At 34.9% G+C, this 144,179-nt stretch overlaps 6 protein-coding genes and 1 non-coding gene across 9 annotated transcripts; 4 read left to right on the forward strand and 3 right to left on the reverse strand.

Annotated features, from left to right (window-relative positions):
- Nucleotides 1–8,149: 8,149 nt before the first annotated feature.
- Nucleotides 8,150–40,417, reverse strand: LOC125677190 (uncharacterized). Its single transcript, XM_048915185.2, has 15 exons — nt 40,315–40,417; nt 38,102–38,251; nt 37,381–37,457; nt 31,021–31,092; nt 30,350–30,518; nt 27,582–27,719; nt 22,912–22,985; nt 22,376–22,447; nt 22,071–22,170; nt 20,154–20,309; nt 17,336–17,413; nt 13,381–13,518; nt 12,578–12,595; nt 8,405–8,563; nt 8,150–8,266 (listed from the first exon to the last, which is right to left on the reverse strand). The coding sequence occupies exons 1-15, from the start codon at nt 40,343–40,345 to the stop codon at nt 8,232–8,234; spliced, it is 1,467 nt and encodes a 488-aa protein (XP_048771142.1). The 5' UTR covers nt 40,346–40,417; the 3' UTR covers nt 8,150–8,231.
- Nucleotides 40,418–49,313: 8,896 nt separating this feature from the next.
- On the forward strand, nt 49,314–57,907 carry LOC125677151 (ADP-ribose glycohydrolase OARD1-like). 2 transcript variants are annotated; one of them, XM_048915120.2, is made up of 4 exons: nt 49,314–49,390; nt 52,958–53,007; nt 54,697–54,850; nt 56,514–57,907. In XM_048915120.2, the coding sequence occupies exons 2-4, from the start codon at nt 52,981–52,983 to the stop codon at nt 56,786–56,788; spliced, it is 456 nt and encodes a 151-aa protein (XP_048771077.1). In that variant the 5' UTR covers nt 49,314–49,390; nt 52,958–52,980; the 3' UTR covers nt 56,789–57,907. The 2 variants fall into 2 exon arrangements, with proteins under 2 accessions (XP_048771077.1, XP_048771078.1); XM_048915121.2 differs by lacking the exon at nt 49,314–49,390 and adding an exon at nt 51,814–51,912.
- Nucleotides 57,908–63,342: 5,435 nt separating this feature from the next.
- Nucleotides 63,343–63,414, forward strand: Trnas-aga (transfer RNA serine (anticodon AGA)). Its single transcript has one exon. It is a non-coding gene; the product is annotated as a tRNA-Ser (tRNA).
- A 965-nt stretch (nt 63,415–64,379) lies between these two features.
- Nucleotides 64,380–93,217, forward strand: LOC125675121 (serine/threonine-protein kinase 33-like). Of its 2 annotated transcripts, none has more exons than XM_048912620.2 (12): nt 64,380–64,635; nt 75,704–75,915; nt 79,299–79,403; nt 80,256–80,394; nt 80,898–80,980; nt 82,319–82,406; nt 85,722–85,797; nt 86,506–86,618; nt 86,849–86,934; nt 87,253–87,393; nt 88,669–88,731; nt 89,246–93,217. In XM_048912620.2, exons 2-12 carry the CDS (start codon nt 75,730–75,732, stop codon nt 89,411–89,413), a joined length of 1,248 nt encoding a protein of 415 aa, XP_048768577.1. In that variant the 5' UTR covers nt 64,380–64,635; nt 75,704–75,729; the 3' UTR covers nt 89,414–93,217. The 2 variants fall into 2 exon arrangements, with proteins under 2 accessions (XP_048768577.1, XP_048768578.1); XM_048912621.2 differs by lacking the exon at nt 64,380–64,635 and adding an exon at nt 66,455–66,535.
- Nucleotides 93,218–98,375: 5,158 nt separating this feature from the next.
- Nucleotides 98,376–125,220, reverse strand: LOC130053223 (coadhesin-like). Its single transcript, XM_056160010.1, has 8 exons — nt 125,113–125,220; nt 101,265–101,399; nt 100,989–101,035; nt 100,702–100,893; nt 99,921–100,112; nt 99,519–99,710; nt 98,663–98,854; nt 98,376–98,573 (listed from the first exon to the last, which is right to left on the reverse strand). The coding sequence occupies exons 1-8, from the start codon at nt 125,208–125,210 to the stop codon at nt 98,515–98,517; spliced, it is 1,107 nt and encodes a 368-aa protein (XP_056015985.1). The 5' UTR covers nt 125,211–125,220; the 3' UTR covers nt 98,376–98,514.
- A 5,965-nt stretch (nt 125,221–131,185) lies between these two features.
- On the reverse strand, nt 131,186–134,649 carry LOC125676719 (coadhesin-like). Its single transcript, XM_056160009.1, has 9 exons — nt 134,540–134,649; nt 134,333–134,464; nt 133,379–133,425; nt 133,048–133,230; nt 132,720–132,911; nt 132,328–132,519; nt 132,040–132,234; nt 131,500–131,646; nt 131,186–131,414 (listed from the first exon to the last, which is right to left on the reverse strand). Exons 1-9 carry the CDS (start codon nt 134,638–134,640, stop codon nt 131,290–131,292), a joined length of 1,314 nt encoding a protein of 437 aa, XP_056015984.1. The 5' UTR covers nt 134,641–134,649; the 3' UTR covers nt 131,186–131,289.
- A 3,524-nt stretch (nt 134,650–138,173) lies between these two features.
- LOC125677186 (potassium voltage-gated channel protein Shaw-like) lies at nt 138,174–142,971 on the forward strand. The gene is made up of 2 exons (XM_056160011.1): nt 138,174–138,668; nt 141,046–142,971. The coding sequence occupies exons 1-2, from the start codon at nt 138,213–138,215 to the stop codon at nt 141,892–141,894; spliced, it is 1,305 nt and encodes a 434-aa protein (XP_056015986.1). The 5' UTR covers nt 138,174–138,212; the 3' UTR covers nt 141,895–142,971.
- The last annotated feature ends 1,208 nt before the right edge of the window (nt 142,972–144,179 follow it).

Consider the following 144,179-nt stretch of genomic DNA (forward strand, 5'->3'; position numbering starts at 1 on the left):
CGGTATTTCGTTGTCAAGGGTCAGCAGCGTGTAATGATATCCTTTATACGGTATTTCGTTGTCAAGGGTCAGCAGCGTGTAATGATATCCTTTATACGGAATTTCGTTGTCAAGGGTCAGCAGCGTGTAATGATATCCTTTATACGGTATTTCGTTGTCAAGGGTCAGCAGCGTGTAATGACATCCTTTATACGGTATTTCGTTGTCAAGGGTCAGCAGCGTGTAATGACATCCTTTATACGGTATTTCGTTGTCAAGGGTCAGCAGCGTGTAATGATATCCTTTATACGGAATTTCGTTGTCAAGGGTAAGCAGCGTGTAATGACATCCTTTATACGGTATTTCGTTGTCAAGGGTCAGCAGCGTGTAATGACATCCTTTATACGGTATTTCGTTGTCAAGGATGTAAGTCTTGCTACGTCGGGCTACTTTGTAAGACATTTTACACTGACAAAAATTTACTTCTGTTGTACATTTTGAATGAAAGTTCGCCATTCGTTGGTACGATTCTCAATTGAATCTGGGGATCAGTCATATTTTTTGTTCACTTATAAGCATTTTTCACATTTTAAATTTCAGCGAATGGCTTGCTAGACAAGCGGTCTGATTACGACACCATGTCGTTGTCTTTGTTGTGTTGATTTCATTTTAGGGTTATCGCTCTTTGAACACTGATATTACACTGGAACTCTTATTTAGCAGAAAAAAGCTATGAAAATAGATTATATTCACACCAGAGGTGGGATCAGGTGCCTAGGAGGAGTAAGCATTCCCTGTCGACCGATCACACCTGCCGTGAGCCCTATATCCTGATCAGGCAAAGGGAGTTATCCGTAGTCAAAATCAGTGTGCCAAGAACGGCATAACAACGGTATGAAACACGTCAGACAGCATTTGACTCAATGATAGGTTGTATTGACGAACTAGATCGTTATAACAACAATAGAATTTGCGAAATGCTGACTTCAATTGAGATTGTTGAAACCTCTGTAGCATCAACTTGTTTGTCAGTAGCTTGCCTCGATTTAAAAACTGACTATACGCAGAACAAGCTCTTGCATATCGAATCAATTGAGATATATAAACATCATATGCCCTACTATCTATTTTGTATTGCTTATAGGAGTTATGAGATTGATTACTGTTCGTTATCTTCACCTTTCATTCATAAAATTGACAATTTGTTAAAAGTATCATCAAAAATATATGAATGTCTTATAGAACTGAATATTGTTCCCACCTCCATTCACTTCTCAGTTGAGTTAACTAAATGAAATATCTGTATATGTATACCCCACTACTACATATCTCAGTTAACCTAACTACATATGTAATATAGGTAAATAAGATGATGGATAAAATTCAATTCAATGTTATGATCCATATCATGAAAGAGAGCTTATTCAATGCTTTGGCATGTATCGATAAAAAAATGATTTTATTGTATCATATTTAACGTCTCTCTCGAGAATTTTTCGCTCATATGGAGATGTCACCACGACCGGTGAAGGGCTTCAAATTTAGGCATATGCTTGGCACTTATACGGCCATTGAGCAGTGTGTGTGTGGAGGGGGGGGGTCACGCCTACTGTGACACGGGACATCCGTTTTTAAGGTTATCTCTGAGGACCCGTAACATTCACACCTTATGACAAGCGTTTGGCGATGGAAGTGTCACTAACTGTTTTAACGACTTCGGTCTGTCGCGGCGAAAGAAATACCGTATTCAATGTCTTACCATAACAGGGCATCTCATTTCTTTTGTGTAATTATGAATAACAACAAAAGGCCATTCATTTTTCAAATGAATATATCTAAGACAATTTACGATACTATTGCTTCATTTTATTATAAAACAAATAATGATGACGAACTTGCATAAATGATCTCAATTTCATCCTAGTCATATGATCCCCTACAGAATGACGTGCGTTGCATTAGGCCTACTGAAGATTAACACAAATTGTTCTACAGAGCACATGTGTGTGACGCCACAGTCTACATTTTCACATCATAATACTGTTACGTTTCACACTTTTTATGGTGAATTCAGTGATCGTAACTTGTGGGTCTCCCAAGTCTGTATATCAGATAGAAATACAAATAACAATACTTAATAAATTTTTATATGAACTTTTATTTAATAAATTGTCAAGGATGGATTACTAAGCGGTAATAAATTATAAAAGTAGATAATTCCCATAAATCAATAAGAATGGGATTTTAGTATCCCATATAAAATTCTTCCCAAATGTGGGAATACCCTGATATATTTTCTGTAGTTAAACTAATAAATAAATTTGACTAACAGGCATCAGTTCCCAATACTAAAATATTAATTGGGATAAATTAATTAATTACCCATCTGCTTTGGATTTCCTTTTTTTTTTTCTCTGTCCTCGTCAGTTGAGGCCTTGAGCGAAAAGCTGCTGATGAACAGCCGACCGCTGTTTATATCGTATTTCGTTACTAGAGAAATGACGTACGATCCGCTCCCCTTTCCCGCAATTAGATCTGCACCGGAAGTTTATTGTGCTAAGCGATCTCGTTATAGTCAAAACAATGCGAGATCCGCGGGAATTGGGATTATGTCAGTTGGAGGATCATACGACGCTTCATAATGTCGGAATAACATAATTAGTAGGTTATTTTTAAATCATTTAATTCTTACTGTATCCTTGTCTCTGATTGGTCAAATTCCAATTGAGGAACGCAGGTTATTTTTGTATAACCTGGTTTGATCAGCTGATTTGGTATGGGGACACACACCCTTGACAACCAGATGTCGGAACTATTTTTTTCTCTCTCTCTAAATTTACATCGCAGCACTGTTTTCAGCTTTCTGTGGAATAGAAAGTCAACGTGCACAATAAGATAGTAGCATCTACTTGTACACAAATCACTGTTGTAAAATATCTTTCTCTGTATGTATGGTCGAATAATAGATTAAAACAAAGATATTATATTCGAATTAATGATTTGCCAAGTAAACATTACCCTGTTCATTTTGAAATATATTTCTCACTGGGGAAAAGGGGGAGGGGTGAGTTGTTTCATTGCTTGATCCGTCTTTCAACAAAGCAAACAGAAATTCATACGTCACATTTTATTACATGACGTCAGACACATTGACATGCACACTGGATCGTGATTTGTCATTTGCTTACATATTTTCTTGTGTCGAACTTACTATTAGCGACAACATTGCATACAAGGGTAACTTTTCATCTAGTATAAGTTTTCACAGAGTTGAAAGCCGCAATTTATTGCATTTTCTGATATTTGAATATTTATTTTGGGTAGGCCTAAACAATGCAGTTTCCCGTATTTTCTCAGCCTGTCGGAGATGAGCAACTTCAAAGTCGATCTCTATCTCTAAGGGGCAGCGAAATACGCATTGCATGGATAGTCTACACATATGTTCTATCATGACAAACTTTACTTTCGATACAATATTTTGATAAATGGCTAGACTCCGTAGAACTAAGATTAAAGATGGCGATCTTCACAGCTAGACGTTTCGTATCGTTGTTGCTAAGTGAATCATTGCGTGGCTCAGTTGACTTGTATTTTTTCGGGTTTATGTACATTTTGATAAACGAAGGTTAGCATCTTTGTCTCTTGCATTAAATTATAAGGAATGACTTTAATTCTGGGGCAAGTTATACGAGTATAACCTGGTTTGGGTCAGTTTACGCTTTTTTATAATCCGCTTCGCGGATTATAAAGCGTAACCTGACCCAAACCAGGTTATACTCGTATAACTTGCCCTAGAATTAAAGTCATTCCTTAATAATACGTTAATGGAAAGTGCCTTTTAATGTGTCAATCTTTGATATGAAAGACTTTGTTATCTCTACGTTCCCAACCAATGGAGGAAACTCGGGATGACAAACCATGTCGATAGTAACATGTAAAATTAAATAAATATCAAGATCGTAACAATACAACTGAAACAATGGCGAGCTGAAAGGTGAATTTAGCATACATGCACATCATAACATGTATCTATACATGCTATACGTATTTTCTCAGTATAAAAAAATACGAAATACTCATAAATTTAATTCGTGAAGTGATCTCTGCCGAACCTTTCTAACTATTAGAATTAAGCTATGAAGTTAAAATCCTTTACATTTTATATTTACACTAATTATAATAAAAGTATTCAACTTACCAAAATTATGGGCTTTAGGCCATTTTGAAGTTTTATATATTTTACATGTGTGTATACTGTTCTAATTTAAGGTCGATCGATCCTCATGTGATGTCATAGGTTTTTGCGCATGATTGAAATATATCTTTCAGAGGAATTTTATTCACTGAATAAAATAAAAAATCTGGTAAACTTTTTATACTGAAAAAGTTTATATTTTCCATAGATAATCAATTATTTATAATTTTTAAAATGTTGTCAAGGGCAATAACTCCTATGCTAGAATTTCCTCTACTGCATGTCTATGACACAATGATTTCACTAATATCTACAATTAATTTTTATATATCTATGAATTATATATATATCATATTTCTTAAACTGTTGACATTTAAAATTTGTCATTTCAACAAGTTTTTATTAATTTTCATCATTCTGTTTAACGAAAATGTGCGGTTTTTTATGTTCATTTATGCTTCTGTTTTTGTATGTCTGACATCTTTAAAAGGGTGGCAACATACACATTTTCTTTGGTTATAGGTTAGATTAAACTATATTGAGAGGAAATTAATACAGTTTCTCCACTTTTAACCATTAATATTGATCAGTCACATGAGGATCGACCCACCTTAAATTGAACATGCAAATTGTTAGCTATAAGCAACCTGAATAGAAATACTAAATGAATCTCCAAATAAATACCGCACAATATAAATGAAAGTCAAACATACTCAAATTCTGAATATATAAAAGTCCACCAAACTCCTATTGGAATAGATTACTGCTGCCTTCCTATCAAGTAGCGCGGGACAAAGTGTCTACTCCCCAAGAAAACTAGTAAAACCTGTCCACCGTCCAAGTCATATATTAACCAATCCCTAACCATGATTTTGGCGGGAAAATAGTTAATTAAGGAAAATATAGACTAATTCAACACAGACAATTTTAATAACTTTCTAATTAAAGATATTTGTAATAATTGTATTAATGCACTCTTTTTGTATAATTATATATGAGTAAAGTTAAAATCAAAATTGTAAAACTATGTGACGGACATTTCTACTTTGCTCATCCCCTATTTATGAAATGATGTCCCATCATTTAACAATAGAGTTAACCTTTTCAACCAGGGTAGGGGATGTAGTTTTCAAAATTTTGGAACAGATCAAGTTTGCCAGCAATTGTGTCATTTCACCCAAATCACCAACTTCTCTCTGACTCATAACATATGATTCATGCCACTTGGGTTTCTCCTTAACCCTTGATGATCTGCGCAACTCAACTTCTTCATTATCTGCTGCTTGATTGTTTCTCTGCACCGGTACCTGTTCTTCCTCTGAAGTTTCTTCTGGCTGCACTGGCTCTGGTGCCAAATCATTGTGCTTAACAATTGTGGATTGTCTTCTCATTCCCGTGGTCATCTGAAATAACAAAAACAGGAATATCTAAATTAGGTTGAGATTTGATTATATAAACCTTTTCTTCAAACTTGTCTGCTATCTTCTGTTTTCCTTCAAAAGCTAAACTTCTAATTAAAATATGATCTCCGCCACTTAATGTATTCGTCTGTGCTTTCTTGTCAAACTGGGTTGTTTGTTTGATTATGAATTTTTCTGCTGCTTTATTTACAATATTAAATGTTTACTCTATCCTGTTTTTCAAGTCTGCAATGTAGTCATGATAGTCATTTATCTTTCCTTCACTGTTGTTCTCTAATCCAAATGCCAGTCTACAGGTAGTCTAGGTTTCCTCCCAAACATCAATTCGAAAGGCGAGTATTCCGTACTCTAATGTTTAGTTGTATGCATGAACTAACGATGGTATGTATTTCTTCCAATCCTGCTTCTCATGCGTTTCCAACGTTCCTAACATGCCTAATAATGTTCTATTAAATATCTCTGTCATTCCGTTTGATATTGGATGGTAAGGTGTCGTCCTTTATTTCTCCATCTTTGTGTCCCGTGGGGATCCGGGTTAGAATAGATCCTCAGTACCCCCTTGCTTGTCGTAAGAGGCGACTAAATGAGACAGAAAAAAACGGAGGTCCCGTGTCACAGCAGGTGTGACACGATACAGATCCCTCCCTGCTCAATGGCCATAAGCGCCGAGCATAGGCCGAAATGTTGCAGCCCTTCACCAGCAGTGGTAACGTCTCCATAACGTAAAACAACATTCAATCAATCAATCCATCTTTGTTATCTCATACAGCTCCTTTATGAGATAATTTTCAAACTGAGCTCCCTGATCGCTATGCCTGTATGCCATAATGGACTATAAAGTTGTTATACAAAGCTTCTACTGTTGTTTTTGCAGTTGAAATGGCTAATGTATATCTAGTGTCATGATCTGTAATGACTAAGATGTTGCAGATCCTTCATTTACGTGGCTCTAGGGATAAATAGTCTAACCAAACATCAGCGGGTATGCCTATGGTATACTCATCAATCGAGTTTTCTGGCAGGTAGACTTTCGTCGTAAACATCTGTCACAATTTTTATCCCAATTCTCTGTATCAAAACTCATTCCAGGCCAAAAGAATCTTTCTCGCAATAATCCAATTGTTCGATCTTTCCCTGGATGACATATGTTGTTATGAAGTCCTAACAGTGCTGACTGTATAAGCTGTCTGGGAAGTACTAATTGACCGATATTGTTTTCCTGAAGATTGACTTTTCTGTATAAAACACCTCTAATTAGTTTCAAAAATTCAAAATGTCTCGCCATCGTTGTGTGGAGCTTTGAATTAGGAACTCTATTTCTATGAGGCAAACTTCTTCTCCTAACTGCTTCTATCGAAAATTTCAGCAAAGGATCACCATGTTGTAACTTCCTGATTTGTCGCAACTCAATTTGTTCTAATGGTTGACCCCGTTAAAGAGGTGTAAGTGTTTGATATCATTGTTCTCTAGTCGTTCATCAATTTTGTTTTATTTCAACACCCTTCCGTCAATCATTAGAGAGATCTGAAAATTGGCCCCGCCCTTGGGAGGCCTCAGGTGGTACCCTTACAACCCCAAACTCAGAGTGGAAATGATAGACCTTTGGGTCCCCTTTCTTACCTGCATGATATTTTAGAGGAACCTTCAAATATCAAGTTGTTATTAACCTCCATTATGACCCTATATCATGCAAAATCATGAACTGTTAGGTGAACTCAATTGACTTTTAAAGGCTTATATGACCCCCTTCAGGGGGTTGTATGTGTTTGCCATCATTGTTCTCTGGTCGTTTATCAGTTTAGTTTTATTCCAACATTATTTTAATCAATTATTAGAGAGATCAAAAAACTGACTTCACCCTTGATGACAACAAATTCAACTGGCTTGTACGTCCCCAGACCTTAATTTCATTGCAAATATCAAGCGTTGTATCAAAATCAAACTGTCGCATGAGACTGATACATATGTAACATTAAAAACCGGGATGACCTGGTGGCTGCAGTGACAAAAAAATGAAATTGTCTCTCTCTGAAAACATACATCCGTAGCTTATGTACGTATATGCGCCAAATTATCATCCAGAGATGACTAGAGGAAAACAGTAAATAAATAATGTTTATTTCATTTAAACTTTGTTACTTTCATGCAGGCAGCTGATATTTACATTATGGTGACATTAGCCATGTTTATTGCAATATTTTGGCCACTCAGTGTACAATAATCACGAAAAACCCAACGTCCCCCGTTGTTCGGTCAATTCGAGATGACGTAAGTCAAACTGGAAGGAATTTAGCATTACAGAACGATATCGGTGTTGCAACAGCACATATAATACTTACAGTAAACCTAATTATGGAGCGAATGTGTATGACAAGGTGGTTGTTCGTCATAAGAAATGTGTTTAGTTTTACGATGTTTATTTTGAAAAATAAAAAGAGATGCGAGCTGCGTAACATGATCTTTACATTGCAATATTCGCTCGATCAATCCGTTGGGCTGACATTCCTAATTTTCAGAGCATAGTGAGACTGATTGATAAACGTTAAATATGAACTATGTTAGTATCTGTTTATTTCTAACAAATATGATTAGACTACATGATCAAAGAATTTCCTTATCCAGGATAGTGTGACACTTCACCCAGTCACTGAAGCATGCTGCTGTTTGTACTCTGTAACAAAATTTACAAAGCGTATGAATACAAATGAAGTGCCAACTCAATCAAGCGATCAGTAACTTTTCTACAAAAAATTAATTCTTAATCTTATAATTGTGTTTCATTGAAAAGATTATATAATAATATACATACGAAAATACTCCTTGCAAAGATTACAAGTCAGTGCACAATATTGTATGACGTAGGTGCGGGTTGATGGGGTGGAGTCCAGACAAAACACAGGCCCATAGACAGAACAGCTTGGCAGTACATCAACGCACGGGAAAGGTGTAGTGACGGGTGTAGTGGACACTAAAGACGGTTTGTAAATACTGTATGCAGGGAAATTTTTGCATTTTATTTTCGCATATGATTTTGAATATCTCCAATGTCACTATCTGCTGCTTTTGAAGAATGAAATGAAATTGTATTCACCCAGTTTTAAGTTCGCCCACTTTTAACAACTGGGCAAAAATAAAATGAGGGCGAAATTCACCCTCCATACAGTACGATATCAGGTTTAAAACGATCTAGTTTGCCAATACAGCCTATCATTGAGTCAAATATTACATCTATCTGACGTGTCCCATACTGATTGTTATGCCGTTCTTGGTCAATTGACCGATTGCCTCTAAGTTTGTTATCAGTAAAATGGTGACTAATTAGAACCTGGAGATTGATATTTGAATATGTCTTACTCTCAATTGTTTATATTTGTGATATTGATGAGATTGATTACTGTTTGTTATTTTCAATTTTTCTTTTATACTCCACCAATCATTAAACGTTGGGGGCAGATGCCACTTTGAGAGTCGCGTGACTTTCTTTATGCTAATATTATTACTTTATGGTTATTAAGGTGATTAGTCACACAACAAATATGGTGTTCCAGTTTTCTCTTCGTGAGGAATTCATACCTTACAGTTCATTGAAAGGTTATGGAATGGTAAAGCAATCTGCCATTCAGTGGTTTTCTAGTGGTCATTCATTAACATTATTCAGGAGATTACATAAGTCATCTGTACCTTGCTTGAAATGCAATTACATGAATATATTTGATGAGTAAATTCACAGAGATAATGAAAGGTGAAGATAACGAACAGTGATCAATCTCATAACTCCTATAAGGAATACAAAATAGAGAGTTGGGCAAACACGGACCTCAGGACATACCAGAGGTGGGATTATGAACTAAAACTTTCAATATTTTTAGCATTTCAAAATTACATGTAATATGGATTTAAAAAATACTTAATGGGGTAACAATATGTAGTGTACATATTACAGAACAAAAGGGATATTATCTGTCTCATATTGTTATCATAATAACTCTTCACTCTTATCTGATATTTGGATGCTTACTCCTCTTAGGCACCTGATCCCACCTCTGGTGTGTCCAGGGGTCCGTGTTTGCCCAACTATCTATTTTGTATTGTTAGTAGGAGTTATGAGATTGATCACTGTTCGTTATCTTCACCTTGCATCAAAAGAATAAAAGAGTGGAGGGTATGCTTTGCATTTACTTGTAACTTACACTTTATTAGTTTTATGGACTGTAATTTTATTTAATTGTAATTTACACTTTACTAGTTTTATGGACCGTATTTTTTTTTTATTTGTAACTTACAGTTTATGAGTTTTAGGGACCGTAATTTTATTTACTTGTAACTTACACTTTATTGGTTTTATGAACCGTAATTTTATTTACTTGTAACTTACACTTTATTAGTTTTATGGACCGTAATTTTATATTCTTGTAATTTACACTTTATTGGTTGTATGAATCATACTGTAACTTACACATTATTCGTTTTATGGACCGTACATGTAATAGGAGACCTTCAACCATCAATTTTCATTGATAACTACCGTGTGAATTTATACATATATTGTAAGTTATAGGTTGTTTACAGTGATAACTATTGTGTGTAAATTTATACATATATTGTAAGTTATAGGTTGTTTACAGTGATAACTATTGTGTGTAAATTTATACATATACTGTAAGTTATAGGTTGTTTACAGTGATAACTATTGTGTGTAAATTTATACATATACTGTAAGTTATAGGTTGTTTACAGTGATAACTATTGTGTGTAAATTTATACATATATTGTAAGTTATAGGTTGTTTACAGTGATAACTATTGTGTGTAAATTTATACATATACTGTAAGTTATAGGTTGTTTACAGTGATAACTATTGTGTGTAAATTTATACATATACTGTAAGTTATAGGTTGTTTACAGTGATAACTATTGTGTGTAAATTTATACATATACTGTAAGTTATAGGTTGTTTACAGTGATAACTATTGTGTGTAAATTTATACATATACTTAAAGAATGACTTTAATTCCGGGGCAAGTTATACGAGTATAACCTGGTTTGGGTCAGTTTACGCTTTATAATCCGAGAAGCAGATTATAAAAAGCGTAAACTGACCCAAACCAGGTTATACTCATATAACTTGCCCCAGAATTAAAGTCATTCCTTATAATTTAATGCACGAGACAAAGATGCTAACCTTCGTTTATCAAAATGTACATACACTCGGAAAAATACAAGTCAACGAAGCCGCGCAATGATTTACTTAACAACAGCGACACGAAGCGTCTAGATCTAGCTGCGAAGCCAAAGGTCGCCATCTTTAATCTTAGTTCTACGGAGCCTAGCCATTTATCAAAATATTGTATCGAAAGTGAAGTTTATATCATGATAGAAAATATGTGTAGACTATCCATGTAATGAGTATTTCGCTGCCCTTTAGAGATAGAGATCGACTTTGAAGTCGCTCATCTCCGACAGATTGAGAAAATACGGGAAATTGCATTGTTTAGGCCTACCCAAAATAAATATTCAAATATCAGAAAATGCAATAATTTACGGCTTTCAACTCTGTGAAAACTTCTACTAAATGAAAATTTACCCTCGTATGCAATGTTATCGCTAATAGTAAATCCGACACAAGAAAATATGTAAGCAAGTAACAAATAGCATCCACATGTCAATGTGTCTGACGTCATGTGATAAAATGTGACGTATGAATTTTTGCTTGCTTTGTTGAAAGACAGATCAAGGAATGAAACAATTTCTTTTCCCCAGTGAAAAATGTATTTCAAAATGAACAGGGTAATGCTTACTTGGAAAATCATTAATCCGAATATAATATATTTGTTTTAATCTATCAATAGTATTATTCGACCATACATACAGAGAAAGATGTTTAACAAAAGTTATTTGCGTACAAGTAGGCCTCGATGCTGATGTTGACAACGAGAAAACAACATGTGTATCAAACCGAAGTATCTTATTGTGCACGTTGACTTTCTATTCCATAGAAGTTTAGAGAGAGAGAAAAAATAGTTCCGACATCTGGTTGTCAAGGGGGTGTGTCCCCATACCAAAACAGCTGACCAAACCAGGTTATACAAAAATAACCTGTGTTCCTCAATTGGAATTTGACCAATCAGAGACAAGGATACAATAAGAATTAAATTATTGTACTTTATAGGTTGTTTACAGTGATAACTATTGTGTGTAAATTTATACATATACTGTAAGTTATAGGTTGTTTACAGTGATAATTATTGTGTGTAAATTTATACATATACTGTAAGTTATAGGTTGTTTACAGTGATAACTATTGTGTGTAGATTTATACATATACTGTAAGTTATAGGTTGTTTACAGTGATAACTATTGTGTAAATTTATACAATACTGTACTTTATAGGTTGTTTACAGTGATAACAATTATGTGTAAATTTATACATATACTGTACTTTATAGGTTGTTTACCTGTGTGAATAAGGACCATAAAAACAAATTTCTCCAAAACAGAGTTGTTAGTTAAAAACGTGTATGTTGAATGGCATGCCAATTTTAATCCATGATGGAATTTTCAACGCAACTTTTAGTGGTATGGTGAATTTAAATTGAAGCTAATACTGACGATATGAATACTACTGTCGAGTCATTAAATTAAGTGGAGAACTCAATCTTCGTGGATTTCGGAGATACCCCTACACCACGAATTCCAAATCACAACGAAATACAATATTTATATGATGTTCTAATGTGCGGAAAGCATGTCCACGAAATTGCATTCCAACGAAATTGTAAAATATTAGCAAGCCACGGAAATTTGTCCCCGCGAATCTAAATGATTGTACAATATATGGACATTGGATGGAATAGGGAGAATTTAAGATGAGGTGAAATCTCATTACAGCTTAAAGGTTATTAAATAAGAATTCAAAATCAACAAAAACATCACTCTCTATTTATAGTAACTGAGTAATTAAATTAGAAACAAATATACTCACCTTGTGAATTCTTCCATGCTGAAAAATATTTTTAAAGCAAATAGTGGACGTTTTTCTTTTATTTGATTCTTTTGTACTAAATTTTGAAAAATACGACGGAATAAACATAAGGGCGATGCATTAAATGTTTGATGTCGCATTACAACTTGAATGAGATGATATTCATTGACGCAGTGCTTATGCAAGGTGAAGATCTAATGTTAGGAGCACTCAATAAAATGCTGAAATACAACACTGTATCCACAATTCTCATGTGAGTGGAGAGAAAAAATCTTGTTTTCTTTGTCCTAATAAGATAATTTAATCTTACTTCCTTAAAAAAAGTTTAAACTCGCAACAATCTAATTCCAGTCTCTGAAATAATCTATATTCCTTATTCTTTTAAACGTAGTGTGCAACTTCCAACAGGCATACCCAATATTCTCAAATATTGTAAATTCCTAAATATACGCAAGCCATTTATCACTGACAAGTACCACTCGCGAAATAAAATTTCTATATTACTGATTTATGTCAGGCAAAATTCTTGATCAACAGTTCATTTCGTGAATTCAACTTCTTCTGATTGGCGTCATTTCGCTGTTCGTTATCTTCACCTTGCATTGAGTATTTACGTAAAAGAAGGAATCTACAGTATTTTATGGTTTGATCTAGTCGCTTATTCATTCTATTTGATGCGAATTAAAAGTACAGATGGCACATACGTAGTGGTCATATTGCAAATTATAGCTCATTAATTCAAAGATGAACTAAATAGCTTCACAACTACATTCATGGATACATTTTGTGACAAGAAATCATACCTTCGTATTCTTTGCAAAGACGACAGGTGCTTGGACAGTATTTGATGGCATAGTCAAGAGAAGCGTTTTCATTCGTGTTACACAGAATGTTTTGTGAGACGACTGCACAGTTGTTAACAACGTCTTTACAAGCTGGATCTGAATTTGATAGAAGTCTGTTAATTCCACATAACATCTCTCTCACCAGGTCAATACCATCACAACACCGGGTAGTGTACTGTGCTACTAAGTCAATATCAATCACAACACCGGGTAGTGTACTGTGCTACTAAGTCAATATCAATCACAACACCGGGTAGTGTACTGTGCTACTAAGTCAATATCAATCACAACACCGGGTAGTGTACTGTGCTACTAAGTCAATATCATCACAACATCGGGTAGTGTACTGTGCTACTAAGTCAATATCAATCACAACATCGGGTAGTGTACTGTGCTACTAAGTCAATATCAATCACAACACCGGGTAGTGTACTGTGCTACTAAGTCAATATCAATCACAACACCGGGTAGTGTACTGTGCTACTAAGTCAATATCATCACAACACCGGGTAGTGTACTGTGCCACTAAGTCAATATCAATCACAACACCGGGTAGTGTACTGTGCTACTAAGTCAATATCATCACAACACCGGGTAGTGTACTGTGCTACTAAGTCAATATCAATCACAATACCGGGTAGTGTATCGTGCTACTAAGTCAATATCAATCACAACATCGGGTAGTGTATCCTGCTACTAAGTCAATATCAATCTCAACACCGGGTAGTGTATCCTGCTACTAAGTCAATATCAATCACAACATCGGGTAGTGTACTGTGCTACTAAGTCAATATCAATCACAACACCGGGTAGTGTACTGTGCTACTAAGTCAATATCAATCACAACATCGGGTAGTGTACTGTGCTACTAAGTCAATATCAATCACAACACCGGGTAGTGTACTGTGCTACTAAGTCAATATCAATCACAACACCGGGTAGTGTACTGTGCTACTAAGTCAATATCAATCACAACACCGGGTAGTGTACTGTGCTACTAAGTCAATATCAATCACAACACCGGGTAGTGTACTGTGCTACTAAGTCAATATCAATCACAACACCGGGTAGTGTACTTTGCTACTAAGTCAATATCAATCTCAACACCGGGTAGTGTACTGTGCTACTAAGTCAATATCAATCACAACATCAGGTAGTGTATCGTGCCACTAAGTCAATATCAATCACAACATCGGGTAGTGTACTGTGCTACTAAGTCAATATCATCACAACACCGGGTAGTGTACTGTGCCACTAAGTCAATATCAATCACAACACCGGGTAGTGTACTGTGCTACTAAGTCAATATCAATCACAACATCGGGTAGTGTACTGTGCTACTAAGTCAATATCAATCACAACACCGGGTAGTGTACTGTGCTACTAAGTCAATATCAATCACAACACCGGGTAATGTACTGTGCTACTAAGTCAATATCAATCACAACATCGGGTAGTGTACTGTGCTACTAAGTCAATATCAATCACAACACCGGGTAGTGTATCGTGCCACTAAGTCAATATCAATTACAACACCGGGTAGTGTATCGTGCTACTAAGTCAATATCAATCACAATACCGGGTAGTGCATCGTGCTGTTGATTGTTTATATTTGTAGTTTTTCCTTCTCGGACAAGAATCATTTACTCATACATAGTGACGTCACTAGCTTCAAGCTGAGTCCACGTAAGGCCGTAAATTGACCCTTGATTTCAATCTCGGCCGAGATTCGGATCGGCTGAATATTTGGACTGACGTCTTCACCGAATCTCGAAGGAGTCCTTCATAGTTAATGTCTGGAAATTTACTTTCAGCTTCGGCCGGTTCTAGCAATTAATGAAATTTTTCGTTCAAGGATGACTTCCGTGCCACATTATTTCTCTCATGAAATTGAAGATTTCCTATAGTATGTTTAATCTATTCAAGATACAGACACCTTGTATCACCACACACCTTCTTGTATATCGCTAATTTAAAAAAAAAAAAACACAGAAACTCTTCAATTTGGGGAGATACATTATTACATCATGAAAGTCATCATTTTAACGGAAAACTTAATGATAGTTTATTTTATGGAATTTACATACTTACACGGTAAGTAATGCAGCATTAACAGTGATAAACATTTGGTTTGATAGTCAACTAACTTATTCGAAGCGAATAGCAGTGTCACCTAGGTGCACATTAATTGCTAGAACCGTCCGAAGGCTGAAAGTAAATTTCCTGACATGAATTATGAAGGAATGTTCCAAGATTTGATGAAGGCGTCACTCCAAATATTCTGCCTAGCAGAATCTCAGCGGAGATTACCTTGATGTGAGAGGCACTAAATCTGGTGAGGGCCGCCAAAAACGCTGTGAAAGGTTTTGTTCAAAATCCTTGAATCTAGTTCTCAGTGTTTACAAGGCTTTTAAGAGGTACAGTATAATCTGCTAAATAACTACATCAATTCAAGAATATATTTCTTAATAAAGGGATATGTAATTCATCATAGTGATGTTGGTCCAATTTCAACGAAAGTGCAACCTCTAATTGTTTATAACGTATAGCGCTAAGATCCAATTCTTCTGAAAAGGAACATTCTTTTCAATTTGTTTCTCAGATATAGAAAACGGGGTTCAAAAGAAGACACTGTCCTGAAAACTACCTACATGCATTTAAAAGATAAAAACGACGATTTTCACAATTGGTTTGAACACAAGCATATTCTTACAATTTCAAGCTAGGTTAATGTGAAACTTATACTGTACCAATTTTGATGCACCAGATGCGCATTTCGACAAATAATGTCTCTTCAGTGATGCTCAACCGAAATGTTTGAAAACCGAAATAACAATAAACTTGTCAGAGCTAATTTAGGGAAAAACAGAGTGACAAAAAAAAATGGAGTCAAATTCGTCTAAGGATAAGAGCTATGCATAAGGGAGATCCTCTTTAATTTTGAAATGAATTTCTAACTTTTACCACAGCAATTAAATATACATCCGTATTTTCAAACTACTAACGAAGTACTTAGCTACTGGGCTGTAGAGACCCTCGGGGACTACATGTAACAGTCCACCAGCAGACGCCTCGATCCAGGGGTCATAATGTAAAACTTATACGGTACCAATTTTGATGCACCAGATGCGAATATTTTTATTGTCGTGTGTGTGTGTATGTCTCTCTCTCTCTCTCTCTCTCTCTCTCTCTCTCTCTCTCTCTGTGTGTGTGTGTGTGTGTGTGTGTGTGTGTGTGTGTGTGTGTGTGTGTGTTAATTACAATTACTCAAAATAATGCATTTGCTAACTCGTTGGAATAATGGCAACCTTCGAATCTTCGGCCCCGTAACGATCAGTGATCATAAATCCTGTAAATAATACACAATTAAAGGGCAAACACGGACCCCTAAAATACCAAACTAGCAGCTCAACTTATTACAAACAGGATAACGTCAGATTTTCCATTATCAACTTCGCACATTTGTGTAACAATATTCCATTGTCACCTTTGTATGCTGTTTATATCTCTTAAATGAGTCAATGCACATGAGCATAACCTGCGTATATTTAATTTTTGAAACGAGGCAGGCCACTCAAAGCAAACGTTGGTGTAACAGGGGTTTCATTACAGTCTCGGGAATTTTTCCCCAAAATGTCCTGGTCGTTATAATGATCTTAGTTGCAAATACAATTTGTCATTAGGTAGAATGTTATCCGAGTTAAAAAAATCTGACAATTCTTTGCATAGTGGTATTTTCATTACTGCGTTTATCCGATCAAATTAAAAAGTTTGCAGCGGGTGTGACCGGTCAACATTGGATGCTTACTCCTCCTTGGCACATGATCCCAGTTCTTGGATTTCAAGGAGTCCGTTCTTGCCCTACTCTTAATTTTGCTTTGTTTATAGGAGTTTTCATCCATATCATCCTTACCTGGTGCAAAAGTCGTCTGAGGTGGAACTGTCTGAGTTGGAATTGTCTGAGTGGAAGGAAATTCGGTTGTTTGTGTTACTACAAGTAAAATTAAATCAAAAACATTTGAATCATGAAATTGATGATGAAGCATTCTTAGTGATTCATCCAAAATATTATTCTGAAGCCATTTCATTAATCAAAATAATAAATATGTCATATGACGATATAAGATTTGATACTTGACAATGGGCTTGTAAAGATTAAATTCAGAGACTGTTTACCCAATTCGGATTTCCTTTGAATTCCCATGTTGTAATATAACTTACGATTCATGACCGCATACTGATTTAAGCGTCATTCAAATTCTAGTATACGAGATGAAACCCCGCACAAGCGCGGGAAATCAGAATTATATAATGTTGCATAGAGGAGGGACTTTTTAATGCGTGTTTGAATTGTTGCGCACATTAATTGAATGAACGATATCTTTAATTCAAATTAATCTAGGAAATATATTTGAATTATTGCGTGCAGTACTTATGTTTTATTTATTGATATCGTACACAGTAAATAAAAGTTGATTATTATGACGTCACTTGCGGCTCCAAATTGAATGTTCTTTACGTACTGTGACATAAATGATCTCTCTCCGCAATGAAAATGAAAATAATCATTTTACAAATACAATCGTAATCCGTCATGCCTAATAGTTGATCAAAGACAAAATGAACAATCGTACATAATTTTAATATTTGAAACTCACTATATTGCGAATGTGTTTATAATGGAAGTTTTCTCCAGTGCGACAATTTAAGAGCAAAATTGTGAATACACTTCGTTTCTTCTCTTCAAACGCAATAATCGAAAACGTAATGCACTAAAATATTATTATGAATGGAAAACAAAAACTCCTATATTGTAAACAGTGGTTTGATTTCTTGGACATTATCAGGTAGTGTACAACCTAATTTCGGTAAAATGTTTAAGTTTTAAAGCGCACACCTCCCAGAATAGTCCAGGGCCTTTCGATATCTGACATATTGGACAAATTTCCATTTGCTACTTACTTTTCAGACCTGTGTCATCACAAAACATGTGCAACCAAAATAAAAAGAACTTTTTTGTGTGTTTATCCATGTGTTTATACATACCAGTAACTGGTAATGAATTATTACAAGAAGTCGTATCATTGACTTCTATATTCATCCGTTTGTCAGATCGTTTTGGTCGCGTAAGGTAAGGGGGGTTCTTACTTGAAAGATATATATATATATTATTATATGTATGTATGTATGTATGTATATATATATATATATATATATATATATATATATATAAAACAATTTTATGAACATATTGTAAACCAATCGCACCTTCTCGGCTTGCCCGAAAGACCCCACAATGTGCGATTGATATGGCATTGCCTAGCTTCGTTCTGAAAATTTCCATAAGGCTGATTCAAGAATAAAATCACGGATTTGAATAAAGGAAAAGACATGTTCTAATTATTCAACAATCATCAAAACTTATTTCTTCTGCACGATCAAAATCAAGCATCGATAAACAACGAATTAACTTCATATCGTATTATCTTCGGTTATTTTTTTTTAAAAGGAAGAAAATGGCTTAGATCAGTTATTTTTGCTATTGCAGGGCACTTTATCGAAAACTAACGTAGATTTTTGATTAATTTTACGATATTTACTAATCAAGTAATATTCTATTACGGTCTTATTATCACATACAAAACACTATTAAAAGAACCAGCGGTAACTCTGGAGCAAGCGGTAACTCTGGAACAAGCGGTAACTCTGGAACAAGCGGTAACTCTGGAGCAAGCGTTTCGGAGTTTAATGGCGAAAATTGTTAATCTATAAGAATAGACTTTATATATATGCAATTTTCCATTAATGAACCTAATCGACAAAACGAAGTTCAAAACGTGTTCTTTTTCTATAATTAACAGATAAATCAGTGATAACGTGTCTTACTCTATAACTAATACACAGATCAAAGATAGTGTGTCTTACTGTATAACTAATACACAGATCAAAGATAGTGTGTCTTACTGTATAAATAATAGATCAAAGATAGCGTATTTTTACTGTGCGTTAAATTAGACGTATTATATTTGTCGAGATTCATACGCGCATTTTTTCACAACTGCAGCGCATTCTTAATAAAAGGACTATCATTGCATAATGTGGGAATATCAAAGACAAAAATAGCGGGGTATTAGAAATGTAAATCTTGTGATCTATAATATCCCGAGACAGTATACACTGCAATTCATTTCCACAAGATTAAACTAGATTTACTACGCTAAGTACACAACAAGAAGGTCTACAACAAGAGGGTCTACAGACAACAAACCCCCGCCAATACAATCATAACAAAGAATGTCTTTATAATGTAGATTTCAACGCATAAGTACATCCTATAATAGATTTTAAAGTTTCAAAATTTAAGTACTAAGGAGGATTCAAGATCACCTTTCCGTCTAAAGCTATTTTGAAGAAGGTTAATGCGTTTTCTTACAATGCACATTTTTCGAATTGCACTTAGTTAGATCCAAATATATATCGTATTTTTGTTACGTGTAATATGACAAAGTATATTGGATTGAATTGTTATGACCCGGATTAAGACTTGTCTCTATATTCAGATTGACGCATCCTCAATGTTAAGGTTAAGCAGATTGAGATTAAATGGTTACCACTTGGTTAAGGTTAAGCACATTGAGATTAAATGGTTACCACTTGGTTAAGGTTAAGCAGATTGAGATTAAATGGTTACCACTTGGTTAAGGTTAAGCACATTGAGATTAAATGGTTACCACTTGGAGACGTGGACGTTGGACGGCTATCTTTCGTTGGGTGACTATGCGGCGATGGGTGGACATGGGATGTGGGATGACTGTGGGATGCGGCGTTGTGTTGCGTGGATTGACTTTGGACTGATGTTGTAATTGTAGTAGTAGTTGGAGGTGGCCCTGTGAAATAGTCTACACACTGTAATTTTATAGATATATATATATATATATATATATATATATATATATACATACACACATATACAGCCCAGTAGCTAAGTACTTCGTTACTAGCTTGAAAATACGGATGCATATTGAATTGCTGTTATAAAATTAAGAAATTCATTTCAAAATTAAGGATTATCTCCCTCATGCATAGCTCTTATCCTTGGACGAATTTGGCTCCACTTGTTTGGCACGCTGTTTTTGGCTATATTTAGATCTAAAACTTCATAGTTATTTCGGATTTCAAACATTTCGGTTGAGCATCACTGAAGAGACATTATTTGTCGAAATGCGCATCTGGTGCATCAAAATTGGTACCGTATAAGTTTTACACACACACACACACACACACACACATATATATATATATATATATATATATATATATATATATATATATATAAAAGCACAAAAACCCAACAACACCCTACTTTCCTAAAGTGTCGGATCTGAGAAGATACAAGGCCAGTAAAGAAATTTATAAAAGCACTGAAAAGTCCACGACACTGTTGCTTATTTAAAACTCAAATTTTCGACGCAATCCGCGTCTTTATCAAGAAACATATATTACATAAAGACGCGGGTTGCGTCGAAAATTTGAGTTTTAAATAAGCAACAGTGTCGTGGACTTTTCAGTGCTTATATATATAGCTCTTGTCCTTAGACGAATTTGGCTCCACGTTTTTGGCACGCTGTTTTTGGCTATATTTAGCTCTAAAACTTCATAGTTATTTCGGATTTCAAACATTTCGGTTGAGCATCACTGAAGAGACATTATTTGTCGAAATGCGTATCTGGTGCATCAAAATTGGTACCGTATAAGTTTTACATTATGACCCCTGGGTCGAGGCCTCTGCTGGTGGACTGTTAGTCCCCGAGGGTCTCTACAGCCCAGTAGCTAAGTACTTCGTTACTAGCTTGAAAATACGGATGTATATTTAATTGCTGTTATAAAATTAAGAAATTCATTTCAAAATTAAGGATTATCTCCCTCATGCATAGCTCTTATCCTTAGACGAATTTGGCTCCACTTTTTTGGCACGCTGTTTTTGGCTATATTTAGATCTAAAACTTCATAGTTATTTCGGATTTCAAAGATTTCGGTTGAGCATCACTGAAGAGACATTATTTGTCGAAATGCGCATCTGGTGCATCAAAATTGGTACTGTATAAGTTTTACATATATATATATATATATATATATATATAAAGTCTCTTTTTTCGAAGTAAAATATATATTTAATAAAAGCTCTAAACACTTTGTAGAAGTATTTCGACCGTGTTACCGTCTTCTTCAGTCGTGTTTATCTCTCATAGCAACGTTACACAAGACTACATACATAAGTGTTTAAAGTTTATATATGTAAAATATAAAGTCTCTTCAGTGATGCTCAACCGAAATGTTGGAAATCCGAAGTAACAATAAACTTTTAGAGTTATTTCAGGGGAAAACAGAGTGCCGAAAAACGTGAAGTCAAATTCGTCTAAGGATAAGAGCTACATGTATGCGTGAGGGAGATAATCCTTGATTTTGAAATGAATTTCTAAATTTTACAACAGCAATTAAATATACAGCCGTATTTATTTTCAAGCTAGTAACGAAGTACTTAGCTACTGGGCTGTAGATATATATATATATGAGCAAGAGACAGAGTTCATCCATTGTGTATTGATATAACTGACATCGTTGTGATATTAGCCATCCCTGTGACATACCGTTGCAGTAGTCTTTGTCGCAGCAGTGGCCGACCAAACCCTCATCTGCTCTTCGATTTCCAGAAACCGTTCCGGCTCCACCAAAATAGACTTGGCATATCTGAACCAACGTTATATCATGTATAGCATTCAATGTGTCAAAATCGTTCTGAGATCAACGAAGTACAGTTCTCAATCAAGAGGGTAGATAAATGAAATTGTCAGTCTGTGTAGTCACATGCAAATCAGATTATTCGGAAATTCGTATATGATATCCTTATTTTTGGTAAAATATGCATGAAATGAACGGGATGCAGATTACTTACATTGGTGTCAGCGCATCCCAGTTTATACGTGGGATTAAAGTTATTGTCCAGCGTGTGTAACACAATGCATTGCTGTAATAGAAAACACACCAAGTCAGTCCGGCATCGCTTAAACGCATCAAGTGACATCGTCAATATAACTAGTAGTCTATCATATTCTCATCGTAACATATGTAATGACTTATTTATCATTATATATATATAATATATATATATATAGAATATCTTATCTTATCTTACTGCACAATGTATTTATGATTGATTGTGCTTGGTGTATTGATATTTCATAGTTTGATTTCTGATAATTGCTTTGCAAATGAAAAGAGGTACTAATCTTTCGATATTGATATATAGCTGTTGCATTGTTGCATTGATCAACAACATCTTTATATATGTATATAGCAAGCTATCACATTTGCTACAGCGCGCTAACGACCTGAAACCTTGATGCATTGTTTAATCATTCAGTTACCTGGTTGACGTATTGTTTAACCATTCAGTTACCTGGTTGAAGTATTGTTTAAGCAATCAGTTACCTGGTTTTTTGTACAAGTTTGCGATCTGACACAGCTTGATGGATCATTCACGTTAACACACTTGTAACAGCGACCTAAGGAAAGACACAGTAAAAAAAATCTAAGTAAACATTTTGTTTTCGAGAAACATACAAAACGCTTTTGTTCTTATAATATGCATATCTCTCTCTCTCTCTCTCTCTCTCTCTCTCTCTCTCTCTCTCTCTCTCTCCAAGGGAATAAAATTTCTCTACCATTCGAAATTGACCAAAAAATAACATAATTGGTTTAAGGGCGAGATCAAAAGTTTAATGTCTGACAAAAAACTAAATTGACATAATCCCCCCCCCCCCCTTTAAATGTAAATATGATGAATGTTGAACCTAATTGATTAAGAAGTAAAAACATTTTCTACTATTTATTCACAAATGAAAATGTACATTAAAAGTACCGTAATACTCATTGAAATGTAATTTTGATATGAGGAGTAAGCATCCCCTGTCGCCCGATCACATACGCCGTGAGCCGTGTATCTTGATCAGGTAAATGCAGTAAAGAAGTTCTGAAAGACTGTATTCAAAATCAACGTGTAACTAACGACCTAACAATTGGTATGATACATGTCAGACAGCTTTTAACGCGCTTCCTTTCCTTATACCACGAAACATTGACTGAGCAAAAATAAGTGATTTTTAAACATATTCATCAATTGTATCATAATTACTTTCAGATCTCTCGAGATCTGACGTCATCAAGATAAATACGAGTGATTTCAAATAATTTTCAATGCAGATTAATGCCTCGTTCACTAGGATGCGAATTAAAATAATGAGCATTAAATTAATTCGAATTAGATAGCCTTCACACGGCAGTAATATTTAATGCGAAGTAAACTAATGCGCAGAAAATTCGTATGCATCTCAAAATCAGAGAAAAAACATTGTTTTAAATAGCCCAAACGATTTCATAACGTTCCGAATGGGTCATCGTCTCCGTTTTAAACATTCTGACATTGTTGAGTGAGAGCTATATGACTTTAAAATTTCATGGGTGGGATTTCTTGTCCTACAATTCGACTCGCATTTTCCATAGGATGATTAAACCAATATATACGAATGCATTCATAATGTGCTTGTCAAGAGTCAATTCGGAAAGCACCATCAATATGTTTTTGATTCATGTTTGCGCATAATCTCCAAAGCTTATTTAATGAATTTAGCTTTCGTCAATTGCAATTTAGGCAATCTTATATGATATTGAGTTACTTTTTCAAATTTAAGGTATTCAATGTATAACGAAAGGATAATGAACAATTTTGAGGAATTTATATCAACATAAATGTTTATTGTTAAATTATGATGAATGTGAAGTAAATGACATGATAGAAGCCGACCTTTTTGCACTTGAGACTTTTTGGAAGAGTTATCTGCCCTTTCTTTAAAAAATGTCAAACATCCGCCATTAAATAATCCATGTAACTTTTCTGAATTAATCTAATTTTGATAATTGATATGTAAATAAATGCAATGATATTGTATTCAAATCAATTTGAATACAAGATTTCGATCAAATTGATACTGATAGACATAGAAAAATAAAAGATAAGGTTGAAAATTGTCGTTTGTAGCGCAGCGTCACCTATAAACATTGATAGGGAAACGAACGACAACTGCACACAAGTCCTATTGACACCGTGGCGCGAAATATCGAATATGGTGCGAAACCTCAGAAAATTTACAAGAAATAACTCTACAACATTGTGTATGTGTATATATTTGGGGTTTTTTTTTTAATGTGATATAAAAAATGCTTACATGTTACATGTAGATTGAATTAAAACACGTCATTCCCAGTCAACAACTTTCGATTGGGATCGGAATACGAAATAAAATTTCTTATATCCGGTGGCAAAGTGAAACTGCTTCATGCTTCAAGTTATTGAATTACGTAGTAATTGCACGTTACACATTAGAGAACTGTTCCTTTTAATAAAGAAAGTCACAAAATAGATACAAAATGAGTGTACCTTATTCATTACTGTTAACGAGCTTTCGTCGACTATAATCTCGAAATGGCGTGTTTCGCTGCGCTTGATGACGGTAAGGTCCACATTTTCTACGTGAGTAGTGTGATATTTGTTTATGAATTTTTTGCGCATACATGGTATGTCTCGGCTAGGAATAATGGAAACTTTCTCACCTATGTATGTAAAGACATATTAATCTCTATTTTTAAAAATATAGAACACTTTTATCAAATGACAATGTTTGAAAACGCTTAGAGCCCCGATGTCAGAATTTCCTTTTCCAAGACATCAATATGTCAAATTCATTATCCTTTTTGAATAGTATGTACCATATTTTGTACCAGTTATCCATTTTGAATCCCCTATTACAATGGGATTTTGCTGCACTCTGTAATGTTTGAGTGGATGTCATGAGTGTGTGTCAAACAGAAATTTTAAGAGCATGGGATAAGGTGCTGCCATGTATTACTTCACTATCAAAGTTTAACCCAGTTGCCACCATGTTGAATTTATGCTGCAAAAAGGATTGGAAATTGCTCTGGTCAAAACACATTGTTTATTTGTCTACAGATGAAAGAGACATGAGGATTCTACCTCACAAACTGGAAAAAAAATAGTTATGGATCTTGTACATGTATAGTTTATTAATCACTATAGATTTCCAGCATCACAAGTCTGATTCCACTATATGCTTTCCATACTGTCAGGTTCATTCACCCCCTGTTTGAGCCACAGTATAATATCCCAAATACCTTGGCAACAAATAACATTATTTGACTAGTGTTTCATTTTTAGCGGAGTTGCGATGAAGTCGAACTCGGCTTATGATCTGATGAAGTGCCTTTGGGCGGGCAGGCGGGCACGCATCAACATTTCATTTCCTCACCATAGCTCTTGAGCAAATTATAGGATCTCATTCAAACTTAGATGGATTGTCACCCTCAGTAAGATGAGGAAGCCTATCGAATCTGGGGTCACTAGGTCAAAGGTCAAGGTCACTGGCTATAAATAGACTGAAATTTGGAGAAAATTTTGTTTTCCGCACCATAGCTCTTGAACGAATTATAGGATCTCAATCAAACTTAGATCGATTAAGTAAGACAAGAAGCCTATCGATTCCGGGGTCACAAGGTCAAAGTCACAGTGGCTATAAATAGACTGAAATTTGGAGAAAAAAAAATTTCTGCACTATAATTTTTTAACAAATTATAGGATCTCAATTAAACTTAGATGGATTATCGCCCTTGATGAGACAAAGAAGCCTATTGATTTTGGTCAAGGGTTAAAGGTCAAGGTCACAAAGGATTTAAGTCGGCTGAAATTTATGTACGCAAAATTTTGCTCCCTGCTTGATAATTCTTGAAAACTTTTCTGCCGGTTCCCTCTATGCCCATTCCTTGCGCAACTTGGCTTGTGCATTTCCGATGCCCGACAATTTTTAATTTTTTTGCATTTCATATATTTTGAGTTATTATACAATTATTTACCATTCCATTGATCCTCTACAGGACTGTAGTATACTCGGGTGACAGTTTAGCATATTGGACTACCTTTTCAAGTAATGAATCCTTAGAATTAGCTATAACTAGGATTAAACTTAAATGTATATATACAGGGGAAAAACTTCTTCATAACTGCAAGGCATTGATAACCATATTGATTTGAAAGTTTGGGCCATAATATGTGGTCACATTTTTCATGAGAATGTAAAGGGGTGAAATTCTAGAAAACAACAACACGACTTTAGTTACTCGAGGAGCGTTGTGGCCCATGGGCCTTCCATTATCCATGTTTGCTGTTGTAACGCTTTGAAAAACAACAACAGTTGATTTGTATCTAAAATCATGATAATATTCAGTCATTTATCCCCTACCCTTCCAGTACTATCTTTTCTAACTGAATTTCCACAATGTTCAACTCCCACGAGTACTTTAAGTACTTTGATTATTTGATGAACTCTTCAAAATTATACCATGATAACAAAAATACACCATCCATTTACTAGATATGAAATATGGTCAATATACATTGAATACCTTCAAATCAAATTCCTAGCACTAATCCTAGCACCAAACCATTAGTATTCCCTGAAGATCCGGGTTAGAACTCCTTGCTTGTCGTACGAGGCGACTAAATGGGGCGGTGCTTTGGATGAGACCACAAAAACTGAGGTCCCGTGTCACAGCACGTGTGGTACATGTACGATAAAGATTCTTTCCTGCTCCAAGGCCGTTAGCGCCGAGCATAGGCCTAAATTTTGAAGCCCTTCACCGGCAGTGGTGACGTCTCCATATGAGTGAAAGATTCTCGAGTGGGACGTTAAACAATATACAATCAATCAATCAATCAACCAACCAAAGCATTAGTAGCATACTGTAATTGATTGTATAATCTGAATTGATTTTGATTTTGTTTGCCGATAAATGAAAAAAAAAATCACATTGCGTTTGAATTTCAGCTTTTTACATTATTTCACTGTCAAAGCAAAAAATATCAAAACTATCATTTTTATGCAATAATTTGTAACTGAAATGACATTTGTGTTCAAATATATGAACTCAATTTATAATCACATTATACGGGTGTGGGTTTTATAAGAAATACTTTACACTACAACTTTAAAATTGTAACATTCACTACACATTTAAAAACATAAGCAACTCACGACATGATCCGCACGTGATGGGACAGATCTTCTGCGCAAAGCATGACCGTGAACACATATTAGGATCCGATCTAGAAAGGTTTCTGCACATATCAGTATCCAAATCCGATAGTTCACACAAATCGTCGTACTGCACAGCTTTAAGAAAAATATGGACATTATAAAACTACAATAGTTTGTGTTATAGCGGTGTGGTTCATATAAAACTACAATTGTTTGTGTTATAGCGGTGTGGTTCATATAAAACTACAATAGTTTGTGTTATAGCGGTGTGGTTCATATAAAACTACAATAGTTTGTGTTATAGCGGTGTGGTTCATATAAAACTACAATAGTTTGTGCTATAACGGTGTGATTCTTATAAAACTACAATAGATTGTGTTATAGCGGCGTGATTCTTATAAAACTACGATAGTTTGTGTTGTGGTGTGGTTCATATAAAACTACAATTGTTTGTGTTATAGCGGTGTGGTTCATATAAAACTACAATAGTTTGTGTTATAGCGGTGTGGTTCTTATAAAACTACAATTGTTTGTGTTATAGCGGTGTGGTTCATATAAAACTACAATAGTTTGTGTTATAGCGGTGTGGTTCATATAAAACTACAATAGTTTGTGTTATAAGGGTGTGGTTCATATAAAACTACAATTGTTTGTGTTATAGCGGTGTGGTTCATATAAAACTACAATAGTTTGTGTTATAGCGGTGTGGTTCATATAAAACTACAATAGTTTGTGTTATAGCGGTGTGGTTCTTATAAAACTACAATAGTTTGTGTTGTAATGTGATTCTTTTAAAAACTACAATAGTGTGTTATAGCTGTGTGGTTCTTATAAAAACAAACTATAAAAATTTGACCTTTGATCTCGTAACAATTCGAGGGGGTTTTCTTATTATTAACTAATGTGTATAAAAGCTTTTTGTATAAAAAAAAAATTAGAATACCGAGTCACTAGGAAATAGATCACGAACAGACAGACTGACAGATAAACAAGTACCGTACTCTACAATATGAAAGCTGAATGTTGAAAAGAAATCCGGGTATTGTGTCTTACATTAAACTTACCGTAAAGGTCAGTGACCTTTGAACTCATGACTCCCAGATATATTTTATTAGATGTCTTTCATGGTCAACTAGCTTTGTATAACATATAATTGCGTCACGTTGAAAAGTTTTATTGAATACATATTAAAATAAAAGATTAAAACTTTGTTGTGACCCTGAACTTGTTACTCAAAAATATAAATATCTTTAAAGAGTTTCGTACCTGAGATTTGGAGTAATGTCAATTTTAGGGGAATTGTATTTTTGATTTCTACATTGAAGTAGAATTAGGGAAATAAAAAGAAATCCTGGGGCCTCAATCCTTGATATTTACATTTACTTTTTAATCTTGTGATAAAATGCATTAGAGAATTTTGAATAATATTTGTCTATAACTGCAAAGACCGAATCACTATAAATCTGTTAGGCGTATGAACACTGTCGAGCATGTGGTCGGCATCTCGGCCCACAGGAACGCTTCAGCCGGTGATTATGTAGTAATAATAATAGGAGTCTTATACCATGCAACTTACTAATAAAATTATTATTATCACTTAATAGAGGATGGTAAGATATAAGACCCTTACTATTATTATAACAGACGGAATTACTATGTAGTTCCTGTGCTCGGCCACACGTGTGCCGAATGAAAACAAAGCTTTGGTGTTCATTCCCGTCTCATTCGATGCCAGATAAGTTCATCTTACCTCTAATATGTGGTTAATATCATCGAACAAACACAAGAAATTAATCCAAGTGCAGGATTTTTGACAATTCTTCTTTCCGTAGTGGTACTTTAAATTTCTCGAAGTGACAACATGGCCGACACGCACCTATAGTGACTAGACCTACGCTGGTTACAATTAGATAAATTTGAAATGTTTAAACCCAGTTCAGATTGTAAACTTTGTTAATAAGTTGATTTTTATTATATCTATTGAAAATAAATTCAAGAATTTGACTATCAAATTTTTTTCACACTCTTTTCTTTTACGTTATGACATCGCGTTTTGCTTTCCACGGCGGTTCCGTTAATCACTACTTACCCAAAGAATTAGGCGGGATATTTGAGATATGTATGAAAAATGCACACATTAAGAATGGTTTTCAAATTGTAAATATAAGCAATGAATTATTATTTTTTGAAAGATGTAGTATCATAACTCACAGCCCTTTCAAAATTTGAATGGACACAAAAAATTTCAACTGGATAGGGTTCAGTAATAGATGTGTAATATGTTTGCACCAGTGGGATCAGTATTGAACCAGTAAATACTTAGTTGTAGCATCTTGCTCAAAAATCTTTGTAATGAATATAAAAACTTTATGTTCCACATATTTCAAGATACCGTGTCACAACGGAAATGATGCCGAACACAAGGACGTTATTTCTATAGCAATTATCTTTAAGGGTGACTATTAAGGTGTGTCTTTCCCGTATAGTCAATTCCGTTTGAGTTTAAGTTTTGAATTAATACGCTGAAAACTGTTTACGTTATCCTTTCGCGATACAAATATCTTCCAAAATGCATACGGACTTATCGTATAGTGTTTCTGTTAAACGCAGTAAAAATGTTAGAGCTATTGCGTCACCACAGAAGTATTGACAGACAGATGGACAGACGAACAGACGACATGAGAGTCCATACCTTAAACATAGGCTGTCAAAAGACGGCCGTATAAAACAAGATAATAGATGAGTGTCGTTGTTTGAAAACGTACGTGCAGCAGTCGGTTTTTGCACAGATGGGTCCACTGTTGCAGCATTTTGAAGATCGTGTTCGTTACATAAATCGAAGTTGCAGCAACTTCCGTTCAATGCATAGTCCCTCTTTGGTCCATATATAAGCGTAGATCTTCTGTTTATTTCTCCAAAAATATCCAAACATGTCTGGAAGAGAATAGCGTTCGATGTGACTGATATTAGAACTGTCTGTAAGTTGTTCCAAACCCATTATACATGGTGAGGATATACAGTAGACACCTGGTCCCAATACCGGGTACTTTCCATGGGTTCGTGTTTACCCTGTTCTCATTGCGTACATCATACTCATTTTCATTCACATGTCGATTTGATATATCCCCGTGAATTCGAAATAGAAGATGCCACAGAGTCTTCCATATCTGCTTCATACTTGAACATTTTATTGAACATACATGTTCACGGCAAATTAACAACTCAACTTTATGACAATCGAGATGACTTCAGCCTTTCCATCATCAACTTTAACATGAATTTTGTATTCTTTATAGGAATTATAAGAGTGATCATTTTTCAATACCCTCACATTTTCATTAGAAATGTTATGTTAATTTCTTTTCTTTTTCATCTTTTGTACAGCGAGACATTTTCAATTTAGGAACTTTAGTAAGAGATATAAGGATATATTTACCTGCTTCTCCATACAACCGGAGACATAAAGAGGAAGAAAATCTACAGAAAGTTCTTGGGAGGCCACACACAGCTGTAAAAAAAAAAACAACAATACTGTATGATGCTTGATCCAAAAGTTTGTACATTGTGGATATTGCTTTTAATTGTTATAGAAAGTTTGGTATAGTATCTATTCGTCGTGACGGAGGTCGAGTAGCATGTTACATTATGCAATGAAGCAGACAAGTATTGATAATTCGCGAATGGAAATTGATGAATTGCACAATTTAGCTGAAAGGTTCTTTATATTTCTCTAAATTGACGACTCCCATCTATCACAGCATATTTTGCATGAAAACCACCAATGGGGGGACTCTGATAAGTATAGTACAATTCACACCAATGGGGGGACTCTGATAAGTATAGTACAATTCACACCAATGGGGGGACTCTGATAAGTATAGTACAATTCACACCAATGGGGGGACTCTGATAAGTATAGTACAATTCACACCAATGGGGGGACTCTGATAAGTATAGTACTTTGTAATGAACAACAAATAACCACCGTAAACTGCTACTTCTGACACCATTGATGCTTGGCACTTTTCTTGTTTTTGTTTCTTAAATTGTTTTGTTGTTTTATATTGTTTTAAATGAATTTATTGTTTTCGTTTAAATTTCATCTTAAAATAAAACACACGAATGGAAGCGTACTTACCAGGTAGGAATGAAATAAATTTGATAGCAAATATAATTATCGGTTAGTTTTTTTTTTTTAATATCCGTATTTACCTGCATCAGATATTTGCAATGGCTCCTACGATCATGCTCGATCATTGAAAACAAAAGAGCTACTGAGTAATATTCCCCAAATCAGAGCTCTTCACTACTTCCGTTCAGTTTATGTTTGGACGCCGCCATTTTTGGCAGCTCTTTTCGTGGTTTTTGTGTGTATCATGTGAGTCAAACTACGATCATGCATCATGGGATCTTACAATAAATGTTCGCAAAGTTCTAGAGATATGAACTGTACTGGTAATCATACTGACTGTTTTCTAGAGATCTGAACGGTACTGATAATGATACTGTCTGTTTTCTAGAGATCTGAACAGTACTGATAATGATACTGTCTGTTTTCTAAAGATCTGAACGGTACTGATAATGATACTAATTGTTTTCTAGAGATCTGAACGGTACTGATAATGATACTGACTGTTTTCTAGAGATATGAACGGTACTGATAATGATACTGATTGTTTTCTAGAGATCTGAACGGTACTGGTAATGATACTGACTGTTTTCTAGAGATCTGAACGGTACTGGTAATGATACTGACTGTTTTCTAGAGATCTGAACGGTACTGATAATGATACTGATTGTTTTCTAGAGATATGAACGGTACTGATAATGATACTGATTGTTTTCTAGAGATCTGAACGGTACTGATAAGCATACTGATTGTTTGATATGAACGGTACTGATAATCATACTGACTGTTTTCTAGAGATATGAACGGTACTGGTAATCATACTGACTGTTTTCTGGAGATCTGAACGGTACTGATAAGCATACTGATTGTTTTCTAGAGATCTGAACGGTATTGATAATGATACTGACTGTTTTCTAGAGATCTGAACGGTACTGATAAGCATACTGATTGTTTTCTAGAGATCTGAACGGTACTGATAATGATACTGACTGTTTTCTAGAGATATGAACGGTACTGATAAGCATACTGATTGTTTTTCTAGAGATCTGAACCGTACTGATAATCATACTGACTGTTTTCTAGAGATATGAACGGTACTGATAATCATACTGACTGTTTTCTAGAGATATGAACGGTACTGATAAGCATACTGATTGTTTTCTAGAGATCTGAACCGTACTGATAATCATACTGACTGTTTTCTAGAGATATGAACGGTACTGATAATCATACTGACTGTTTTCTAGAGATCTGAACGGTACTGATAATCATACTGACTGTTTTCTAGAGATCTGAACGGTACTGATAATCATACTGTCTGTTTTCTAGAGATATGAACGGTACTGATAAGCATACTGATTGTTTTCTAGAGATCTGAACCGTACTGATAATCATACTGACTGTTTTCTAGAGATATGAACGGTACTGATAAGCATACTGATTGTTTTCTAGAGATCTGAACGGTACTGATAATGATACTGACTGTTTTCTAGAGATCTGAACCGTACTGATAAGCATACTGATTGTTTGATATGAACGGTACTGATAATCCTACTGATTGCTTTCGTCATTAAGATTTTACTTGTAATCTTTGCAAGCTTTTGACTCCTGGACGTTAGATGGCTTACAACAAGATGGTGGCAAGATTGTAGTGAAAGCTACTAAGTCCTAGGATGTTTCTAATCGTCTTCCGGGACGAAAGAGAGGGTAAATGCAGGAATAATGGTAAAGTGATATTCATGTGTTGAGATCGTCCCAGTTTCCGAGTGGTCAGGACAAGCCTAGGTCTACGCCGCCTCCGAGTGGTCACATGATGACCTAACAAGGTCAGTCCTTGTCTCAGAGCGGACCATGGATGCCTATTATGGCATTTATGTCTTTTATGTCTTTAAATCCAGCAAGGAGAAACTTGTATTTGCAGGGAATGGTCTTTAAGAATAAGGCTTCTGGAGCAAAGTTGTAGAACTTGTCAACTATTGGTTATAATCTGTTTCTTGGGAAGTACTTTGAGGTTCCACAGTCTAGTGCAGAACATATAAGAGATACAAAAAACCGAGCATCTACAGGGAAGGAAACCCTTCCAAGTCTTCATTCCAAAAAAGATGAACAATGATGCCGGATATAGTAAATGCAAATCAAGGTTTCAGGAGAAATTCAACCTCTTCTAAGATGTCTAATGAACGTCGTTTGGGGTTTCGAGACTCAAAGTAACCACTATGGAAATTTGTTCAAAGGGGTCTTGTACACAAATCAAGCTGTTCGCCAAGACATCATTTCCTCCCCGATTTGGGGCAAGATTAGTAAATTTTGTGAATTGGAAATTGACAAACAACGATGATTAGGCTATAAATTTAATTCATGATGGATTATATCTTCATTTAAAATATTTAACGGAAGACATCAGAGCAAACACTACATTGATAAGAGATTTGAAGAAATAACAGTTTATATCAGAGGAGGTTCTAAGGTAAGTTTACTAGGAAAAATGTCATACAATTCGTTCCGTCAGACCAGAGAGATCACAGATTTTACAGCACCTTCTTCCTTGTTTCAGAGAAAGACAGGGGAGTTCGACCAAATCTGAATTTTGAAGTTCTCAATACACACCTCGAGGTACCTTATTTCCAGATAGAGATGTCGATGTATATACGTCGGGCTATAGATTCCCAAAGCTGGGCTCCAACTCTGGATCCCTCATGTTGCAGTATTTCCAGTAGTTCCTGAATTATTTTTTGTCAAGATCGTCATTCCCATTTAAAGGCCATTTGGGTTGGTTACAGCCAATAATTTTTACAAAGTCCATGGCAATTATTGAGATCTTCTTCGGGAAGATGTAGACCAAATGTCCATGTATTTGGATGACTGGTTGATAACGAACTAGGAAAAGGAGTTACTGTTGCAACATCTGGACGAAATCCTTATCTCGACTCAGGAATTGAGTCTAATTGTCACGGAGAATTTAAATTTAAGCCCTTCAAGAATTATCCACAGTTTAGGGTCAGCGTTAGACATCAGACATGCTTGGGTTTCCCTTCAGAGGAGAGATACCAGAAAATTATCAAGAAAATTTATAAATCAATTCAGGAGAGTGTTTCAGGTTAGAGAATTTTAAGATATTTGGGTCTGATTCCAATAGCCAGGTTACACATGCAAACAATTCAATTTTACCTGTCGTGTATTTGACGTCCACACAAAGACAATTTGCTTCAGCTTGTTCCAGAGAAGGAAATTTCAATTTTAACACCTAGAATGGTGGAAACAATCAAAAAACATATTTCAAGGAGTGCTCTTACAAGATAAGCAGCAACGCAATGTATGGACAGATACTCTTGACCATGGTTCGGGAGCTCATCTGAACGATCATCAGACTTGGACCCCGAGAACAATTGGATAGAGATAAAGCAGTGCAATTAGCTCTTATACATTTCGAGGACATGCTGATAAAGATCAGTTCTTTTGAAATGCGACAATTTGACTGTAGTCTCAGATTTCGACAACGAATAGGCGGGAGCGAAATCTCTCAAACTGTGTTGTCTTTTGGGGAAAATCCTTCAGTGTGGAACTAATTGATGAGCTAAATGCTTCGTGCTGCCCATATTCAGGGAAAGATGAATGTGTTGACAGACGATCTGTTTAGAGTTCGATTTGGTGTTCGGATAAGAAAATAGAGGCTGAAGCAAGATGTAGTAAATCACATTTTTCACGGGTTCTCAACTCTCAACATAGACCTGTTTGCAGCGAGAGAGAACAGGAAGTTGGCAGTGTTTGCTCTCCCTTACTACTAGGTGTGTCTCGGAAAAAGATTTGATTACTCAAGTATTGCAGAATTTATGGGAGGAGCCATGTGTTGGTGTTGATCTCACCTTACTCTCCAAGACAGGCGTGCTATCCGATTCTCCTAGACAGTTATCACTGGTGGAAGACATGTTAACTCAAAAGAGATGTCAGATCAGAAATGCCAATCCCGAGTCAATAAATCATGTAAAATTTCAAGTACATGAATAGGTTCTTTATGAATTTTTTCCCAAAAGCTCAAGAATATATAAGGTAAGTATAACGAATGTATGATGCCAAACTTGCAATTTACAGAAGCTAGAGTGATAGACAACTTGTTTCATTACGTTCAAACTCTGTAGAATACCCCCTGTAGTAGTCATTTTTTTTTTACAAATCTATTTACTTGAAGACAGGGTGCATTTTAGTCAATACTATGTCTGGTTACATGTCTGCTATAGCAACCATGTATAGAGGATGAGGAAATATACTACTTAATTGGGATACACCCTAAGTTTTGAATCTATAGGAACATGCAACATAAAGTTTTTGACATAGAAGACTGTGTCTTAGTCGCAATGTCCACAACCCCAAATATCAGTGAGCTGCTTAACTTTTCGTTTAACCCTTTCAATTCAAGAGTTGAAAGAGCAGGAATAAGACTTCTCCATGATTTACAGTTTATGTCCAAGACACTTTTAAAATAAGACTTGAAGGCCTATTTTTATTCTAAGAGTTCATCGGTTTGCAACAAATGATAAGGATTTATTGTTCTGGTCATGCGGAATATCAAGAAAACAAAACATACCGGTTTATAATTCGCTACGGAAAGTCTGTTCTTGACTTATCAATCATGTGTACACGAAACTGCAGCAGTATCATCTCTTTCTATATGGATTGTGACACTTATAAGACATGTGTATGAGAGTTTACCGATTTTGGCATTGGGTGATGCCAAAAGACGCCTTGCTACTGTATTGGCTTTGTTCAATGGTGCTTCTGCTCAATAGATTATCCAAGCAGCCCACTGGGCTTCGAAGACTACCTTTACCTTTTTTATGACATGTTTTCCTCATTTATATCATTTCCATATTTTTGCCATTGCCATATAACCAAATACCCAGTAGTGTAGCTTTAGTGTACAAATACTCAGTAGTGTAGCTTTAGTGTACAAATATTCAGTAGTGTAGCTTTAGTGTACAAATATTCAGTAGTGTAGCTTTAGTGTACAAATATTCAGTAGTTTAGTGTACAAATAGCCAGTAGCGTAGCTTTAGTGTACAAATACTCAGTAGTGAAGCTTTAGTGTACAAATAGTCAGTAGTGTAGCTTTAGTGTACAAATATTCAGTAGTGTAGCTTTAGTGTACAAATATTCAGTAGTGTAGCTTTAGTGTACAAATATTCAGTAGTTTAGTGTACAAATAGCCAGTAGCGTAGCTTTAGTGTACAAATACTCAGTAGTGAAGCTTTAGTGTACAAATATTCAGTAGTGTAGCTTTAGTGTACAAATACTCAGTAGTGAAGCTTTAGTGTACAAATAGCCAGTAGCGTAGCTTTAGTGTACAAATACTCAGTAGTGTAGCTTTAGTGTACAAATATTCAGTAGTGTAGCTTTAGTGTACAAATAGCCAGTAGTGTAGCTTTAGTGTACAAATATTCAGTAGTGTAGCTTTAGTGTACAAATATTCAGTAGTGTAGCTTTAGTGTACAAATATTCAGTAGTGTAGCTTTAGTGTACAAATATTCAGTAGTGTAGCTTTAGTGTACAAATATTCAGTAGTGTAGCTTTAGTGTACAAATACTCAGTAGCGTAGCTTTAGTGTACAAATATTCAGTAAAGTAGCTTTAGTGTACAAATATTGAATAAAGTAACTTTAGTGTACAAGCTTACCTGAGTATCGTTGCACTGAATTTTCTTCTTGCACATCTCAGGATAAAATTCTCTATTGCATTGATAACACACTAACGCTGAAAACAACAGAAAAAACTCCTGTTTGCATCTGATAAACTTTATAACCTTTCTTCTTTTTTCTAATGTAGATCCAATAAAGTTTCAAATCACAGTTGCGCTGTAAGTCTAAACAAAAATGTGTATATCTCTGCTGAACATGGACCAAAGATGTGTATAATAAAGTCCAGCTTTATCATGCTTGTAATGTCATTACGATAATTAAAGTCCAGCTTGATCATGTTTGTAATGTCATTACGATAAATAAAGTCCAGCTTTATCATGTTTGTAATGTCATTACGATAATTAAAGTCCAGCTTGATCATGTTTGTAATGTCATTACGATAAATAAAGTCCAGCTTTATCATGTTTGTAAAGTCATTACGATAAATAAAGTCCAGCTTTATCATGTTTGTAATGTCATTACGATAAATAAAGTCCAGCTTTATCATGTTTGTAATGTCATTACGATAAATGAAGTCCAGCTTTATCATGTTTGTAATGTCATTACGATAAATAAAGTCCAGCTTTATCATGTTTGTAATGTCATTACGATAAATAAAGTCCAGCTTTATCATGTTTGTAATGTCATTACGATAATTCTCAAACTGACAACAGAACACAACAATACTCATGCGTAACCAGAACCGGAAGTCATACTCACGGCACATGTTGCAGGTCTTCTTGCAAACGTCAGCGAAACAGCTGTCCGCACACATGTCTGGGAGTGTTTGTTTCAATAAGTTACACGCATTTTCATCAATGTCTGAACAAAATTTATCCGCTGCTTTTGTGAACGACAAATAGACCAACACTATAAAAGAGTATTATCATATGTATTTACTCGTGTAATATGTTATACCAATACGTATAGTGTATATACCAGCGTATATTGTATATCCCAGTGTATATTGTATATAAAAGTGGATATTGCATATATCAGTGTATATTGTATGTATAAGTGTATGTTGTGTATATCAGTGAATATTGCATATATCAGTGTATATTGTATATACCAGTGTATGCTGTATATTAGGGTATATTGTATATATCAGTGTATATTGTATAAATAAGTGTATATTGTTTATATGTATGTTTTACATATCTGTATATTGTACATATCAGTGAATATTGTATATATCAGTCAATATTGTATCTATCAGTGTATATTGTATATACCAGTGTATGCTGTATATTAGGGTATATTGTATATATCAGAGTATATTGTGCATATCAGTGTATATTGTATCTATCAGTAGATATTGTATATACCCGTGTATATTGTATAAATAAGTGTATATTGTTTATATGTATGTTGTACATATCTGTATATTGTACATATCAGTAAATATTGTATATTTCAGTGTATATTTTATATATCAGTGTATATTGTATATATCAGTGTATATTGTATCTATCAGTGAATATTTTATATATCAGTGTATATTGTATATACCAGTGTATATTGTGTGTCAGTGTATATTGCATATACCACCCCAATTGTTCACACAGAAAATCCATAGAATAAATATAACCATTACTCGTTTTACTATATATATGCATTCATCAGAGGATGCTTACTCCTCCTAGGCACCTGATCCCACCTCTGGTGTGTCCAGGGGTCCGTGTTTGCCCAACTATCTATTCTGTATTGCTTATAGGAGTAATGAGATTGATAGCTGTTCGTTATTTTCACCTTGCATTCACTAGTAAACTTTTTAAAAAACCCTTTCTACACATTTGATATTTTCTCAAAATCGACTTCACGTTGTGTAGAGTATGAAATCGATTTTAAGGAAATATTAAAGTGCAAATCAAGGACTTTTTTCAAGTTTGTGCGTATACTAGTAGTAAAAACGAGCAATTAAATGAAAATGGTTAGTTTTATTCAATAATGCCTTCTTTGCGTTTTGGTGAATAAAGGAGGGGGTACATGTACATAATCACGTCCACATGTACCAGGGATTCACTGCTCCCGACTAAGAATCATGGGTAGGTCATAGTAACACTTCACCCAAAGTCGGTGTTTATTTAAATGAAAAAATACCAAATGAGGCGTAAAACAACAAAGAAACCAAACAAAACAAATGATATACAGAAAACAAAACAAATGATATACAGAAAAACAAAACACATGATAAACAGATAAACAAAACAATGATATACAGACAAATAAAACAAATGATATACAGACAAATAAAACAAATGGTATACAGACAAACAAAACAAATGATATACAGACAAATAAAACAAATGGTATACAGATAAACAAAACAATGATATACAGACAAACAAATGATATACAGAGAAACAAAACAAATCATATACAGACAAACAAAACTAATGATATACAGAGAAACAAAACAAAAGATATACAGAGAAACAAAACAAATAATATACAGAGAAACAAAACAAATAATATACAGACAAACAAAACAAATGATATACAGAAAAAGAAAACACATGATATACAAACAAATAAAACAAAAGATATACAGAGAAACAAAACAAATGATATACAGACAAACAAAATAAATCATATACAGACAAATAAAACACATGATATACAGACAAACAAATGATATATAAACAAAGCAAATAATATACAGACAAAACTAATGATATACAAACAAAACAAATGATATACAGAAAAAGAAAACACATGATATACAAACAAATAAAACAAAACAAATGATATATACAGACGTCTGTGAAAAAAAATCTAGGTGAACTACTCAGATAAGGTGTTCTTATGTAATGGAACAATATGTTTAAACTGTCCAAAAATGCAGTCACCTATTAACTACGTGTTTAAACAGTCCAAATTTATACTGTCCAGCAGTTCGTGTCTTTTAAACAGTCTAAAATTCTACTCACCGGTTACACACACACAATGGAAGGCTGACATGTTTGCCCGTAGTAATATTTATCAAGACACGATCTCTCGAACAGAACGTCAGCACTGAGATAATTATCAATCCTCTTAAAAGGTCACCATATGTAGAAGAGTTTTGAATATGGACATTTGTTTCGAGAATCAAAGAAGTGATACACTCGTAATGTGTTGCTATGCTCATTACGTTTTGTTCGTTTGTTAATTTTTTTGTTTGTTTATCTGCGAATAGAATACATTTGCATTATGATAGTTTGTTAATAGTATCTGAACACAAAACATAGGGTTTTTCTGTTGTGATTTCTTTAAATTTCAAACATAAGATAAAGATTTAATAAATATATTTTGATTGAGAATCTTTCACTCATATTACGATTTCAACAGCTCTAGTTGAAGTGTTATGCTGTAACCCTCGGGGCCGTGCGTAGCAGTGAAGGTTCTACACCGTACCAGTGTCTGCCACCACATCAGACCTCAGCTTTTAAGTCGATTGTCGAGCGTTTGGTAAAAGATGGGTAACTAAGTTTGACGCGGCTAAGGTGCAGAGCTAGGGGAGGGGTTCGAAACCACGGTCTTACAGTCATAGATCGGACGCACTTACCATGCACTGAGTCAAACTTAGCAATACCATATCTTGCAGATAACATTTTATCTTGAAATCATTGAGAATCAGGGTCGAAATATTAGATTTTTAAAATACTTCATAAATATATGCTATGAACACTAACCTGGAACTATGACCCAGTAAATCTCATGGTTTTTGGAATGGCCTCCCTATGCTCAAGTTATCAATATATCACTGGAGACACAAAGGAAAATGAGATGAAATCAATATTCCCCCTCCCTAGATGTTGGATACTTATTTCGGAGACGTTGGTACAGAATAGATTGATATATCCCCGGGTTATCATTTTTTTTTAAACCCAGCCAATCGTGTCACTGCTATGTAAAGTTTCTGTCCACCAAAGACAGTTACGATCTATACATGTATTTATATGAAGTCTATATATTCTGTTGCTATAGGAAATATTTACATAATTGTTGCATTTAAAGTCAATGGAAGGTTTTTTTATCACATCAACTCGCCGTTTTTGGGAGTTGAACTATGTTCAATCTCCCTGGGTCATCACGCACTTTTCTGCGCAGTAATTTGTATTGATTTGTATAGTGGTCGTCAGCGGGGGTTCTGTGTCAGCTGATTTACTCCTAGGTAAATCAACATAAACTTTTATAAACATCCGCCATTAAATAATCCATGTAACTTTTCTGAATTAATCTAATTTTGATAATTGACATGTAAATAAATGCAATGATATTGTATTCAAATCAATTTGAATACAAGATTTCGATCAAATTGATACTGATAGACATAGAAAAATAAAAGATAAGGTTGAAAATTGTCGTTTGTAGCACAGCGTCACCTATAAACATTGATAGGGAAACGAACGACAACTGCACACAAGCCCTATTGACACCGTGGCGCGAAATATCGAATATGGTGCGAAACCTCAGAAAATTTACAAGAAATAACTCTACAACATTGTGTATGTGTATATATTTGGTTTTTTTCTTAATGTGATATAAAAAATGCTTGATGTTACATGTAGATTGAATTAAAACACGTCATTCCCAGTCAACAACTTTTGATTGGGATCGGAATACGAAATAAAATTTCTTATATCCGGTGGCAAAGTGAAACTGCTTCATGCTTCAAGTTATTGAATTACGTAGTAATTGCACGTTACACATTAGAGAACTGTTCCTTTTAATAAAGAAAGTCACAAAATAGATACAAAATGAGTGTACCTTATTCATTACTGGTACCGAGCTTTCGTCGACTATAATCTCGAAATGGCGTGTTTCGCTGCGCTTGATGATCTGACGGTAAGGTCCACATTTTCTACGTGAGTAGTGTGATATTTGTTTATGAATTTTTTGCGCATACATGGTATGTCTCGGCTAGGAATAATGGAAACTTTCTCACCTATGTATGTAAAGACATATTAATCTCTATTTTTAAAAATGTAGAACACTTTTATCAAATGACAATGTTTGAAAACGCTTAGAGCCCCGATGTCAGAATTTCCTTTTCCAAGACATCAATATGTCAAATTCATTATCCTTTTTGAATAGTATGTACCATATTTTGTACCAGTTATCCATTTTGAATCCCCTATTACAATGGGATTTTGCTGCACTCTGTAATGTTTGAGTGGATGTCATGAGTGTGTGTCAAACAGAAATTTTAAGAGCATGGGATAAGGTGCTGCCATGTATTACTTCACTATCAAAGTTTAACCCAGTTGCCACCATGTTGAATTTATGCTGCAAAAAGGATTGGAAATTGCTCTGGTCAAAACACATTGTTTATTTGTCTACAGATGAAAGAGACATGAGGATTCTACCTCACAAACTAGAAAAAAAATAGTTATGGATCTTGTACATGTATAGTTTATTAATCACTATAGATTTCCAGCATCACAAGTCTGATTCCACTATATGCTTTCCATACTGTCAGGTTCATTAACCCCCTGTTTGAGCCACAGTATAATATTCCAAATACCTTGGCAATAAATAACATTATTTGACTAGTGTTTCATTTTTAGCGGAGTTGCGATGAAGTCGAACTCGGCTTATGATCTGATGAAGTGCCTTTGGGCGGGCAGGCGGGCACGCATCAACATTTCATTTCCGCACCATAGCTCTTGAGCAAATTATAGGATCTCATTCAAACTTAGATGGATTGTCACCCTCAGTAAGATGAGGAAGCCTATCGATTCTGGGGTCACTGGGTCAAAGGTCAAGGTCACTGGCTATAAATAGACTGAAATTTGGAGAAAATTTTGTTTTCCGCACCATAGCTCTTGAACGAATTATAGGATCTCAATCAAACTTAGATCGATTAAGTAAGACAAGAAGCCTATCGATTCCGGGGTCACAAGGTCAAAGTCACAGTGGCTATAAATAGACTGAAATTTGGAGAAAATTTTGTTTTCTGCACTATAATTTTTTAACAAATTATAGGATCTCAATTAAACTTAGATGGATTATCGCCCTTGATGAGACAAAGAAGCCTATTGACTTTGTGAAGGTCAAGGTCACAAAGGATTTAAGTCGGCTGAAATTTATGTACGCAAAATTTTGCTCCTTGCTTGATAATTCTTGAAAACTTTTCTGCCGGTTCCCTCTATGCCCATTCCTTGCGCACCTCGGCTTGTGCATTTCCGATGCCCGACAATTTGTAATTTTTTGCATTTCATTTATTTTGAGTTATTATACAATTATTTACCATTCCATTGATCCTTTATAGGACTGTAGTATACTCAGGTGACAGTTTAGCATATTGGACTACCTTTTCAAGTAATGAATCCTTAGAATTAGCTATAACTAGGATTAAACTTGAATGTATATATACAGGGGGAAAACTTCTTCATAACTGCAAGGCATTGATAACCATATTGATTTGAATGTTTGGGCCATAATATGTGGTCACATTTTTCATGAGAATATAAAGGGGTGAAATTCTAGAAAACAACAACACGACTTCAGTTACTAGAGGAGCGTTGTGGCCCATGGGCCTTCCATTATCCATGTTTGCTGTTGTAACGCTTTGAAACAACAACAGTTGATTTGTATCTAAAATAATGATAATATTCAGTCATTTATCCCCCTACCCTTCCAGTACTATCTTTTCTAACTGAATTTCCACAATGTTCAACTCCCACGAGTACTTTAAGTACTTTGATTAAAACTGTCAACAGATTTACACCCTCAATGACGGGTTTGGTTTCACCAGTGATATAAACAAGTGCTTTTCAGGATGCACTACTGCATGTCGATTTGTTTGTACTAACCATCTTGATCTTGTCAACTTTTCAAAGCAAAATGCACTGTGATTTGGTGTATGATATTCATGAATATTTAATAAAACATACCTAAAACACTTAGATAGACGATCTAATATTTTAGGGGGAAATATTTATGAAAATTGAAAATGTTATTTGCTAATATTTTTAAATCTACGTGATAAAATCTTTAAAAAAAAAACCCACGTCAATTAGAAAAAAGATGCATGCATATTTTAGAAGAATATATTTTAAAAAGAAATTGAAACAAAATTACCAAATTTCAAATATATCGCTACATTTTAGACTTAATAATAATGATAATAAAGCCTTTATTTATCCAGGATTACATATTTAGCGATAACGCTAGTTTTCAATATGGTCCTGCATATAACATACATACAGACAGATATTAGTAAAATAAACACAGATTAAAAGAAGTAGAATACATATAAACTTAATAAATAATTATGATTGTACGATAAATAGGAACAAAATGAAGCTTAAAAAGTATGGTGATAATCTCTAAGATAATTTCTCTTAAAACACACAACACTTATTGAGTTTCTTATATTTTCACTCAATGCATTCCACATTGTGCTCCCAGAAATGCTGAAAGATCTTCTAAAATATTCTGTCTTTGCCCTGGGTATTTACAATATATAAATTTGCATTAGAATTTCTAGTTTACCTCTGACTGACTTCTGATACATATTTAAAAACATTTAAATGATCTGGCATTAAACCATGTAAAACTTTATACACTAAAATGACTTTTCTATAGACAAAGTAATCTGATAGAGGCGGACATATCTCATGTTTTCAAAGTATACAATATTACATGCATTTTGTCTTCTTTATGCTTATAGTAATTAATTCTAATAGTTCGTTCGCCGAAATTTTGCGATAATTAACCACAATACAGACTTAAATCTAAGCCCCGATTTCAAAAAGTCAAGTTAATTAGGTAGGTAGTCACGTGGTACAGTGACGTCACATGCGCCCTTCGGATTGTGAAAGTACTGCGAGATATTATTAAAAACTCAACTTTTAGGGGCCTAATTAATTTACCATGGGCAACATTTAAATCGATGTTGATAAATTGTCCGAGTTTTATATGTGTTCGCCACCAGTGCACACATATAACGATGTAAATACCCAAATATAGCGAGTAAAGCGTGTATGAAATCGGCAAAATTGTGAGTAAATAATGTTTATATGGGTCGCTGTCTATAAACTGTTTGGGGATGTTATTCCTTTATACATCTGTAATTGGCGCTGTTTTTCTAAAATAAACAGTGCAATCATTATTTATTTTTGGATTAGACAAATTATGATACGTTAAATTGTTGACAACTAGGCCCTATGCCAAGATGTTGTCACGCGTGCATTTCGGAAAGAAAGAAAAAGACAACACACACACACAAATCAATAAAAATATTAAAATTTAAAGTGGTAATCACATTATTTTATTTTGATAAATCAATCTTATTACTATTTTTGAATTGTGATCTGCACGTCTTTAGGAAGTACGAAGTGGGAGCACGGCGCTATAGCCTACTGACGCGACGCACTCAAGATTTCAATAAAGAAATAATTTTATAATTCAATTTAAAGTTAGGAAATACAACATTCTATTATATTTGTATAATTAAAAGTTCAATTATTTTGTATCTTTATTTTTTGTTGTTGTAAATCTACCATTTGGTAGAAGTTACATTGTATCCTCGATATATGTTGTTACAAGGTGAAGGTCAGTTGATCCGAGTGTGTATTGAATTTGAAGAGCAAAACAGAATGTATGCTATAGGCCTACCAGTGCTTATAGCTTCGATATATCCATTTTCTCGTAGTTTATCAGGGTCTCTGTCCAAGCGATGTTTGAAAAAGTGACTGGGTGTGTTTTTTTAAGGTAAAGTTCTTACTCCAACAAAAAAATTATCCACGTCTTTTTTCTCGTACCTTCCTTCGAAAAATTGAAAAATACTCAGTCTAAATCCTTTCTACCGACAACTAGTACACCCGAGCACGGCACAAAACATCTTAATGCATTATTATTTACAAGCCGTTAACGTGACAATTGGTTTTTTGTCGATTAAATCTAATCTGTTTATGAAATGACTAATAGATGTTTTCAAACCCGAGGGCGCATATGACGTCACACAAAATGGCGCCTAAACTAGCGAAAGAAAATATGCATATCGCAAGATTTGAATTTCATCGCTTTCAAACTCGAAAACTACGCAAAATATTTCATTTAAAACACATTTAAAGTAGTTTTAGGCATAAAAAGAGTTAATTTTGCTGAAAAAATGAAAAAGTTTAGAAACATGCGTTGTGTCCTTTAAGTTCTGTAAACATGATATTAGATGGTGTTTCAAAATTTCTGATGTTAAGAATTACCCGTGCAGCTCGTTTTGCAATACAAAAAGCTTATTCACATTTTCAGCATTTCTTGGATTGCTCCATATAGTACAACAATATGTAAAATGTGGAAAAATCATAATATTAAAAATCTTTAGCAGCGCATCGTTTGACATAAAATATCTTATTCTTCTTGAAATGCCAATTCTCTTGGAAATCTTGTTCATAAGTGATTCTATATGACTTTTCCAGGACAAAGTTTCATCAATAATAATACCAAGTAATTTTGACTCCTGAACACATTCTATGACATGGTTATTTATCACTAAATTTAATTTTCGATACTTTGATAATTTTTAATGCCGATCCAATAAGCATACATTGAGTTCTGGACAAGTTTAAGCTTAATTTATTTTCCTTAATCCACATTATACTGTGCTGAAGATCTTCACACATCTTTGACTCAATGTTTTCCACTGACTTATCTGTTACATCTTGTGAAGTATCATCTGCATACATATTTACATGAGAATGTTTCAGTGCTTGTGGATAGTCATTAATATACAGGATAAAAAACAATGGGCCTAAAATAGAGCCTTGTGGAACTCCAATGGTTACATTTTTTTTCATCCGATAAATTGCCTTTCCAAATAACTCTCTGTGTACGATTTGTTAGATATGATTTAAACCATTCAAAAGTATCATTGCATATGACAAATGACTTGAGTTTGTGTAATAAAACCTTGTGATTGACAGTGTCAAACGCTTTCCGTAAGTCTATAAAAAGTACACCAGTAAGTTTACCTTCATCAATATTTTTAAGCCATCTATCTACTAGAGAAATAAGAGTACTTTCACATGAGTATTTTGGCCTAAAACCAGACTGACAATCTGTAATTAGAGAATTTACTGACAAATACTTATAAAATGAATTAAAAACATGCCTTTCTAAAATTTTGCTAACACAGGGTAAAATGGATACAGGCCGATAATTATTAACTAAACATTCATCCCCTGATTTAAAAAGTGGTACAACATGTGCCTTTTTCCAGTCATCTGCACAAGTACATGAAGATATAGAATAGCTGAAAATATATGCAAGAATATCGCATAGACTGTTTGATGAAAGTTTTAGAAGTTTGACAGAGATATCATCCAAACCTGTTGCCTTTGATGCAGACATACATTTTATCTCATTTTCAATAAATTCTGCAGTTATACCTGGTATTGTATAAGAATTTTTAGGTATTTGTTCTTCAACAGTAGGTAAAGTGTCATCAAAATGTTTTCCTAGCTCATGACCAATGTTACAAAAGTAATTATGAAAACATCCGGCAATATCCTTTGTATCTTTAAAAACTACATTATTGTCCTTAAGAAATGTACAGTTTGTATTCATTTAATTTTCTTAGATGGTAAGAATTGCCTAAGTTTGTCCCACATGTCCTTGGGCTTGTTTTCTGCCTGGGGAAATTGCCTCCTCAACAAATGCATGTTTTTCCTCTCTGATCTTTTTGTCACCCTGTTTCCTGATGCTCTGTATAGGTTCCATGCATGACCATCATTACTCTGTGTCGCCTTTTTAAAGAGGTGTTCACGACAGTGCATTCCTGTAAGTATGTCATCGTTTATCCATTCTTCTGAACGTGGGTTAATTCTTCTGAACGTGAGTTAATTCTTCTGAACGTGAGTTAATTCTTCTGAACGTGAGTTAATTCTTCTTTCTTTTAGAGGAATGTGTTTATCTACCACTTCAAAAAATTTAGAATAAATTAAGAATTGCCACATAGTATCAATATCCACCATTTCATATATGGGACTCCATTCAATAGTGTTTAGTTCTTCTCGAAAACTGCTCTCATTTAAGTTTTTAAAATTTCTATATTTGATGTTTGCACCAGCTCTAATTTACAGCGTAAATCAAGTTGTGGTCACTTAATCCTATTGGGAACACTCCTGATGAAGAAAACTTATCCGGACTATTCACATAAATATGATCAATTAAAGTACTGGAGTCTTTAGTCTCACGTGTAGGTTTTTTTTATCAGTTGCTGAAATCCAATGTTTTTCATGATAGTCTTTAAACGCTTTGTCTTGTACTCATCCACATTGAAATCGCCCATAGAATACCTTTGTGTTCCGCTATTAGTTGTTCAATCCGCCCTCAAACTTCTCAAACCAATCTACTGTGGAATCTGGAGGTCGATAAGATACAGCACCGGATGTTTTAGTCGACTGCCAAATAGAAATCACAAATTCAAGCATTTCCAAATCATCCATGATTTTTATGTTTGTAAAGGTAAATTTTTCTTTAATGTAGACTAATATTCCACCCCCATTCCCGTTTTTATCTCTCCTTAGAAAAATCGCAATATTTCTGAATTCTGAATTTCTTTTTAAAATACATTTCTCCGACCTATCTTTTGTCTGGTCTAACTGAAATGTTTTTTGAAGATTTCATCCGTAGAGATTTTTTTAAAAAAAACATTAACAAATGGCGTTTTCATATTTTATGGATATTTTCTTATTTCAAAAATTGGGAAGTCTATCTGAGCCATTTCTAAGGCATGTTTTAATAGATGTTCGTATTTGCAAAAAACACTCTTTTTCATTCCGGGAAAAACTCACAAAAACTTCATATAAAATAATTGAGAGCTTGTATTACTCTTTTGATAGTGAAATCATACTTCATAAGTGTTTTAATGAACATTTTGGTGTAATGAGCTACCTTAAATACTTTTTCCGGAAAATATATTTCAGTCCTGTTATCTGAATAGATTTTGTCCGTTACCGAGCGTGGATGTGTTTCCAGTTCTCGCACGGGATCCTCAACCCTGATTATTAGCCTCTGGTAACTAAAATAAGTTTGTAAGCTAGTAACAAAATTTTCTTTTGATGTTTTCTGGAGTATAAAATAAGTTTGTAAGCTAGTAACAAATTTTCTTTTAATGTTTTCTGGAGTATTAGACCTGTCATGTTGGGATTGCAGGTTCCACAGTCGACTCCGACCATTACAACAATGGTGCTGTGACAGTTGTTTTGAAGCTTTGGTTCAAGCAAACGTGTATTTGGGGTCTAATCAGAGATTTTTTTTAGGGCATGTAGGGGGGGGGGGCAAAATAAGGCCCCATTCCCATTGCTAAAAAGCAGGTATTTTTCCCAATTTCTGCTTTGAAATTCTCAAACAATGAAAACAAATCAAGCAGAGTAGCCTAATTGTTCATAAATCTTCTTCACAAGCCCACAGATTATAATTTTTGCTTCAAAATTGTTAAGTAAACCTAATTTTCTGGCATCTGCTTATTTGAATGAGGTAAACTTTCAACAAATTGAAAGTCAAAAGGAGTCCAATTATACCTTAATGCACTCTGGATTGGTGTTTCCCTACTTCTTTGTATAAAACATTTTTCCCAATTTCAAGCAAATATCGATATTTTTCACAGTTGGAAAGGCCCAAGCCCTTGAAATCAAGACCTTAAAAAAAAACCTGGTCTTGTTCCTCAAAAGGAAGGCCGTTTTAGTAAACATAGAGTTTAGACACTGAAATATGAAACATTTCTAACAAAACTGAAAGGAACTTTAAAAAATAAGTCTCAAAAAGTATGTATATATGTATTAAATAAACGAGCCTGTATCTACAAAATTTTGTCCAATAAAAGCTATTCAGGTCATATGTGTTTTGGTGGATCAGAAGAATATAAATCCTGTACCTGGACAACTAGACTGAAATATGCAATTTGTTTTAACACATTCCAAATATTGAGTGATACATTTATTACAATGACAGTGATTTATTTGCACAATCACAATTATTGGCAAAGGCACATATTATAGATTATATCATAGAAACAATAATATTCAAAATACAATCAGGGATTTGCATGCATGATTATGGCACCAGACAAAATCATAATATGATAAATTACACTGCATATATGGTGTACATGAGATAAAGCAACCTTTTGATTTAATTTGAAGATGTTTAATTGTATAAATATACCAAGGGATTGGTTACAAGTTCTAGCAACTTAGAAAAACCTCTCCCTTTTAAAGGGACTGATTCACAAGTTTTCCCAAAATTTTGTTATTCACTTTTATTGATCAAAATATATTGTCTAATGTATTTAAAAAAGGTTTTACAAGAAATGAAGGTTATACGTAATAGCAGAAGCTCGATCATTATAGAGAGTTTATTATTTGTTTTGTAAACAAAGATTGAGGTATGTTATAACTATTGTTTATATTACTTTATAAAGTTTTGAAAATGTACCATGTTTATTGACCTAAGTTAATGATATACATCACACATTTCAAGTATTCTTTTAATTAGGTAAAATGTGCCATTCAAAAGTAAAATTTGCGTCCATTTGCAAAATTAGGATGCTTTGAATTACAAAATTAACATTTCACTAGTTTGTTTGTAAACATAAACAAAGCTCGAATCTTTTGTACAAATAACGAGTTAAAGGGAGTGCTGCACGATTTTTTAAAAGATATATTTTTTTATGTTAAACATTAAAAATATAACTCATTTAATGTTCACAGCCAAAGTTTTGACCTTCTGATTGCAAGAATAAAAGCAAGGCTAACATAATGTTAGCCTTAAATCTGTGTTATGTAAACAAAGACTCAATTCTTTTTATGTATACAAACAAACCAGTAAAATTTAATTTTGTATTAAGAAATGAATCTTATAATTCTTTGTTTGATGCAATTGCAAACAAAAAATTGGACAGAAAACTTTTTCATCCAGTTTCCGTCCAATGTTTCGTTTGATACATGCATCAAATAAATAATTATAAGTTTAATTATTTCTTATCATTTAATTATGTTTTTAGAATAAATAAAACAAATAGTTTCTCTCATCAAAAAGCTTGAATTAACGTTTTTGAAATGGCGCGTAGCAATATACTCATGTACGTAACAATGAAAACAACAACAAAACTGGGTGCGCATTCAGGTCAGGTACAGTTACTCAATACTGTGCAGAATTAAATGAATTATACACCAAATTAAAGGTGCAATGGTTAAAAGCTGAATTATATATAAAAGAAGAGAACAAGTGATGACTGGATGTATGTTGCATTGTGTTCGAGGAGACGTTGAGCACTGGTTGTGTTGTAGGAACGATGGAATACGACTTGGCTCCATTTCAATATCAAGTAAACAGCTCAACACCTCTTCATCTAAATTGCCCTCATTGACTGAACCCCGTATAATGCAGTTCAATTTCATTAATATCTCCTAGATCAAAAGTCGCTGCTCGCCCCGTCATGTTATCGATCTCGTAAAGAAGAGGATACATACCGGGAACTCGTGTTTACAATCTGTCTACTTCTACCAGTCAGTGTCCTACATCATCACTAGGCCTATGTGTGTTGTTTTCTTTAAATTAATTTGTATTTTATTCATATCTTTGGTTGTGATTATATTTGGTAGCATCAAACACATCGTCGCAAACCACAGAATATTGTTTCATTCTATTTGTTGAATAGAATGAAACAATAATCCGTGGTTTGCGACGATGCATCAAATGAATACATTTCGTTTACAATGCCTGTGTGGAAAGTAGCGCTAAAATTAGAGCGTGGAAAACACATTCCAGAGAAAAGTAGTCCCTCGTGCTTAGTGCAGATGAACTCCAGAAAAAAAAAAATTTTATTAAGAAATTAAACGAGTTTTTCATCCAATCAGCATCATTGTTGTATAATGCATCTTAATTTTGCATACTCCATAGTCACAAATTTTAACTATTGATAGATGACACATTTTACCCGAAGAATGCTTGAAATGTGAAAGATATGATAAACTTAAATGGATATCCATTTCTTTTGAAAATTTCATAAACAATAACATACCACAATCTTTGTTTACAAAACAAATAATGAACTCTCTAAAATCAGTCCCTTTAAGGCTAAATTATTGCTCTTATCCGATGCATTCAGGAGGTCCTTTTGGTTGTCAACTATAAATGATTATATTTTTAATGTTTAACATCAAAAGTGAACAAACCTGTTTTTCAATAAAATTTGAATCAGCTCCCTTTAAAAGGAAACTGAACTTTTACACAAGTCTATACTTCTGCCAAAGATATATTGTTTTTCACTCACTACATTGCATGTTTACAACTGATTATGCTTGAGTATCCAGTTTGTATTATCGTACATTCTACAATTTCGATTTTAATTGATATTGTGATTAGGATGGAATATTCTAAACATAGAAGTCATTTTCTACAGTTCATTTAGTTACACAAAAAGATGAGTGGGACTTTTATTGGAGGGTGGGATTTTTATTGGATGGTGGGACTTTTATTGGATGGGGTGCCTTTCTGAGTTTTGCTAGCAATTCTCACTGTGTTGCATATGCTTCTTTCAAGATTGATACACTGTGTGAAAATGATGTGTTTTCTCTTCAGGCCTGGTGATACAGACTTACAACATGGCCTCAGGCAATTCCACTAAAGAGGTAAATCAATTGCAAGTACAGAGTTTATTTTGATTTAAATCTACACTTTAGATACATTATTTATATACATACATTCCTTCTATTTAATCATCCTGGAATAAACTCAATAGGGAACCATTAGATAATAACTATATAATCAAAGTCTTTTACATGGAAATTTGATTTGTCAGTAGATGTTGATAATTTTTGATGCTGTATTTATCGGTATGCATCACAGTACTTTGATTAAACTACAGTTGTATCTTTATACAACATGTACAGTCTGCAGTATTCAAATCATCAATACATGCCTGGAGTTTTAAAGAACACAAACAAACAGTATTCAGATATCTTAAACATTCAATACAATATGTGTTTGATTGTACCTTTTATTTCTTATGCTCCCCAAGATATTTTCAGGGAAGCATATAGTTGCTGCTGTGTCTGTTCATTTGTCCAAGTTTTTGGGACAGGGACGTTTGGACCAGGGTCATTTTGGAAAGGTCAAGGTCACTCAAAACATATCCTTATGTTGTATGTTGGGGCCAAAATAGGGGATCAAAGTTATACATGCGAACATTTAAAGAATTTTTTTTTTTAAATCTTCTCAAGAACCACTGGGCTAGAAGAATGGATAATAAAATGAAAGCTTCCTGATATAGAGTAGATTCAAAGTTCAGATCATGGCCCTTGGGGGTTCCTACAGTAGGGGATCAAAGTTTTACATGCAGATATTAAGAAAATCTTTTTCTTCAGAACCACAAGGTCAATTTCAATCAAACTTGATACAAATCTTCCTTAGATGAAAGGGATTCAAGTTTGTTCCAATAAAGGGCCATTCCCCCTTCAAAGGGGAGATAATCGCGAAAATAGAATGGGGTCATTTTCTCAAGGACCACTATGCCAAAAATGCTGAAATTTATATCAAAGCTTCCTGACCAAGTGGAGATTCAAGTTTGTAAAAATCATGACCCCTTGGGTTAAGTTGGGGCCACAATAGAGGATCAAAGTTTCACAAGCGATCCATTAGTTGTCCCAGTATTTTCTCAGAGAACTACAGATCTGCATCTAGCCCAGATTATAAAAGATGATCTAATGCTTGACTGTCATACATATATAAGATCTTGGTGAAGAACTCAAAACATCCACATACAATCAACCTTTGTACTATTTAAGTATGATCTTGGATATGGATTTACAATGTACTTGTTCAAATTCCTGGGTCAATATTGTATGCGGGCGTATCATGTACTGGTTTAGCAGTGCCCTATTTTTCACTCATATGGAGATGTTTCCATCGAATTGCGTTGATGTCTTCTTCAGCTTCACCATTTATTGTCACAATGCTTCCAAGATCTATGAAGGCTCCTGCACTTGACAGGTTTTTCCTAATTGCATCCATTTTGGATGCTTTGTGTTCAGTGACATTACTTCAGTTTTCTTCACATTTATCCTTAAGCCGATTTTACTGGCATTGGATTGTAACTTAATAGTAATTAAATAGGGTTTACATCCAGACTAAACTTACAAAGACAAATTATCAGGTTGAATGACTGTAATACCCTGGTATACATGTAATCCTCCCCCCCCCAAAAAAAAAATTGTATATAGGGGTATATATGTAAAACTTGATTATAACAATTTTTGTTATACAATCTTATAAAGTAGCAGAGACCGATTTTTGTTTAATGAACAAAATGACATTTCCAGGGTTTTCAGCTGGAGGAGAAGACGGGGGACCTGTTCACTTGTCCAGCCACTTCCTCACTTGCCCACTGTATTAGTCAGGACGTAAGGATGGGCAAAGGAATAGCTGTTCCGTTTAAGAAGAAATTTGGCGGTGTTGAAGAAATTAAAAAGCAAGGTTAGTCTTGTACTGTTCCACAATATATCATTACAAAAAAAGAATCTTTCTGAAGTTTCTGTATTATTTTTTTTTTCTAGAATTGAATTGGGTGATGTGTTATGAAATTATTGGTTTTAGATAGATGAACACTTAACAAGGCTCAAGTGAGCTTTTCTGATAAAAATTTGTCTGTTGTCTGTCATCTCTTTTCACATTTTCATCCCCGTCTCTTGAATCACAGGACCAATTTCAACCAAATTTGCCTCAAAGCAATCCTTGGGTGAAGGGATTTCAAGTTTGTTCAAATGAAGAGGCGTGCATTATTCCCAGGAGAGATCATGTGAATTTCAATTTTTGATATTTGTTATATATGTGGGGAAAATCTTCTCAAAACCAAGAAATTAATATGCAAGCATCCTCATGCAGTGTAGTTTCAAGTTGTAGATTTTGTTAATGGGGGCGCCACATTGGGGGTTCAAAGTTTGACATTGGTTATACATTGTATATTTGAAAATCTTTAAATTTTTTCTCAAGAACGGAATGCCAAATCAATATGTAAGCATCCAATATGTGGTGTATTTAGGTTTGTACATACATTATACCATGACCCCCAAGACCAAGTTGGTGTCACAATAGAAAATTCAAATTGTACCTTTGTTTGATATGAGAAAGATATTCCAAATTCTTCTCAAGAACCAGAAAGAACATTTAGTCTGTAACATTTGTTTACTTGTTTTATGACACTTTGAGAATTTTTCACTTATACTGAGACTACGTCACCAGCTGTAGGTGAAGTACCACAAATTTAGACTCTATGAATGACACTGAATGCCTTAGCAGTGAAGGTTTCTATATCGACCGATTGTTAGGCCGTTCTTGGCACCCTGATTTTAACTACAGATAACTCTGTTTACCTGATCAAAATATAGGGCTCACGGCGGGTGTGACCGGTCGACAGGGGATGCTTACTCCTCCTAGGTATCTGATCCCACCTCTGATGTATCCAGGAGTCGATTTTGGATTGCTTATAGGAGTTATGAGATTGATCACTGTTCGTTATCTTCACCTTTCGTTGTGCCAACACCTGCCGCGATCCGGGACATCAGTTTTTAATGTCTTGTCTGAAACACCTGCGACTTTCGTTTCTAAACACTGAGCGTATGGCGAAGGAGTATTCAGTAACTGTCAATTACGTCTTAGGTCTGATGTGGCAGGTCTTGTACGCATGACTCTTTAAAGTGAAAGCTCTGACCACTGATCCACCGCAATTTATCAAATCATAGTGCAAGTATCCTCAAGTAGTGTAACATCAGGTTCATACTGTGATAGCTGGGGCCAGGAAGGGGGGACAATAGGATTCAAAATTCATAAAATATAAAATGTTACATTTACAGCTGATACACAAACCCTTCATATAGCAATTAACAATTTTTTGTCCCATGCTTCTGGGTACTCAGGTGAGCAGTTTAGTCCATTGGCCTCATGTTTTAAGATACACTGTAAATAAGATGAAATTTGCGATCTTATGTTTTGAAATAAATAAGATGAATTTTAATATGAAAAAATGATTAATGTATTTGCATCATCGCCTCAAACTGTGTGTTGAATTCTTTAGTTTAATATATTATTCTATGAATTAAGATCTTACAGGTGTGTTATACATTTTAAAGTTATATCTTAGGGGTCAAGCCTGGTGGAGTAGCTGTCCTGAAGAGAGATGGACGATTTATATACTACCTTATCACTAAAGTGAAATACAGTGACAAACCAACATACGACTCTCTCAGAGCTAGCCTGGAGGCGATGAAGGACCACTGCTTAAAACATAACGTAAAAACTGTAGCTATGCCTAGAATTGGATGTGGCCTGGACTTACTCAAGTGGGAAGAGGTGTCAATAATTTTAGTAGAGACCTTTCATGATACGGATATTTGTATTACCGTCTACAGTTTGTGAATTCGAGTCGTGCAGAGTGAATAGAATACATATGGCTGGGTAATGCTTACATGAAATCATTTCAAATGGAAAGTGAATTTATGTCGATGATGTTGCATTGAATATTGATTTTTGTACATATGATCATTTATGAGACAATCTCTCTCTCTCTCTCCCTCTCTCTCTCTTGTTTTTTGATGTTATAGCATAAAGTATTGTATATTGACCTTGTTTACGGAGATGTTCCTTTTTTTTTTTCTTGGCGAAGATTAAGGCACATTATTAAGGTCAATAACATCCCTTTAACTTTCAATGTGATTTGTTCAACGATTTCATTGATATTTAAAGTGTTAATGAGTATATTCCAGCATTACTTCCATGCATCAAGATAGTGTGCCGGAAGCCTACAAAAAGCCCTACCTTTCATGGTTACTGTTTGTAGATCGGCAGGAATTCGGATCTGGTTCAAATCTTGATTACGTGACGGAATGTCACATGTCCTCTCTTGTGCCTAAGAGAAGTGAGGAAAGTTTAACACCAGAAACTATCTCCAGATAGATAAAAATAACACTAGTTTTTGGTCCTCCTCAGTCGACAATTTTATCGACTTTCATTTTCAAACTGTCATCGTCTGTGATTCTAATAATTTTGTGTTTAATGGAACTCACATGTAACTCAATGTCTTAAACTTCCCTAAATATATTGTACTTATCGTTTTTTTAATCGGGGAGGAGGTTAGAAATTTTGACTGGTGTTTCTGGGGATAGTGTGTTTCAATCCTTATTTGCTTTTCCTGGACAGTATGCATTTCTTTCATTTTTATCTTTTCTTTCATTCTTATCTTTTCTTTCATTCTTATCTTTTCTTTCATTCTTATGTTTTCTTTCACAATTAATGTATACTCTTACAAGTTGAAAGAACAACTTACAGATACATTTATTGTGTTCATTTTTCAGCTAATATTTTGTTCTTTTTATATGATGTAATCAATCATGCAAAAAAAGGTTGTTTGTTTTCGAGGGTTTTCTCTCTCTCTCTCTCTCTCTCTCTCTCTCTCTCTCTCTCTCTATTTCAAGCTTGATCCAACAAATTGATGTCATGAATATACATGTATTACGTAATTATAAATCATTCACATAATTGCATTGTTTATCAGAATATATGTACTACATGTACAAACATATATTCCTCACAACTCCATGGTGTTGATATAGAATATGATACACAGTGTAGGGGAACGTTGTACGTTGTACGAGTATAGTCTGCATGATATAGCCCACTGTTTGGTGGTTGCAATGACGGAAATAAATCAAAACGATTGCGTATCAGAAAAGAAAAGTTCACCGAAAGGACAAAATTCGCAGTCTGGGCGAGATTTGCAGTCGAGGACGAGATTTGCCGTGCTATTTACCCAATTTCCCCTACGCTGCCTATCTCTCACCAGAGGGCGTTTTACGCTACGCGACAACACCTCTGTCAACGTCTGAATGTCAAGATTCTTGGCAAAACTTATTTCTACCTATTGCATTATAAAGTATGATTTTGCAAGTTTTAGTGTTAAGCTTAAAATCTTACAGTAAGTTCACAAAAACAACGAATTCCATGATTGTTCTAGTATTATTGGATGAATGAATGAATGAATATTTATATAAAACCTTTTAATTCGCTCAGGTGTCTCATATTTACCAGCTTCTGTGTTTATGAAATTCAGACAAGTGTTTGATTTGCTTAGATATGATCATTACAGTTTGATATGCTAAGTTAGTTTTAGTACGTTTTGATATGATTTTTAGACGTTGACAGAGGTATTAGTGGAGCATAGCGGGAACGATAACTCTGGGTAGAGATTGCTACGCTGCATATATCGTAGCAAAAATTGGGTCAGGCATGCGCCAGACTATACATTCGACAAACTTCGACAGATTCCGGTACCCTACATCGAATCAGTCGAGGTGATCCGAGTGATTTGCAGTATAGGGAGAGATTTGCGTTGTAGCACGATATTTGCAGTATACATGTAGGACAAAAATTGCTGTGTAGAACGAGAATGCTATCTGATCCAGGTAAGAATGGGTCCTCTGTACCCCTTCCTTGTCGTAAGAGGTGACTAAATGGGTTGGTTCTTCGGATTAAACCTTAAAAAGCAAGGCCCCGTGTCACAGCAGATGTGGCACGATAAAGAGCTCAAAGGCTGTACTTGCCGAGCATAGGCCTAAATTTTGTAGTACAATTTCCTAAAAAGAATACGAAATTTAAAGTAGGGCAAACAGGGAAGAGGTGGGATCAGGTGTTTAGAAGGAGTAAGCATCCCCTGTTAACCAGTCACACCCATCGTGAGCCCTATATCTTGATCAGGTTAATGGAGTAATCCGTATAGTTAAAACTAGTATGCAAAGAACGGTCTAACAATGATATAAAACACGTCAAACAGCATTCAATTGATTGATTGTATATTATTAAAATTCCCTCTCAAGAATTCACTCCTATGGAGACGTCATCATTGCCATCTTTTTGAAAATCACTTGCATGAATATAAAACGCACCGTCTTAAAATGGTAAAACCACAGCATGTAATAAAGAGTCACCATCTTAACTTAAAAGAACCACAGCATATAATGAAAAAGCACATTACAAAAAAGCACCACCTTATCATGAAAGAACCACAGCATATAACGAAACGGAAACGCACCACCTTATCATGACACACACCCACTTAAGGCAGTAATGATGTTCCATAGATTGCTGTACATGTGTGTACCATACATGTAGAAGGCTTACACGACACATATCTCATTAAGGAGGTACTCTATATCCTGTCATGGCTGACTTCCTTTTTAAAACTTGGTAGAAAACATAGATACATGTATCAGCAATATTTATCTATCCATTTATTAAAAATTTGCCTAGCTCAGTAGGTTAGCATGTCGACTGCTGAGCTGGAGATCGCGTGTTCGAGTCCAGCAGGGGTTTTAATTTTTTCTCAGATTGCTTTCAACTAAAACTATATTTTTTGACTAAATAAAGTAAAATTTGAAAGTTTTCAATTTCCAAATATTATTGTACATATCCTCCACTTTTCATCCATATCAAATTTCTCTGGTGTAGCATACCTCCTTAAAGTCACCTTTCATGCGGATCCTTATCAAGTTTTTCGAATTCTATATCTTTAGGCCTATAGAATTTCACTGAAAATCTCTTGTCAAGATAATCGACAAAATATGTTTTCAACTTTCTGGGAGCTTTTGTTGGGTTAGATATTTGGAAAACGCAAGTTTAAGTATTGTCACCTTTGTACATGTACTTTGGGCAAGCACGATTTTTTTTTTTTTTATTTTTTTTTTTTACCAACATGGAGATTGCATATCTTGAGTGTATGGAGCGCCAAATTAACATAAACTCAATTAATTAAATATCTTCATTTATTTGAAGATACCATCAATTCATTTGATGCGCGCAACAATTTAATTAAAGATCTCTTCAAATAATTAATGATATCTTCAATTCTGAATTATATTGCGTGCATTAATTGAATTGATGATAGCATAATTCTTCAGCTGAATTGATGCGTGCTTTAATTGAATTAATGATCTCTTCCCATGAATTAATTATATCAACAATTGATGCGCGCTACAATTCAATTGAAGAGAACAATAATTGATATAATGCGCGTATTAAATCAATTGATGAGAACAATAATTGAATTAATTGATGCGAGCATTAATTCATTTGATGAGAGCAATAATTGATTTAATGCGCGCATTAATTCAATTATTTCTCTCTTCAATTGAATTAATGATATCTTTAATTCATTTAAAGAGAGCAATAATTCTTTTAGAGAGAGCAACTATATAATTAAAGATATCTTCAATTCAACATATCCACAATTTGAATTAATGATTTCTTTAATTGAATTGTTTCTCTCTTTAAAAGAATTGATGCGTGCATTAATTCCTTATACAAAATCATTGTAAATAATTAAAGATATCTTCAATTGAATTAAAGAGATCATCACATTATTTATACCAAGCTTTAAATTAATTATTGCGAGCGATATTTCTACAAAATTGATGCTCTCCTCAATTGAATTAAAGAGAGCAATAATTGAATTAATGCGCGCATCAAATTTATCATTGCTCTCATTAATTCAATTGGTGCTCTCATCAATTGAATTGAAGAGAGCAATAATTGAATTAATGCGCGCATTAAATCAGTTATTGCTCTCATTAATTCAATTGATGCGCGCATTCATTCAATTGATGAGAGCAATAATTCATTTAATGCGCGCATTAATTCAATTAAAGAGAGCAATAATTGAATTGATGATATCTTCAAATAATATATATATATATATATATATATATATATATATATATATGTGTGTGTGTGTGTGTGTGTGTGTGTGTGTGTGTGAATTTAACTATTTGCAATCAATACATGAATATCACATCCTCCTATGGGCCGTAAAATGGTTGTTCAAAATATTGCCAAAAACCGCGTTTATAAACCCAACTCAATCAATCAATCATGAATATCACTACGCATGTACAAATATCAATTTGCATGTCTTAGACTAGTGCACGGGGTTAGGGCGCTTGTTTCGCAAACTATGAGATCCCGGGTTGGATCCTTGGCGCCGTGATAACCTAATATGTTTATATAGGCAGTGACTGTTCCTTCCCAAAGGGCCCTATATTAGAAGTGAACGCCATACACGGATCTGAAAAAGGAATGGTAATTTATAAGAAGCAGGACAAATCCAGAAGTTGGTTTATTTACTCCAAAAAGTCTCAGAAAAATACTCACTACCCTCCATTTATGATCTTCTGGCGATGGAAATGAACAAAAGAAACCTAGGAACAGAATTTAAGAAATGTGTGAATAACTACTGGATCCAGGAAATACAAAACGCAACCCGTGAGAAAACAACTTTGCGGTTTTTTTTAAAATATCAACCCTTTTAAGGTATTCAATGTATAATGACCATATCTCATATATAATAAATGGATGGTGGAATATTTGTATAATCATGGTATCATTTTGAAGGGTTCATCAAATAAAAATAATCCACCATAGGAGTTTTCAGAATTTTGTTTACTGCTTGATTTATTTCACCTAGAATTTAACATTGAAGTATATGGGGAAAGCATGTTTTATTACAATATTTTAAAACAAATTATATTTTTATAATTGTCTCTTGGTAGAAAGTTACACACACTTTCTTTTTATGAAAATATGAAATAAGATTAATCATTGACCACGCACATTTTTAGCAAATTAGATTTTTCTTATTTTTACAAAGGGCAGATAACTCTTCCAAAAAGTCTTAAGCGTGAAAAGGTCAGTTTCTAATGATTTTCCAGTCATGTGAATTTCATCTGCTTCACTTTCATCATTATTTAACAATAAACTTTTATGTTGATCTAAATCCTTCAAAATTGTTCGTTATCCTTTCATTATACATGGAATACCTTAAAGAAGGGAAATTTCACAACCTTGATACCCTCGCAATTAAAAAAAAAAAAAAAGCTGGAGTGGATTCAGTGGAAGCTGATGTGCGGAGTATACCCCCTCCAAACCAGCAAAGCTGAATTACCTAAATATTCAGTTAACCTCTACCCATTGTGAAAGAGCGAACCCAGAAGATATGGGTCCCTTCCTGCTTCGGTGTGAAAAACTATCTGAGGCTCGCCAGCCTTTTACTGAGAAAATAAAAACCATCTTATGTGAGAACATTCTTTCCTGCTGTCAGTTCCAGTGAGGATACCCTGTAACAAATCATATTGGAAGTAACACACGGTCCATCAGTTTCTATGATACTCCAAGATTGTGAAACTAAACTCAAGATTGAATCGTTATCCAGAGGTCTGACTGTTTTGCCCTACACAGTGCAAAGGTGATAGAATTATTTAAGTGAACCTTTACATCCCCTCTCTAATACCCTACGCTGATCACCCAGTTGCATAAAGTACGCTGTGGTGGGAGGAGCTGTGTCAGTAGGGGGCGCTACAGTAGTCGGATTGGTATATAACCACTGCACACTGACCGCCTGCGTTATGTCTATACACACAGACACTGCAACACTACCTCCCGACACCTATCCTAGACAGTACAGACATTTTGACCCAATATTTCATGTCATGGGGGTTTTCATCGTCGCAAACCACAGTTTTGAGTCCACTCACGCTCCCTCGTGATGATGGAGATAATCAAATAGAAGAGCACTCGTCAGTAACCAACGATGGGTGGTTTTTTTTGGGGGGGGGGGGGGGGGGCACTCCTACTTTATCTTTGAGTACACAGATCTTCACCTCTCCCCTATCACTGCATGCAACTTTTTTTTATCAGTTTCGTTTTGCCCCCTCCCCCTCCTCGGTATATACAGGCCCATGTAATTGTGTTTTCAATATCTCCTCGGAATCTTTAACCCAGTTACAGTGTATTGATTTTATAATATAAGGTCTTAAAAACATGGTGCCCTTGGCTCTTTTTACTTACCATGGACTATTTTACAGTACACTATAGAGATCTAGGTTATTCATAAATATTTTAGCGGTCAGCTGGGTTCGATCGCCGGTGGCCAGATAGCTCAGTTGGTAGAGCAACTGACTAGAATTCAGGGGGCCCGGGTTCGAATCCCGGTCTGGTCCGTTGCATTTTCTCCCTTCCTGTTACATTATGATGTGGAGGAAAGCAAACCAAAGATTCTGTTTACATATGTCTCGCATCCTAAAAAGTGTGATGACCTAGATATATTTTATTTCAAAAATAAAATATACTTTCTATATACTCGATCAAGTTATAGAGGGCGAAGCCCTCTCACGGCCGGAAGGGCCGTGAGAGCTGAGCTCTCCCTATAGGTAACACGTATATACATGTTTAAAAGGGAAATATAGGAAAATAATGAAAAATTAAACCATAACCTATGGAACTTGAAAAGTTTGGTATCAATGGCGTCGATTCGAATATTAGCGTGTGGACATGTATTCCTCCATTTTGAATCTCGTCTACCCTAGTTCACGTCGTTCTGAGATGTTACATAAAATCAGTAAAAGCATGTAAATCTTATTTTCTTAATCACATATAATCACTCCACGATTAACGCCATGTTTTTTGTTGTGGTTCAAACGCTATGCTAAATAACGACGCTGATTATGACGTCACAATGTACTGTTTACATCAATTGCGTTATATTTCCCGCGTTCAATATATAGACGGATCAAATGTCCAAAATTAGGATGCTTTGATACAGTTCCGTCCTAGTACTAACTTCGGGTTGTTTTTGTCCTGTTTTGGCTATAGATACTAATGCCAAAACTTTTTTGCTTCGCCCTCAAACACGGTCACGCCGTAAAACATATTATAATGCGATTTAATATTTTAAAACCTTTCATTTTTCTTTAGTATTTGTGGATATACATTTCTAATGTTTTGCCTTTGAATTCTTTTTTAAAATTATTATGATAGCCATTTCTTCATGAGTGCGTTGGCCCGTTGCAGTTATGAACAATGCGCATATCTTGTGTGCGCGATAAATTAAATTTCGCGGGAAAATTATTCGGGACTCACTTGTGGGATTTAAACGCATCAAAGGTAGTCCGAGTACACATGAGTTACATCCTGTTCCTGTGGCGCAGACGAAGGTGCGTATTTGTCCTAACAGCAAAACAGCGGCTATGGAGACATGCACCTCAAGATAAGCCAAAATATTTTGTTTAGTATGGAGCTTTTTGTGTCACAAAATTCAAAATAATGACAGTACCTGAAAGTCACCAGTTAGACAATCTGCCACATATATGTGATAATTTAACTGTAGATCTTGAAAAGTGTTTATACTTCAGACTTGACTGCTTGTGCAACTTTTTGGAGTGGTAAGTTGATTAAATATTTGAATACTGAATTTTGACGCATATTTTAGTTAAAACCACTTTTTAAAAAATATCAAGGCATAGGCCTAATGTTCTAGGTGTAGAACAAATATATCTAGACTGTCACCGCCTTGTTCTTTCCTATGGCTACCATAAATAAATAAAATGTATATCAACTTATAGGCCTAATTAAGTGAGTGTCATGTACCGGTTCGTAAGGCGAGCGAAACAGTTTCCTTAATATCATTATGTGACGCAGCATGAATCAATTGATATGCTTAAAACACTACATCTATCGATATAGGATGTGTTTTTAAAGTCTCACTAGATGTATGAAAATTTCTATATCAGCTGTCAGACTCGTGTATATATTCATAATACAGATAGATAGATGTAGATTTATCAGTACTTCAGATTTGGTTTGTAAGGCTAAATTCTATGTTAATTATGTAAATTTCTGTAATTCGTCTTTCCGTTCCTCAATTGTGGTGACTAACATTCATGCATCTGTATGTAGCTTATAAGGAAGGGGTAACAGCCCATCACTACTATAAATCTGTAAGTAAATTAATCAAATGTCACTGACTACCTATTTACCAACCTCAAATCTTTTTACCACGTCTTCATAGTATATGTATGTCTACAAGTGTTACCCAATATTTGGGAATTATGAAATTTTAACTGTGTACTCTAACATACTCTAGCGTACTATGTTTAGTATGAGTAGTAGGACTGCTAAAAAACGACGTAAAATGGACCACAGTGTGTGAGCTGAGCTCCTCTTTCATATAATATACTAACATTATATATTTGTATGATTATTCAATGGGTTCACACATAATAATTTTGTAATATTTTACTTGGATGTAAATTATATGATTGGTGTAAGTATACAGTTGACCAGATAAATATTAAGAGTAACTTTGTTAGATCTTTATAATTTAACAATTCAATATATGGATCAAAACATCCTAAATACACAACACTGACATTTTTATGTGCATACAAATTATGTCCTTTTGTGCTAGCTAAATGATAACTGCAAGGCAAACAAATGAACAGTTCAAGTCTACATTCCTTTATAGTAATAAAGATCTTTTTTAATCCTTCAACAAGCCATTTCTTATGAATTTTTCAGCATTAAGGTGTATGTCTCAATTTAAATCTACCAGTAGTTACTTTTTCACCAAGCTTTGGATTGGGGGATTAATATTTCTTTTCATGGACTTTTAAATGGTGAAATTTTCATAGGCCACAAACAAATACGACATTGACTTCTGATGATCGTAAGGTTATTGGTCAGATCATAATGGGATATTAAGAACTTGTTTTTGTGCACTAATTCAGGTCAGCTGTGCAAATTGTAATGTCATGAATTAATCATAAAGATTATATTTTTAGAGGATATTCTTTTTTAAAAAGTATATACATGTACTACAATATCTATTTAAGAAAAGGTGCAAACTATAATGGGGTAAATTAAGTCAATAAAGTATTGATTTCACGCTTATAGATTGCTTAATTGAAATTAATGTGCATGCTTGAATATGTCAGTAATTAGGTATATTTGTGATAATTTTAAGTGCTCTATATAATCTGAATTCTGTATACAAACACACAACATGCCTGCTTTTACTGAATTCTGTAGTGTACATACAAACACACAACATGTCTGCTTTTACTTTTACATGTTCAAGATATCTTGTTATCTTTGATTTGAGGGAGAAAAAAGAAGAATTTCAAAGGTGTTTTGTTTCCTTTCCCATATTGATTTTCTTTACTTTAAATAAGCCTGAATGCCTGTGCATAGTACTGAGTTTTATGAGACCGTTCAGGGCCTCCGACTGTTCCATGCAGAAAGTGAAAACTTGGGTGTTATGGGAACTCCTGGCAACTCTGTGAAGTATAATCTTGATAAATGCTATGACCGTGATTATTGTGTAATTGTTTTGAAACCATTTAATCTTTACATGCACATAAATTTTTGTTACGGCTATTCACGTAGGTTTGCTTTAAAAATATATCTATCATTGGGTGTGATTTGTAGATCATGTTTTCTCTAACTATTATTGGCCCGTGCTGTAGATTTTTATAGGTGGGCTACTAGTGGAATAGGACAGGAATATGTCCTATATATGGTATTCATTCTATTTGTCACACTGTACCAGAGACATGTACTAATGTATACATCTCTGGCGGTACTAGTTTGTACTTTGACTGTACAAATAGTTGTTTTTTATCATCTTGCAAGAAAAACAAGATTCTTATTTGCCAAAGAAATAAGACATTATTTCTTTTAACTTGATTGAGATTTCTTTAACGTAATTGGGATGTGAAATAAAATTGGTCACATGACCAAATCTTGAATATGTAAGTTGTTACGGTGGATTTCATCAAGCACGATAATTCATGAAGTGCAGTTGAATCAATTCAATGTTAATTTTGATTCATTCCTGATCCGACAAATATTTGGGGGGGATTAAAAAATATGATAACCGTTTTCTTTCAGTACGGGGGCTCTCTATAACAGCCCAATTCAGGTTCAGGCATTTTATAAAATGGATGCCAAACAGTCAGAAATTTTTGCAGAAATTGTGGAGTATTGGCAGAAAATGCCCCCACAACACATAAATCTCCTGTATGGGAACAATTTGGTATTGCAATATATATGCTACACAGGCATAGATTACACAAGGTCACAAACCTCACAGCATATCTTTTCAGGAAAAATTGAATTTGAAGGACAAGATCAAAAGATCGATGTCAAATAAAAATCTAAATTCAAATAGTTAGGGGGAGAGGGGTAAAATTCCTTAAGTTTCTGTCATCCAACATCAATTACACTAATTAGTGGAAAAAGAAAAATAGACGAGTGACTGTTAATATTACATTTTGATGAACATTTAATATCTTTAATGTACACTTTCATTTATGAATAAACAGCTAGTAGAAAAGGTTTTTGCTTGTTAATCGATTATTTTTAACATTCATCATAATATTCAGTTTTAAGGAGGGTATACCCCTGGGTCTTGGTGAAAACTATGCGAATTTCATTATTTTATTTTTTGGTTGTCACACATTGAACTTTTGATCTCGTCCTGAAGTGAAACATTAAACTATGGAACTTAATTTATAAATGTCTACAATTTGGATATTTATTGTACGTTATGGAATCGAAATGAAAAAACTATGACAAAAACTAGGGATTAGGTGGGGTCAAGAGGGGTTAGGGAGATCGGGATATGTGAGAATTAATTAAGATACAGAACTAAAGCTCTGGGCCGAATGTGGTCCATTTTGTTGATCGGGCATCTATTTGCATCAGCAGTGTTAACCATGATCATAATTACTTACTATTAGATGCTTTATATAGATTTTGAACTAAACTAAAAGTCAAGGTCAAAGCTTTCTGCTCTAATGTTACTGGGTGAAGGTCATTCCATGGTTAAATTTGTTGCACTCAGACTTGAGAACTTGCACTCTGGAGAGACATCATAGTATCTGGCGTAGTAGAATATATAGACATCATAGTATAATAACAATGATTAGTCATAAGATATATTCTTGATCTTTTCGAAAATGTGCAAATGATGTTAAGGAATTGTCCAAATTTCAATGATTTGAAAATGTGGAATAATATATGTCTTAATATGGAATCTCAGACTCCTTTGAACTTGTCAATCTTATTTCAATTAATCAGACCTATTTGTCTAATAAGTTCCTCTCTCTCTCTCTCTCTCTCTCTCTCTCTCTCTCTCTCTCTCTCCCAATGTAAAACCGAATCCCCCCCTTTGATATGTCCTATTCATCGTGACAGAGCACATTTGATATTAATTGTCAATATTATCAAATCTTCTCAATGGGAGTAGTTAAGATTATGGTTAACCAATTCAAGAAAATGTACATAGACCTTGGACAACACAAGTAATACGTCAAGCTCTGGAGGAAAGTCGTGAAATTTAATAGAATTATATTCAGTATTTGAAAAAACAATCACCAGATGCCATTGGCTTTAATTTGAAATCAGTAACGATATCTAAAGTGTAGGGTTATGGGTTGTTTTGTATAATGGTTTAACTTTTGGTCAGAATTTAAATGTTCTTTTGATTGTATTGTAAATGTATATACATGTATATGTTTACATCTTGTGTAACTATTGTTAGGTTAAATCAACAAAACCTGAGTTCTCTTAATCAATGTACACTTAATTATCTCGGATTCTAATGTGATTTGGTCTGGTTTTAACTGAAACGTTAGTGACCGTGAATTACACAGTGGTCACAGACTGACCAAAACCAGTCCTGACCTCCTGCTTGTGTTCTGGTTATTGGGATTTGTTCCAGACCTGTAGATACAACAGACAGGTTAACTATATAGATATATACATATATAGATCCTAGGGGTAAACGTAAGGTTGGGTTTTATATTTGTTTGTTTGTGCTTTATATTAAATATTCTATTATACAATTGCATCAAGAGATCCACTCTCCTTATAAAATATCTTAAACACTGAATGACACAGCGACTGTGTGAGATTGCATCAGTGTGTATAAGTAGCGCTTTAGGAGCATAACAAAACTTCCTTTAAATAGGGAAGTCGTTGTGGCCGAGTAGTTTGACAATCTTGCTAGGCGGTGGGGGCCGTATGTCGCTGGTTCGACCCCGGGCAGGGGCGAAAATTTTCAGTACCTAGTTGTGATTATTTAGTGCTTTATATATATATATATATACACACATGGTCCAATTTTGACAAATTTTGTCCACTTTGTAAAAGCACTGTTAAATTATCGCATGTACGTATTTGTGAGTGAAAAAACAATTTTAGAGAAAATGTCTGAAACATTTATGTCCTTAATTCCTGGAAAAGTTGGTAACCGAAGTAGTGTTAATTACCTGGCAATTAGATACAGTGCAAGAAAATTTTTGAAGTCATTAATGGTCCAATGTTTTTAAGATAAACTAAAAAAAAAGTCCTATCTCTCCAGTTGCTAACAACGATGACTGACTCAAAGGTAGAGAGCATCGTAACTCTTCATGTTAAGTATAGATCTTACATGATGTATCAACGATATAGTAATGTGGCCCATGTAATGCTCCTGTTAGTCGGGAATGTTGTAAACTTTTATCTCTTTGTAAAAAAGACTGTCAGTCACCTACATAATCTCTCTGTTTGACCGAAATCTGTCACTTTGCAAAATGAGACACATGTGCGATCGAGTCATTGTAAAAAAAAACATTCTTAAGGATATTATGCAGAAGAAAATTCAATGCCTTAATTTATGCATTTGTTATTTGGAAAACCTTTAAAAAAAGAAAAAGAAATTGGAACTCTCATGATCATTCTCATCAGCTAGTCCACGCAGACACCCATATTTTCAAAAGATCTCTCGGACCTCTTTTGAATATTTTAAAGGTACTGCATGGTGACTGAAATGTAACCATGCATGATGTTCCTTTTTCCCTATTTTTCGTGTTCTTTTATTATTATTATTATTATTGACACAAAGTGATTTGCGATTGGTGTTAGACCCTCAGTATCATGCACAAACATTTGGACATTATCATCTTCTCTGTAAACTTGTATATATACTAGCCATTTTCATCAAATTTTGTATGGAACATCTTTGGGATAAGGGAAACGTAAACTGGGAATTGCATGGTCACTGCACCCCAGGGCTCGAGGGATGGGGTCAAAACCTTAAAATTGATGCTATCTTTAAAAATCGTCTTCTAACTCAAGGACATTAAGCAGATTGACAAACTGTATATATAGTCATGATGAGCAAGGATGCTTCAATCTGCCAAACGGAAATTCGGCTGATGGCCCCTGGGTCAGGGATTCTGGAACTAGGGTGGGGCTTTATGGGTTCTTAAGTTTATGTGAAATTCATTAGCCCTATAATCTAGTTTATATTAATAAAATATATACAAGAATATTAATATAAACAATGAAATGCCTTTCTTTCTTTGTTTTATCGGGTGATGAAGGTTACAGCAATCATTGCAAAAACAATTTGCATATTAACCCGGGCAAATTGTCATTGAGAGCAGACATTGCACTGTATTTACATTTTCTATTTGTATTAAATTCTGGTTAATTTCTATTAAAATTTGCATTTATGAAGACACATTTTGTTTCAATCTTCTGTTAGATCCGGTTTTTAGTGTCATCCGTCCACATATGAATATTTACATTTCCAGTGCCTTCAATATAATTGAAATGAGCTAGCAGTATGATTCCTCGTGAACAATGTGCGTACGAATCTTGATAAATATGACTATTTTAACGGCTTGGAATTCTCCGACAGAAATGAAAATAGAATGTATAAATATTTAAGAAATATATCATTTTTATTTTTTTTTAAAAAACATGCGGTTATATGAACAGCAAAGCTTCATGTCGGCGTACTTTTCAGGAAGCACTAGCACGGACGTAAAGCACATCACAGTTCATATACCCTCCTGTGTATATTTCACATGTGAAATGTATTTCTTGAATATGTACGTTACTCCAGTCCACTAACTGCAATCTATGCTTATTTCACAGACGTATTCCAGGTTAAGCTTTAATTTAAAACACAGAAAGATACAAAACTTCTTCAAGATATGAAGAACATTAATCCCTTCCTTTCATTTACGCCCGTAAGAACGTGAGAAATTAAGCAAACAATATCATCTATTTACTTCACGTTGCTATAGGTACCGGAAATGTAAACAAGAAGTGTAAATACCGGACTCGGACTTAAAAAAATTCGGAAATCACAAGTTCCGCAAAATAAAAAAAATCTGGGCGGGCCGATTTTTGAGGGGCGGGCAGGGATGATAATCTATCAATTAAGTTAAATTGGCCTTATATGATGGTTGTGTATTCAGTGCATTCAGAGTTTGTCCTTTTTGGACTCTTTCCCTTTAATTACCATTGTGTAGTCAAGGCCAGGTGATTTTCGGCTTTAATTTACTTTATATTTATATAAATACAAGTAACTTACAGGTCAATGATATCTGTATACTTTACATACTTGAAAGTATGAATTTATAATTTTTAAACGTATATTCCGAAAAATATAAAAATGAGAAAATGTCTTCTTGCCATGTTAAAATTTAATGGCCGGAATATGAAGGTCACAAACATATTGCAGCAAAAAAAATTGCATATCTCATTTGACAAACCTGCAAAGAAAGCATTAAATTTATCATTTTAATAAATGCTTTTTTTAGCACATCAAGGTTTCATCGTGGGAAAAACTGTAGAGTAGGCAAATTTTTGCAATGTTTCTGTATTCGTGATTTTGATGATTTAAATCCCATGGATTTTTTGAAGTAATTAAATCTGATGTTTAAACAAGCATTGCTGAAAAACTCAAATGTGATGTTTATTAACTTAAAATGCTACGCTACTCTCTTAAACCATATATATTAGAATTGAATTTTGATTTTATGTACATGTATTTGTGAAACGTTTAAACTTTTAAAATTTATTTAAACATGTGTTCCAACACAGAGTAGAATTTTTAAGCTGTGCTTGATAATTATGTGGCTTTAAACGGGGGTTGAAGTGTGTGTTTTTGCAGGAGTTTCTGTCATATATCATTCGAATTTAAATGGAAGAGAAAATTTTAGCAGCAATTCACACGATTTTGATTTAAAGGTGTTAATATTTACAACTGATGGGAAGATTTTGTGACAAGCACTTCCAGTAAATATTGAGACATGGTAATTCATCAGAATTAGCTCATTACTGTTGTCATATGAGCACTGTCTGCTTATCAAATGGACTACTACACATTCACTGCTTTCTTTACCTCCTGTTTTATGTAAATATTCAGATTTAATTAGATATTAGATATGTTTTTGATTTCTGATTTTATTTGAGCTCTTTTTTTCAAATAGGAAATATGAGGAGTCTTTCAGAGAAATTGGACTTCAAAATCTTTTTTAAGTTTCAAAGCAGGAATGTTTTTAAATAACCAATTTCTGATAAGAATCAGTTGAATTACCTGTCACTGTGTATTTCGTAAACTTCTGACATTTTTGACAATCTTGAAAGCTTGCTGAGTCAATTTTGACCAAACTTGGCACTCAGGGCAAGGGTTAACAAGTGAAAACATCCTAGTTTATTGAAAGTGAGAAAACATAATTCTCTTGATATTTCTTATATCATATGATATTGTGATTGTCAATTGAATCAATTATAACCAGTTTTTAACACACCCACATTGCAGGGCTCGAAATTAACATGTGCCCGTCAGTCTGTGACCAGTTATAAGTCTGGCGGACTGACTGACATTTGTTTTGTCAGTCCGATGGGACTGGTTAATATACTTTTGGAAAATATACTTATGGAATCTTATACACACATTTGGCATATATCTACTTCGACCTGTGTAGATATCAGACAAATCTGATTCGTAAATGATAAATCCCACATAAGTGTTACATTATTGTCTGAGGCATATTGAGTTAAATTTCATTTTGATAACATTAATGGAATATGTTTAATTATTTCTGGAATACTCTGTTGGACTGGTAATTTTTTCTGCGGACTGGTTGATACTATACCCCATCAGTCCGGCAGGACTGGTGACATAAAAAGTTAGCATCAAGCCCTGCATTGTAAAACGTACTGATTAAGCATCAAATGCTTAATTGACATCAAGTTATATTTACTCTCCGAGTGTAACCAGCACCTTGATAAACTAGGTCTTGCTTTTTCATAGAGTCCTTTCAACACTCATCTCTGACTGATGAAGTTTTCATGTTTTTCCTTGTAGATCGAATGGTTATTTCGACAAACAGAATATGCAGCAAAGAACTTGAATACTTTATTGTAATTGTGTATAAAGTTGATGGTGGTTCGGCTTAAGGAAGACCTTTTTTCTCCATATTGTGGCTCCTTTCAATTGTTTTGGAAGTTGGCGTTTGAGAACATGCATGATGCAGAATCAATTCCTTATCGGCATTCTTTTGTCGGTGGGTAATGATTTAAGAGTAACGGTTGGGTAATCTCTGATTCGTTGACGTATTTCCTTCGACATTCATTATGAGCAGGCTCTTGCTGATGGAATATAATATAACGGCCAATGAATTAATTGACAATTTGAATCACAAAAATCAATTCCCTATTATACATACTCCCACTAGTATACTTTACATAATTGTAACACAATTGCATTCATGTAAATATACATATGTGTATTCTGAATTTTAAGCCTTCTCAAAAATAGAGTTGTGGCATATATTATCCATAAATAGATTAGATCTTCAATTAATGAGAGGGTTTGTTCTGTATGTATTTTTATAATTGCATGATCTTAACCTTTGTTTGATTGGCTCATTTCTATATACATTATAAGCCATGTTGAGGACAAGTTTACGTCAATGCAAGAGAAAAACCTATACAGTATGGACGGAAACTTATCTAATGTTCACTTGGACATAAGGTGGATACAGAAGTACTAGGGGGAATTTAAACCTACTGCTTTTAATTATGAACTGTAACAGTTTGAATTTGGGAAGGAACGTTTAATGTGTAATTGTGCATGAAACTTTTTGTGTGGATCGAATTAAAAGGTATAAATCTTTACAATTGGACAAAGGTTTGATAATTTGATAATCGGTATTCAGCCGATAAACTTTAAAAATTTAGTCTGCACACTGCCAGATTGGTGCAAGGCCTCCAAGATCACTTCTGAGGCCAAGACCAAATTATTTCTAAATATAAATGAGTAAATCTATGGGCCCATTGTTTGGGATCTGTTTAGAAGGTTATTTAAACATTTGTGTATTTCTTTGCAATTGTTGCTCTCGAGCTCCTAATGTCTCTGTTAGACTTTACTTTGTAGATTTAGGCCTGTTGTTTCTCAAGTTAAGCAAACACACTAAACGGCTAGAAAATATTTCATATATTTTGAAAGTGTTCTCTGGGAAAAAGACTGCATGAAAGGACCTTTCTGACATTCACAGAGCCTTTGTGTAAGATATCCTGGCTAAACAAACCGGGTGATTGATGTGTATTGTATTTATTGTGTAAAGTTCAAAGTGAAGGTAGTTTATTTTTGAGTAATGATTTTTTGCCTGAGACATGTGACTTAATTTAGATACGTATTCTATTACTCGGCTGAGTATCATGGGTAATATATACACATGTATACATTCATATTTTTTACAAATCTTTATAATATTGTGCTATTAAATCAAGCCCAGGTAGCTGATGAATTAAGATTTCCCCATGATCATCAACTGCCTAGTTCATCGACAGTGCTAAACATGCACTGAGTGTGAGGGGTACCCTGACCACTGGATTGGACTTCAGATCCGGTCTATCAGTGAGAGTTAGCTAGGGTTAACCTAGAAGCTGTGGGATCCATTTAATCCACGTACTCGACCTGGCTGAGACATGAATGTGAAGATGATAGCCAAATTAATCCAATGGCACAAAACATATATAAAGTAAAACACCCTCATAACAAACATGTATAAAACAAGTTCACACCTATCGTGAAGTGATATTCATTCCCCTATGTAAGGAAAATTTTTGCCGGGCCTGGAGGTTCGTTATATTTTACCGCATTTTGCTGTACAACAATTTTTTAAAAATATATTAGTATAGTTGGAGTTCTTCTACAAGCTTTATCCCGCTTCCATAGTATTGTCTTGTTTGATTTATATTATAGATATAATATATAGGCAAGATGTATGTGTAGTTATAATGTTTTTGTAACATCTATGGACTGTACTAATTAAGACTCTGCGAATACCAATAAAGTTATAGATAGTGGTATTTAGATAAGAGAGAAGTTTTATGCTCCTTTAGTAGTTTTTTAATTACTAAATATTCTAAAACATACATTAGATTGATAGAACATGAAGACATTGGGATGTTGTTCTATAAATTATTCAGATCCAGGCAACTGCTCAGCCATGTAATAAGAAAATGGAATGTACAATTCCTAGAAACATTGTGTGTATAAGCAATGAATGGACTGTTCATTTGTAAATTGTCATCACTATAATGGATAACGAATGCATAATTAATGGAATCGAAATCAAGCGAAAAAATATTTCATTGCAGATATAACTAAATGACTGTCCTTGAAAATGAGTCGCAAAGGCAGTGCAGATCTGAGAACCATCCCCCACACTCGTATAAATGATGAGAGCTGGATATGGGAAAACTACGAACCAGGAGAGAAAATTGGACAGGGCACATTTGGGAAAGTGTTCAAAGTCAAACACAAAGAGACGGGAAAGTACTGGGCCATCAAGGTCATCAATAAAGAAAAGGTACAGTGTCAAGGCCACACAGAATTTGATTTGCTGTTTGTTATTTTGATTTATTGCTCGTTAAATGCATATATTGTTATCATTAAAAAAAAAATTTTGATTTTTTTTTTTTTTTTTTGTGTGGATTTATTGCTTTTTTAATGCAATCATAACAATTACACCAGAATTTAAAGTTGATCAGTTTACAAAAGCCCGTGAAATCTTTCTAGTATATGACAAATTAGGTGACAAATCTTGAAGTGATTGGGATATGGGCTCAATATTTTTTGTTGTCAACAAAATAACTTGACATGTTTGGGGAAAAAATTAGGCGTATTCGAAAAGCGTACACAGATGTATATTTGAGGTACAGACTGTTGCGTGTCCCCTATCCAGTAAATCTGAAAAGCAAGGCATACATATTTGAGTGCATGTGCATAATAGCATGTAGAGGGTCCTCATGTATTTAGTATGAGTGCAATCTGTCTTGTTGTGAAGGGAGGATTAAGATAAGAACAGACCAGACCCAACAAGTGACGGCCCAAACCGTGATCTCTCCCAAACCCTGATCTCTCCCATCTGTTTGTCATTATAAAACAGCTTTAAGACATATCGAGATGTTCAGAAATTCCATTCCCAGTACTGACAACACGGCCAATCAATGGAAAATTGTGTGACACATTTCTGTGCTATCTAATGTGAGAAGAAAATTAGTTTTTTTAGAAGATCTGTTTGTAGATTAAAGGTTTAAATGGTTTTGAAATATCTGATGATAAAAGAAGAAACTAGTGAAGGCTTCGATCTGTATTATATATATTGATGAGAGACAAATTGGAAGGGAATGAGGGCCATGGAATTGGGTGAAGGTCGTCCTAATTGTGATGTTTGAGAAGATAAGGGACAGTACTGAAATAAATGTATAATTAACCCCCTTGCACTAGGAGCAAATGAAGTTGATTGAGGCTTAATTGTATGATAACACCTGTATTTGTACATGTACTCAAAAAAAAGGACCACTGAAAGTGTTCTGAAAACTTTAAATGGATCAATGCAATATATGTTATACATGTATATATACATAATGCTATCTCTTATTAAATTGACTACAATAATTACAATTACAAAATAGTTTGCTTTAAAAAATCACAGAGTATGTGTATAATCAATTTTAAAGAAATGTGTCAGCTCGGATGATGATATTTTTTGATATTCATTGTGCTCTCTGTGCACTTACAATGTGCAATGGAGTGAGATATCCCCAGGCAATAGGAGGATGAGACTGATCTAATGAAGTGAGATATCCACAGGCAATAGGAGGATAAGACTAATCTAATGAAGTGAGATATCCACAGGCGACTAATCTAATGAAGTGAGATATCCCCAGGCAATAGGAGGATAAGACTAATCTAAGCCGAGGATATTTAATTTAGGGAGTGTTAAACGACCTTGAGTAAGTGATAGAGACCTTATTAGTAGTATGTGACCTTGAGTAAGCGATAAGCCGCCTTGATAATGAATGTCCAACTGACAAAGCAAGATGCATTATACATTTTAGGGTACATGCATATCTATTTAAAGAACTATCTAAAAGGTAATACCATAATAGAGGTGATTAATTTCTGCCATGGCATTGCCTTTTTGTTGTTGATTTTTGCAAATAGGACAAATCCACAAAAATTATAATCACGAGAGAGAGAGAGAGAGAGAGAGAGAGAGAGATTTCTGTTCAAAATTGTATCAACATTGATATTTCAGAATTTTAAAACCTCCTTGATCCACTTTTGGCTTTTAGATGTTTACTAGTACAAATAAGATTTGTGATTAATAAAACAAGTGCTTTATAGATTTGAATTGCACACAAATATTCTTATCAACCTTGACAAGTTTTTAGTAGCTAATTTCAGTTACATGCATTTACAAATATTTTCATAAATTGAAGGTCAATATTATTATCATAAATTGCTTGGGTACATATAGGTTCAATACAATTCTAGTTGTTGTTGGTCCAAATGTTCAGCAAAGATTTTTTATTAATGTCAGACATGTGACCAATTAAAGTATGAGCATGTACCGGTACTGATACGTGATTGTACAGATGATACAGTACTGTATTGGTACTGATACATGATTGTACAGATGATACAGTACTGTACCGGTACTGATACGTGATCATACAGATGATACTATACTGTACCGGTACTGATACATGATCATACAGATGATACAGTACTGTACCGGTACTGATACGTGATTGTACAGATGATACAGTACTGTACCGGTACTGATACATGATCAACTGATCGTACAGATGATACAGTACTGTACCGGTACTGATACGTGATCGTACAGATGATACAGTACTGTACCGGTACTGATACATGATCATACAGATGATACAGTACTGTACCGGTACTGATACGTGATTGTACAGATGATACAGTACTGTACCGGTACTGATACATGATCAACTGATCGTACAGATGATACAGTACTGTACCGGTACTGATACGTGATCGTACAGATGATACTATACTGTACCGGTACTGATACATGATCAACTGATCGTACAGATGATACAGTACTGTACCGGTACTGATACATGATCATACAGATGATACAGTACTGTACCGGTACTGATACATGATCATACAGATGATACAGTACTGTACCGGTACTGATACATGATCATACAGATGATACAGTACTGTACCGGTACTGATACATGATCGTACAGATGATACAGTACTGTACCGGTACTGATACATGATCGTACAGATGATACAGTACTGTACCGGTACTGATACATGATCGTACAGATGATACAGTACTGTACCGGTACTGATACATGATCGTACAGATGATACAGTACTGTACCGGTACTGATACATGATCGTACAGATGATACAGTACTGTACCGGTACTGATACATGATCGTACAGATGATACAGTACTGTACCAGTACTGATACATGATCGTACAGATGATACAGTACTGTATTGGTACTGATACATGATCATACAGATGATACAGTACTGTACCGGTACTGATACATGATCATACAGATGATACAGTACTGTACCGGTACTGATACATGATCGTACAGATGATACAGTACTGTATTGGTACTGATACATGATCATACAAATGATACAGTACTGTACCGGTACTGATACATGATCAACTGATCGTACAGATGATACAGTACTCACCAAGGTATGGCATTAGAAGACTAATGTGCTTTTTATTAATTTTTTTGCCTTTGAAATCAAAGATCTGGGGGTATAATGTTTAGAATAATGTCTCGGCTATACCCAGTGGGGTACAGTATATATATGACATAGTGCTGTTGACTGTTTTGCTGTAATTTTCCATGATGACATATTAATGAATTCTATACTTTGTAGGCGGGTGGACCAGTGATCAAGTTGCTGGAGAGAGAAGTGGGAATTCTGAAACGTGTTCAACATGAACATATCATCAGCCTCAATGAAGTGTTTGAAACTGCCAAGGTAATCTCAAGTTCTTTCAAGAATTCATCAGACCTCCCACTGCATGCAGACTATAAATTAGATTTTCAGATTTATGAGTTTATTTTTTATTGATATTTATCCTTTTCAGATAGGAATTGAATAAAAAAAAATTTAAATTGAAGTTGATTGAAAAGCGAATGATAAATGAAGTCAGGGGATATCAGTTATGTAATGAAATACTAGTAGTAGTAAATGAAAGATGCAATGATTTATTGAATTTTGAATTAAGAATATGAAGGAAAACTTTTAAGGAGAGATTTAGATAAAATAAGAGAATTTCATTTCATTTCAAAAAGGATAAATTTAAGGGAATTTCACCAAACAAATAGACTTTTCTCAGGTAGTAACCTCTCAATGTGTAAAAATGGTTTGCAGGAAGTTAATTGGTTATGCAAACTACATGGAATTTAGTTTTTAAATGGAAGCTGAATACAATGTTAGCTAGGTCCCAGAAATTTATACAGATCGAATCATAGAAAATCAGTATTCTGAAATATTGCATATTACATGTATATATACATATGCATGCTAGTTAAAATTTCATTGAATCTCCTATGCAACACATATAATTGGTTCAGGATTCTATAAAGTACATGTTAGACTCATGGTCAATCTAATACGGTCAACAATTACAATCCATGATTGGTCACTTGGTGTCATTTTGAAAAAAAACCTCTTTCTGCAATATCTCTGTCCGCGGTCAGCAGTAAATAATACCAGGAACTACTGGGGTGTGACTTGGAGAGTCAGTGTCGGCAATGATCCTCAGCAGGAATATCCAGGGGAGGTGTGAACTCATAGTGTGATTTTATCTGGTTTATTGTTCCACAGAAAATGTACTTGGTGATGGAGCTGTGTGAGGGAGGGGAGCTAGCTGATGCAGTGAAGACCAGGGAACGGATCAGTGAGGAGGAATGCAAGATCATCATGACAAGACTCGCGAACGCCATCTCCTACCTCCATAAAAACGGTCAGTTGAGAGTCCGGCCGTGATGGAAATAATACATTCACTTTTACAAAGCATATCATTATTACTATCTGAAATGATTTAACATCGTAAAGGGGTGGGGGGTAGGTGGGGCTGAATGGCTGAAGTGTAAACAGCACAGATATATATGTATTCATCCTGAGATATTTAACATACATGTAGAAAGCGACTGTTCCAAGCACCTGCAATTTAAGCTGAAAGTCACGAGTCCTTCAGATATGACAGTAAAATTTGAGGTCTCATGTCAAAGGTTAATGCATGATCAGCGTGTATTACTGTATTTCTTTGATTTGTCCGGAACATCTTATACTGCTACATGTTTGTACTATGGTACTGTACTTGCTTGAGGTTGCACACTACACTTCGTTGGTAACAATGTGTGGTATCCCAGACTGACAAAAGAAATACACCTTTGGGTTTGCAGACGAATTATCATGTATCCAGTAAAATGTAGGTAGGTCTCATGTTTCTTTTTCTGTTTGCAGACATAGTTCATAGAGATTTGAAATTGGAGAACATCCTGCTGGCTTTGAATCCAGAAAACACTGATGATAAACTTTATATCAAGGTAATGATTCCATACTGAATCCAGTAGATCAGTTCAGAATCTCTATATCAAAACTTCAAAAGTCTTACGGCATAAAACTTTAATCATTTGATTTTCATGCCTCGTAGATTAGAGAGTATAATTAGCATTTTTCATGCCTCGCAGATTGAAGAGTATTCTTAGCATTTTTCATGCCTCGTAGATTGGAGAGTATAATTAGCGTTTTGGTCAGTCTGTTTCTTTGTCCACTTGGTTGTTTTTTTCTGACCACAGATATCTAGGTCATGATTAATTCTTCACTGACGACTTTCTGCTAATTAATATTAACCTGATAATGTAAACCAGTTTTTATTCACGATGACAGTGGTAAACTGGTTTGCTGCAACAAATATTTATGACCTAGGTAATTTTAAAATAAATGTTGAATGCATGAATGGACTTTTTGGCAGGGAGTTTATTCACGATGAGAAGGTTCTAATGAATCGGAACAACAGCTGGTTCACAGTATGGGTTTACTTCTAAGTCTTAATTAAGGATCTTCTTAAGTCATTTGTTAGATAATTAGATGTATCTTTATTTTCCATATTTTTTAAATAAGACATATTTTGTTTGGATGATTAATCATATGAATCCCTCCGTCATGCGACACCAAGCCCATGCCATTAAATGATTCCGACAATTCAGTTGCTCATGATTCTATAATTTATTAAAGAAAACCGTTAGTGTAGGTGACTTTAAATCTGCAAAGCATGAGTGTAACTTTTTAAATGTGAATGTTATATACACAGGGAATAAAGGTATGTCCTTCGTAAGACTGACTGGCTCTAATTGCTGTTTTGCATGCTAGTCTGTAATGATTTTGTTTAATAGTTCTCGTTAATTTGTACTTTGTGCATACCGACATGATGATGTCAATAGATAATAACGACGAGGATTTAGTCCATACCTTAGTTTCTCCTTAACTATCTACCACGGACGAAATACTTCGAACATTGCGTATGGGAAATTGATGTAACAGTTTAATTGATTCTGTTTCATGATGAAATAAAACAAATACAGACACACAATAGTGTTTGATCATTTGTTGACTGTGACATGCATGTCCTGGTAGTTCTTGCTAGATGTACTGATCCATCTAAAACGAAAGGATATTTGCTACAAAATATTTTCAAACATGTCTGAATATACCCATTTCAAACATATTTATTGATAAGTTGCAAGCAAATAAGTAAAATGTTTTATATATACACATTATATAGATAGATAAGAAATTTGCCTCACATTGTTGTAGAGTTTTACATGTAGTGAAGTTTCAGTATTCTTCTTCTAATATAAGTAATGCTTGACATCTTTTCCTAGGTGACAGACTTTGGACTCTCAGTGGTGAAAGGGGGTACCGGTCACGATAACATGATGCAGGACTTTTGTGGGACTCCTATATATATGTGTAAGTGGACTCATTAAACCGGCTCTTCATGTAAAGATACATGTGAAATACATGCACAAATTAGTAGTCAATTCATGATGTGATTTTTGTTCCAGTTTGAATTTGCCTACCATTGCTTTTTTTTTCTTTTTCTTTTTTTTTAGCTCACCTGAGCTGAAAGCTCAAGTGAGCTATTTTGATCACCTGTTTTCCGTCGTCTATCCATCTGTCTGTAAACTTTTTACATTTTCGACTTCTTCTCCAGAACCACTGGGCCAATTTTAACCAAACTTGGCCAAAAGCATCCTTGGGTAAAGGGCTTTCAGGTTTGTTCAAATGACGGGCCAAGTCCCTTTCAAGGGGAAGATAATCACAAAAATAGTGTGGGGTCATTTAAAAATCTTCTTCTCAAGAACCACTGGGCCAGAAGAGCTGAAATTTACATGAAAGCTTCCTGACATAGTGCAGATTCAAGTTTGTTAAAATCATGGCCCTGGGGGGTTGAATGGGGCCACAATAGGGGATCAAAGTTTTATATACAGACCCTGAAACGTCCTACTACACCTTAAAAACGAACCGAACCGTTCCGTGCAAGAAACGAACCGTACCGTTCAAGAAACGTACCATACCGTGCAAGAAACGAACCGTACCGTTCAAGAAACGAACCGTACCGTTCAGAAAGCGTGCAGGATAATATTATGCAAACCCCGCCCCCAAAAGCCCGAAAGCGTACCGTACCGTGCAGAAAGCGTGCAACTTTTTCAGCCACAGTATATTATTTTCACAATGGCCCCCGATGGGAAAGGAGGTCGTAGACTATCGCTGGCTATTCGAAGCATTATCCTCAAACATCACGAAGCTGGGTTATCAACTGTGAAAATCACCGAGATGCTTAAAACATCTTTGATATTCTTTTTTTTTTTTAAATTACTTTCCGTAAATGTCACATTGTTTCAGTGCATATATGTGTATGTATGTTATCAACAAGTACCCAAGTTTTGACTGAATTATGCATAAAAATTCGTTTTATACTGTGAACTGTTAACAGAAATAGACGTCAGATCACTGCACGGATTTTGCATGCATGCTTCTACAGCCAGTCCTGTGTACTGTGGATGTATATTTCACTTGCAGACTTTTAAAGAGTGAACCAAGGGGCATTTCGTTGTTTTAACGGAATTTCTGTTTCAATCAATTCTTTTAAATTCAAGGGTGAAGTTAACTACAATACTGTAATAGTACTTACAAGTAGCCTATTTAATTTCTTCATATAATCAGGGACGTCGACGTCCCTGATAATGCTACTACACGTATGGCACAGGGCTTGCCGTAAGAAGATGAAATTGATATTTGTAGCGTTAATGTATTCAATATGTACTTTCCTACGTACAGTGTCTGAATCATATGAGAAATTTCTAGACCGATTAGAAAAATTGTCACGTTCTACACTGTAATATTTTCATTACTTTATTAGCAATAATTTTGACATATCTTTTTCTCTTCTACATTGATAACGACCCATATAGATAGATGTAGATTGGCGGATTTATTATATACACTAATAAACAATTTTTAATTACATCGACAGAGAAATAAATAGATACATACATGTGTAAAAGAATGTAAACAAGTTAAATTGATGCAAAGCATCAAATCGGCCGCAAAAAATTATTCATTTCAGCATTTTCAAGTATTTCAACAATATATAGAAAAGGTATATGAAACATTTTTATTGCAAACTACACACTTGCCTTACTTTTCTGTTAATTTTTTTTAATTCAATTTTCAGTGATCAAAAATAAAGTCAGGGAAATGAAAATCGGACTTCGCGTGATAAAGGATAGGAATATATATTATATGCATTATCATCATTTTATTTGATTCAAAGACAAATGCAACAGATATCTAACATTATTAATTATGAATGACTGAATGCTGACAAAAAAGGACGTACAAACTTCACGTGCAGATATCCTGGATCTTTCATAATGCCGATGATAAATCACAATAAATGTGAAGTGCAGAAAATAATCATTGTGTCATTTGCGACTTTAGTGTATTCAAAACAAAATTCACTTCTTCTTAAAAACTTTTCCAATTTAGGCACTGTAATTTATATCCGGAAACTTAATACGCTTTGTTTTTACACTTACGCACGCCTATGTCGGGGAGCAGTTCATGTAACAACTTTTTATAAAATCGTAAATTAATAAATGTCTGATGAGAAATGAAAAACAAATTGAAACGTAATAACAACCATTAAGACTTAGACTTAAGCAAATTCTAAAAACTTTTATTCATAACTTTTATGTACGTTATCAATATGGAATTATTCCATCGAAGCAATCAAAAATAACGTCTCATTTCCCCATGTGCACATTCTAACACAACCACAAATCCTGCAGCCGATAATCAAAGAGCCAAATAAGACCGATCGAGTGAAAACAAACTATCGAAACGTACAATTTATATGAAGTCAAAGCGTTCAGGCCACGCCCACCTCATTAATAAAACGTGCAAACCGTTCACAAAGCGTGCAGCTATTTTTAGCAAACCGTACCGTGCAAGAAGCGAACCGTACCGTTCAAGAAGCGTACCGTACCGTGCAAGAAACGAACCGTACCGTTCAAGAAACGAACCGTACCGTTCAGAAAACGAACCGTACCGTTCATAAAGCGTACCGAACCGTACCGTGCAACTGGTGTAGTAGCACGTTTCAGGGTCTGTACAAATATATAGGAAAAATCTTTAAAAATCTTCTTCTTAAGAACCACTGAGCCAGGAAAGCTGAGATTTATATGAAAGCTTCCTAATATAGTGCAGATTCAATTTTGTTAAAATCATGGCCCCTGGGGGTAGGATGGGGCCACAAGGGGGGATCAAAGTTTTACATACAAATATATAGGAAAAATCTTTAAAAATCCTCTTCTCAAGAACCATTTGGCCAAAGAAGTTGACATTTACATCAAAGCTTTCTGACATAGTGTAGATTCAAGTTTGCAAAAATCATGGCCTCCAGGGGTAGGTTGGGGCCATGATAGGGACTATGGTTTTACATGCAAATATATATATGGAACGTCTTCTGATATGGGCCAAGGTGACTCAGGTGAGCAATGTGGCCCATGGGCCTCATGTTTTATTTTGCTATTAAGAGTCATGAGTAAATTTGAAAATCACCCGGTTTTAAATTTGCATGTATTTTTCAATGGAAAAATAAAGATTTTCCTGTAATTGGTATTTGTAAAATTCAGATATTTATAATGGTGTATATATGGTATTTAGAGTAGACATAGTAAATTTAGCTTGTACAGTGCTTTGTTCTTTTCACCATTGCAGCCCCAGAAATTATAGACAACAAAACGTATAGCCAAAATTGTGATGTTTGGGCAATGGGTGTTATATTATATATCATGTAAGTAGAACATGTAAGACATTTTCATAATTACTAAGCAGTGTATTTAGAAAGTCAAATTTACGTGAATGTCAATTTACATGAATGTTTCCATATAGAAGAATTAGGAAAGATAAATATCGGTATAGCATTCTTCATAAATCCCAGTTGGAGTATTGGTATTAAAATTCACATCAGTTATTAGGTTCCTGCCTGTAAGCAAGAACCTTACACTGATCAGCTTTTGCGTGCGTGCGTCCCTTCATTGACAATTTTCCAGACTGTTTTTGGCTATCCCTGTAGCTATTGAATATACAGTACAAACTTTATCAATGGGTTACAGATCAAGAATTTGGGCTTTCTTTACCTGTTTTTGAAAGAGTTATGGACCTTGAACTTAGTGAATTTCAGGGATTGGTCAGTTGTCTGGACTGTTTTTGGCTATCCCAGCAGCTATTGAATTAAAAATTTATACATGAACTTATACCAATGGGTTACAGATCAAATCTGAGTCTCTTTTACATAATATCATAAAGTGGGACACTCGTATGATGCTTGTCATTATGATCAGATGTGGTTAACTACTAGGACTATTTCTCAACATTTGAAGCTTTCTAAGTTACAGTACAGGATTATTCTATCAGTGTTGGGATGAATCATTACAGAATATGAGTGATGTGTGTTAGTCATCAGAAACTGGGTTGTTGATCATTTTGTGGATGTTTTAAGGTTAAGTGGAAGCCCACCTTTTAAATCAAAAGATGAAGACTCGTTATACGATCTAATAAAGAAAGGAGAGCTGGATTACAGTGATGAGATTTGGACCACCATCAGTGATAGTGGTATGTACTGCTCTCAGAGACATCCCATGATGACCTTAAAAGATGCTTCGTCCACTAAATTAACATGGTGTTTTAGCTGTTGTTAGCAATTGAGAAAATTCATTTTATATGAAATGCTTTTATTGGAATTATTATTACTTTTTCCAAATGAACTCAAAAATATATCATGACAGATTAGATTTGATATTAATGCTGTATATTCACATGTAATGTTCAACACTCTGTTGTAGCTAAATCTTTACTGGAGAAAATGATGAGGGTTGACCCGGCTCACAGACTGACAGCCACAGAAATGTTACATCACCCGTGGATTACGGTAATTATGAATTAAAGTCGGAAAAAATTCAAGTATGATTGCCCACATCCATATAGAAATGCTAGCACTGTCGAATTCCAATGATATTGTGCTGAAACATTGGACTGCTCTTCATAATTCGTACAATCACCTGTTTTCATTGGTTCAGATTTTCTTGTATTGAGAATAAGTAGTTGTTTTGATATGACAGTGGAAGTGTTTGTCAGTTTTCATGGTTTGTTTCTCCCTCAGAAACAATGAAGTATTAAAAAAACCTACACTAAATTGGTGTATTACAGTGGATGTGTATTGTAAGTAATTCGTACCATTCATCTAAAGGGAAATGATCAAGAGTCGACCAATGTGTTGGAGCTGATGAGGATGTTCCACCAGGAGCAGAGTCAGAAGACGGAGGACAGTGCAATAAACGGGGACCTCAGTGAGCTCAATATGGAGGACTCGGAGAGCAACGCCGTGAAGGTAACCAAAACACTAATAGTTCTGAGGGGATAGATTTAGTTCTGAGGGGTTAGATCTAGTTCTTAGGGGTTAGATTTAGGCAGTTATATGCATCGAAGATTGTGGAGAGGGGGGGGGGGGGTGCATATTGTTCTTTGTGTGACTTTCTGTCTCTTTCTATCTGAAACTTTAATCTTATTTATAACTTTAGAAGTAAACAAAGCAGAGACCTATGGTAATGTAAACATGAATTTATTTTAGGAATAAATTTTGGCATACATTGTATTTATGAACCCAAGGTCAAAGATCTGGGTACATATTGTTCTTGCTCTTCCGTCATTTTGTCTGTGCAACTCAACCTTTCTACATACCTATATGACTGTTTAATGTCAAGGTCATTCATGAAAGTCATGGTAGAACTAGTTACAATAGAACATACTTATAGCCATGCTCAGAAACAGTGTGTTTCACAAACGTATTGTGTTCACGTATGAAATTGTTTGTGTGGGATTTACAGAAATAAATAGACCACAGTCCAACTCAGTATTGAAAATACAGAGCTTTTTGTCGTGGGCATTTATTTTGCTGTTCTCCTCTTACTGCAGAATTCGAGCAAGTTTAGCTTCTCATGAACATTTCTATTTATAGATTCATTGATTACAATGCACGTACCTTTCCATGCAGTGAAAACTGTATGATCTGAAATGCACAGATCAACAAACTTTGTTATTCCGACTTTCTCCAACATCCATGACTTCTTCAAGCATATATCCTAGCTGATGAGAAACATGGATATGAATTATGGAACTTGTTTGTTAATTGTCATAAAATAAGTAGAATTTAAGCTTAAATAAATTCTCTGTTAAATTATATAGTATATGCTGGATTGCACAGTAGGATAAAATGATATTTATTTAAAGTTAGGCTTACAAACAGAAACAGTGTCAACAATACAGACGAAATAAAAGTTGGAATGAAAAGGTGTTAGAATTCACTGTGTTTCATGTGCAAGAGTTGTATTTCTTTGGATAATTCAACCTTCAAGTGCTCCAACTTTTAGTACTAGTGCACCTTAAGCTGCATAAAAATAGTCACATATGTCTTTTTGTCAAGTATCAGTGGGGTCCTGACAACTGGCTCCATTTTCTAGATCAGTCGACGGATAGAGTGCCCATACCATGAAATCAACATATACAAGTCTCTTTCAAAAATCAAAGAGTTGCAGAATTACAGTTGAGTGTAATTGTTTCCAACACTTGTGTGTGTAATATTTATGCATCTTGGTTTTCCTTTCAGAATGGAAATGCAAGAAAGGGATCAGGAGGAGTTAAAAAGCCTGGTTCAGGAGGCAGATCAGGGGTAAGTCTTCCAGGAATTAAAGAAGCCTATATAAATGCAGCTACAATGTACTGTATTCCAGGACATTTTTCCTTTGTACATGTATTATTCTTGTCCATTTTTCCCTAATCAAAAATGGGAGAACAGAAGAAATAAACAGAGCACCATGAGAATGAATGGGTAAATTTATTTGGTTGACCAGTTTCAACTGGGGGGAGTTTATCATCAGAAAAATGGAAGAATTCAAAACTGGGCAAATTTGAATTTACTCATTAAGTTCAAGTAATCATGAATGACTTGGAATGAATTTCAAATGGGGTGAAGTTGTCTTTCAATACATTAGAGCTAGAATGACTAAATATAGATAAACTAGTCAATTGTCATTCCAAAGTAAAGAGGATGTACATGTGCTACTGTTTAATTTTTCGATTAAGACATTAGCATTTTGGGGTTTTATTTTTTTTTCCATTATTCCTGAGAAAGATTTTTATTTATTTTTTTGATAAAAAGTTATTTAATCCTTTCTGTCTTACAGCCTTCAACTTCAAGACAAAGTAGTCAGAGTAACTCTCATTCCAAACCTTCAACATCCACACCTTCCAAAATAAGTGCCAAAACACACACCCCTACAAACAATAGACTGTCAGTTAACCACAGGGCCACGCCCACTCCATCAGGAAAGGGGCGGGGCACCCGGAAATGACCAGTATTATGAAGATATATAAGCCATGAGCAGAGTGCCAGTGAATGTCGACATGTGTTTCTCAGAATTTAAACTGTGGCCTGGTGAGAAAGAGAATGTTGACATATGTAACTCCACAACATCCTGTTTATCCTGCTACGACATTCTTGTTTCCTGTGGGCCGAGAGAACAATGTAGACAGCTCTGAGAAACTGTTGTAGAGTTTATTTTTTTTTTGTATTGTTATTCGAAACTTTGGAAATAATGCGATACTGCTTGATTAGTAGTATTTTGAGTTTAAAGGCCACTGCTGATTGTGAATTCCGTCCAACTGTCTGCCTTGTTTATTTTATTTTTTACCCCAGTATTATGTAGATGCTGTCCTTGTATATTTTATTGCATGTTAAGATCCATGAATTTATAGGGCATTTTCAAGACACTTTAAAAGTGCTAGGATCCCATTTAGTTACACAAATGATATTTAGGTTACTAAAATTAAATTTAGATGTGAACTTGAGAATACTAATTATTAATGTGAACTGCATTTTCAATCAAGGCCCTTGAGAAATATGCAAGAATGTATTACAAAAAAAAAAAACAACCAATTTCAGGGATCTTTGAATATACTTTGATGTGTCATCATAAATGATATGTTTGTTACCTTCTTTGTAACATGGATGTGTGTGTAAACAAAGAAACTTAAATAACAACTTTCAGTTCCATTTTATAGATAAATTTATATTAATTACTATTTTAAGTTACATTGCGCACCTGGTGGACATGCAACAAATTCTGAAATGATGATGTTGTAAATGCTTTTGTATCTCGACATGCAAAAGCATATTACATGTTCGGGCTTGCTACACTATCATTACTTACAGCCTGTCTTTGATGGGTTTTTTAGGAGGTGGGGGGTATATACAAGTGCTAAATATGAGAAAAGGGTTGAATTTTTTTTTTTCAACAAAAAGTATTTAAATATATGGTAGTGGGGGCCTTGAAGTTTGAATCTTAAGATGTTATTAGATTTCAAAATGTTCTGTAAAAAGTGGATCTCTTGGAAATGAACATATACATGTATGTTGTTTTTTTGTTGTTTTTTTTATAGAAGAGTACAATATATTAAAGTGCCTATTGAATTCTGCTTCTTTTTATCTCTGTATTAATTGATTTATGTATTAATGAATGAAGTAGTGACTTTTATTTCAAATATTGCAATTTTTAGAGAGAAAGTATTTTATAAAGAATATTTAAAAAAAAAACTTGCATAGGATTGCCTTCTAAGTGACTGTGTGTTGCATTAACACTTATGTCTTACATAAATCTACCTTCTGATACATCCCAGTAAAGACCTGTCTGGTTTTTGTGCCAAACATATCACACCAGGGTGTTTTAATATTCTTCAGTTCATTTGGAGTGTGTTGTTTGTGTGTGTGTGTGAAAACCACTCTCTTCCCCTTATGTATTCTGTGTGTGCGTGCCTTTTTTTAAATTTCTTTATTGTAAATATCCTTGTTAATGTATTGTCTTGCCATTCTTTTTTTAGTTTGTGATGTTTATTATTTGTGTGTGTTTATCAAGCAGATGTGAAAAATGTACTTGTATACATTCCACTCTGTTTCACTTTAATTTCATTTTTGAAATATTTTACAGTGTGCATTATTGAGAATTTAAACTCACCGTATATAATTTTGTTCAATTCGGGTAGAATTTTTCTCGTCATGGATACATCCTGTTTCTGCATTTCATTTTTCGGATTATTGTCAACTTATGCGGGAATATATCTACAGTGTACTTAAATTATAACATTTGTATTTTGATTTTTATCAAAATTTGAATGTCTTTTGTTGATGACAATTTTTGTATTTTTACACATATTGCCTACAAAGTGACTGATTTGAAGCCAGATTCACTTGAAACTGTTGAAACTCTGCCTTCTGTTGTCTACAGCTGTTGATGGTCTGGAGATATATTGTGTGTAGTAAGTTGAAGAACATATCATTTATGTTTGTTTTGACATTTTTGTGCGATAAATTTGCTCATTATCTGAAGGGGATGAAACGCTTGATGAAGTATGAATGCATTAAATTTACAGGCCCTCTAGATTGAGTGTAGCACCACTATGTGGGAGAACATCGAACAGAAACAAGCCTTAGTTTACATTGCTATGCTCTTCATATACTCTGGTTTTGCTATCTTTTATGGGCATGAATGTCACGGTATTGCAAATAAAGTAACTTAGTTTTGTGGGTACATAATTTAGAGGACAACTTCATTGCTTTTTTCCCCTCATAGAATAAAAAGAAAAACAACACAAAAAAACAAGAAAGTACATATAACTAAATTATTTGAGTTTAAGAAAATTTTAGTGTTTGATGAATAATGATAAAAACCTCTGTGCACCTTGTTGTCTTGGCCAGGTAAAACAATTTGCTGTGAAGCGACATTGCTCATTCTTTGCACATTTCTCTAGCGTGTTTGTCAAACACTTGATATTATAGCGTCATGATATCCAGTACATACACTCAGTTACACACCATACATGTATATGTATGGCCCTTATATATGATTCATGTTTTATAAAGTCGGTGTCAGTTTTCTTTCTCTGCAGATTCAAATTATATCTTTTTTTTTTAAATATTTGGTTTCCAAGCTTCTTCAGTGTAGTTCATACTCTGTGACATGTTCGGATGTCATTTGTTCCTTGAATTCTTGTTTCTGGTGTTTATTTGTTACATGCATATTGCTTAGATATGAAAAAAAAAATTGCACTCTTCTTTCAAAATGAAAGAAGCAATCACAGCATCTTGATGTTTGGGAAATGGAAATGTGTAGATAACCTGTGTATAAACATGACATACAATTATACTTGTCGACCTGTGAAATACATCCACATTTATTTTCTTAGGAGGAATACATCTAACACATCATCATATTCCCTGACGTCCTTTAAAACCTGGAAGAAAATATCCCCAGTATTTGTGTATTCATTTCAAATTTTAATTTCCTCACTGGGTAGCTGATGTTTGGATTAAGTAGGGGTTTTTAATTTTTTTTTTTTTTTAATTTCAAATTACTATTTTCTGCTTACACTGCATATTTTTATTTAAAAAGTTTTCAATTTTATAATGTTAATGTACATATCCGCCTCTTCTCATCCTAAAAGATTTCTGTAGTGTGTTATTCCTCCTGCAGACAAGGAATGGCATGTACATCAGCAGTCCTTTGTTTATTTTCAAAGTCTCCCAAAGTGTTGCTACACAAATATCAGTATGAGCAAGATTTGTTTTTCCAGTTGTTTTTTTTTTTTTTAATTCGGTATAACATGGCTTTTGTAGACTCTCCTTTGTCAAGGTTTAAGTTGTATTTTTGGTTTATGCTAGGCAGAATTGCGAGATTAGATTTGAATAGCAGTTTAAACTGATTATAATGTTAGTATTTGTAGATAATTTATAATTTGCAATCTTTTAATCTTCTGTTTATGCACTTAAGAAAAGAACTGTTAGATATTCATATAGAATCAAAATTTGTCAAGGTAGAATATCTTTATTGTGTTCATATGTAAATTTCGTGTGAAACGGTGATCAGGCAGGGTCACATTATGTAAATTTAGTGTGAAACAGTGATCAAGCAGGGGTCACATTATGTAAATTTAGTGTGAAACGGTGACCAAGCAGGGGTCACATTATGTAAATTTAGTGTGAAACGGTGACCAAGCAGGGGTCACATTCTTGTTAGAATTTTTCATCCATTGTGTTTTGGGGGATTTCAGTTATTTTATTTTATTTGAAAAGGGAAGAATCAAATAAAATGATAATTAGAGGATGTTTTTTTTTCTGTACATATCATTCAGTTGCCAAGCCTTAACAACTTGGTCTGTTTGCTGCAAACAAGTGACAAATCTTTTGCAAGTTTTCAGCAAACAAAACTATATGCAAGTTTGCCACTAGCTCTAGATTTACAGCAAATGTCACAAGAACTTTTGCTCCTCTCTAGGAAGATGAAAAGAAACATTGATCGTTACAGCTATCTAGTTTGCCAATACAACCTATCATTCGGTCAAATGCTGTCTGACTTGTTTCATACCGATTGTTAGGCCGTTCTTGGCACACTGATTTTGGCTACGGATAACTCCGTTTACCTTATCAAGATATAGGGTCACGGCGGGGGTGACCGGTCGACAAGGGATGCTTACTCCTCCTAGGCATCTGATCCCACCTCTGGTTTATGTAGGGATCCGTGTTTTCCCAACTCTTATTTTGCATTGCTTATAGGAGTCTCATCTGTTGTTTGCATGAACAATGGCAGTGAGTGTTCAATAGTAGTAAACTAGGCAATGAAATGCTTACTACTAAATCGTGGGGTCTCTCATCCCTTTCAAATGTGTGCAGGAATGAGGCTTGAAGTTACTCAGTGATTTGAATGGAATTGATTGATTGTATCTTGTTTTACGTCGCTCTCGAGAATTTTTCACTCATATGGAGACGTCACCAAGACTGGTGAAGGGCTTCAAATTTAAGCCAATGCTCGGCGCTTACGGCCATTGAGCAGTGAGGGTTCTTTAGCGTGCCACACCTGTGACACGGGATATTCGTTTTTAAGTTTATCTCTGAGGACCCGTGACAGTCATACCTGATGTCACTACCTGTTTTAACGACTTTCGTCTGTCGCGGCCGGGATTTGAACCCCGGTCTTCCGCATGCGTTCGCCACAAATGCTATAACCTCAAGACCACCGTTCTTAATGGGATAATAGCTGTTTCTTGATAAACTCATACACGGATATTGGGTTCATTGTGTACATTTAAATGGGAAAAGTTATAGACACTCTTCCGTAATACTTTTCATCACTGAATTTCAGTAGATGCAAGTTGATGTGAATCATAATGCAAGTGTATTATTGCATTATGCTTATAGGAATAATAGATGAATATGCGGAAGATGGGATGGATGGATTTGACTTACTATAGCTATACTGGATTTCTTGACTTCACAAAAACTCTTACAAAAGATACATTGCTGGACCCAGTAAATGTTCTACCAAGTTCCTGTACCTTTGCTCCCCACGAAAATGTTCACAGCTGGGAAGGAGAAACTTCAAACGTATTGTGCAACATGCCAGAAGTGGTGTAAATCAAATGTGGATTCTAAAATATATATGAAGAACTTTGAAGTAAATTTGAAATCGCAAAATATTTCTTAAATCAATAACTTTAAAACCTAGGACTATTCAATACTTTACACGGCCATTCAACACGATAAATGAAAGGGTAGACTGTTTGACATCATAGACAGTTACTTCAACAAAAATGTTATCACAATTCACCTTTGAATTAGAACGCTTTGGCCGATATAGTATTGCGTTGTGTGACGACACAATTGAATTTGTTTGTAATACAATTGCGAAATGCAACAGAAACTCTCATTGGTCCATATGTATAAGTCCGCCCAATTTCCCTTATACGGGAGTAGTCAGCATTTGAAAACATGACGGCCAGATGCTAGATGGAAAAAAAACTTCAAAGGAAGAAAAAGAAAAAGTTGTATTCTTGTGTTGTTGTCTCACAGCTTTAATATCAAAAAAAATCCTAACATATTTTCCTACTATACTTGTGTCCAAACATACCTTCAAATATTTATTAAAACACCAAAACTCGATCACAGCTTTTGATGATTTCGTTCGTAGACGTAGCCATGTTAGGTAGCCAGTCAATTCGAATCCTGGTTCATTTCCATACTGGCACATTAGCGTCTAGATGTGTACTAATACCCCACAAATATTTTAGCTAAATAGTTTAGATAATATACCACCCCAGTCCCATTAAATGATAATTATTCAAATAGCTAAACTACGGCAATGCGGCTTTCATTAGTCATGAGCGGCCGCGCCGACCGGTCTCCATCTAATGGGCTTATGTAGCATTTTCGTTAATCAAGAGCTTATTTTACCTTTACAAAAACTGGTACAAAAAATGTTTGAATTTCTATTAATTATTCGTATTGACAATAAATGAAGAGCGAATACACAACTTACAACCAATTTTATGAATAGATACCAATAGCAAGAGTTCGAATTGACCGGCTACCTAACATGGCTACGTCAACAAACGAAATCATTTGAAGCTGCGTGTTTTCGGGTCGTGTGTGGCTTTAATGAAGGTATGTTTGGACACAAGTATATAGTAGGAAAATATGTTAAGATTTTTTTATATTGAGTTTATGAGACAGCAACACAAGAATACACCGATTTCAGGCCTCAACCGTCCGCAGCTTTTTGTGACCCGTAAATCGAAGGTTTTTATAAGAGGTGGATCTTTTCAGAGAGCTATGTACATTTCTCCAGCTACACTGACTGCGCTCGAGAAAGTGGGCGGGCTGTAATCGGCCAATGAAAACTCTTGTTGTATTACATCAAACATGTCATTCAAATTGTTCAATCGTCTCATTCAATTGTGTCGTCACACAACGCAATACTATATCGGGTAAAGCGTTCTAATTCAAAGGTGAATTGCGATAAAAAGAAATATATGTGTCTAATGATCAGTCATCCAAAAAATTAATTTGTTAAGCACCACTCTGATTCCACGCACAAATACTAGTACTCTGAAGTTTAAATAAAAACATGCTGGAGTTCTTCATCGACAATATCTTCGTAGTCTCTGGTGACCATTTCTTCCAACAGTCTGTTGGAATTCCCATGAGCACGAATTGTGCTCCTTTGTTAGCTGACCTGTTTTTATAAAATGAAGCAGAATGTTTTCAAAAGCTTCTACATGAGAAGAAAAACTCTCTTGCTTTGGCCTTCATTTCGACATTTAGATATATCGACGACGTTTTATCTATCAATAATAATCATTTTCATTCATATGTCGATTCGATATATCCTTGTGAACTCAAAATAACAGACACCAAAGAGACATCAACATCTGCTTCGTGCTTCGATATTTTGATGAAGATGAATGTTAAAGGTAAACTAACAACTCAACTTTATAACAAACGGGATGATTTCAGCTTCTCCATCGTCAACTTCCCATATTTGTGTAGCAGGTTCCATTATCACCTGCATAATTATGGTGTTTATTTCTCAATTGATTCGATACGCAAGAGCTTGTTCTGAGTATAATCAGTTTTTAAAATCGAGGCAGGCTACTATAAAACAAATTGATGTTACAAACAAATTGATGTTACAGGGGTTTCAACAGTCTCGTTGATCAGCATTTTGCAAATTCTATGATCGTTATATAACGATCTAGTTCTTCAATACAACCTATCATTGGGTCAAATGCTGTCTGACGTGTGTCATACCGATTGTTAGGACCGTTCTTGGCTCACTGATTTTGACTATGGATTCCTTTGTTTACTCGATCAAGATTTAGGGCTCACGGCGGTTGTGACCAGTCGACAGGGGGTGCTTACTCCTCCTAGGCACCTGCTCACACCTCTGGTGTGTTCAGGGGTTCGTGTTTGCCCAACTCTCTATTTTGTATTCCTTAAAGGAATTATGAGATTGATCACTATGCGTTATCTTCATCTGTCATTATCTGAAATTTGTCATTTCCCAATATGAGAAGTGATTAACAAGAAGCATGTTAAATGGAATTGCTAAGCTAACAGATATACTAGTAGTATAAATCTGAGCCCATCTTGCTGTACCCACAAAAGAAGTGATATTCAGAACACTCACTGCATCGTTTGCATCAAGTTCAAATTGATGTTTCCATATTTGGAGAACTGCAGGATTGCAGAAAACGTCATTGGCATAGTAAAAGTTTGCAGCAAATGTGCTTCATATTTGTTATTTGTTGAATATTTCATATAGCTGCAGAGGGTCGACAGCAATTGTTTCAGGGAAGGGTTTGTGTGGTTAGGTATTGAAGCCTATATCCTTGATAAAGAGTTAATCATTGCGAGTCGAGAGTTCATCATGAATTTCCCCAGTGTAATTGCGAGTTGAGAGTTAATTATGAATTTCCCCAGTGTAATTGCGAGTTATCTTCAAATTATGATGAACGTTGCTTAAAATTGTTAGTTCTGTGGCTCTTGTCATGAGAACGAGCGGCAGGACAAGATGCAGGGTCTATTATGACTAGCATTGTGAAATTGCATTAATTCTTCAAAAATCTTATTGACACCTAGACATCACGAAACTTAACTGAGTGTTTAGTAATAATAAGGAGATATGCTTAATATACCAAACTTATGAAAGTAATGGCCCATATGTAGTGTCCTAGTGCTAAGACGAGGTTTTACGAGTCGTGTACATTTATAGTAAAAATGTGTTTCATCTTGATCCTGGATAAGAAACAACCAGAGAACATAGTGAAAAATACAGGTGTAATTTCTACTAAAGGTATGGATATTTCATTACTCCTGATGCTGGGGATCTGCATCATCGCAAACCACGCCTATTCTCTCCGTTTACGCTACGTCATAGAGGTAGTAGGGTAGGTACTTCCGGACTCAGTGGGCGTAGCTAGCGATGATCTGGTGCTTATGTAGGTTTTATGGCTTATATAATAAAGATGCATGATTTCTTTAAAATTCTCCGGACAGCAATTAAAGCTAAGGAAAAAGTAATAAAGTGGAGATGAGCATCTACCAGACTTTTGGAATTCACGGACCCTATTTTGAATGAAAGCTATTGCTTTTTTCAACACTCGTGTTTAATGTTGATTACCTCAGAAAATTCGCACTGGTGTCTGCGCCAACAGAGGTGACAGGCCGTGTGATTTTGAGCGCAATGCTCTAACCACTCGGCCACGGAGGCCCCTACAGGATTAAACAGGTAATTCAACACGAAATACATGAGCTCGTGACGGGGGTATTGCATGTATACTGTCTCTGGTACTCTTATTACGTCTTTAGTTTGACGCGGCCATGGCATCTGTGGGTCAGGAAACGAAGGCCCAAAACCAGCGAGCTTCCCTGACCAGTCACTTGCACGTATTGTATATTTTTTGTGCATGTAATAGATATCATTCAATGCCAACTTTATTGTTATACATCATGAAAACATTAGACAGAAATGTGATAAGGGATTCTAATTCTCAAACTTTAAGGCATCCTCTTTCTGTGGTATTTCCTTGCCGGAGAACCTAGGTAAATAGGAGTACCATTACAGCCTTACTTCTGCTTTGCTGACTTCCCGGATGTTTTGGAGAGTTTTCCATTAACACGCTTGTCTTCAATGAAAAGACGAGAGCAAAAATAAAATATTTCTAGACATGGTCATTTTTTATTTATTTAAATTTTATCACTCTGGTGAATTTACCTGGACATTTTCGAAGAAAACATCTTTTGAACTCCTCGTCTTTCAGTAAGCCCGGACACTTCTTGCCGTCATACTTGGGTTCAGGATTGTTACAAGCTCTGTGACGGTATCGATACTTCACTCCGTACCCACAGGTCTCGGAACAGTGCCGGAAGTGGCCCCAGCTACCCCATTCACTCCACTTCCCATCCACTGAAGCAAGTATGTGTCATGCATCTAAGTAGTAACTCTTGGTAAAGCATTTTAATCGTAAGGTGATGACTTTACTGCCATGATAGTGCTCGTGTAAGCATTAAGATCACAGGTTACCTAAACTTTTGGACGCGTCAAATAAAGGAGGGTTTTGCTGTGTTTACGTGGCATTTTCTATTATTTAATCAATTAACAATGTAAATCATTCATTAAAACATGAAATGCACCAATAAAAAAAACACGTTTCTGAAGGATTTCAATTTTGGGGTAGTATTTTTTCATGTGTTGAATGTTCAAGTAAAGGTTTGTAAATAGTGCAAAACTACAGGCCGTTCCGTAAGGAAAAGTTGTGGTGGATATGGGGTTTTAGCTGTATTAAAACATTTGTGATGGATATGGGGTTTTAGCAATATTAAAACATTTGTGGTGGATATGGGGTTTTAGCTGTATTCAAACATTTGCAAAACGTTTATAAAATTCTATAATAAATTATTTGGGATATTCTGTATGTCCTCACGTTTCAGAAACAGAAACTTGGAATACATAGAAGTTACTCACATCATGTGATACTTAAAAGTTGCTCACAGTACCAGCAGGCTAGCATTAGATTTGAATGACAAAAAATATAAGGTAATATGTACTTGGAATACCAAAAATACTGCACCTGGACAGTGATGAACGTTACATATATTGTAATCTTTTTCCTTGTCCTTTCCTTTGCACTTTTTTCCTCCATTGGAAGGTGGGGGGTTTGTGCAATATCGAACTTTATGTCTAAACTGCTGACCACTTCCGCACGTTTTGGAGCACGTCTTGTACGAGGTCCAGGCCCCCCATGCACTCCAACCACCGTCAACTGTAGAGGCATTGGTAAAACTCTAATTGTTTCTTATACCATCAATTCAATGGCTCAAATATTCAACTTCAATGAAATAAGGCAATGCATACCATAAAATATACGTCCATTTTTTATGAAAAACAACAAGGGTCTACGAATAAATCAGAAATTAAAAACACGTGGAAAAAGTCAAAATATGCATATGCGTAATTAGTATTGCATGCTTACCTTCACATTTCTGTACTAAACATTTTTTGTATCGCTTTGAGATGGAAGTCCCGGGACATGATTTCCCTCCACATCTAGGAGCGGGGTTAGAACAGGTTCTCTCTCTTGCCCACATTTGTTTTCCATTGCCGCACGATTTTGAGCATGTACCGATGGATTTCCAATGCCCCCAAGAACCCCAATTCCCATTAACTTAGAAAGAAAGATAGAAAACTCAACGACTCGAGAGATTTTGTGGATTTAAACTTTAGAATGGTCCAGTTTTGATTCTTCTAATTCTTCTAAATTAATTCTGGTAAGTTTATTTACGAATCAAAGGTGCGAGTCTGCGCCGATAAGTCAAATCGATTATATCTAGTCTAGGCTTGTAAGTAAGACAAAAATGCCCATATCAAACAATCTTGCATATTTCCAGATGTTTACAAGATTGCAAGATCTAGAGAAAACAAGAGATGTCTTTGTGAATTACCGATACCCCTGTATGGTAGCAAAGTCATTATGGTACCGAAAGAAAGGTCTTATCACAAGGAATACACACGTGAAATATGAAAGCCTTATTGCTAACCATTCACGCCTTTCTTTATGAACTAGGTTAAAGTTTTTCAAAAGTACGTCAAATGTCAAGGTAAAGGTCATGATGTAAAACATTTTGGTCTTGTCACAAGAAATATGAAAGCCCTAGTACTATATGTAAGCGTTCAACAGTTATGGCCAAGGTTAAATTTTTTAAAACAAACAATGGACGTGATTTCACATGCCTCTCAATCACTGCATACATTACCTATAGAGTTCACTGGTTTACAAGACCGTGTCGTCCACTGTCTGTTAGGACCACGACAAGAGCGTCCTCCGTTTAATGGACGAGGTCTGGTACAGGTCCTTAATCTGTACCGCGTTTGATGTCCGACGCATGAACTTCCATAACACGCTCCCCACCCCCTCCAGCCCCTCCATGCACTCCATCCCCCGTTCACTGAGAAGTGTTCATTTCAATTTTTATATATCTATGACGAGACTAAATAGACAATCTATACGAAGCATTCCATTACACACATACATCATGCTTACCTTTGCATTTTTTAGTGCACCATCTAGACTTTGATATCCAGTAATATCTGTGACAAGATAAGAAAAAATACGTGAATTCATAATGCAAAAATAAAATAGTAAAGCGTTATGCCAGTAAAATGGATAAAGAAAGGTTTGACATATGTAATTAGAGATAGCACAACCTCCAGTAAAGTCTTGGAAATCTAAACAGATCACATCGTCTTATCATTCTTATGACATTTAGAGGTTATTCAATTGTTGGACTTTCCATTTTCTTGTTGTACATGTACTTACTTGGTCCCAGATTTACACCTTCTCCGAAGCCAAAACCCACATTTCCTGTACGTGTATTTCTTTATTTTCGTCCATGATATACACCTTGTTATTCGTAATCCTGTCCGTGGATTACACCAAACTCTCCGTGAAGATCTGAAACAGAAATACGAAAAACCTGAAAACAAGGCCGATAAACCGGAAAAATGACTTTCGACTGTCTATTTTATTATTTTATTATTCCTCTGTTTCTTTTCCAGAATCGAATTCATTATAGACGTTCCAGATTACATATATGTACTATGAAAGGTGAAAATAACGAACAGTGATCAATCTCATAACTCTTATAAAGGTGAAGATAACGAATAGTGATCAATCTCATAACTATATATCTTTCAAAGATATAGTCCGGGAAAATTACTGCAATAGTCAATACAAGGGAAAATTCAAACGAATAAGTAACACCTTTATCAGTAACTAACTAGTAATGATATATTACCCGAAAAACGACGACGAATGTCAATACAAGGGAAAATTCAAACGAGTAACACCTTTATTAATAGCAAATTGTCACATAACTTATATCAACATTTGAAGGATTATCGCAGGAACAAATGTATACTTAAATGGCACAATGTAGTTCTACGTGCGATAGAAGCAGAGAACATTGACAATTTTCATGTTCCTTAGTTGATATGACTTGCCAAGTAGCCTTTGCTTGTTACTTGATAAAGGCAGTGAAAACAGGACAGTGATGAGAATTGAAAATATGTCATTTATTTTGAAAATGACGAAGTTATATAACAGAATAACTAGTGGGGGGTCAGAATGAGTCGAAAACAAAAATACAAGAACATATGTATCACAAAGGTATGATTATGCAATCTGACCCCCTACAAGACATAACGAAATAGAGCTGCCTGTAATCTATGGCATGTCAAACGTTGCAATATTTGATCTTTTCCATTTGTATTCTATATTTTCCATTTGCATTGTATAATTTTTCATTTGCATTGTAAAATTTCCATTTGTATTGTATAATTTTCCATTTGTATTCTATATTTTCCATTTGTATTGTATAATTTTCCATTTGTATTCTATATTTTCCATTTGTATTATATATTATTTTCGTTTGCATTGTATAATTTCCATTTGCAATGCAAAATCTTTCATTTGTATTGCATCCGAGGGATTGTTTATTTTGATTTGTTACGAAGGATTTCATTAGTTTAGGTCCCACTTATATTTAGCCGTCACCAGCTGCAGATGATGTACCACAAATAGACTTACTATGCTACATGTATGGGCACAGTGGCGTAGCATTGGGGGTACTTTAACGTGTCAACGCCTGTCGATATTCACCCAAAGTCAATAAAAGCGTGCAATTGAGGGTTTCAAAATCATGGTTTATCGATCATTCAAAATATATATGGTAACATGCGTTTATTAATGGTAAATATCTGTTGAACTCTCACCTCAAATTGTTTCAAGTTAGGTATGACAGATTTTTTTTTTTTACAGTAGGTCAAAGTATGGTATATTTTTCGAGATTTTTCTCACATGTAACCTTCGTTACTGAGTCCTTGACATGATAATATGTAAGATAAACATTAATTTTCCATGTATTATTCCATAACTTGTATTGGAATTGACTGAACATATATTTTTCTAATTTGCGAAAGACAATAAATACAGGTTTTCAAAGAAAATATTTAATCAACACAACAAGAAATTATCTGCTGTAAAAGTCAGCAATAAGATTTTAAGAGCGCAAAATAAACGACTAGATATCACTTTCAATATATTTGAAATGGCAGAAAATAAAATTGATTAACAAATATTCTCGAACAGTTCAATATGTATGAAACATGAAAACAAAAGACTAGCAATAGATATAGAACGATAGCTTTTTTGTATGTAAATGAAGTAGCGCTATAATTATATAACGTATGTTTCAACACTTACACAACAGTACATCCATGAACATATTATGCCAAAACGATGTCATCATCAGTTATTCTTTACAATTAATGTTGCAAAATTATAACATCACTTAATTCAATGGAAATACCAATTTTAATAGAAATATAACGTAGACAAGCAAAAAAATTTTACCAAATGTGTCTTTTCTTCTGAATTTGTTAATTTGCAATAAATATGCGATTAAAACAAAAGTAAAAGATTGATGTTTCGCTATATAAATGCTCATGATTCTTATAGAAATAACAGACACATATTTTGAAACCTGGATTGCTCTTTGTTATAATAAAGAATGTAAGTAACGTATGTTTCTTATTTTTCCTTTCATTACTATAAACACATCATTTCTATTCAAAAAATGGAAAGAAACATATTTACACATTTCTAACAATTTGTTTACAATAATAATATAAAGAAAATGTTTAATTTCCCAACATTTTGATTAAATGTAAACCGAATCTTATGTTTTTGTTGCTTATTTTGGAATACCTTTCCATAGAAACTGTAAGTATAATCCACCACGCGGTGTTATGAATGGATATTTAACGTGAACCTTAAGACATAAATGTCCCCTATTAATTTTGAGGTCAAAAGGACAACGGTTAAACTACTCTGGACATAAGCTATTGTCCGTTGAGAAGTCTTTCCTTGATAGACATCAAACTTGAAACACTGGTGCCCCCTTATGAATAGATGACCCCCATTGGATTTCAAGTCACAAGGTCAAAGGTCATACAAAATTATTCAAATGACCAGTTGCTTATAAGTATTTTGAGAGACAAAACTTGCATGTATCATTATGGTAGCCTTTGACCGGTAGTTAAACCTTTATTTTCACTGTCTTTACAGACATTCTACCTTTTCAGTATTGCCACAAGGGGAGCATATAATATTATTTCTAAAACATTTTTTCATGGTTGTTCTTATGTTTTAATGCCTTTTTTTTCCATGGTAGTTATTCTGTACTTCTGCTCTCACAAGCGCCAATTCTGAAAAAATAAATAAATAATTAAAAACAAGTAGAATAATATTACGTAACGGAATTTCTGATAACAGACAACACTCAGACAAAATATTTTTTAATGATTTCTCTATAAGATTGCATAGAACAGTCATCAGAGATAAATCCCATAATTTCTAAGATATATTATGAAAAGTTGCTGAATTCTAGAAAATTGATAAATGTAGAGTTGCATATTTACATGTATCATAAATAAGACAGTAGCAGAGAAAAACATGGCCTGTATTTCTTGCAGAGGATATCTGTATATGCTAGTGAATACGGGAACAATAACACATTTGTTTCTTCATAACATAGTTGATATTCAACAGACATATCGTTAATGATGATATTTTGTCAATATGTAGTTCAATATTTGATGTCTAATCAAGCATTTCATTAAGTAGCATACGTTACTTTGAGTAACGTATGTTACCAGCGTTCTATTCAATGTAAATCTTACACCAGAGGAATTTCGAGATATTTGGAATACGATATACATTCTTTGATATCAGAAGAACAAATTCAGACCAAAACATTCCATTTGCTTAATCAATATTGTATATCAAACATTGCAGTTGTTGTAACAGTACTTACCGTAAGAGAAAATTAATCCTAATTCTCAAAGTTTAACACGTATTGACTTTCAAACTCAAATGTTCATAGTAGATGTTCATGTCGTATACCACATCATGCAGACAGAGAGCAAAAATACGCGGGAAATTGTTATATCATTCCCTTTAATTAATTTCTCGGTAACGAATGTTACATCACGAATGTTACATCTTGACACGTTTGTCAAATTTGAGACCAACCAATGACTTCTGCAAAAGAAATGTTTATATTTTCATTCTCTGTACACTACGAGATTTTCATAAAAGGGGTAACATTTGCTCTGCAAATACGTTTTCATAAAAAGTTCACTGTATCGTATGTTACATTTCTAAAATCGAAATGCAAAATTTTGAGAATAATGATAACTTCTTCTCAATGCCATATCCAAATATCGCTTGATGAATATTTTCCCAAAGTTTTTGAATATTTTAGCGCCAAAATAGATCAAAAACATAAAGATAATACGAAATCTTTGTCCATACATTGGGTGTTTAATTGACCCTATGATCACATAATATAATCTGGCGACATGGAGTAATATATACACCACTGCTTAAAATCATACACAAAAGGTGTTCAACTTTTATTGAATGAAATTTTAGGAAATACAAATGATATTAACGCAATTAAAAACACGCTCTCAGATTTTTATATTTGCTTGTTCAATTTTAAAAATTGAGTCGGCGACAGTCACGTATGTTACAAAATTAGGGTATCTACGTTTCCTACCAAGTTTATAAGTAAAGGGGAAATAAAAATGTATACCATGCCTAGGGAGGCTATGGGTCCATGAATGTATAGCACACAAAATATATGATTTGATATAGCTTATCTTCTAATAAAGTGCCGGCGACATCGATTGCACGCTTTTATTGACTTTGAGTGATTTACATCTAAGGTTTGATGCAGCCATGACACGAGTAGAACTCGAACATGCAACTTCACGGTTACGAACCAAAGGGCATATCACTGAACTACCGCGATCGGTTCCATATAAGGACTAATTGAACATACATGTAGCTCGCAATGAGGAATCTTGCGCCGGAAGACCCCCTCCCTTCAGAAAAATGATATTTCATATATAGATGTCGAAAAAAGCATGCATGTACGTTTTATTTTGTCAGAACGCACTTGTTCCAGGGGCGGATCCAGGAATTGCGGTTACGGATAGGATTTTACTGATTTTATAGGGCTTGAAATATGTCATTTTTAAAAAAGTGAAATTAGTTAAATGACGCAAATTTTAAGGGTTTCTGGAAAAATTAAGTTCTCTCAATAAAACTTGTACTTCAAGAAATTAAAAGAATTTGTCATTTATTTCTCCGGGAATGGAAGAAATTATTGCTTCTTTTATTGTTTAATACATTTTTCTAAACAAGATACCAAGATTTACCTTAAATTTGGAAATTTTGAGGGGGGAGGGTCCGCCGGCTGCGCCCCCCTTAAATCCGCCACTGACTTCGCCCTTCCCCTGCAACCCCCCTTCCCCCTCCTCTAAGGCTTTGCACTGGACTCACTAGGGATCTTAAGACAGTCCCCAGACATCCAGCAGTTTACTGCATCGTTTCGTTCAGAATTATCTAGATCAGCCAGTGGTTAAATAGGAGACTAGTTTGAATATGCTGATCACATTAGACGCATAAAAGCGATCAATTAATGGGGGGGGGGGGGGGGGGATACTCTATTACACTTAGCAAATACGGTACATTCCCGCGAAACGTTACCTCTTCAACATCTCGCGCATGATTAATCCATTGAATAGTTGTAACAAACCAAACTCGATGTTAACAATTAGTGGGGACCCAAGGGCCGAATTAAGTCCCCCGAATCTACTGAATTCTGACTAAATAAAAATGTGCATGCTTTTCTGGACAGTTCTAGTTTTTTTTTTTAAAAATGATCGGGGGGGGGGGGGTCGCCATTACTAGAGCTAGCTAGCAGTACGTTTTTTAAAAAATAACTAGTCCAGGACCTGGCGGCCGTTTCACTAAGCGATCGTAGATCGACGCGCACGTATACGAGCGTTTCACGAAATCTATCGTAGTCGTAACACTTACGATTGCGATTTACGTCTGACTTTTTAGAACTCTTTTCTCTTTGGAGGTAGATTAAAAATTAATCCTACCATGGAAAGAATGGGAACCATTCATTATTTTCTCATGGTTTTAAACATATCCTTATCGTCTGCAGTAACCCATGCAAGTTGTCAACAAAAATAATGGAAATTTTGAGCCCGATCTCTAGTGTAACGTAAAGAAAATTCCTAGAATGTTTAAACAATTGATAGGATAATAGATGTTTTGCACACTCGGTGCCGCCATATTTAATTACCTAATTATATATGCGTGTCAAAGGTCATAGGGGAAAAAACGACGTAATCATGGACGCAGCCTTTTGACAAATCAACGATGTATGCTTTTCCCCCAAAAGTTTTTAATGATTTATCTCTTATATTATGATAGAATTTGTTTACATAATAGATAAAGATGACCAAAGGTTTACTTTAGCATATCTTTTATGGAAAAGTTCCTTTCTAGAATTTCTATGAGAAACTATTTATTGGCACTAAAGTTGCTTTTCGTACCCATTTTTGAAGATTCCATTTCATAATAAACAATCATTTTTACACTAAAAATCTTAATTCTGAATTGTACAAAAATGTAAAATTTCGATAATAGAGTCTACCCTTCTACCGACTACTGGACCCATTGTATTATGATGTTTTTAGGGGCAGGGGGGTATTCATTATTAATGGTAATTTTACAAAGAAAATAGATTATAATGCATTACAACAAATCACGGCAGTATTATCCAGGCACATCATAGCATCCCTTATCAAGGAGAGGGGGGGGGGGGGTACAAAATATAAATATTGACAACTACTACGATCTATACAGATAATATTTTTAAAAAGGAAATTTTACAAAAAAAAAAGGGGGGGGGGCGAGATTAAACGCACGACGACAAATTTTGAAAATCACTTGTAGTCTATATAGTTAGTGAAAGTCAGGAATAATTCGGGGCTTTTCCAACCCCCTTCTCTCCTTACACTCGTCAAATATACCTCCATCTCTTTACATTCGTCTAATACAAACCCTCCTTTCTTAGAATCGTCAAATCCCCTCCCTCCTTTTCCTTACACTTGTCTTACACACCCTTTCTCCTTATACTCGCAAAGAGAAGTCGGTTGTTTAAATCAGACTGCTGAAATTGGATAGACTAACAGTTGGGTAGTGGGTGGTGAATCTAAATTGCCTGGTTTATAATTAGTATCCTTATTATTTGCAATAAAGTTTCTAGCTTTAATATATATAGGCCTACATATGTTATACCTAAAAGTGAACTTTGAACTGGTCATTTGTCAAAGTTAGAGATAAATTAAATAATTGTGTAGACATCTCGGTTTTTTTTTTTTTTAATTGTCAGAAGCTTATAAGATTTAAAATCATACAAATGAAATATATCTCTCACTCTGTCTCATGGGCAAGTAGAAGAAATTTATAATTGGGAAAAGAATATCATGCGGATAGGAGCTCTAATATAAGCGCGACCGTCGTGCGAATATTGAAAATGATTGGCACGAAAATGATGCCGATAGACACTTTAAAAAACAACCAAACAACTCGTAAAACTTAATTCAATCCAAACTTCAAAATCCTTAATTGTGTGAGGGGTGACTTAATTCATAGGTTCAAACTTATTTACTACTCAGTACTGCATACCACAGAAGAGAGAGAGAAGGGGGAGGGGGTATGCCGATAAATCAAACGACTTTGTCATTTTAAAAGAAAAAAGACACATTGTCAATAAAATTATTGAACTGCTAACACTTCTCTATGCAATGTACTACTTCACTGGGTTAATTTTAGAGAGCTAATGACTGTAATTCGATAGAAAACATTGCAAGTGAAAGTAGCGAGCAGACATAAACAACCTACATGTATACTTCACCAGCTCAAATTAAACAAATGTGAATGAAACATTCTAATCTGCAACTCTCAGTGGTAACTTTAAAGTGTATTTTTTACGAATGTTATATTTTTATCATCTTACATGCTTAAACAAAGTATGTCTTACCCGTAAAATGTTGGTGAGCAGCCGTCGTCGTTCGCTGTTTCACATTGACAAAGGACCCGGATTTAAGATTTTTTTTTCCCTATGACCTTTTGACCTAGCATGACGTTAGAGTGTGCAAAACATCTATTGTTTTTTATGTAACTAAAAGTTTGGAAAAAATGATATAAGAAATGACAAAAGATTTACATTTTAGAATTTTAAATGTCAAGTAAGCTATGTTCAAAGGATTAAAAAAAAAAAATAAGAAAATGAAATGATATTGATAAAAAAAAAGATAATAAAGTGAAAATCAAATTGCACACAAGTAGGCCTATAGGAAATTTTATCCTGCATCAAACCATGGATATATACATGAACTCCGGCGTTTAAACATTGTTGTAAAATACGTTATAACACTAATGACATATCTATTCACTTATTTGTATAAGATTTAAAGAAATCATGGGCTCAATTTGTTCCTTAATTGACTTGAAATTTATTTTCCTCGTGCGTTTGTATTTTATATAAAAAAAAAATTCCGTTTAGGCATGTAAGCATATGCTAACTTCCATCTTTACGTGATGATGTATATTCCAGATCATTTATTGAAAATTATTATTGATATTGCACTGCCGGTGAAGGGCTGCAAAATTTGGGCCTATATTCGGCGCTTTACAGCCATTGAGCAGGGAGGGATCTTTATCGTGACACGGCCGGGACCTCAGTGTTTGCAGTCTCATCCGAAGAACCGCCCCATTTAGACGGCGCCTCTTAAGACAAGCAAGAGGTACTGAGGACCTATTCTAACCCGGATCCCCACGGGATTGCACTTTATAACAAGGGGTCGGAACCCCAAGGATCCGATAATGACCCATCCCTTTTCTGTGTATACATATAGGTCTAGGTTTGTATCTTATCTTATACAATTTTAACAATTAAAACATATAGGTCTAGGTTTGTATGTTTAATTTCTAACGACCTTCAAAAAACTACAGAAACGTTCCACTTGCAAAATTGGGATTATAACCCCTCTCCCATTACCAAATCATGTTATTATCATATTTTCCTTAAAATTTGTAATGTTTATCATTCGAATGTGCATGTATTATGCAGTTACTCAGTTGCATCAAAGGTATTGATCCGACGAAGAAAAAAAAATAAATAGCTGAGTACGTCAAATCGCAACGTCTCGGATTTAAATAAACTGTTTCTAAAGAAACTTAATTTCTGAACATGTTTATGAGAATTACTTGAATTCTGCCTAATGTTAAATATACATATGCACTAACGGTGATGCAGGCACATGTAGCAATAACCCCCACCCCCCTCCTCCCCATATTACTTTTCTAACAACCGTTATCGTTATCATTACATGCAAAGTTTGATATATGGACTACACACACACCCTCCTCACTTTTTAATGAACTCATTGCCTTTACATTTACTTCAGCAGACTGGTCACAGGGGCTAGGCCCGTTTTGGACCCGAACTCTGTGATACAATGAATTTACTATATCTGTGGTATCACAGAGCCCGGGCCCAAAACGGGCTTGACCCCTCACTCACCCCTGTGGCATTTCTGTGGTTGTGCGTAACAAAGAAGGACAACTTTGATATTGATTTAAGATTCGGTCTCGGACTGAACAATATTTTTGTGCAAAAGCAGACTGCAAGTCCTTCCTCCAAAGTATAAACAAACTCAGTCAGGTAAATACTACCACAAAATGATCTCAGGCGGGCCAGCATGGCGGCCATATTGCTCATTTACGTGCATGTAGGAGCACTTACGATAGCCCTAGACCACTCGTAGGGTTACGATCAATATTGATCGTAAATCGCAAATCGTAACTTTTAGTGAAACGGTCTTACGTGCTACGTTCACATTTAAGTCTACGTTTACGATCTACGATCGTTTAGTGAAACGGCCGCCAGTAATATATCGCTTGGTTTGTGGGCGAGAGGTCGTGAGTTCGAGAACCGTTACTGTCATTGCCACATCAAACCTAAGACATAAACAAAGACAGTGATTGCTCCTTTGCCAAACACTCGGCATTTAAAAGTGAGAATCACGGGTCTTTCCGTAATGACCTTAAAAACAGATATTCCGTATCGCTGCACAGGCGTTGGCACGATAAAGAACCGTCATTGCTACGGCCCTGTCATCGTCGGTTACCCACGGGTGCTTCTATTCGAGCGTGTATGGACTCAAAACCGTGGTTTGCGACGATGTGGCCCTAAGCACGTCTACATTTGTGGTACATCAGTAACGTTAACTAATGAAATCCTTCGTAACAAATCAAAATAAACATTCCCTGGATACAATACAAATGAAAAATTATACAATGCAAATGGAAAATATAGAATACAAATGAAAAATTATACAATACAAATGGAAATTATACAATGCAAATGTAAAATTATACAATGCAAATGGAAAATAAAGAATACAAATGGAAAATTATACAATACAAATGGAAAAGATCAAATATTGCAACGTTTGACATGCCATAGTAATCAAATAAGGTGGGTTTTACAAATAAAAAAGCTCACACATATCAAAGTAAGTGGCATAACAAAGGAGGATGTGGTGGGTATCATTGGTCATTCCTCTTTGTTTGCTTGGAGTGCAATGACTGCTTAAGTATTTGTGTACACAAGGAAAATTACTTGCACTCCAAGCAAACAAAGAGGAATGACCAAAGCGTCCTAACGGCGCGCTGTGATTAGTCATCCATGTACACTGTACATGTAATAGGCTAAGTACAGGGCCCTAAAACAAAACATTACATCATCTTAAGGTCGTACTCTACATCGTCATAATGGCTGACTTGCTTTAAAAACATGGATGAAAAAATCGATATCAGCAATATTTGACTTTTCCTTTTCCATTTAAATACCTAGCCGAGTAGCTCAGTAGGTTAGAATACCGACTGGTGACCTGTAGGTCGGAGGTTCGAGTCCATCAGGGGTTTTAATTTTTATTCAGATTACCTTCCACTAAAACTGTATTTTTTGACAAAATAAAGTAAATTTGAAAATTTTCAACTTCAAAATATTGTTATATATATCCTCCACTTTTCATCTACGTCAAATTTCTCTGGTGTAGCATACCTCCTTAAGTTTGCCTGATCGGAAATTTCCACCCAAGACAGCGATGATAAGAAACATACCAATATGAGGCACCCCCCCCCCAAAAAAAAAGGGGGGGGTTAAAACAGAAAAAAAATCCATACCCAACATCCATCAAACGTGAAAGATACAAATTTAACATGTTATACAAAACATATATTTACCTTATTTTACTTATCCACCAAAATATGTACAATAGAACATAAACAATTAACACGTTACATAAAAGTCATTATCTACCATAATTACACATTTTTTGTTTTCAGTCAAAACGTTTTCGACTGCCAAAAACGGTGTCAATGTTCTCTGCTTCTGTTGCACGGAGAACTGCCATTCTAGTATAGATTATTTTCTTTTAAAAATCCTTGAAATAATGATATAAGTTAATATGACAATTAGTTATTGATAAAAGTGTTACTTGTGTGAATTTTCCCTTATTATTGACTTTCGTCGCCCCTCCCCCCCCCCTTTTTTTTATAATTCTTTATTTTCTTCTATTCTGTAATATCAACACAAGTTGGCATATATGCATCAATCTTCAAGTTACAGGGAAAAAAATTATGAGAGAGAGAGAGAGAGAGAGAGAGAGAGAGAGAGAGAATAAATATATCAAGAGGCTGTTTCAATTGAATAAAAGGTTCCATCCATTCCAGGTTGTGTCAAATTTTGTTTTTTCACCATTTTGATAGAAGATGTATTTCAAGGTCTCATAGTTCTTTTTCAAATGAGATATCGCTACTACTATACTTAATGTCTTTTCTGTACACCTCATTGTATATATGTAGTACTTTAACCACAGAAAAAGTGTGTTTTGAATATATTTGTTTGAATCAAGAAATCCCAGCAAAAAGTTTCTTTTTGTAATAGATAACTGTAGATTTGTATTTTCTTCAACATATGTTTCCAAAGTATCCAAAAAAGATTGAACATTTACACATTCCCAGAAGAGGTGTTCCAATGTTTCTTCTTCCAATTTACAAAATGTACAGCTTTTTGTATCCTTCCTCTTAATTTTATGCAGGAAAGTGTTTGTAGCCAAAATTCTATTAATAAGTCTATATTGGAACCATCGAAATTTTGAATTTTTTGTTAACTTAAATGGTAACTTATAAATTGTTCTCCATTCACTTTCTTGAAGTCCAAATAGAGTGTTCCATTTTGTTTTACAGATTGGTTCAGTATCGTTATAGTTCAATGTATCATAAATATGTTTTGATTTCTTACAACATGACAATTTATAGATATTGGGTAAAATCAAGGGATTTTATACCTTAAATATAGCCCCTTCATTATTTTTTGTTTTCATCCATGCTTTTACTGCTTGTACTATACCCATAAATTCTAAAAAGATTAATATATACACAAGGATAAATGGATGAAAATTTTTCATATGTATAAAAAGTACCATCTTCATGTATGATATGATTTACATATTGTATGTTATACTCAAACAGATTTTTATTGAAATATGTTTTTTTACCTATCATAATCTTTGGATTAAAAAAAAGTGGTACATCACCTTTTGCCTTTTCTATAAGAAGGCTGTCTTTCTGAACTAAGTCTATCCAAGCATTAAAGACATCTATCCAAAAGACATTTTTGAGTGGTTTTTTTAATCTCATGTATATAATCTATTCCACATGTAGTTAATTTTGTCAAATCAAGCTTGGGAATGAAGAGTTCAAAGCCTTTATCTGTAAAGATTAATTGTCTCATCCAAAAAAAAATTTAAAGATGCAATAAAGGCTTTTATATTAATCATTCGTAAACCACCATTTTCATATGTTTATGTAATGATATCTTTCTTAATGTGGTGGCTAGGACCATTCCATACAAAGGAGTAAAAGAGTTTTTCTAATTCTTTACAAAAAGCATCAGACGGATTAGGAATAGACATCAGAATATGATTTAAAAGAGGTAGCACCAAAGTTTTAAGTACAGTTATCCTTCCTATTACTGTTAGATATCTTTTACTCCACTGGCTGATAATTGCCTTCATCTGTATCAGCTTTGGTTCATAATTCATTTTGGGAATATTTTGCAAGTCTACATCAAAGAGAATACCGAGTAAAGTAAATCTACTATTACCCCAAGAAAAAATTAGAGTTGAATATATTATTTCTGGACTAAATCTCTTAGTACCTATCCAGACTGCATGAGTTTTGGAGCAGTTAATACATAAACCTGATAGTTCAGAAAACTTGTTCAGTGTCCTTACAGTTTCTAGGAGAGATTCTCTACTACCGTCAAATATAACTGATGTATCATCTGCCAACTGAGATTTTTTTTTTTCAGTATTTCTAACAGTGATTCCTTTAATATTACTGTTTTTTCTTATCATAATTGCTAAAATTTCAGCACAAAATAGAAAAATATATGGTGACAAAGGATCGCCTTGTCTACAACCACGTTGTATATTGAAAGATTCAGAGACATAACCTCCTTGTATAACTGCGGATGTAATATTGTGATAAAATATTCTAATCCATTCTTTAATGGAAGGCCCAAAATTAAAATAGTGTAAATTACTTTGAATAAAATCCCATGATATCGTGTCAAAAGCTTTCTCAAAATCTAGAAGTAATAAAAGCCCAGGAATTTCTTCTTCTTCAGTAAACTGCAAAATGTCATATACATGTATCAACCGTGTATTTTCACCAATATATCTATTGCTAATGAAACCAGTTTGGTCTATATTTATAAGTTTACTAATATGTGTTTTTAATCTATTGGCAATAGAACCTGAAGCTATTTTATATACTGTGTTAAACAATGTTATTGGACGCGAGTTTTTAAGGTACTGTCTTGATTTTTCACCTTTTGGAAGTGTAGTGTTACACAATTCCGGATTTTTATGTTTGACCATTTTGGTTTTGTACTTTAGAAATTTACTCACCCGGATGTACGCCAAAAAGCACATGGGACAAATATGTTTTTATTTAGAAATAGGTGTTTGGCTCTGCACGGAGTAAGTATTTTGATGCATCCCTGATTTTATAACCTTAAATAATGTTCATTTAGTATGCATATTATCTGTCAGCTGTATTGTAGGTGATTTTAATGTAAAATTTCATGATTCTTACTTTGGTTATCAAGGACGCTGTGTATAACATGTATCAAAATGGCGTTTAATGTAATTTCATACCCTTTGCTATTATTTTGGGGCAATTTGTCTTATTATTGAAAACTGTTCCGACTGCTTTAGGAAACACATTTTTATGATATAACTGTATTGTTGTATTTTAAATGTACAATTTATTATTGTATTATTTGTTACAGTCTTGTACCCTCTCCGGGGGTTTTGGATCGCAATAAATAATTGCACAGTACAAGATCCTAATAGAACCAACTTCACGGATTCCCTGGAATTCTCATGATGGCATCCGGCGGTGTTTCTGAGAAAACAGAGCTGCGACAACAACGCTCGCTCACAGACAAAGGACTTGAGGTTTATGAAGGTCATGTTAAGAAATATAAACTTTCATTACATGAAATACAACAAACATTGGACTCTATCATTGCCTCGGCAGTATCTTATCCCCCTGTTGCAGTGATAAATGAACTTAAGCAACAATCTGAACATTATTTAAATGTTTACACTGAATTTTGTGACTATCTTGTCAGTGTACGATCAGAGCAAAGTGACACCGAGAAAAATAATGCATATTCCATGAAAGAAGTTTTGATGTCTTTTATTCATGACAAGATAAAAGAACTGGAGTGGAAATCAACACATGATCCACTTAAAACAGAGCACATGAAGAGTGAAAGTCTGGATAAAATAGTTCCTGTTTTTACTGAACCTAACATGAACAAACAGTCATCCCCCATTAGGAAGGAAAATTCTCATTCAAAGGCACAATCTATTAAGTCACGCTTAAGTGCCAAATCGAAACACTTGTCATCAACACATTCACATGTCAGCTCCCTGTATGTGAAACAAAAGGCCAAATTAGAGGAAGCTCGTGTTCGATTAAAATTTGCTGAAAAGGAAGCTGATATTCTTAGAGAACAAGCAAATCTGAATGCCAAACTAAAGATTCTTGAAAGTGAAAGGCAGTTAGAAGAATGTGCGCAAGGTCTTAGTGCAATGGATGAATTTCTCGATGTGGCAGATTCGAATTCAAGTGTGAGTGACCCTGAATTATCAAATACTGTTAAAACGCGAACTAGACAGTATGTACATGATGTCCAGTTACAGGATCATGAACATTTATCTCAAACAAACATTTCACAAATTCGAGTACCAGTTCTCGCGGATCACCCTGTTAATGAATACAAGACTCTGAATGATTGTGCTCTAGATATGAATGCCAACAGAGTTCTGCCGAAAAATGATACTCCTCTCAACCCTGAAGCTACACCATTTGTGAAGAGGGAGGAAAATATCTGCATCGAGTTTTCGAAATATATTGTGAAAAAAGATATGCTGCTGAAAAGAATCCATGATTTTGATGATAGACCTGAATCATTTGGTTCCTGGAAAAAAACATTCCGAGATGTAGTGAGTGAACTCAACCTTAGTGCAGCAGAGGAAGTAGATCTGCTTATTCGTTACTTAGGACCAGAGTCAAAGAAGTCAGCAATAACTATTCGCTCTGCAAATTACAGTGACCCAAATTGTGCTAAAGACAGAATTTGGCAGAGATTGTCAGATCGTTATGCGCGACCTGAGATGGTCGAATCTTCCGTCAAACAGAAACTGTTATCTTTTCCGAAAATTACAAACAAAGACTTCAAGCGTCTGTATGAACTTGTTGATATTGTGGTAGAGATTGACTCACTGAAGAATGAGGATCAATTCAAAAACTTATTTGCATCATATGACTCATCAGCAGGAGTTAATTTGATTGTAGCTAAGCTTCCATATCAGTTGCAAGAGAGGTGGACTACAGAGGCTAGTAGATACAAGGAGGAAAATGATACAGCATACCCACCATTTCACGTGTTTGTGACTTTTCTGGAAAAGATGGCTAGACGAAAAAATGATCCTTCATTTGCATTTGAGGACTCATACAAATCGAAACAAGTGAAAAGTGAATATGGTACACGCCCCATCTCTGTAAGCGTGAAAAAAGTTGACATACCTACAGAACAGGAAGTCAAAGGACCACTATGCCCCTTGCATAAAACATCTCATAGCCTAAATAAGTGCTTCCAATTTCGTCAAAAACCAATACAGGAGCGGAAGGAATTTCTCTCCAGTAAAGGACTGTGCTTCAAGTGTTGCGGCCACAAGCCTCACTTAGCAAAACACTGTCGTTCAACTGTGAAATGTGGTATATGTAAGTCTACTCATCCGACAGCCTTACATGAGGACAGGATTCAGTTTATGGAACCACTGGAACATGAAGTGACCACAAGGTGTACAACCTTATCAGGATCAAGCAGATCATGTGCCAAAACATTACTTGCTCGAGTTTACCAAGATGGACAGCGAGACCGTGCTCTTGAATTATATGTGATAATCGATGAACAGAGTAATCGTTCATTAGCGAGATCATCACTCTTTGATCATTTTGGAATATCAGGACCTGAATTGCCATATTCTCTTTCATCTTGCTCTGGATTGTCAACAGAGTATGGCCGTAGGTGCTCTAACCTTATCATTGAGTCATTCGATTCATCATGTAAGATGAAACTACCCACGCTTATTGAGTGTGATCAGATACCGGATCAAAGAGATGAAATCCCCTCGCCATCAGCAGCAAAAGTACATTCACATCTAAGTGACTTAGCGGACGCTATAACACCTATAAGAGATGAATCCCAGATACTCTTGCTTTTAGGACGAGACTTGCTGCCTGCACACCACATTCTTGAACAGAGACTAGGGCCTATTCATGCACCATTTGCACAAAGACTTCGGCTAGGCTGGGTCATAATTGGCGATGTGTGTCTAGGTACAAGCCACAAACCAGATGAAATATCTGTTATGAAAACTTTCACATTGAAGGATGGACGAACGACAATGTTTCAACCCTGCATGAGTAACATGCATGTTGCAAATGATCACATCTTTGAGAAAAGAAAGGATGATGATACTCCAGGTCTTTCATATGAAGACAAGCAATTTTTAGAAATTATGGACAAGAAAATGTACAAAGGTCAGGACGGATGTTGGACAGCTCCATTGCCTTTCCGGCAAAACCGTCAATATCTTCCTAACAATAAGCCACAAGCAATGAAAAGAGCTCGCATGTTGGATGCAAATTTGTGTCGAAACCCTGAAAAAATGAAACACGCTGTAGGCTTTATGAAGAAAATTCTTTATTGCGAACATGCTGAAAAAGCACCAGAATTGCATGCCAGTACTGAATGTTGGTATTTACCACTTTTCGCTGTGTATCATCCCAAAAAACCTGGGAATATTCGCTGCGTATTTGACTCATCTGCAAAATATGGAGGCGTCAGTCTTAATGATGTTCTTTTAACAGGACCAGATTTAGTGAACTCACTCCTAGGAATTCTTCTGCGATTTAGACAAGGCCCTGTGGCGATAACAGCTGATATAGAGCAAATGTTCTATCGCTTCTCTGTCCCCGATGACCATCGTAACTACCTTAGGTTCATGTGGTACAAGGACAATGAACCAAGTCAGGAGATGATAGAGTACCGTATGACAAGACATGTGTTCGGCAACAGTCCTTCGCCGGCAGTGGCAACATTTGGACTCCGCAAATGTGTATCTACAGCAGATGAAGATGTGAAAAGCTTTGTTCTCAACAACTTTTACGTTGACGATGCTTTAATGTCTGTAGACACCTGTGAAGAAGCCATTAGTATACTCTCTCGTACTCAGACTATCTTGAAGGAGGAAGGAAACATTCGGTTGCACAAAGTATCATCAAATTCTCTTAATGTGATCAAGTCCTTCCCTACGGAAGACCTTGCCAAGGAGGTCATCGACATTAATCTAGACTTAAGTGAGGCATCCTTACATCGTAGCTTAGGAGTAAGTTGGGACGTATTCAAAGACTCTTTCACTTTTCGAGTATATTGCAATGACAGACCATTCACAAAAAGGGGTCTATTAGCTACTATCAACAGTTTATACGACCCTATTGGGTTTGTGTCACCCGTGACTATCGGAGGGAAGTTCATTCTCCAAGATGTTATGTCTACAGTAACCGACTGGGATGAACCACTTTCTCAGGAGTTCTCTACACGTTGGAGGGACTGGAAGGAATCGCTAATAAACCTTGAATCAGTCGTCATACCTAGATGTTACGCTAATCTTGTGTCCAATCAGGTCACCCGCAGAGAACTACATGTATTCTCCGATGCATCTTCTAGGGCTATAGGTGCAGTAGCTTACCTCAGAATTTTTGACGTTAATGGAGACCATCACATAAGTTTTGTACTTGGCAAGTCCAGAGTAGCGCCCACACATGGTCATACCATTCCGCGCTTAGAATTATGTGCGGCAGTACTTGCATGCAATATCAAGGATACTGTTACTCAGCACTTGTCACTTGACCTTGACTCCACGACTATGTACACGGACAGTAAAATTGTGTTGGGATATATAAATAACGAACGTCGTCGTTTTTATGTCTACGTCAGTAATCGTGTGGATATGATCCGTCAGTCAACATCTCCAAACCAATGGACTTATATATCATCAGAAGAAAATCCAGCCGATATTGCCACACGATCTATTGCTGCAACCGACATTACCCAATGTGCTTGGATCCAAGGACCTACGTTTTTACATGACATCAGTTCAGCTGTGACATCTGCCATAGACTATCAGTTGATTGATCCAAGTTCTGATATCGAAGTCAGACCCTTGATAAATGCTTCTAAAACCACTTGCGCTTCACAAAACACTCTAGGTGTTCACCGCTTTGAAAGATTTTCCGATCTCTATGCACTTCTTCGTGCAATTGCTCATTTGAAACGATTGGCTAAGTATTTCTCAAATTCACTTGAACAATCCAAACCATTTGGATCAACACTTACAAGCCATGAACTGTTAGAAGCAGAGATATTTGTGTTGAAAGAAGTTCAATGGTCATGTTTTTCTAAGGAAATTAGTGCTCTTAAGGAGGGGAGGAATATCCCAAAGTCAAGTGCTATTCTTCCACTTACCCCAATTCTAGATGACAATGGTATATTGCGCGTGGGAGGACGTTTAAAACGTTATAAAGCAGCAGATGCATTAGACTTTCATCCAGTCATAATTCCAAGAAAGCACCACATTGGAGAGCTTATCATTCGTCATTGTCACGAAGGTGTTCAACACCAAGGACGTCACCTCACGGAAGGTAAAATTCGAACATCAGGATACTGGATCATAGGAATGAAACGACAAGTTACTTCCCACATATATCGATGCATTTTATGCAGAAAACTCAGGGGAAGATTTGGTGAACAAGTTATGGCAGATTTACCAGAGGAGAGAATTACGCCTTCACCACCATTCACTTTCGTGGGTGTGAACACCTTTGGCCCATGGACTGTTGTTGTCAGACGTTCTAGGGGTGGTCAGCTCAATCCGAAGAGATGGGGAATAATATTCACCTGCCTTGTGTGTCGTGCTATACACATTGAAGTGGTAGAAGAACTTAGTAGCTCTTCATTTATAAACGCAGCTAGAAGGTTTATAGCAATAAGAGGCCCAGTTCGACAATTTCGATCAGATCGAGGGACCAACTTTGTTGGAGCTGCTCAAGAAATGGGGATAGATTCTATTTTTGTAGAGGACCCTTCTGTGAGAACATTCTTAAACCAAAACCGTGTGACATGGGTTTTTAACCCTCCCCATGCTTCACATTTTGGAGGAGCGTGGGAAAGGATGATCGGGACAACCAGAAGAATTTTGGATGCAATGTTATTGCGCACCAACTCCAAAGGAATCACTCATGAGATACTTACTACGTTCATGGCAGAAGTATGTTCCATCATTAATTCAAGGCCCATAATTCCTGTTTCGTCAGATCCTGAGGATTCCACCGTACTGACACCCAACATTCTGCTCACACAGAAGATAGATTCTCTTCCTAATGACCTACCTGAACTTAATATCAAAGATGCGTATCGCGCCCAATGGAAACATGTTGTTTATCTTGCACAGGAGTTCTGGAAAAAGTGGCGTGAGCAATATCTTTCCGGACTTCAAGTCAAACGCAAATGGACATCTGTTGAAAGCGACCTTAAAGTAGGGGATATAGTTCTTATGCGAGATGACCAAGCACACAGAAATAGTTGGCCCATAGCTATCGTCGAGCAAATTTACCCCAGTGAGGACAATCGTGTACGGAAAGTCCAAATTCGTATTGGAAAGGACAGGAAAACATATATTCGTCCAATTCATCAACTTGTGCTGTTACTTTCTCAGTGACTCAATAAAGTCATTTTGAACAGTTGATGTTTGTAAAAATTTGCAAGTATTTGAATTGTCAGACTTATGATGACTTTTTTGTAAATTAATTTTCCTTTTTAAATGTGGGACACAATTTTTGTCATTTTAATTGTGTCTTAATTCTCTGTATGGAATATTCTTTTCTTGGTAAACCTTTAAATAATAGTGATTTTTAGTAAAATCAGGAGGGGAGTGTAGTGTTACACAATTCCGGATTTTTATGTTTGACCATTTTGGTTTTGTACTTTAGAAATTTACTCACCCGGATGTACGCCAAAAAGCACATGGGACAAATATGTTTTTATTTAGAAATAGGTGTTTGGCTCTGCACGGAGTAAGTATTTTGATGCATCCCTGATTTTATAACCTTAAATAATGTTCATTTAGTATGCATATTATCTGTCAGCTGTATTGTAGGTGATTTTAATGTAAAATTTCATGATTCTTACTTTGGTTATCAAGGACGCTGTGTATAACATGTATCAAAATGGCGTTTAATGTAATTTCATACCCTTTGCTATTATTTTGGGGCAATTTGTCTTATTATTGAAAACTGTTCCGACTGCTTTAGGAAACACATTTTTATGATATAACTGTATTGTTGTATTTTAAATGTACAATTTATTATTGTATTATTTGTTACAGTCTTGTACCCTCTCCGGGGGTTTTGGATCGCAATAAATAATTGCACAGGAAGCAAAGTTATGATACCATGTCTCTGTGTAATAGATAAAGTTTATTTTCATAAGCATAGTTAAGTGACCTCACTACAAAGTTTCTAATTTGTTTCCAAAATACTTTTAAAAAACTCAGCTGAGAAACCATCAGAACCTGGCGATTTGTTAGATTTCATGTTTCTAAGAGTTTTAGAGACTTCTTGTAATGTAAATTTGCCTTCTAATTCTAATGACTCTTTGTGTGTTAATTTTGGAATATCATTAAAATCGAACATCTCATCTAAATCTTCAATGTTTTTATTATTGTCAGGATTAGCATATAGATTTTGATAAAAAAAAAAAAAACTTTGTTTCTTTCAAAATTTTAAGTTGTTCTACTATTATATTCCCATCATCAATTTCTAGTTTGGGAATTATTTTACTTGTAAAATTTCTAGATTCTAGAGAACAAAAATAATGTGTGGGTTTCTCCCCCTCTTCTAGCCAGTTAGCTCTACTTCTTCTGTACTGCCCTTGTAATTTATGTTTTCTTAAATTTTCTAAATTTTGTTTTTTTTATTTCTAAATTGGCCAAATTTCCTTCAGATGTATGTTCCTCGAGGGTTTTTATTTCTTCGATTAAGGTTTTTTCCTCTGTAGATTTTTTTTTCTTCAAAAATGTTGAATATGATATGCGTTTCCCTCTAATCTCCATCAGTAAAGTTTCCAAGAATAACTGATCATTTATTGTGAAAAAAAATATCTTTATCTGGAATGTTGTCTATGGACTCAATATTGTAGATTGGTACAGCATACTGTTTCCGCACTTTCTGTATAACATCATTTATACAATCCACATAACCTTTATCACCCAAAAGAGAATTATTAAATTTCCAATAGCCTCTTCCTTTCTGAAAATCATTGAAAGAAATTGACAACAATATCATGGAATGGTCAGATCTGTAACTTGGTTCGATTGAACATTTATTTAAACCAGGTAGCAATGTCTCTGATAAAAGAAAAAAATCAAATCTACTTTGCTTAAAGGGTCTTTTCTTACGCCAAGAATAACGTCGTTGTTTCATGTAATTGTCTAAATGGATCAATATAGCCATTACATTCCATTAGTTCTAAAACTTTGCTCCTAGCTTTAGGATTATTTATTGTGTTGTAATTGTAACAGTCAAGTTCAGTGTTTAAGACAATGTTGAAATCACCACACCATATAATATTATAACAATTCAGCTCTTCAATGCAAGCTTGAATATTTTCAAAGAAATCAGGTGTGTCTGAATTTGGACCGTATATAGTACAGAGTATAATCTCATGATTTTCTATAAGTGCTTTAAGGATATGAAAATTCCCAGTACTGTCCCCCTTTTCCTTGATGACTTTAAAATTAAAATTATTATTTATAAGGATAGCAACCCTTCTTGAATTTGTTGTGAAGGAGCTGAAATAACATTGGAATCCCCATTGGTTTTTTACCTCTTTTTCTGAATCTATTGAGAAATGAGTATCCTGTAGACAATAAATATTATAATTCAAATTTTTAAGATAATTTAAGACATCTCTGCGTTTAGCGATATCTCCCAAACCTTGACAATTAACTGATAAAATGTTTATAGCCATTAGAATATGATGAAATGATAGTATAACGACACGATCTGGAACGGATGATCCTACATGTATTTAAAATAGTTGAAATTTTTTGTGAACATGCCAACTCAATGTAGTCAATATATAGACACTGACAGAAAGAAAAGAAAGGAACGTCGCCCCTTTTCCGGATAATAGATCATGCCTTAGTCACGTGATTCGCCATCGAGATATAAAGCTGATAGAGTTAGCCTTGTTTATAAAGCTGATTGATGTTTTTAAAATCAAAATAAGACTTTTGCCGTCGGTAAAGTTAACATACAATGAAATCATATCAAACAGCCAAACAATTTTCTTTTTTTTTTTTTTTTTTTTTTTTTCTTTTTTTGTGTAAAATAATACCATGCTTTTATATTTTAAAAATCTTTAATATAAAGAAAAAGAACTTCGAAGTTGAAACTTTGCAAAGAGGATTCAAATGTGAAGGATGATACAAAAATATCTAAAAGCTTCAAATGATTTGTAATTGATCCACTTTTATTAATCGAGGAACCATAATACCTCATTTTACCATGCAAAGTTAATCTCGGCTGAGATTCGGCTTGGCTGAATATTTGGACTGACGCCTTCATCGAATCTCGGAGCAGTCCTTCATAATTCGTGTCTGGAAATTTACTTTCAGCTTCAGCCGGTTCTAGCAATTAATGTGCACTTAGGTGACACTGCTGTTCGATTCAAATAAGTGATTGGACTGTTAAATTAACTCTCTTTTACTATTAATGCTGTATTACTTACCGTCTAAATATGTAAATTCCATAAAGTAAGCCATCAAAAAAATTTCCGTTCAAATGAAGACTTCTATGACGCAATATTTTATCTCCCAAAATTGAAGAGTTCCTATAGTTTGTTTTTTGAATTAGCGAAATCCGAGTAGGTATGTAGAGATACGATGTATCAGTAACTAGATAAAGCAGACTATAGGAACTCTTCAATTCCAGGAGATAAAATATTGTGCCATGGAAATCTTCATTTGAATGGAAAATGTAGTGCCTGTTTTCATTTTGGGATGTTTATGTCCAAATGGTAAGTAATACAACATTAATAGTGATAAAGAGTTAGTATAACAGCCAAATTACTTATTTGAAGCGAACAGCAGTGTCACCTAAGTGCACATTAATTGCTAGAAGTGGCCGAAGCTGAAAGTAAATTTCCAGACATAAATTATGAAGGACTGCTCTGAGATTCTGTGAAGGCGTCAGTCCAAATATTCAGTCGAGCCGAATCTCAACCGAGATTACATGCAAAGTATAGTATGCTTACTATTGTATTAACAACTTTCATTTTTATCACCTGTTTATTTCTAATTAAATGACGTAGCACACATTTTAAAGTATTTAGTATTATACGTAGTCGAGGAACAAAGGAATTCTTTCTTCTAACTTTTCACTACAATGGTAAAAACCCTACCTCTTTTCAGTTTCCGATCCTCCCTCAAAATCGGCATTGGAATAGGAAAGGAAAAAGATTACAATTATCAGTTCAATGAGAATGAAGTTCTTCCTCATACTGAAGCGAATTCATCAGAATACAGAGACATGCAGGTTTTATACCATAGAGTTTTATAGATATTTTATAATCATGTCATAAACTGGAAACATACTATACGAAGAGACTCTCTAAATATGAGTGTTTACGATTGATTATGTGTCCGAAATTGCGCATTTCTATAAAAATCAAAGGGGTGACAGATCTAGTGCTATAAACATTGCACAAAAAGTCACATGTACATAGAATGACGCGGGTAGTTTAGCAATTTGGTGGAGGTAAAAAAGAAAAAGAAATGAGAACACCCAGTTGTTATATAATTTGATTAATGTATCATGTATTCTCTGGTATCAAGATGTGTTCTGAGATGTGATTTCTAATTGTTCCGGTTTTATGTAACGCTACTCATCATTGCAAACAAATGGGTAAACGTTTTTAGATCAGAATATGAAATCAAATCATTGTGTCCAGGAACCTACTTTATTGTGCATTTGTTTAGGAGAATACGTTAGAGGTTTTAAGTACGAGAACAGCAATATACCTGTACTTCAACAACACGTGGTACTAACCCAAGGATGAAAACTAACAATTTACACCGATTTCACATAATGATTTTGTCACAGGTTTAGTTGTTTAATCTATTGACGGGATACCCCCTGTGTGGGCACCTTTATCTTATCTAAGTATTAAGATAAATTTTCTGTAAATATGTAGAACTGTAATTAGCAAATTTAGAATGGTTTTTTTATCTTTTGATATACACAAACAGAATATGCTGTTAGGACATGTATACTACCATCATCAATGGAAAGAAAGAAGCAATGACATCTCACATGGAAGGGAATGGCGACGTACAGAGCGGCATGGATTGGAGAAAGATTTTCAAACCAACCGTTAAATGAAAAAAAAAATGAAAATAACAAACAGAGATCAATCTCATAACTCCTGTAAAGAAAACAAAATTAGAGTAGGGTAAACACAGACCCCTCGACATTCAAGAGGTGGTTCAGGCGCTATGAGTGAACATATCTGTCGTGAACCTGTCGTGGACTCTATCGGAGTAATTCGTAGTCAATAACGGCCTCAATTAGTATGAATCATGTCAGACATTTTACCCAATGAAAGGTTGTGTTGGTAAACTAGATCGCTATAACGACCATAAATGTGCGAAATGAGACTGTTGAAACCGCTGCAATGTCAGTAGCCTGCCTCGATAAAAAACAGACCACACGTACAACAATCTCTTGCGTATCGAATCATTTGTGAGACATATGCAATATGCAAATGAAACTTCAATACTAAAATTAACACCAATATTAATATTACACAGAATAATTAGAACAAATTAAAATCTTTAGAGAATTTTCAGTTTGCACTTCCTGTATTTAGGTAAGATCGAAACAATTTGTAATTTACATGTACTTGTTGAATATTCCAAAGTTAAGGAATCAGATAACAATATTATTGTAAAGAATGGTTTCTAAGTGATTTAAAGTTTGCAATAAATTTTGATAGAAAACAACAAGTATGTCTTTTGGTTAAATTTGGTTAAATAATCTGGTAATACTCATCTTAAGCTTTGCAAGAAAAATTCTCTCTCTCTCTCTCTCTCTCTCTCTCTCTCTCTCTCACACACACACACACACACACACACACACACACACACACACATCATTATTCCACATGCTACTGGCACGTTACCTCAATATATTACAAGCTCCCGGTGTTACAAGTGAAAGTCACGAGTATTTCCGAGTATTTCCAGCAGAGGTCCCTAGTCACCTAGCTGCAATAATGTAGCTCTATCCGATTTTTTTTATATTCTAACGTTTTCGGGATAAAGCTAAAATTCCATAGGATCTCCGTAATGGTGCAAAATAATTTTATGAATAACCGATAATAAGCTCCGTGTATTAGTCCAAAATGTTGTTTACACCAAAAGGAGTACCAACTTTATGCTCGGGTATGTCTAATAAAGGTATTTTTATGTACAGCATGCAAAATTCTTCGTCTGCTCCGCCATGCTTGTTATCGCGAGATCTCGTAGGTGGATCTAATAAAAAACCTAAACATTGACAATCAGCGCAAAAACGTAGTTACTCGAGCCATTCCGACAAAGAAGGGGAAATCACATGGTTGCAGAAAGAATTTACACTCTGCTGTTCGTTTTTTAACTTGATATTAAATTTAAACCTTTTCAATACGGACGAAATAGCTTTCTCCTCCGTACTCGTCCATCGATGAAAATACTACCTTATATGGCATATGCAAATAACTTGACAATCGGAAATTGAAACTTCAGTACATCAAACATGGCGCACAAAATATGAATCGAGAAATTGGAATATGTCGAAACTGTTGAAAACGGTAGAATAGAGCCTCACAAATCGTAAGTTGCAGGTTGCAAATTTATATATAGACTAAGAAACATAGAATATCATTTTATTTACGTAAAGAAAGTCAGCAAATGTTTAGACTGATCGAAAATGTTGCGGGAGTGATTCACTCCCGCATTTGCACTATTACGGAAATCCTAAGGAGTTGTAGCCATCTCCCCTAAAAAGTCGGAGAGGGCTACATTATTGCAGCTTCTAGTCACTGAAGGTGTTGACACGATAAAGAATCCTCACAGCTACCCCCATGAGTGCCATGTATAGGAAAGAATTTGTGATATTTCACCCTAAGGCTTGTGAGGTCTATATACGAGTTATAAATTTTCAGATGGACCGTAAAACAACAAAAAAGCAAAACCCCAAAATCAAGATAGCATAATAGTCAAATCAACAGGGATTCAGTTATGACAGGTAAACGTATACTCATCCATGAATGGTTATTCCATTGACTAATTCAAATATATATCAAAAACTTTAACACAGTATTGTTTTGAACATATTTTATTGTACATACATGATATACAAAAGGATCAGAAACAAGTTCAAATAACTTACAAGTTCTTCTCCTTAAAAATATAACAATATATTATTGTAAAAAAATTAATGTACAAAAAATTTAAATTGAACATCAATTGAATCTTTTGGTTTCATGAATAAACGACTGCACATAAGAAAAAATACACTTGTTTAACTCAGAAGATAAAGTATTATTACCCCAAAGTAGAAGGTGGACATCGATAATAACTAGATCATTTAACCTCAGCAAGCTATCCATTAATTTATATCTAGCATTTGAATATTTACTGCAAATAAAGAAGAAATGATAAGCGTCTTCTTTCATACCACAAGAACATAACGGAGAATCAACAATATTGCGTCTATATAGATCGTAATTCAAAATACATGTGTGTCTAAGTTTGGTATGAATTATATTCAGAAAACGAGTACCATGGGAAAAATATGCCGGTGGTTTGGGATTGTTGATATTTTTGGAGCTAACACTCTTACGAAATTGCTTAACTGAAGTAGCTTGTCTTGATTCTATATCAAGTGAATTCCATTTTGATAAAGCATCAGGTACAAATGATTTCTTATAAAGTTCAAGTCGGCATTTTGGTGTTTTATAATTGTCTCCATAACGGAGATTGTACTTGGATGTATTATTTATTTTTCTTGGGATCGTTTCTTGTAGATACTCAGGAACATCATTATTATGAACTCTGAACATGGTAACTAATTTAGCGGTTGTTCGTCTAAAAGACAGAGGCTCTAAGCCAGTTTCTAAATATAAAGAATCTCTAGATGCTAATATAGGAAGGCCAGTAATTATTCGCGCTGCACATAGTTGGACTTTTTCTAACAAATCACTATCATATGCATTACAACCATCCCAAACCACTGAGGCATATTCTAAAGCTGGTCTAATAAAAGTAGTGTACATTTTTAATAGAGTGTTTCTTCCTAAAGTAAATTTTAGCTTTTTAAGAAGTCCTAAATTCTTGTAAGCCTTACTTGTTATTGTATTTATATAATGTGACCAACCCAAATCACGTGAAATGAACAACCCTAAATGTTTGTGCACTGGCACATATTCCAATTGACAATTTTGAAAAAATAATTTAGGAGGATCAATATCCTTATTCAATGAAAAAAATACAGCTTTTGTTTTAGAGGGGTTAAATTTTAACAACCATTGTTTAGACCATTCATCTAGAACACGAAGATCATGATTCAACGTAAATTCAATTTCATGTAAGTTCTTAGATGCATATTGAATGGAGTTATCATCAGCAAATAATCTACAAAAAGACATCATATTTTCAGCAACATCATTAACATAAATTAAAAACAATAGTGGTCCAAAAACAGAGCCTTGAGGTACCCCTGCATTTACACTTGCACTTGAAGACAAATGGTCTTTATACATAATTTTTTGGCTGCGACAAGAAAGATAATCAGAAAACCATTCAAGAATATTACCTTTGATCCCATAGGTTTGTAATTTAAATAGAAGACCTTTGTGCCAAACTCTATCAAAAGCTTTAGATAGATCACAGAAGACCATGCAACAAGATTTACTATCATCTATGCTTTTTGCAATGCTGTGATAAGTTTCTAATAGTTGAAAAACTGTAGAATGACCTGGTAAAAAACCAGCTTGGTATTTGTAGAATAAGTTGTTTTTATGAAAAAAATTATATACATGTTTAAAAATTATTCTTTCCAAAACTTTGCTAACACAGCTTAAAAGGGACACGGGTCTATAATTACTAGGCAAAGAGGGATCATCTTTTTTGAAAAGAGGTACCGTAGAACATGTGACTCTTTCCAGAAGTTAGGAAAAGATTTTTCGCGCAGAGATTTATTGAAAAGCATACATAGTGGTTTAGAAATGACATGTGTTGTTGACTTTAGCATCCTATGACTTATACAATCGGGCCCAATAGCCTTGTTGACAGGAAGATTGGATATTATATCTATGACCTCTTGTTCTTCAATAAAAATATCAGTAAGGCTGTCATTGCCTAAGTAATTTGAATTGGGCAAAATGTGGTTTGTGTCGTCAATATTTGATATTGAGGAAAAATATTTGTTTAATAATTCTGCCTTTTCTCTATCTGAAAAAGCTACCATATTGATACCGTCATCGGAAATATATTGGATGGGCGGAATTTCATTGCCGGCTTTAACCTGGAACACGCTTTTAATAAGTTTCCAGTATAATTTGTTGTTATTTTTTGAGTAGTCATTCAAATGTGTTTCAATGTTATCATAATAATTTAAAATAGCGTGCTTTTTCATGTTATTAACTTTATTTCGAACTTTCCTGTAATCTTCCCAATGTTCTTCCTTTTTTGACTTTAAAGCTTTGTTACGTAATCGGTCTCTAGTCTGTATTGTTTTTCTTAATAAAGAATCGAACCACGGTTTATCATTCGGTCGAATTGTAACTGTCTTTTCAGGAATACATTCCTTCACAAAAGATAAAAAAAATCCGAAATTTTTTTTGTTGCTAGTTCTATTGTATGCGCGTCATTGATAATTATTTTCCAAACATATTCTTGTATCAATGTATTTAATTTATCAATATTAGCATTTTTGTATACCCAAACTTTGCGTTTGTAAGCACACTTTAAGTTATATTTTAACGAGACTGAAATATATGTGGCTTTGTGATCACTAATTGAAGATTCTACTTCGAGAGTACCAGACTCGACGACATTTAAAGTGTTTGTAGCTAAAATAGGGTCAATAAGTGTTTGCGTGGTGTTCGAGACTCTCGTGGGCTCGCATATTTTGTTAACAAGGCTATTGTTGTATAATACATCTCGAAGTGGATGATAGCGTGGGATATTTATAAAGTCTACGTTGAGATCACCTACAATTATTATATTTTCGCTAATTTCTTGGACTTTCTCAATGGACCACGACAGATTGTTCCAGAATCCACCATCTGAATTAGGAGGACGATATATGCAGCATAAAAAGTAATTACAAGTAAGATTATCAATTTCAATCCAAATGCATTCAGTATTAGGGGGCTCAAAATCATAGCGACGATTCGCCTTAAGCATATTTGACAAATAAATCATAACACAGTAAACATCAAACATACAACTATAGAACAAACTTTTAATTTCCGAAAATATATTGCTTAAGACATCCAATTCTCAAGAGCCATTCGATTTTTTTTTCCTTTCCATATTTATTCAGAGGTTTTGTTAAGATTTAGCGGAATGGTTTCCAGTTTAGATGTTTTCATCGATGCATTGGTCCCGAGGTTGTTGAAGGTGTCCTCTTCCTTTAATTGGGTATTATTTGGCGATGATTCTAGAACGATAGAAATAATATTTCAGGCGTAAATCACCTTGTGTTTAACCGACATGTTCTCTCATCGTAAGCTTTTTATTCTTACCGACATTACTTCCCTTTTCTAACAACTTTTGAGAAGAAAGTCCTGTGTTGTTTAATTCAGAACTGGAAGTCAGGTTGTATTTGTTCGTTTTCTGGTCAGGGGAAATTGTTGTCTTTGAAACAGAGAACTTCCCATTTCCAGAAAGTTCTGAAATAACGTATGTTATTATTGGATGGTTTCATATGAATGTGAACGAATCATGTCTCTCTAAGCTAGAATACCTTCATTTGCGTGCATGGAACGTCATCATCTAAGTTATAATAAATAGAGTGCGTTGCAATCAAACGAAAGGAAATTGTATATCAATACAAACTGGGGAAAGGGGTAATATCATAAAATCAGAAACAAATTATTTTTCCTTCTTTAGGTGGACATATTTTTATCATTACATTAGCATTGCGTGAAAAATCGTGACTTAGAATTTTATATTGTATCTGTATAATACTGCTGTCTGTATATATGTTTTCAGGACCACAATGTATACTAATTTTAAACTAATTGTGCTATCCTGTTTAATAAAGGACATTATTATTATATTACTCGGACATTTCCGCAGATGACAGCGCTTGAACTCCTCGTCTCTTAATAACCCCGGACACTTTTTGCCGCCATTTTCTGGTTCAGGGTCATTACAAGCTCTGTAACGGTATCGATACTTCACACCATACCCACAGGTCTCAGAACAGTGCCGGAAGTGACCCCAATTTCCCCATGCACTCCATTTGCCATCCACAGCTGAAACAAACAGAAAGAAATACCAATCCCTCTTCTTCATTCATCGCTTACAATGGCATATTCAGATAATGCTGGTAAAAAACCCACTCTTACGTTTACAGTGTTGGGTGTTGCAGATGTTTGAATCCGTGTCTTTACTTTTCCCATTGCAGGGTACTCCTCCGTATTTTGGGACAGGATTAGTGCAGAATCTCTCTCGATATCTAAGTCTTTTCCCAGATCCACATGTCTTTGAACATGTTCCGTACCTACTCCACGAGTGCCAAGAGCTCCAGCCCCCATTTACTAAAAACAATCAACTTTACTTCTTTCAAACTCGTATGATTGAAAACTTTTAAAGTGACTGGTTGTATATTGCAGTTTTATTTCAGATCGAAATCACTGAAACATTACGGTGAACATCAATCGAAGAGGATGTTGCTGGTAGCAGTTCATTGTTCGCGTCAATCACGTAGAAAAATATCAATGTATACATGCATACATACCAATGCAGTGTTTCCGATAGCAGGGTTTTAAGACACAATGTTTTGGTGAACCATAGCAATATTTTCCACCACACCGGGGCCTGGGATTTGAACAGGACCTCCCCCTGGTCCTTAACATTGACCCTCTTCCACATGACGTTGAACACGTGCCAGATGACCTCCAGGATGACCATGAACTCCACTTTCCGTTTACTTGAGAACATTTTTAAAACGACAGACGTCAGTATAGAAGCTTTAACATGAAAAGTAGAGTGGTATTTTACATACACAATGTGCGTGATAGCATATTACGTTTCTAATATTTGGTAAGAAAGGTTTTCACTGTTACCGCTGCGCAAACAGGGCTTATTTGATGTCTGTTTGGAAACTCCATAGCATCTCCGCCCGCCATTCCGTGGTCTTGGATTATTGCACCTCCTTGACCTTTGCCTTAACTGCTGACCAATACACGAGTTACCAGTACATAATCCCCATCTACCCCAACCGCCCCACCGGCTCCACCCACCGGTAACTGTCAACATATAAAGAAACCTTATTTAATTTCCGGTATTTATAGTTTGTCCAATCTCCAGCAATTTAGTGACTCTCTCTCTCTCTCTCTCTCTCTCTCTCTCTCTCTCTCTCTCTCTCTCTGATTTATTTATTCATTCCTATTTTACCTGAGCATATCTTGTTGCAGGAATAATAAGTTGTCTTGTACCAATACCTGTTCAAATAGTGTGGAAAGGTAAGTCGAATTCAACCCAAATATTAATCTATCGTCAAAAGTCTTACTACATGACGTAGAATTACATGGCGGTTATATTGTCAGTCGATTAATTAACGCGAAAACAAACAACAAGAAAACATTACCTGTCACTGTTTTGTTATGTGTACATAAACAATTGCAAATATTTTTCAGAGTGCGTCGTAATTACAACCTATTCCACGTGTTTATTACTGTGGGTGATGTTAGGACTAATATTACTTTTAAGAAGATAAAGCCCATATACACCAGTCCGTTCACCATTTCCCGGTAACTATTTCTGTGGGATCATTTTAATTCGTGGGGGTCAATGTTTCGTGGGTAAGCAAAATTTTGCTGGTTCGTGGGGACGTAATTTCGTGGGTAAGCGGTACGATGTCATTAGGAAAGATAACTCTACTTGGTTTAAAACAAAGTTCGAGGACACGTAAATTCGTGGTTAAGAGTGACCCACGAAATCCACGAACATTAATCCCCCTGAACAATAATGATTCTACAGTATATGTATATATATTGAGAACACGGATTTTGTATAAATACAATATACTGGTACATGTATATCAGGTTATTTTAATTATTATTATACAATATGTTCACGATTATTTTCAAATGTTATTAGTTGTACTAAATCCCTTTTCTTCAATGGTAAAAAGCTAAATATATGTACATGTTTCAAAAATCCAGTTCGCATGTTTATGAAGAGAAAATAAAATACTAGTATAATTCAAAAGAAGACTAGCCAGCACGATATTACATAAGGACAAGTAGTGCAAGATTCACTACTTATGTATATGTACTGTTTATACGGAAATAGTACTATAAGCAGTTAACACAGATTAAGGGAAATATTCTGTAGTAATTCATTTACTTGGATCCAGTTTTGCACCGCCGTCTCCATAGCCACCCACACGCCTTGTAATATGTTGTCTTCATCTTGAGTCTGGAGGTACATTTCGATCGTCGGTAGCCTGTGGAAGGGTTGCAGTAACCGTACGATGATCTAACAATGGAAAATATTCATCAATATCTATATATGTGAAAGGAGAATTCTGATACTAAGAAACGTAGAAATCACCTTTTTTCTTTTCCATACAAACTTTCTTGATTCACCACATTGGACGATTGAATAATTACAAACACTGCACAAAGAATTGCACAGCTTACGATAAACTTCATATTAGAACAGATGGGGAAAACTGAAAATTCGTGATACCCGTTATATAAACCATTTGGCGGCTCTTCATATAAATCACTCTGATCCAAAGGATACATCAAGCCCGCTAACATGTTGCACTTCATACAAAAAACTGCACAAAAACAATATTTACATAAAACAAGCACAGATTGACGTGACGTCCTATTGTAAATTCTAAATGTTACACTTAACAAGATCGTGTAAAGCCAAACATTTGGGTGGATCAGATTGCATATATGTATACACACACACTCTCTCTCTCTCTCTCTCTCTCTCTCTCTCTCTCACTCTCTCTCATTCAGTCTGTGCAAATTCTGAATTTGGATTGGTTTTTAATCGATAAAGGATACTACAGTGACATGGACCTCTCAGCAATGTCACGACCTGGACTCAGCGGCAAGACTCATTAACAATACCTGGTAATCTCTTGACGATGGAAATTCAGAAAATTCCTAATATCAAGATTTCCCTAGGATATTCATTGATCATGGAGGGCTACAGCAAAAACAGATCAAACAGTATATAGATAACCAATCATTGTTAACAATGGCGAGTGTTTTCCCACAACACCGACAGACATTGATTTATTGTCCACCGATAAAAAAAAAATTCTACATGTGCCAATTAAACACAGCTTAGTGCTGACGGACAGTTCCACGGGATCCGTATAGTCACTGTATTTCCTTCTTTTATGTATAATGATATATTGAGCTTTGTAATAATTACTTCCCATATAAGCCAAGAATATTAATGTTAGCTTTTTCTCTGAGTTTTTTTAATGAATATCTAAATTGGTATAGACGCTTTTAGAATTTGATGTCTCTTGGTATATTGTTACTTGTTAGGTTTAAGGTATTCATAGTTTTTATAAGTTTATTGAAATTTCTAAGAACTTTTGAAACAGATAAATGACATTCATACTCGGTTTCGTCTGTGTTACAGAGATTCCATAATGCTTTATCTTTTTGTTCCTCGGTATTTATCACCCAAATACACCGTGAAGACTTCCCCGGTCTAAAGGATTGCGGAAACCTAGTGCTTGGGCGTTCCCTTCCAATCCGGAAGGTCAGGGTAAAAGTAGATTTCCGATCCATTACTCACGTCAAACCCAAGACATTTAACATAGACAGAAACTGTCCCCTCGCCATGCACCTGGCAGAGGAAGTGAAATTCTGGATATGATTTTGAAATCGGATTGTGTCACTGTATGGGTATATATACATTACACTTTAAACTACATGTAGATAATTTTGCAATATCTCACCAGAGGGCGTATTACACTATGCTACAACACCTCTGTTAGCGTCTAAATGTCAGGATTCCTGGCTTACTTTTAATTACTTTACATACTTTGTCATATATAATAATTTTACAGGTTTTAGTTCTAAGCTTTAAATCTTAAAGTAAGTTCACAAAAATAATGAAATCCGTGATTACTCTAGTACTATTGATCGCATGAATATTTATATAAAACCTTTTAATTCGTTCAGGTGTCTCACGTTTAACATCTTTTGCTTTTAAAAAATTCAGACAAGTATTTGATTTACTTGGATATTATCATTACAGTTTGATATGCTACGTTAGTTTTAGTACATTTTGATACTGACATTGACAGAGGTATGAGTGAAGCGTAGCGGGAACAATATATTGATAATTTTGATGCAAAGTATCAACTTCGCCGCTAAAATTCCAATTATTCTAAACTATTCCTAAAGAAACAGATGGAAATTGTGTTATGAAATTTCTTATTTTAAAATGGAAGCAAAATTGAGAAACAATTTAATTTGAATACTCATTTGTTTAAAAACACATTGATAATACTATCATTTATGGAAGAGCACAAAAAGAATTATAAATGTATGATGAAGTGCAGCAGAACTAAAAATAATTTCAAAATCCGTAGGTGCACCTCAAAAGAAATAGAACTTACTACTGCTATGTACAACTTATATATCGAGAAAGTTCAGGAAAAAAACATAAAAACCATATAAACGGACGTTACGCAAGTCTGTCTTTGGAAAAGATGGTAGACATAGGGAACCAACAGCCTTATCAAACATGATTGGATGAAGTTTACAAACTGAAACATTCCCAAATTAAATTGTAGCAGGTGAACTTGAAAATTGTATTAGGTTTACAGCAGTTTTGCACCAGATTTCATTATCAAAATAAAGTTAAACAGGGGATGTTTTGTGGACTTTGACCCTGTACCCATCAGGGGGAACTGAGGACTGACCCTAAAAGCGACCAACAGACCCCTTTTCTCTCAGACATCTAAATTGAAATCCTAAACCTAAATTTGCATTGAACTAAGAACCTTTATCCCTTACATAGAACAATGTCGTTTTACATTCATGACAAGATCCTTCAAACGTCAAACTGGAACAAAGGTCATATTGAAATATGAACCATATAGACGGTCTGGATCTCTGACCATAATTTTTATTGTGAAATATGATCCACAATGACATCCACAACTATTTTTACAGAATATCAATTTGAATTTAGCAAATTCAAATTATCCCGTATACTGCCTTGTTTTGGAAAATGCGGTTTGAAATATTTGTTAGATTTTTATTTTATGCAAATATTATTCAGATTCATTTCGACTTATTCCCATCATCCAACAACAAAACTAACATTTATGGTGCCATATTGCAAGATGACGAATTCATTTTAGCAATTTTCCGGCAAATTTTCTTAGAGAAAAAATGAACGAAAATGAAAATCTTACTTTCACTATTATGAAGTGTAAATCGATTTATTTACCAACCATCTCACTTAAAAGAATATAGACGAAGTGCATTTATTTAGTTAGTTAGTTTTAGGAAACTTTAAATTTATCCAATCTCTACCAAAGGTTGTTTCTAAAATTAATTTAACTGTACCATGCTATTTGATTATTGTAATTACATTTCTTTTACATCCTATTGTTCATATTTGGGATTGTTTATTTTATGTCTCATTGGAGAATTGTTCACTAATATTGAAATGTCACCATCTGTTAATGAAGTATCACAAATTTATACCTATGCTTAACGTTCAGAACCGTACCAGTGAGGGCTCTTTAACGCCCTAACACCTGCCTCCGTTTTTCATGTCTGTTTACTTTGTCATTCGTACGACTACGTTCTGAACCATGTTTTTATCTACACACTGTTAAACATAGTTCAATACGGTAGACAACAAAAGCCATTTACATCCGGAACAATGAGTATAATCCTTTAATTATCATCTTCCGAATTATGCGCATCGTATTCGGTATACAGGATGGAAAGAAAATCAAAAGCCATCCTAATTAACCATTATATCATATTCTTCAAAGCCACCGACGGACAATGTAGCAAAAGAATTGATTTTATGATGGGCATGTACAATCGATATCAATTGTGCATGTAATGTCGAACGTTGTTACTAAGCATTGAAATATTTAGATATTGGAAATTTCAAGTTATCGTTTGGTCAATCGATATTAAAGAGCTTAGATATATCAATGACATACGTTTCAGATGATAGCCATATTCCAATGGAATTCAGCTGAGAAGAAACTATCATGGCTGCTTATTTCTTCATCAGTTTGCGTGGTACTGAATTCTCAACATCTTCAGCCTCCGCAAGAGACTTCATGGACAATCTGACCAGAGACGGTCGAGCAGAGAGAAAACCAGACGGCAGTTACTTTGTGGATAGAAATCCTGCCATATTTCATCATGTTTTGGATTATTTGTCGGGTAGAACATTCCACCTGCCGAAGGGAGTCTGTGCGATAGAGGCAAGGGAAGAGATGGAGTTTTGGAGAATTCCCCTGGACGCACTTCCCAAGTGTTGCTATGAAGTATTGTACGACGATAATTTGTCCAGCTATGAGGCGATCGAAAACATGGAGGAACGTTTGAATGTTGGAATATCCCCACAAGAAGGGAAATGTTCCCCTAACAGTAAACTTCAGAAAATCAGAGAAACCTTCAACAAAGCAGTCATGGAACCAAGATCCAGTCTACTTGGAAAGGTTAATCTATATTTAGTTTTCACCTTTGTACACTATCTTTGAATGTGTCATATTTGGTATCATGATAGAATGAACGATTCGAATTCTTATTTCATTCCACCAATGACTTTCTGGGGCTTTCAAACATCCATTAAAGTGAATAAATACAATTAATGACTATATTCAACTTTTAGTGACCAGCACAGAGGCAAGACAAGTATTAACGATACCCCTACTTGTCCATAACATTATTAAATATCCACTGCATGTGTGTGGTCGGATACTAGCCCAGATATTGAGTGTGTTAGGGCTATGACATGGCAGTTCCACCTCTGACAATTTAACTAAATTTCTCTATTGTTGCTACATTCGTATTTTTAAGATTTCTTGAGCTTTTAGGTAACAACTTATTGAATCCAACAGGGGAAACTTTTTTCTTGAAAACCTCGTATTTTAAGTGAAATTTTAGTAAATAGTTTTATTTCCTGTGTTCACTGATCCGTGACTTTACTGTGACTTTTACTAGTACAAATTAACTTTCTCTTGTTTTTTTGTTTTTTTTGCATTGAATTGATAAGTCACTCCAGGTATTAAATAAATATTTATTCGGTAAATACATATATACAAACATACATATATAAATACCAAGGATAACCCATGAAAGCTCGAAAGCTTATTTCCAATGGGGTCCTTTGATGCACGGATGTTTGCGCTAGGGGGTCATTTATATGGGAGGAAACCGGAGTACCCGGGGGAAACCCACGTGTCCAAGCGGGTGACATCTATCACATACAACCACTGCCGATCACCGTGATCTAACTCGGGTCGCAGCGGTGAGAAGCGAGAGCGCTACCCGGACACCCTTATTTTCGTACACGACTCGATATATATGTAGCTGCCGTACGATGTGTTTTGAATATAAGATACTTCTTCATACTTTCAAATTTCTCAACAACCTATCTCCAGTTTACATAAAGGATATCCTTCCAGTTTACATAAAGGATATCCTTACAGTTTACAATCCGAATTTCGGGATCTTCTCCAGGTACCTCGGACACGTACGAAAACATATTGGGATCGACGTTTGGACAAGGCTGCATCGAGTCTCTGGAATTCTCTTCCTTTTAAACTCAGGCAATGTAATTCACTGTCTAGTTTTAAAGCGGACCTCAAAACGCATCTTTTTAGATTAGCTTGTAATTTGTGATTATTTTTATATACTTAGTGCTCTTACATACAACTCTTAACACTGTAGTTTGTTAGCATACCTATGTCCTTTCTATGTATTTAATTATTCCTAAGGGTTGTTTGAAATTGTTTCATATGTTATTAGGGTAATAACATCATTACATTAGGCGCTATATATTGATAATAATTATGCATTTTAATTCTGACGATATAAATATTTTATTTACATGTATGTGCACATCGATTTTATATTATCTTTTCGTTCACATTTGTAGAGTGCTTTAGAGAACTAATGTTGATAGGGCGCTATATAAATCTTTTAATTACAATTACAAATAATTATAATCTGTCTCAGGCCACTGACAAGACAGTTGATGGTGTGGGGGTTTCAACAGTCCCGTTCAAAGTCAGCATTTCGCAAATTCTATGGTCGTTATATCGATCTAGTTTGGCAATAAAACCTATCATTGGGTTAAATGCTCTGTAAACGTGTTCCACATCGATTGTTAGACCGTTCTTGACACATAGATTTTGACTACGGATAACTCCGTTTTCCTGATCAAGATATACGGCTCACGGCGGATGTGACCTTTTGACAGTGGATGCTTAGTCCTCCTAGACACCTGATCCCACCTCTGGTTTATCCAGGGGTCCGTGTTGGCCCATCTTTCTATTTTGTATTTCTTATGGGAGTAATGAGATTGATTCCTGTTCGTTATCTTCACCTTTCATTCAAGAAATAAATTTCATTTTTGAAAGTACACGAGGACATGAATTGCCGACATACTTCACGCGTTAGCACTTCATGAAAAGTTTATTTTTCAAATTTACCTTCTACTTTTATTTCTCTCAGAATTCCCAGCCGTTAAAATAGAGGTACTATATTTATCCAGATTCATGCACACCTTGTTCACAACTGCAAAGCATCCCCAAGTTAATGAAATGAATACAATTTGTAAAATATATCAAAAGCAAAAACATTGGAAAAGTAAATATATGATTGAATTGAGAATGTTAAACCATGCATTAGTTTGACAGAATATATCACAAGGATTAACTAATGTGTCGGATCGCAGTACGTTTTGGCAGATGCTGATTCGGTTCTTCGCGATTTTTTATTTCAACGAAATTTTGAATCTTTACCTCAATGGAAATGCATTGTCGGTCGACTGTCTTTTGATTAATTTCCTTCAACACATGTATTTTGTAGATCTGGCTGCTTCTGGTGGTCACGTGTACCCTCACGGCGGTCGTCTGTTTCTTGTTGAATATGCACAGTGAATTTAGAGTACCAAGAGAACACATTCCTGTGGTTTCAAACAACGCCACCTACAACGTATTCCTCAGTAACCCTAAACGAATGATGCTGATGCTACAGACTGTCCCGATGGAGCGCACCATCTTGGAAACCATTTCTAACGTCTTTCTTACGGTCGATCTTTTCTTCCGATTCATTATCACACACAAAAAGAAGGCGTTCATTTTGAACACGTATAACATAGTAGAGCTCATTGCCTCCGTGTTTTCATTTGTAGTTTTGTATTTTGATAAACATCCTGAAGTAATCCGTAATAACAAAACACTCGATAAAATTATATTAATTTTTGGGGGGTTGTATACGCTTAGAGTTCTGAAACTGTTACGGATAGCCGAAACTACTTCAGAAATGAAGATCTTAAAACTATGTTTTCATAAAAGTTGGAAAATAATTGCTCTTCTCCTCATGGTCTTTACAATTTTCTCTGTTATCTTTGGTTCGGCCATGTTCTGGGCAGAATTCGACAATGCCGATACCTTTCCTAACGTCTTTATCAGCATCTGGTGGGCAGTCGTTACCATAACAACAGTGGGGTATGGCGATCACTACCCAAAGTCTCCCTTCGGATATATCATGGCGTCTCTGACGGCTCTGTTCGGTCTGTTACTGATTGCGATGCCCATTGCTGCCTTATCGTCCAATTTCAGTACTTTTTATAACTGTTATACTTACAAAAAGAAATACACTGAAGCCAAGAAAAAGTACAGGGAAAATTCCTCTGCATGTTGCATTGATAAGTGATTTTCTTGCAGATTATTTGTTCAAAAGCCGACAGATCGCGGTATCATTCTAGTTAGCGGTCTCCCTGTGCAGTCGGCAGTCCCTGGTTTGATTCTTTTTTGGGCGTTGCATCAAACCTTAAACATATAATATTATAAGGTGTTTGTTCCTTCACCAAGCGCCCGACATTGGAAGTGAAAGCCATGGATCTTTCGGCAATGACCATAACTACGGAGGTCATGCGTTGACCATTACTGTTGTGGCTTTAGTGCCATGCATACGTCAGAATTTGTTGGACTTCACCTAAAGCTGAAGACGTGTCTATATGAGTGAAAAATTCTCGAATAGAATATTTTACATAAAAAATATAGAATAGACACACACAAAAACTCATTGTAGTCATGTACTTGCTGATACGCTTTCATAAGGGGCCCAAGGTAGTATAAATCTGAATTATTGGATTTTGTTAAATTTTGATAAGACTGGTATTTGATTTCTAAAGGAAATGTCGAAATTTGCGTCTACTGGGGTTTTTGAGCAACAGGCTATTGTTGACTGTTTTCCAATTATAGCATTTTTTAAACGGCAAATCATTACTGAATATATGACACATAACAATGTATATAGAATACTGACATTTTGTTTTACTATTAAATTCATACGGCATGAATTGACGCCAGGGGAAAACATTAATCGGTATTAACAGACAATGGACTGTTGTACTTTGCGAAAGAATTCTGCATAACGCAGAAAATTCACTTGGTATCGAACGTTTAAATTCTCTGTTTCATATCGAAAGATAATAAATCGTTTCCTAAAGTTTATAACTAAAATTACTAAGCTTTAATTTGTTATCGATTTATAGTGGTAATAATTGAACGACTCAAAAGTTGAAATACTCCTTAAACCAGACAACTCTCAAACACGAAACTGTCATTGTTTATTTGGGAATGTCGAATGTTTTTAATATTCAATCTTTTTTATTCATACATTAAACTTTTAAAAGGTTTTCCATTTGTGGTGTATTTTAATGTTTGTATGCTATAATTATCTATTTGTATTCAATACCTTTAATCGTATTAAATCATTACTATCCCATGATGCTTCATATGTATCATTTGTATCCGAGTTCCATAGCAAATCTTCCTTGTATCGTATGACAAACACAGTGATCCTCTAAATAATACAAAATAGAGGACAATATAAACAGGGACCGCTGGAAACACTAGAGACGGTATCAGGTGTCCAGGAGGAGTAACCATGGAAACACTAGAGGCGGTGTCACGTGCCCAGGAGGAGTAACCATGGAAACACTAGAGGCGGTGTCACGTGCCCAGGAGAAGTAACCATGGAAACACTAGATGTAGTTTCATGTGCCCAGGAGGAGTATCCATGGAAACACTAGAGGCGGTATCACGTGCCCAGGAGGCGTATCCACACCCTGTTGACAAGTCATACCCGTCATGATGGAGCCCTCTACCGTGATCAGGAAAACGAAGTAATCCGTCGTCAAAATCAGAATGAGAGGAGCCGCTTAAGAATTGATATGAAACACATCAGACAGCATTTCACCTGATGACAAGTTCTATTTATAGCGCTATATATCTTAGTGATAGATAACATCGTGTTGCCGTCGGTTCATCGTTGTCCGATGCTTGTCCCCTCAAATGTGGTGTACCGCAAGGCTCAGTCCTGGGTCCGAGTCTCACTGTCTCTTTTCAAACCCCTTAGGGGAAGTACGCACTGTTCGTTATCTTCGCCTTTTATGCAGACAGATGTCATTATCTGACGTAAAATATATACGCCGATGACACCCAGATCTATATCATCGTTGAACCTGGTGACAATTGCACCGATATGTCTCAAAGACTCTCAAGTTGTTTATCGGACAGACATGTACGTATGTAGATGAGTATCCACCTCCTCAAACTCAATGAAGATAAAACTGAACTTCACACCAAAACACAGACTTAAACATATGAGCAGTTTTGATCTTGAATTTGGTGACTGTGCGATTCATCTTTCGTAAAACAAACAAAAAGATATGCGTATTATTTGACAAATCCCTTATCATGGAAAAACGCTGTCTCTCTATTTCCCGATCTGCATATGTGAACAATTGCAGAATTGACTGTATTCGTCCATTTATCAATGATGACGCATGTAAAACTCTAGTAAACTCGTAAGTTACATCCAGATTAGGTTATGGAAATGCATTGCGTTATGGTGTTCATTCTCAACATACCAGCAAACTTCAGAGGGCACAAAACAGCTGCAAGATTAATAACACGCTAAAAAAAATCCGA

Source organism: Ostrea edulis, chromosome 3 (assembly GCF_947568905.1).
Source record: "Ostrea edulis chromosome 3, xbOstEdul1.1, whole genome shotgun sequence".
NCBI classification, from domain to species: Eukaryota; Metazoa; Mollusca; class Bivalvia; order Ostreida; family Ostreidae; genus Ostrea; species Ostrea edulis.

Excerpts from the sequence above, each read along its gene's own strand:
- LOC125677186 (XM_056160011.1), top strand. The coding sequence starts at position 138,213 with ATGGCTGCTTATTTCTTCATCAGTTTGCGTGGTACTGAATTCTCAACA. Across the intron at positions 138,669-141,045 it reads GATCCAGTCTACTTGGAAAG|ATCTGGCTGCTTCTGGTGGT; the intron begins GTTAATCTATAT and ends TGTATTTTGTAG.
- LOC130053223 (XM_056160010.1), bottom strand. The coding sequence starts at position 125,210 with ATGAGGAAGAACTTCATTCTCATTGAACTGATAATTGTAATCTTTTTC. Across the intron at positions 101,036-101,264 it reads AGGTGTAAATCTGGGACCAA|ATATTACTGGATATCAAAGT; the intron begins GTAAGTACATGT and ends ATCTTGTCACAG. Across the intron at positions 99,711-99,920 it reads TTTAGTACAGAAATGTGAAG|TTGACGGTGGTTGGAGTGCA; the intron begins GTAAGCATGCAA and ends ATGCCTCTACAG.
- LOC125677190 (XM_048915185.2), bottom strand. The coding sequence starts at position 40,345 with ATGTCAGCCTTCCATTGTGTGTGTGTAACCG. Across the intron at positions 37,458-38,101 it reads GAAGACCTGCAACATGTGCC|CGTTAGTGTGTTATCAATGC; the intron begins GTGAGTATGACT and ends TGTTGTTTTCAG. Across the intron at positions 20,310-22,070 it reads CGACAAAGACTACTGCAACG|GGCCACCTCCAACTACTACT; the intron begins GTATGTCACAGG and ends ACTATTTCACAG.
- LOC125675121 (XM_048912620.2), top strand. The coding sequence starts at position 75,730 with ATGAGTCGCAAAGGCAGTGCAGATCTGAGAACCATCCCCCACACTCGT. Across the intron at positions 75,916-79,298 it reads AGGTCATCAATAAAGAAAAG|GCGGGTGGACCAGTGATCAA; the intron begins GTACAGTGTCAA and ends TATACTTTGTAG. Across the intron at positions 87,394-88,668 it reads CGGAGAGCAACGCCGTGAAG|AATGGAAATGCAAGAAAGGG; the intron begins GTAACCAAAACA and ends TTTTCCTTTCAG.
- LOC125676719 (XM_056160009.1), bottom strand. The coding sequence starts at position 134,640 with ATGAAGTTTATCGTAAGCTGTGCAATTCTTTGTGCAGTGTTTGTAATT. Across the intron at positions 132,520-132,719 it reads CTATCGGAAACACTGCATTG|TAAATGGGGGCTGGAGCTCT; the intron begins GTATGTATGCAT and ends GATTGTTTTTAG. Across the intron at positions 131,647-132,039 it reads TCATCTGCGGAAATGTCCGA|AACTTTCTGGAAATGGGAAG; the intron begins GTAATATAATAA and ends ACGTTATTTCAG.
- LOC125677151 (XM_048915120.2), top strand. The coding sequence starts at position 52,981 with ATGGCCTCAGGCAATTCCACTAAAGAG. Across the intron at positions 53,008-54,696 it reads CAGGCAATTCCACTAAAGAG|GGTTTTCAGCTGGAGGAGAA; the intron begins GTAAATCAATTG and ends TGACATTTCCAG. Across the intron at positions 54,851-56,513 it reads TGAAGAAATTAAAAAGCAAG|GGGTCAAGCCTGGTGGAGTA; the intron begins GTTAGTCTTGTA and ends GTTATATCTTAG.